This window comes from Carassius carassius, chromosome 31, assembly GCF_963082965.1.
Source record: "Carassius carassius chromosome 31, fCarCar2.1, whole genome shotgun sequence".
In the NCBI taxonomy this organism is placed as follows: domain Eukaryota; kingdom Metazoa; phylum Chordata; class Actinopteri; order Cypriniformes; family Cyprinidae; genus Carassius; species Carassius carassius.
The window spans coordinates 390,622-534,800 of NC_081785.1; the positions used below are offsets into that span (position 1 = coordinate 390,622).

At 36.2% G+C, this 144,179-nt stretch overlaps 8 protein-coding genes across 8 annotated transcripts; 1 reads left to right on the plus strand and 7 right to left on the minus strand.

The window, feature by feature from the left end:
- Positions 1–3,136: 3,136 nt before the first annotated feature.
- LOC132111266 (zona pellucida sperm-binding protein 3-like) lies at positions 3,137–5,492 on the minus strand. Its single transcript, XM_059518420.1, has 8 exons — positions 4,938–5,492; positions 4,615–4,733; positions 4,424–4,527; positions 4,174–4,351; positions 3,654–3,771; positions 3,492–3,574; positions 3,340–3,428; positions 3,137–3,265 (listed from the first exon to the last, which is right to left on the minus strand). The coding sequence occupies exons 1-8, from the start codon at positions 5,472–5,474 to the stop codon at positions 3,186–3,188; spliced, it is 1,308 nt and encodes a 435-aa protein (XP_059374403.1). The 5' UTR covers positions 5,475–5,492; the 3' UTR covers positions 3,137–3,185.
- A 30,804-nt stretch (positions 5,493–36,296) lies between these two features.
- On the minus strand, positions 36,297–38,622 carry LOC132111273 (zona pellucida sperm-binding protein 3-like). The gene is made up of 8 exons (XM_059518429.1): positions 38,077–38,622; positions 37,749–37,867; positions 37,558–37,661; positions 37,308–37,485; positions 36,804–36,915; positions 36,642–36,724; positions 36,489–36,577; positions 36,297–36,414 (listed from the first exon to the last, which is right to left on the minus strand). The coding sequence occupies exons 1-8, from the start codon at positions 38,611–38,613 to the stop codon at positions 36,335–36,337; spliced, it is 1,302 nt and encodes a 433-aa protein (XP_059374412.1). The 5' UTR covers positions 38,614–38,622; the 3' UTR covers positions 36,297–36,334.
- Positions 38,623–45,268: 6,646 nt separating this feature from the next.
- LOC132111254 (tyrosine-protein phosphatase non-receptor type 21-like) lies at positions 45,269–78,379 on the minus strand. The gene is made up of 20 exons (XM_059518398.1): positions 78,206–78,379; positions 76,107–76,404; positions 69,071–69,240; positions 68,557–68,654; positions 64,371–64,438; positions 64,200–64,270; positions 62,458–62,545; positions 61,704–61,792; positions 61,176–61,263; positions 59,901–59,980; positions 58,924–58,984; positions 58,691–58,769; positions 57,050–57,927; positions 55,537–56,088; positions 52,824–52,961; positions 50,120–50,338; positions 49,078–49,206; positions 48,754–48,988; positions 47,667–47,827; positions 45,269–45,656 (listed from the first exon to the last, which is right to left on the minus strand). Exons 2-20 carry the CDS (start codon positions 76,284–76,286, stop codon positions 45,528–45,530), a joined length of 3,513 nt encoding a protein of 1,170 aa, XP_059374381.1. The 5' UTR covers positions 76,287–76,404; positions 78,206–78,379; the 3' UTR covers positions 45,269–45,527.
- A 5,335-nt stretch (positions 78,380–83,714) lies between these two features.
- LOC132111972 (potassium channel subfamily K member 10-like) lies at positions 83,715–100,494 on the plus strand. The gene is made up of 7 exons (XM_059519573.1): positions 83,715–83,941; positions 86,800–87,188; positions 95,436–95,553; positions 96,533–96,693; positions 96,783–96,975; positions 97,917–98,059; positions 98,939–100,494. The coding sequence occupies exons 1-7, from the start codon at positions 83,887–83,889 to the stop codon at positions 99,575–99,577; spliced, it is 1,698 nt and encodes a 565-aa protein (XP_059375556.1). The 5' UTR covers positions 83,715–83,886; the 3' UTR covers positions 99,578–100,494.
- A 10,081-nt stretch (positions 100,495–110,575) lies between these two features.
- LOC132111973 (psychosine receptor-like) lies at positions 110,576–111,697 on the minus strand. The gene has a single exon (XM_059519574.1). The coding sequence runs from the start codon at positions 111,624–111,626 to the stop codon at positions 110,589–110,591; it is 1,038 nt and encodes a 345-aa protein (XP_059375557.1). The 5' UTR covers positions 111,627–111,697; the 3' UTR covers positions 110,576–110,588.
- Positions 111,698–119,414: 7,717 nt separating this feature from the next.
- Positions 119,415–120,362, minus strand: LOC132111879 (ovarian cancer G-protein coupled receptor 1-like). The gene has a single exon (XM_059519513.1). The coding sequence runs from the start codon at positions 120,360–120,362 to the stop codon at positions 119,415–119,417; it is 948 nt and encodes a 315-aa protein (XP_059375496.1).
- Positions 120,363–123,849: 3,487 nt separating this feature from the next.
- LOC132111974 (B1 bradykinin receptor-like) lies at positions 123,850–125,043 on the minus strand. Its single transcript, XM_059519575.1, has one exon. It carries the CDS (start codon positions 125,041–125,043, stop codon positions 124,000–124,002), a length of 1,044 nt encoding a protein of 347 aa, XP_059375558.1. The 3' UTR covers positions 123,850–123,999.
- Positions 125,044–128,931: 3,888 nt separating this feature from the next.
- On the minus strand, positions 128,932–136,166 carry LOC132111975 (B2 bradykinin receptor-like). Its single transcript, XM_059519576.1, has 2 exons — positions 135,959–136,166; positions 128,932–130,372 (listed from the first exon to the last, which is right to left on the minus strand). Exons 1-2 carry the CDS (start codon positions 136,042–136,044, stop codon positions 129,292–129,294), a joined length of 1,167 nt encoding a protein of 388 aa, XP_059375559.1. The 5' UTR covers positions 136,045–136,166; the 3' UTR covers positions 128,932–129,291.
- Positions 136,167–144,179: the final 8,013 nt, after the last annotated feature.

Here is a 144,179-nt window from a genome sequence, read left to right on the forward strand (position 1 = left end):
ATGTAGCATTGCGTCACTTGCACACCCAGTGAATGGGTGCCGTCAGAATGAGAGTCTAAACAGCTTTTGGTTCCACTGCTGAGCAAGTGATGGTTTTCTCCAAATTCGGTACATTTTCAGTGAATGTAAATTTTTGGCCAAACTCTTTCTTTCAGAACATGCAACAGCACCATTATGGTGGAATGTAGCATCTGTCTGTACTGCTTTATTGTAAATAACCAGCATGCAATTCAAATTAAAACACAAAGGGCCTAATGATTTGCTTCGACACATTCTGCTCCTTCTGTTCCTCTGCAAACAGAATGGGTTATGCAGTTTCACAGTGTTTTAAGACTTAAAGAACTCGATATGCTGAAATCTCTTTGGTAAACCATCATAGCTGGTGTGTCTAAGATAATGAGGTCACTAACCGTTCACAATAAACCCACACTATTGTTCACTCCAATGCAAAAGTCGAGTCTGTGATGCTCTTTGGTGTGTCTGGTTGTCGAATGCAGGTGGAAATGTGACAAGAGCTGCAAAAATACAAAATCATCCCTAATGCAATGAGAAAGCCTTTCTGATTATTATATATAGAATACAGTTTTCATATACAATTTTAATACATATTGTAAATTAACCATAGGTTGTGTCTGCGATCAGAAAAGAAACCCTCCCGTCTTTGGCAGCATTCAAACTTGAGATGCGTTAGCCGGTTGAAACCCCGTTCGTAGGGTTAAACTGTAAAATATTGCTTGAACATGCCGCGTAACACTGGACATGATACTTCAAACTCCCTGTTATATCCATCCCATGATGCAAATGAGTGAATCTCATGAGCATTCAAACATGTTGCATACAGAAAAGCAAACCTTTTTTGCATTTCAGCAAAATATTAAGCAAATTTTGACACAAAATCTGGGATTTTCATGAGATTCATCCATCGACTGAAGTTCACATCTCAGTAAACACTGTGTCCGCTATTTTAATTTTTGCTTGCTAAAACTTCATGCGTAAACTAATAAAATCCACGAGGAACCCGGTATAAAGATCAGTCTGGAGTTTCTCAGGAACTGAATGAGGACTTTGTAAATGAAGGAGTACTGTGAAAGTGTCTGTACCATCATCATGCGTTGCTGCCGCAGCAAGTTCAGAACAGTCGGGACGTCCAGCATCTGTCAGGAAACATCGACACGTCAGTATTAAAACAGGAGTATTTCACAGCAGTTTTGAACGGGGCCAATCCAAATTTAGATTCTGAATTATGAAATATTTAATAAGCAAAGTACGCCATGTTTATTTGTAAAGCAGATTTCACATACAGCGATAATGCAAAGAGCTTGAGATAAAGTTTTACAAAATTGTAAATGGCTATTAGAATATAACTAAATAATTGAGTCTAGTGGTCGACCGATATATAGCCAAGGCCGATATATCGGCCGATATTTAGCATTTTTCAAATATCGGCATTGGCAGATAAGTTTTTTTATTTGGCAGGTGTGTTTGAGGCGGGAATTTATTTTGGCAGCGCTGAGAGCGGCAATGTCTGAGTGCACACAGTGCTTAAAAATCTTACTCTTGTTTGTCGTCTCTAATAGTTCTGTCTAATACAGACAGAAGTCGGTCTAATAATCAAATAGAACGGTTGAACAATTAATGTATACATAAAGTATTATATTAAGCCTATTAGTAATAGAGAGGCAAACATTATAATACTTTCTCGTGTTACCCTGGCTGTATTTGAAAAATATGATTCCCAATGCACACAGACTTCCCAGAATACTGAGTGCCCTGTTGATGACAGTATTTGCTTTTTTTAAATTACATTTTTTATTAAATATTTGTGAAAAATACTGTCATATAAAGTAAGTTTATGTTACACATTTTTTTTTAAGGCATTGTCAAATTTCAAATTACTTAATTAAAAATTATATCGGCTCTCCTGCTTTCCAAGATATTGGCATCGGCTGTCAAAAAACACATCGGTTGACCACTAATTGAGTCTAAGTTTAACTCAAGTGTTCCATAACATGAAGATATTATTGCACTGATATCAGATTGATTTATTTGCTACAAATCATTTACACAAAAATGATTTGAAAATCTGTATACAAAACGGTAAAATATATATTGTATACTTTATATTAGATTACATTTTACTTAATACACAGCATTTAATATAATAGTTAATTAAAATGCAATAATTTTTAATCTTTAAGTTTGAGCTCAAGTCTTTAGTAATAAAGCTGTTTTCACACTGATTCATTCACAATTTAAAAGTTGTATTAAGGTACATAAAATAGAAACGGATGTAAAAAAATAAATATGTATTAATAAATTAAAATAATGGAAAAAGAGGTGTTTGAAGTTAGGTTTGAAGCGTTTCATAACAAATCTTTTAGTAATTCATACAAATTACAAATTTTTTTCTTCCTGTTAATCACGTTTCAAATTAAGATTTAATTAAATCGTTTTAATCAATTATTAAATGTAATAAGTTTTATTGCATTTGTAAGTTTAATTTCTTTCAGTTCGGTTTTTTTCATAAAAAACCGTTCTTTTTATAACATTTTTCTATTGTACTTCCAGTGAAACGAATTAAGCAACCCCATACACCAGATTTAATTTTGATGTAAATGAGGCATTCAGGTACAGTCGGGTTTAATGTCTCTAGACATTAAGAAACACTGAAAATGCCATTTCACAATTTTAAGACAAATGGTTGTGCCAGAGTTGCATAACGGCACCAATTTCTGTCCTTCCATGCCTCTCGGCTGTGATGTCGCCATATTAAATGTGTAAACTAGGTCTAAAAGCAGTATAAACCATTCCAGTCAGTCACATCCTGACATCTGCAGAGACTAACACCTGTGTGGTTGTAAGCTTAAGCAGAAGTGTAGCAATTAAACTTCTGCCAGTGGTAAGCAGTGTATGTCCTTTACCCTGGTAACCGTCACCATTCTGCCCTGAAAAGCTGGTTAAATGCACTAAATCGCTCATGCCACTAAGCACAGGACACATGTACCTTGTTATGTTCCACACAAGCTATCATGATCTCAGACAGGATGAAACTAGTAAAACTAGCAATGAGATTAATCTCATCTTTAGAGCACAAACCCAGAGTGTTTAAACTAGACAAGAAGAGCAGAAGCAAGAACAAGGTTGTGCATTTATTGAAAGTCAGCAATAGGGTTTCCACCCCCCATTTATTGAAGTCCAGCTAGAGTCTTCTGTCGCCCTTGAACCATCACAGGACCGAGTGAGGCCTTGCCTTCCCACTGAACACCTATTTAAGAGGCAAATACCCAAGTCAAGTAGAGCACGTGAAGTGTCAGTAGCAATCTTGAAGCAGCTACCTACCCCCAATAGGAGCATCACTTCCCCCATCAGGACCACATGTGGAGTCACAGCAAGCACAAACCTGGTGGTTCCCATCAGCAGCAAGCCACCTGCAACAAGAAAGGAAATCAGACACGGCAGCTTCATAGTGTTCTTAAGCAGCATGAACATACCCGTTGGAAAAGGAACAGGATTTGTGGAGAGCGTCACTGGGTGCAGAAGCAAGAGTGGCCTTCACAGTACACGTTATGTAGATCTGCAAGAGACACTGGTAAGGGTTCACAAAACCAGAGCAGATGGGAAGAGGACTCAGATTCAGTCAATATAGTACGTACAGAAGGACTGGATCCTCCCTGGAACATGAAAGCCTCCAGCTGGAACCGGATTTTGTCTTCCTGGGTTCGAGGCAAGAAGTGGGAGCTGGAAGCCGTAGCCTTGGCATCCACAAGGCACCTGATAAAGAGTGGGTGAAAATGGGTTTACAGCCAGTTGCCCGCGTCAATGTTTGTGGTTTAAGCTGTAGTAGGGGTTCCTGGAGCGAACCAATTTCTAGCCAGAGCACAAAAGATTGTGGGCAACATACGCCATTAGAGTGCGCACAGGTCCAAGCAACCTAAAATGGAAATACCAGGAGTCCCTGGCCGACGCTTTTCAACAAGCTACGCATCAGACAAATTTTAATCTCACATACCATTTAGGATGAACATTGGGACAGTCAGTCATTCTCAGCGAAGCCAAAAGCTCTTACCAAGAAGAGCTGAACCTAGGGTCACTTGACTCAACCCAATTCTCAGGGATCGAGTGCTCACTGAACGAACTTAAACCGTTCTAGAGAATCAAGTGACAGGACTTTACCCATGATTCTCAATGAAGGAATATCTTGGAACAGAAGTCACATCAGGAACTTGGGTGGCCACACAGCGGTCCACAAACACACGCAGGGGGACGTGGTTGTACACCTTCACAGATGCCTCAATATTAATAATGTCACCCAAGTAGTACACATTTGAAGGCCTCTGATTGACCCAGTCATCTGCAAAAGGAAAGAACGGTTTAGGCACAGCCTCATTTCACAAGGCTTAAGATCTAAAGAAACTACACAAACCCATCATGAGGTTCATGGAGAACACCAAGACGTCCTCGGCAACCTCCATTGAAGCATAAGGAACCCAAGTTGGCCTCAAAGCATTACTGCTCACATTATGGAGCCTGTAGTTCAAGGAGATACCAAATAAACAGTCTTCCAGTTACAACACCACAAGGAACCCTGCTTAACACATCCAGTCAGTCGCTTACCTTTGATAGTGGCATTGAATGCCAACAACTGCACCCTCAGTACGGGTAATTGGCGTGCCAGCAAATGCCACAGGGGTGTAGGTAAGAGCAAAGGTGTAGACGAGCTCATCCCCAGTCATCTGCAAGAGACGGGATTTACCAAGTGGGTTCTGTTCAACTACACTTAAAAATAAGATTCAAGGGTGTTTCTAGCAGCCATAGAACATCAGTTCCCCAAAGCAGCTTTCAGAAACTGAAAGGTTCTGTGGATGTTTAACATTCAACTAACACTCATGAAGAGCCATTGTTTTTATTGGTTAATCCAGTAAGACAACGGTTCTTACCATCAGCACACTATTGCAGTCCTGTAGTTCATATTCAAAGATGAGCACCCCAGAGGCAGAGTCCTCACCAACAACAGGACAGCCTCCCATAGACAAACCAGATGGCTGGATCAGTTGACCATTACTGAACAGATCCTTCTTCACCTCCACATGAACCCGGCTCTCACTGCATTGCACAGCCACACTTCTGGGAGTCACAGGTTGCCTCAACTGAAAGTTTGCCGCCAACTCACGTTGCACCTCTGGAACGATGGGAAACTTCCAGTCCAAAGGCTTGACTGGACCCTGCAACAGCTGCTTCTCCTGAAGACCAAGAGGGTCCTGCGCAAATTTTCTGGAGTCAAGACTCTGAAACTGAGAAGCCTTTTGGAAAGGATTCAAGAACCCTTGAGAAGAAAGAGCAGGACCTCTGGAAGCTGGAGCTGATTGCAGCTTTGTGCTGCTTGGACTTTGGCGGTGTTTCAAACTTCCCAATGCACTCTTCAGATCAAAAGCCACAATCACAACCAACACTAACACACCTTGCAAGAAGCCCATTCTAACCAACTTTGGCACAATGCTCCAATGCACATCACTATTGGCTTTGCTATTTAGTAGAGCTTTGAATTAAGGTGGCTCCTCCCCTTTCAGCTTAATTGATTAACTTTGATTCTCCTCTGGGCTTGTAGAGTTTATTCATCCCCAAATGAGAAAAGTCAAGAACATCACTAACCATTAGAAAGCTACATGTGAATCTGAGATTTTAATCTTCATTTGCTCACTATTTTATAAGAGACACAACATTTTGTCCATTATAGGTAGTTAATGGCATAAATTATTGATTAATAATCATAAATATTAATTAATAATCTTTGGTTTAGTTTTTAGTGTAGTCACTATGTATAATGGTAACATCATGTATACCTAAATACTCATATAAATGAGTAGAAAGGAAAATATTAGTAAATTGGCAAAATGGGAGGGACTAAGCAGCTACCGAGCAGCCCGGAACATAATTATTCTTTTTTTTTTTCTATTTTTACTTCAGTGCATGTCAATCCATGTAATGTTTGGAGATTTCATAGTGAAAGATATTCATCAGTATATTGCCAACATTTATTCATTTTTTTTTTTAGAAAGATTATGGAACTATGCATATTTTAGATGTATTAAGTCTCCACATCTAACAGTGACTGAAACTTTTTAGATGTTCTGAGACAACACTGTGATTCTCTTAAAATCCATCCATCTTTAAGATTATTCCAGAAATACATTTTGATGCATCCACAAAACAATCACATGAAACATGTCGCTCTCTTGTGGCTGCTGGGATACATTGGAGATGTAAGTGAAATAAATGAATTATTTACCTAATAAATTATATATTTAGAACAATAAAATGGGTTGATTTGCAGAATTAGTTGAATTGTTAACACTTTAAAGAAACATAAACAGATACATGTAGTCACTTTTTTTAAAAAACAATTGTCAAAACTTATTTAATACTAAAACAACTAAAACTAAACTAAAAATAAATGCTTGAAAATAAATTAAAGCAATAGAAAATACTAAAATTGAAAAGAAAACAAACTGAAAATATAAATTTTGAAAGCTAATTAAAAATCAGTATTATGAATTTAAATATTTATAAAAATATTTTCTTAAATTAATACTATAATAGTATTACATATACGTGCTGAAAGTGGCACTTGGTTTTGCGTTTGCCTGTTTCGATCTGCTAAATAGTGAGGCATGGCCAGCTGACTTCAATCACAGGTAATAAGGCAAATACAAAAGCGTTAGGTTTCACCGTGGCAGCCCTCGTGTGAGCCCTCCTCGTGTGAAGACCGACGAGTGTAAAGACAATCGACTCTACCTGCGCGACTCTACCGAGCAAGGACACCGACAGGGCACTTGAGTATTGCTTTTCTCCTCTTTCTTTACTTTTTGTATACCTTGTTGTCAAATATCTCTTACACTTGTAGTCACTACGTGCTTTCAGATCTCTACTATCACTACTAACACTCGGAGAGCACGCTATGTACGTCGCAGGAAGGCCTGTCTGACAAACCTACGGCCTGTCCCTCTGACCTCTACTACTACGCTCTCTATTCCAGTTGGTCTCTGGAACTGCCAGTCTGCAGTTAACAAAGCAGACTTCATTTCTTCTATTGCTACTCATTCCGGTCTCAACCTCATGGCACTGACAGAGACTTGGATCAAACCTGAAGATACTGCCACCCCTGCAGCCCTCTCCACTAATTTCACTTGTTCCCACACTCCTTGTACCACTGGGAGGGGTGGAGGTACGGGTCTCCTTATATCAAAATAATGGAAATTTGATCTTCAGCCATCACCTACAGGTACTGGTTCATTTGAATCACATGCCATTACTGTAACCCACCCTGTTAAAATCCTCTTTGTGGTCATTTATCGTCCCCGAGGTCAATTGGGAAACTTCTTGGAGGAGTTGGATGTGCTGCTATCAAACTTTCCTGAAGATGGTACTCCTCTGGTACTGCTTGGTGACTTCAACATCCACCTAGATAAGCCCCAGGCTGCTGACTTCAAAACTCTGCTCACCTCATTTGATCTCAAGCTAGTGTCTACTACAGCGACTCACAAATAAGGCAACCAACTGGACCTCATCTACACGCGCTGTTGCTCTGTGGACAACTCTTCAGTTGCTCCACTGCACACCTCAGACCACTTCCTCATTACTGCTAACCTAGCACTTACTCCTGAAGTTCCTCACACTCCAACGCAGGTCACCTTTCAACGGAACCTATGCTCACTCTCTCCATCTCGCCTAACTTCTGTGGTTTCATCCTCACTTCCTGCACTCTCTCAGTTTTCTGCTCTGGACACGAACAGCGCTACGGACACTCTTTGCTCCACTTTAACATCTTCCTTGGACAACTTGTGCCCACTGTTGTCTAGACCAGCACGCACCGCCCCATCTGCCCCCTGGCTGTCTGAGGTTCTCCGTGAACATCGCTCTAAACTCAGGGCTGCAGAGAGGAAATGGCAGAAATCAAGAAACTCTACCGACCTCAGTGTTTATCAGTCTCTCCTCTCTTCCTTCTCTGCAAATGTCTTCATGGCTAAAACATCCTACTACCACAACAAAATTAACAACTATTGTGACACTCGGACACTCTTCAAGACTTTCTCTTCTCTTCTTAATCCTTCGCCACCACCTCCTCCATCGACTCTTACAGCAGACGACTTTGCAGCTTTCTTCACAAATAAGACAAGATCCATCAGTGACCAATTCTCCACACCGCAGACTGAGGACAACTTCACAATGACCGACGCACCCTCTTTCTCCTCCTTCTCCCCACTCTCAGAGATGGACGTCTCAAAACTTCTCCTGTCCAATCATCCTCCTGTCAAGATGATTTGATTCCCACTCACCTCCTTCAAGCGATCTCTTCTTCAGTCATACCTTTGCTTACTCACATTATCAACTCCTCTCTTCACTCTGGAACATTTCCCTCAGCATTCAAGCAGGCTCGGGTAAGCCCACTGCTCAAGAAACCATCTCTAAATCCAGCGCTTCTTGAAAACTACAGACCGGTATCCCTTCTTCCATTCATTGCAAAGACACTTGAGCGAGCTGTGTTCAACCTGCTTTCTATGTTCCATGTACAGAACAACCTCCTGGACAGCAACCAATCTGACTTCAAAAGTGGCCACTCAACTGAGACTGCTTTGCTCTTGGTTACTGAAGCCCTGCGACTAGCAAGAGCAGCTTCAAAATCCTCGGTACTCATCTTACTGGACCTGTCTGCTGCTTTTGACACTGTTAATCACCAGATTCTCCTGTCCACCCTCAGAAAGATGGGCATCTCTGGAACTTCACTCCTGTGGGATAAGTCCTACCTCTCTGACAGATCCTTCAGTGTGTCTTGGAGGGGTGATGTTTCAAATGCATACCACCTTGCTACTGGGGTTCCTCAAGGCTCAGTACTTGGACCACTTCTCTTCTCCATCTACATGACATCATTAGGATCTGTCATTCAGAATCATGGCTTTTCTTATCACTGCTACGCTGATGACACCCAACTCTACTTCTCATTCCAGCCAGATGACCCGACGGTAGCTGCTCGCATTTCAGCCTGTCAGAGTGACATTTCTAGCTGGATGAATGACCATCACCTTCAGCTTAACCTTACGAAGACAGAACTCCTGGTGATTCCAGCTAACCCATTGCTTCATCACAACATCTCTATACAGCTGGGCTCATCAACCATTACTCCTTCTAGGACAGCCAGAAACCTAGGAGTTGTGATGGATCATCAGTTAAGCTTCACAGACCACATTGCTACAAAGACCCAGTCCTGCAGGTTTGCCTTATACAACATTAGGAAGATTAGACCCTTCCTGTCAGAGCAAGCCATCCAACTTCTTGTTCAAGCTCTTGTTCTCTCCAGACTGGACTATTGTAATGCTCTCCTGGCAGGCCTTCCTGCATGTACTGTCAAGCCTCTGCAGTTGATCCAGAATGCAGCAGCGAGGGTTGTCTTCAATGAGCCGAAAAAAGCTCACGTTACTCCTCTCCTCATCAGGTTACACTGGCTACCAGTAGCCGCTCGCATCAAATTCAAGGTACTGATGCTTGCCTACAAGACAACCACTGGCACGGCACCAACTTACCTAAACTCACTGGTTAAATCTTATGTGCCCTCCAGAAGTTTGCGTTCTGCAAGTGAACGACGCCTTGTGGTGCCATCCCAAAGAAGTTCAAAATCACTCTCACGGACCTTTTCCTGGACTGTGCCCAGCTGGTGGAATGACCTCCCAATCTCAAATCGAACAGCTGAGTCTTTACTCATTTTCAAGAAACCTCTAAAGACTCATCTTTTTTGCCTGCACTTAACCAACTAACACTAGCACTTTTCATTTATAAAAAAAACTGACTATGTGCTCTATACTAGACTAATTGAGACTTGTCATGGCACTTGTATACTGTAGTTGTTCTCTTGTTGACCTGACTGCTTCTATTGTTCTCATTTGTAAGTCGCTTTGGATAAAAGCGTCTGCTAAATGATTAAATGTAAATGTAAATATAATAGCATAATACTACAAAAACATTTTTACTGTAAGTTTGTAAATGCATATCTGTACTGTGTAAAACTTTCAAACTTTCAAAAGGATAGTCTGACAGCTGTAAATCACTCATGATGATGGTGGCAATGGCGGAGGCTGAGATCTCACTCTACACAACCAAAACAGATGAGAATCCGGGGTGAACAGAAGTTTTATTAGCTTCAAATGTAATCTGGTTAAAAAAGTTACTAAAATTTAAAATCACCAATATAAACAGTATCTGCTAATTAATATACATGTTTTCCAAAAAGCAGCTCTGAGAAGGGCTTTTACAGTCCAGTTTTCAGCTTTGTTCATTAATTGTCTTTAAGTTTGTTTTTCCAGTTCAGATGAACACTGATCATTGTCCACTCACATCAGCAAACCTCAAACACCGCAGCAGTTCGTCTAAAGCTAACCCAACAAAACTCAACATGAATTATGAAAAGGTTTAAGACCGACATTGTGCTTTTACAACCGTTTACTCCAAAACACTTAAATGACTTTTACCTCATAGTAATGACGGATAAATGCTGATTAAACCATTGTGTTGAAGGAGCTCAACCTGTGGATATGTTCAGTTTTTTAAATGAATGTTTCATGATATTCAGATGCACAGTATCATGTGAAAAAGTGATTGCCCTTCGCAACAAAAAAATATTTTAATTTACAGTTTAGCCAAAACCCAACAAGAACACACTGCTATTGTTTTAGGCACAAGTCAGAACTGAGTAGAGGGAGTGACTCTTAACAAGAACATTTTTTATCATATTTCAGCCCGAAATCAACAGAAAAAAAAAGAAAAAGTAATAATAATAATATAGTTTTATATTTTAGCCGATTCTAGGACAATTAAACCTTTCTGCCTTTTTTCAGAACAATTAAGCATTTTGCCTCAAATTCTCACAATGGTCAGGTGAAAGAAATCTCATCCTCATTACTAACATTCAGTAATACATCGTCCTTTCTGCACACAATAAATAAAATTCAGTACAACAAATACTTTCAGTTCCACTTTACTAATGTATTTTTTTTTTTTTTTTTACTTAAATTGCACTGCTTTTTTCTTTTGATTTTTGACTTGCCCATGGAAAATTTTGGCAGGTCGCGGGATATATGTTTGGGTTTAAAGCAATAGTTTACTAAAAATGAAAATAAGCCAGAATGTGTTCACCCTCAGGTCATCCAAGATATTGAGGAGTTTGTTTCTTCATCAGATTTAGAGAAATGTAGCATTGCATCACTTGCACACCCAGTGAATGGGTGCCATCAGAATGAGAGTCTAAACAGCTTTTGGTTCCACTGCTGAGCAAGTGATGGTTTTCTCCAAATTCGGTACATTTTCAGTGAATGTAAATTTTTGGCCAAACTCTAGGCAAACATTATAATACTTTCTCGTGAGTGTTACCTTTATTTGAAAAATATGATTCCCAATGCACACAGACTTCCCAGAATACTGAGTGCCCTGTTGATGAGAGTATTTGCTTTTTTTAAAGTACATTTTATTAAATATTTATTTATTTGTGAAAAATACTGTCATATAAAGTATGTTTATGTTACACATTTATTTTTTAAGCCAGTCAAATTATTTCAAATTTCTTAAATAATAATAATAATTAAAACAATTATATCGGACCCCCTGCTTTCCAAGATATCGGCATCGGCTGTCAAAAAACACATATCGGTCGACCACTAATTGAGTCTAAGTTTAACTCAAGTGTTCCATAACATGAAGCTGTTATTCCGATTCATTTATTTTCTACAAATCATTTACACAAAAATGATTTAAAAATACATATACAAAAAGGTAAATAAAAATTGTATACTTTATACAAGCTCAAGTCTTTTTTTTGTTATCAAATTTTTATTGTTGTAACATCGTTTAAACATGACATATCGAAGACAAACAATCAGCAATTACCCGTGTGAAAAAAAAAAATATATATATATATATATATATATATATATATATATATATATATTTTTTTTTTTTTTTTTTTTTTAATACAATAAGAAATAAAAATGAAAAAAGAAAATCAATAATTAAGTAAAAATAAAATTAAATATATATATATAGGGCACTATATCAGTGGGATAACAAAGAAAGAGAAATAAAATGTCTATATATAATGAACAAATAGTAAACAAACAAACAGAATGTACTTCAAAATATACACAAATATACATAAATACTACAGATTGTTAGAAATTATCACAAAAAAAAAACAGAATAGAGATGAAAGAGATCTACGAAAAAATCTATTAACCAGATGAACAATAACAATAAAAATAAAATAAAATGACCATAGAACCAGAGAATAGAGGATGGGGGAGAGGGGGGGTATTAATTCAACTCAGTAAACCCTTGAGTTTTTCCAGTGTTTGGGCCCAGAGTCTAATGGTGTCCTCTCTTGCGCCATGAATGCGTGCAGTGGACAATTCGAGATACACCACATCTATAAATGTGAGAACCCAATACTGCTTATTAAGAGAATGTGGAGGTTTCCATCTCGTTGATACTATTTTCTTAGCAGCTGTCAAACCAGCTAAAAATGTTTCTGAGTTTTGCTAAGTTGTATATCAGAAAGATCATCTAAAATAAAAACAGATGGAGACAAAGAGGCCGAAACATTCAATAAAGTGGACAAACTTTCTTTAACCATATTCCAAAAGTAATGGGCCATTGGGCATTCCCAAATCATGTGAAAAAAAGTACCAATTTCCCCTGTATGGCACAGCGTGCAATTAGGATCAGGTTTAAGCTTCATACTATAGAGTTTACGTGGAGTCATATAAGTCCTATGAATAAAATTAAGATGGATTTGTTGGTGATCCGGATTCCTTGAGGCATGCATTATCATCATCCAAACACTGTCCCAATTAAAACTGGGGGAAAGCTAGGAATATCTGCCTGCCATGAGTAGTCTATTGTCAGAGGAGGATGCATTTTTTCCAGTAAAAAATTATATATTTAGAAACCAAACCTCTTGTTCCCCGAGTCTCACGTAAAACTTTAAGTAAAGGGTGATCTTTAAGAGGAGCCAACCAAGGAACCCCATAAGCCTTCATGGCTGCCCTCAACTGTAAATAAAAAAAAAGGTAGAGCTCTGAAGGTTAAATTGAGTGGAAAGTTCTTCAGAGGAGTAAATGCCTTTATCACCCATTACATCACCCAAGGAGTGAATTCCTTTGTCAATCCACTGTCGACACTAGCCAATCTTTATTGCGCGCTTACCAATTAGTAAACCATCATTATTAAAGATAGGAGAGTAGGGATTCCAAATAGAACGGATATTACAAGCTTTTTCTGCTGCCCTCCAGACGGACAGAGCGTGTGACACTATAGGACCGAAACGGAGCGTACACTTTTTTTAGAGGAATATTGGCAAATAAAACTTCATCTAACTTCAGAGGAAGAACTAGATTTCCCTCCAAGGAATGCCACGAAACATTCATTTTGTCATTATACCAGCTAAGCAGGAGGATGAGTGTAAAAGCCCAGTGATATAGCTTAAAATTCAGAAGTGCAAGTCCACCCGCGAGTCTATCTCGTTGCATCGTGGAAAGTTTAACACGTGGACGTTTGCCATTCCATACAAATTTGGTAATTATGCTCTGTAGCCTATCCCAAAAACGAGAAGGGGGAGGCAAGGGCAGCATAGAACTCACAAAGTTAATTCGAGGGAGTACATTCAATTTGATAATCGAGATGCGCGATCTAAGGGAATTTGGAAGTGATGACCAGTTATCCAAGTTACAAGAAACTTTAGACAGGATGCCCTCATAGTTGGTCTTAATTATATACTGCAATGAAGAACCAATCATAATGCCCAAATACTTAAATTGTTTGACCACTGGTATACCCGAGGGCAGTGCTAAGTTTCTCATTGCGTCATTTAGTGGAAGAAGTGCCGACAGAGAGGATCCAGGGCCCCTTGTCTCCAAAAATTTGATTGATGAGGGTCATAAAAGCCATCTGTTCTGGACACCTGTTTGTACACCCCCCTCCCCTCCCTGTACACCCTCCAGTGACCTCAATATGAACTTATGAACCAAGGAGGAATTTCGGAGGGGGGGAGAAGTTGTGGGAAGCTATGTGCTTTTTTTTTTTTTTAACTTTGAAAAGGGGTGAAATCATGAAATGGTGCAAGGGAAGATTTTATTAAGGTTTTAAATAAACAGTGTATTTCAAGAAACAGATTATAAACACATAGCAGCAATGGAAACAATGTAATGATCGTTTTTTTCGTAGTTGGAAAAGTGTAAAAACGTTGTTAAAGTTGTTACAAATGAAATAAAACTAGGTTACTGGTTATTTATCTGATACAACCAAACGAGTCAAAACTATCAGATATGTTTTCGTTAAGCAATACGTGAAAAAGATGTGAGAGCTTGTAGCATTACAATTTAAAAATGGTGTTTTGTTACCAGTTAGAAAATAAAGAAAACTAGGTAATAGAGTTTTAGCATTTGTACCTTACCTCAAACTGAAAAAAAGAAACGAAAGTAAAGCAGCGATACAAACCAAGAAAGTAGGAGTTTTGTCACGAGGTTAGAGAAAATTTAAAACAAAAGAAAAAAGATGGTAGACATTACGCGGATCTAAAATAAAATACACCAGACCCCGTCTTTAAAACACCAGCACAAGATACTTGTCAAAACTATGCTGTACTTTACCACTAACTAAATTTTTACTGACAAGAGTTAAACAAAAGAAAAAAAGATCTCACAGCAAAGTGTTATGACGTCTCCGGTAACGTTAGCTCGACTCAAAAAAAAAAAAAGAAGCGAACGTAAAGCAATGTTATAAACCAAGAAAGTAGGCGTTTGTCACGTCGGGTGAAAAGTTAAAACAAAAGAAAAAAATAGGTAACAGGCATTTACGCGGATCTAAAAGAAAATAGCCTACATCAGACAAGATACTTGTCAAATCTATGCAGTACTTTACCACTAACTACAATTTTAAAAAGCGAGACTGTTAGACGAAAGAAAGAAAAAAAAAAGATCATCCGGCAGAGTTGTGAAGCGTCCGTAAAACAACCTCCCGGCACTGATGAACAGTTAGAATGAGGCTCGGGAATGCTCCGGAAAAAAAAACCACGCCTCCAGCGCTAGAGAGGGCCGGGCAGGAGGCGTGATAGCAGCATTAAATAGATTTAAACGTTACAATAATTAAACTAAATAGTTTTTAATAAATAGACATCAGTCCTTAATTAGTGAAAACTTTATATCCGTTTAAACATATGGTCAATTTTTACTTTTTAAATGATGTAGACCTATACGATTTTTATTTACTTTTAGGCTAGTCTTAAAAAAAAAAAACATAGTTGAAAAAGCGTTATTTGTTTTTAATGTGTTAAGTTAATTACTTTAATCTACGACTAGTCTAAATTTAGACTATCTCCGTCGATATTTTTTTTTTTTTTTTTTTGTCAAGCTTAATTTCTCAAGCTATGTCAATTAACACACACACACACACACACACACACACTTTCCTTCTGTCAAGCTTGTGTCGCGTTATCTAGTAAATAAACCAGACGTCATCTCGGTCATCTCAAGCACCGAAACCCGAATGTTTCGTTGTCTGTGTGATTACAGGCGTCTACATATCAGTTAGACATCAAGCGGTTGTAAAAACATCTAACAGGTTTTGAAATGCTTGTAACTGGCTTGTGAATCTAACTAATTTCAAAGGGTGTTTTATATATATATATAAAACACACACACACACACGCACACATACTTTCCTTCCCCCATGCTTATTCTGTGAAACATTTCTATAGCCACATCTTTATTTAACAAAATCTAAAATGAGATCTGATTTATTGCTATTTTAAATGCTTCTGTAAGTTGTAATCTTTCGTTGTCATATCTTTTACATTTTATTAAAATAGGTTCAACTGTTTCACAATATCGCATTTAACACAAAGTCCAGACACATGTATTTCATCTTATAAATAATGACTGATCAAGTGCAATGTGTCCAATTCTATGGCGAGATCTTCTCTTCTATTCCCAAAAATTCATTTCCAACTGGTCTTTGAATATTATATAAATGCTGGCATCTATTCTAACCAACCCATTTAATTTGACACGTATCTTTTTATTTTTATTTATTTTTAATTAGACCTTTTATTTCTAATTTACTCATTGGAGTATTAAATAAGATGTCTGACATTTTAATGGTCCACTTTTATCTGGTCCACTACTTTCATTAACTATATGTGTGGGTATCCATACAAAATAAATCTTTGTTATTGCTTGTATTCTGAACAAACTCTGTAAAATGCCTGACAAAATGCTTTGTCTAGTAGAAGCTTCACCACTCTTTAAACTTGATAGTACTGAAAATGAGTCTGAACATATGACTACTTTAATGTGTTCAACCCCACTGAAGAGCCAAAAATATGACAATCATTTCTGTAGTATAAACGGACGGATGATTAGATGTTCTTTCTGGTATTCTATGCTCTTTATTTTTAATCTAAACAAAAGACCTTGATGTTTTATTTTATTTTAATAAGCCACTCACACTTACTAACTTCTTATTAACTTATTAACTTCTGGCACAAAATTCTAGATTCATAAATGTATGTTTTTCAAAATTCCCCCACGTTTAGTGGCGTTTAAAGTGGAATTTGTGATGTATTTGGGGACGTTAAAAGGCATGAAAAGTCCCAAACCAAGACTTTTGTATTCTTCATTAGAGGACTTTGGTTTCTTAATGTGAAAATCTGTTACTCCCCACTACATTTTCTTTATCATTATATTTTTATTTTTTCTTAAGTGTTGTTTTATATATTTTACATTTATTTTGTTTTATGATGTACAGAGTGTGAACAAAAATTGAGTGTAATCTCAGACCGTATTTGTAAATCTACCAGTAATGGACGTCTTTATGTTTTTAATGTTTAAAGCATCGAATAAAAAATAAAAAACACACACTAACACTTCCCCAACCACCCTAATAACGTTGGTCGCAAAGGTTTAAATGTATGTTAAAAGAATTAAACAAAGAAATGTTTTTAATAACAACACATCAGTTCTCATTCGATGAAAACATTCTACCTGGTTTTAATATTAGACCGATGTTTTAACTATAAAATTAGGTTTACATATACGATTTAATTTTTTAATCTCAACAAAATTCCTTGTTGGAAAGAGTGTTGTTTTATTTAATTTTAATAAGTCACTCACACATACTTTAGTAGTCTAAACCCTTGAATACGTCTTTTATGTTGTCAATATTAACTTCTATCATTGCTATATCGTTGCTATATCAATTAAAACATGCGTTTAGGCAAACACAAATATTAAACAGGAATGAATGTGATATGTCAAGATGGGCTTTTCTTGCCAAAGAAACTTTTACAACATTACAGGAAAGGCTAAATATTTCATCTCTAGTAGTGCGTAGAAACGCGTCTGGTGTCTTTGTGTTAACTTTTACGACCATGTCAGACTTTAAAACATCTAAAGGTTTTTGGAGGGGGGTTTGCAACTCAACTGTAATCTAATTAGTTTTCCGGGGGTTCTGGTGTTTTCCGTGATCAAAGGGTGACAATTTCAACTTTATGGGTTAGACCTGGATAGTAAGTTTAGCTGAAAGTTCATCTACTGGTCAAAAGGATGTGAAATCTTTTAACAAGTCAGACCATAGAAAAATGTAGTTTAATTCGAATTAATTTAGTTTATTTTAGTTACATTTATAATTTTATTAACCCCTAGATCTTTCAACCTCAACATAGACGTACTGAGAATGCAAACAAGTACACAAACACAACCATACAATCATAAACACACACACACACACACACACACGCACACACACAGATACAAATGTAGACATACAGAAAACATGAACATGTAACCAAACAAATACAAATATACACTCAAACAGGTACATAAATACACAAACAAACAAACAAAATAGGTCACAAACACGAAAATACCTATATTAGATTGAAAATGAGTTGTCATAAGTTTTCTTTGAAACCAAAAGTGTCTGTTGCGACAAATGTCTCACAGAACTTTATACAATAGATTAGATGGCCTTTATCACTTTCCAAATGGGGTTGTTAACCATGATGTTTTTTAAAATAGATTAAAAAGTATTATTTTTTAGCTTTCATGTAGGATTCATGTCAGCACTCAAATGTTTTTAGCAAGAGTCCAGAGACAGATGAAAATAGATGCGTGAAGAAAAAAATGTAAGAGGTTTTTAATGACAGACTAGTTGGTTTAGATTGTTTAAAACAACTGAGTTTATGCATTTCTCTTGAATGTGTGTACGGTAACTGTTGTATACATGAAGCAGAAGAAATACATAAACGCATTGTGATTGATGTTAAACAATAAAAAATATATTATTTATATATCATAACTTACTTTCTTTTCAAAACACAATAAACATTCTTATGACTTTTTAACTGCGAACAACCGGTTTGGTTGGAAAATAAAAAATAAATAAAAACATATTAGGTTTCTTAGTTAGATTGCTTATAGTTTGTAGTAAAATCACATATATAAGCTAAAACATTTTTCTTTCAAACCACGCCGTTTTCACACACATTCCTCACAAAACTGCCAACAAAGACCTTAAGTTTTGGTTTTAACGTTTAGCTGTAACTGAGACCTTGGGGGGAATTATTTTACGCACAGTTTTGGGGAAGTTACTATGAACTTTGCAATAGGTTATAGATCACAAATGAACCTATTTAAAATCTAAAAGGTTGCGCAACTATATAAATTTCTTTAAAAAAAGTAATGTAACTGATAACATTTGATTACATGTTTATGACTTGTAATGTTTTTAACCGTTAATCTTTTGAAACGTGTAAACAGGACGGGGTTAACAGTGCTCGACAACTAATGACCATCAGACTTTTCAAAATCCTTCATCACTTAAATTAGGATTGTGATCGTGATTTCATTTTAAAGCACAACCACCACAAAATCAGATTTGCTTGGAGATTAAATACATAGAGTAGTTAGAGTTAGTTAAGGTGGTTTACGAAATATATTAATTAAATCTGTACGTGTGTGAAAAAATATTCAGATGTAACATTTTCATAATTAACCGCAATTTAATTATTTTTCTGTGACTGTAACTGATTACATTTTATTTTTGTAATCAAATGATATAATTTAGCTATATGTAACTAGTTGATCCCTAACACTGATTATGCATTCTGACAATAATAGATTGTGAAAGTGTTCATTATCCTCTTTAACTTTAAAAATGCGTCGCTTAACACTAGCTTGGCAAACAAGGGTTTGCTCTTAAAACAACCACCAGACCCCGACTTGAAAGCACCGTGACAAGTATAGCCATTGCAGAAATTTATTATAGAGATGTAGTAAGATAAACTCTGGATGCACGATTGACCGACTTATGACATGTTTACCATATTATTACAAGGCCCTGCTTACCTAGTTTTATAATGAAATATGTCTGTAAAATAAACAAACATACACACAATCTCCAGAACGGGGTCTGATGATGGGTCTTCATCATTTCCTGATTAAGACAGACTGGATATTCAGACCACAGCAGCAGGACACGAATGTCTTTTTCTAAAGATAAAGACAATTATTTGGTTTCAGGACACACGCATCCTAATGGTTCACAAGATAACATAACAACGGTTGCTCCATTACAGCATAGCCAACCCTATTTTAGCCTGTTTTAGCACATGTACAGTATATCGTATTATTGTTGAATATAGTCGTTTAGTCTAAATATGTGTTAACAGTTATTTATTGTTATTATATGTATTATATGTTTTTGTTTTACAAAGGGGTTCAATTTAATACATTTAACTAATACCTCATTCAAGCTATGTAGATCTTCAGGTCAGGGAACTACAATACCCATCATACACCTTTGCAAATCTCTTTTTTGTGATCTGTTTTACTGATGCAAAGTCCGATTCACTTCTGAAAATGATTCATTTGGACAGTTTGGTTCAATGAACTGATTCATAGGCCCCTTAAGTCATTTTCGCAATTATGTCAGTACACATATTTTTCTTCTAACAACTCAAGAGTCATTTCATTTCTGTGAATCGTCTAAATAAATGTATTGTGTGAACACATATTGGTGGTTATTATCATCTGTTCATTTAAGTTAATGCTGAATCATCTAATTAAAGTTAACTGTGTGAACACATATTGGTGGTTATTGTATTTTGCTCATTTAAGTTAGTGATGTTTGTGTTCGCAGTTTTAGGCACAGTGCCTCTGTCATTTGTTTAGCTTAAACATCGGTTTTTAGTCAGTTACAAAGGTGTCAGGCATTACATTTTTGTATTTTTAACTAACCTAATTATGACAGAGTTACAGATTTCAGGTGTTTTTGGTGAGTGTAAGCGGTGAAAAATTAAATGTGACCGTCGAGTAACGTTAGCTACTCAAACGAAGACAAATTGTGTAAGTGTTCATTAAGATGTCGAAATGAAAATAAGCGTACAAATATCCATAATGACAATAAGTACAATATACCCTAAAGACACAATAGCCCCTGCTAAGTACACCTAAAATTTGCTAGAGTGGTGAGATATTTACGTTTACCTTTATTCATTTAGCAGACGCTTTTATCCAAAGCGACTTACAGATGAGGACGGTGGAAGCAATCAAAACAACAAAAAGAGCAATGATATATAAGTGCTATAACAAGTCTCAGTTAGGTTAACACAGTACACGAAGCATGGGCTTTTAAATAATATAATAAATAAAAAGAAAACAGATTGAATAAAAAAGAATAGAGCAAGTTAGAGAACTTTACACACACACACACACACACACACATATAAATAGATATAAACCGCAATGTTTTTCATAGCGTTACACTTTGAAACCAGAACGATATGTTTCCATGATTTTGTTAGCTCTTTCTGTTTGAATCTGTTTACCGTAGTTTTCACCATCCTAATTGCAATGGTTTGGTCTTGCGCTTAGGGCCTATACGACTCGTTTTCCCAGTTTTTGGTCTCGTGTAAGTGGGTCTCTTTGTTCATACCAAGCAATATTTCTGTGAATTTGGGTATTAAAATATTGCTTTAAACATCCGTCTTCATTCGAGACGTTTACTTAACATCATTATATTATCCTAGTTTATATCAGATATAAGATATGTTGCTTATTATTATCCAGCCTTTTAATCATAAACCAAAATATCACGGCCGACTTGAGTGATCATCTTGGGCGGAGCCATCTTGGGCGGAGCCATCTTGGGCGTGACCAATGTTTATGACTTCCTGATGACAACCCCCCTATCGTGTACATCATACAAGGGGTTGAGGGTGGGTCCGATCACTAAAACCAACAAAGACTACTACGCTACAGTTGCCTGCTGTGAACAATAAACTATACAATAAATCTATAAACCGGAAATTCAACGTGAATTAAAACAGTACATCCGCATTCGGCGACAAAGTTCTATATCGATTAGGGGCAAAGTTTATGCCTTGGAAGGAATCGAATTCTGAAAAAGTCATCTGACGCTGCACAAAGACCCATGGAGGGTAAATGGAGCGGCGCTGTTGAGACATTATAAAAGATAAAAGACATTATCGACCCTGTTTTTAAACTACACTACAGAGGACAGATGATCGGTCTGATGCAAAAGATCATCACGGCGGAATGCGACCCAAATCACGATTGTACGGGCGATAGCAAGCGGGAAAAAAATCTCAGTAGCCAAATGAAACTTGTAAGAAGTCTGAAATATACATGGCCTGATTTGACGAGCATATTTTTAACTGGGATGGACCCGGTGTATGTTTCTGCACGTAAAATTCTGGAAGTGATGTCTGAATGTGAAGATGAGATGGACGTTAATGACGTTCTCTATCTGTGTACATCTGTAACAGATCAATGTGTGCTGTTGGCTTCCAAAAATTATGATTCTATGACCTGTGAAATTGTTGCATCGTTGGTTGATTTTATATTGGAGCAAAACATGTTAATCTGCAGAGATTTTCTATTCTGGTTAGATTCCCTGTAATGTCATGTTTGTTTTTAATGACAATTTGATCATTTTCTTCACTACATCGATGTATATTCAACAATATAGTGTTGAAATAAAAGATTGATCCACTTCACTCGCTATTCTGTTCTCTGAGTTCAGAAACTTTTTGGTTTGTTTGTTAACAATTCAATAATAATAAGCAACATATCTTATATCTGATATAAACTAGGATAATATAATGATGTTAAGTAAACGTCTCGAATGAAGACGATGTTCAAAGCAATATTTTAATACCCAAATTCACAGAAATATTGCTTGGTATGAACAAAGAGACCCACTTACACGAGACCAAAAACTGGGAAAACGAGTCGTATAGGCCCTAAGCGCAAGACCAAACCATTGCAATTAGGATGGTGAAAACTACGGTAAACAGATTCAAACAGAAAGAGCAAACAAAATCATGGAAACATATCGTTCTGGTTTCAAAGTGTAACGCTATGAAAAACATTGCGGTTTATATCTATTTATATGTGTGTGTGTGTGTGTGTGTGTGTGTGTGTGTAAAGTTCTCTAACTTGCTCTATTCTTTTTTATTCAATCTGTTTTCTTTTTATTTATTATATTATTTAAAAGCCCATGCTTCGTGTACTGTGTTAACCTAACTGAGACTTGTTATAGCACTTATATATCATTGCTCTTTTTGTTGTTTTGATTGCTTCCACCGTCCTCATCTGTAAGTCGCTTTGGATAAAAGCGTCTGCTAAATGAATAAAGGTAAACGTAAATATCTCACCACTCTAGCAAATTTTAGGTGTACTTAGCAGGGGCTATTGTGTCTTTAGGGTATATTGTACTTATTGTCATTATGGATATTTGTACGCTTATTTTCATTTCGACATCTTAATGAACACTTACACAATTTGTCTTCGTTTGAGTAGCTAACGTTACTCGACGGTCACATTTAATTTTTCACCGCTTACACTCACCAAAAACACCTGAAATCTGTAACTCTGTCATAATTAGGTTAGTTAAAAATACAAAAATTTAATGCCTGACACCTTTGTAACTGACTAAAAACCGATGTTTAAGCTAAACAAATGACAGAGGCACTGTGCCTAAAACTGCGAACACAAACATCACTAACTTAAATGAGCAAAATACAATAACTACCAATATGTGTTCACACAGTTAACTTTATTTAGATGATTCAGCATTAACTTAAATGAACAGATGATAATAACCACCAATATGTGTTCACACAATACATTTATTTAGATGATTCACAGAAATGAAATGACTCTTGAGTTGTTAGAAGAAAAATATGTGTACTGACATAATTGCGAAAATGACTTAAGGGGCCTATGAATCAGTTCATTGAACCAAACTGTCCAAATGAATCATTTTCAGAAGTGAATCGGACTTTGCATCAGTAAAACAGATCACAAAAAAGAGATTTGCAAAGGTGTATGATGGGTATTGTAGTTCCCTGACCTGAAGATCTACATAGCTTGAATGAGGTATTAGTTAAATGTATTAAATTGAACCCCTTTGTAAAACAAAAACATATAATACATATAATAACAATAAATAACTGTTAACACATATTTAGACTAAACGACTATATTCAAGAATAATACGATATACTGTACATGTGCTAAAACAGGCTAAAATAGGGTTGGCTATGCTGTAATGGAGCAACCGTTGTTATGTTATCTTGTGAACCATTAGGATGCGTGTGTCCTGAAACCAAATAATTGTCTTTATCTTTAGAAAAAGACATTCGTGTCCTGCTGCTGTGGTCTGAATATCCAGTCTGTCTTAATCAGGAAATGATGAAGACCCATCATCAGACCCCGTTCTGGAGATTGTGTGTATGTTTGTTTATTTTACAGACATATTTCATTATAAAACTAGGTAAGCAGGGCCTTGTAATAATATGGTAAACATGTCATAAGTCGGTCAATCGTGCATCCAGAGTTTATCTTACTACATCTCTATAATAAATTTCTGCAATGGCTATACTTGTCACGGTGCTTTCAAGTCGGGGTCTGGTGGTTGTTTTAAGAGCAAACCCTTGTTTGCCAAGCTAGTGTTAAGCGACGCATTTTTAAAGTTAAAGAGGATAATGAACACTTTCACAATCTATTATTGTCAGAATGCATAATCAGTGTTAGGGATCAACTAGTTACATATAGCTAAATTATATCATTTGATTACAAAAATAAAATGTAATCAGTTACAGTCACAGAAAAATAATTAAATTGCGGTTAATTATGAAAATGTTACATCTGAATATTTTTTCACACACGTACAGATTTAATTAATATATTTCGTAAACCACCTTAACTAACTCTAACTACTCTATGTATTTAATCTCCAAGCAAATCTGATTTTGTGGTGGTTGTGCTTTAAAATGAAATCACGATCACAATCCTAATTTAAGTGATGAAGGATTTTGAAAAGTCTGATGGTCATTAGTTGTCGAGCACTGTTAACCCCGTCCTGTTTACACGTTTCAAAAGATTAACGGTTAAAAACATTACAAGTCATAAACATGTAATCAAATGTTATCAGTTACATTACTTTTTTTAAAGAAATTTATATAGTTGCGCAACCTTTTAGATTTTAAATAGGTTCATTTGTGATCTATAACCTATTGCAAAGTTCATAGTAACTTCCCCAAAACTGTGCGTAAAATAATTCCCCCCAAGGTCTCAGTTACAGCTAAACGTTAAAACCAAAACTTAAGGTCTTTGTTGGCAGTTTTGTGAGGAATGTGTGTGAAAACGGCGTGGTTTGAAAGAAAAATGTTTTAGCTTATATATGTGATTTTACTACAAACTATAAGCAATCTAACTAAGAAACCTAATATGTTTTTATTTATTTTTTATTTTCCAACCAAACCGGTTGTTCGCAGTTAAAAAGTCATAAGAATGTTTATTGTGTTTTGAAAAGAAAGTAAGTTATGATATATAAATAATATATTTTTTATTGTTTAACATCAATCACAATGCGTTTATGTATTTCTTCTGCTTCATGTATACAACAGTTACCGTACACACATTCAAGAGAAATGCATAAACTCAGTTGTTTTAAACAATCTAAACCAACTAGTCTGTCATTAAAAACCTCTTACATTTTTTTCTTCACGCATCTATTTTCATCTGTCTCTGGACTCTTGCTAAAAACATTTGAGTGCTGACATGAATCCTACATGAAAGCTAAAAAAAAATACTTTTTAATCTATTTTAAAAAACATCATGGTTAACAACCCCATTTGGAAAGTGATAAAGGCCATCTAATCTATTGTATAAAGTTCTGTGAGACATTTGTCGCAACAAACACTTTTGGTTTCAAAGAAAACTTATGACAACTCATTTTCAATCTAATATAGGTATTTTCGTGTTTGTGACCTATTTTGTTTGTTTGTTTGTGTATTTATGTACCTGTTTGAGTGTATATTTGTATTTGTTTGGTTACATGTTCATGTTTTCTGTATGTCTACATTTGTATCTGTGTGTGTGCGTGTGTGTGTGTGTGTGTGTGTGTGTGTGTGTGTTTATGATTGTATGGTTGTGTTTGTGTACTTGTTTGCATTCTCAGTACGTCTATGTTGAGGTTGAAAGATCTAGGGGTTAATAAAATTATAAATGTAACTAAAATAAACTAAATTAATTCGAATTAAACTACATTTTTCTATGGTCTGACTTGTTAAAAGATTTCACATCCTTTTGACCAGTAGATGAACTTTCAGCTAAACTTACTATCCAGGTCTAACCCATAAAGTTGAAATTGTCACCCTTTGATCACGGAAAACACCAGAACCCCCGGAAAACTAATTAGATTACAGTTGAGTTGCAAACCCCCCTCCAAAAACCTTTAGATGTTTTAAAGTCTGACATGGTCGTAAAAGTTAACACAAAGACACCAGACGCGTTTCTACGCACTACTAGAGATGAAATATTTAGCCTTTCCTGTAATGTTGTAAAAGTTTCTTTGGCAAGAAAAGCCCATCTTGACATATCACATTCATTCCTGTTTAATATTTGTGTTTGCCTAAACGCATGTTTTAATTGATATAGCAACGATATAGCAATGATAGAAGTTAATATTGACAACATAAAAGACGTATTCAAGGGTTTAGACTACTAAAGTATGTGTGAGTGACTTATTAAAATTAAATAAAACAACACTCTTTCCAACAAGGAATTTTGTTGAGATTAAAAAATTAAATCGTATATGTAAACCTAATTTTATAGTTAAAACATCGGTCTAATATTAAAACCAGGTAGAATGTTTTCATCGAATGAGAACTGATGTGTTGTTATTAAAAACATTTCTTTGTTTAATTCTTTTAACATACATTTAAACCTTTGCGACCAACGTTATTAGGGTGGTTGGGGAAGTGTTAGTGTGTGTTTTTTATTTTTTATTCGATGCTTTAAACATTAAAAACATAAAGACGTCCATTACTGGTAGATTTACAAATACGGTCTGAGATTACACTCAATTTTTGTTCACACTCTGTACATCATAAAACAAAATAAATGTAAAATAAATAAAACAACACTTAAGAAAAAATAAAAATATAATGATAAAGAAAATGTAGTGGGGAGTAACAGATTTTCACATTAAGAAACCAAAGTCCTCTAATGAAGAATACAAAAGTCTTGGTTTGGGACTTTTCATGCCTTTTAACGTCCCCAAATACATCACAAATTCCACTTTAAACGCCACTAAACGTGGGGGAATTTTGAAAAACATACATTTATGAATCTAGAATTTTGTGCCAGAAGTTAATAAGTTAATAAGAAGTTAGTAAGTGTGAGTGGCTTATTAAAATAAAATAAAACATCAAGGTCTTTTGTTTAGATTAAAAATAAAGAGCATAGAATACCAGAAAGAACATCTAATCATCCGTCCGTTTATACTACAGAAATGATTGTCATATTTTTGGCTCTTCAGTGGGGTTGAACACATTAAAGTAGTCATATGTTCAGACTCATTTTCAGTACTATCAAGTTTAAAGAGTGGTGAAGCTTCTACTAGACAAAGCATTTTGTCAGGCATTTTACAGAGTTTGTTCAGAATACAAGCAATAACAAAGATTTATTTTGTATGGATACCCACACATATAGTTAATGAAAGTAGTGGACCAGATAAAAGTGGACCATTAAAATGTCAGACATCTTATTTAATACTCCAATGAGTAAATTAGAAATAAAAGGTCTAATTAAAAATAAATAAAAATAAAAAGATACGTGTCAAATTAAATGGGTTGGTTAGAATAGATGCCAGCATTTATATAATATTCAAAGACCAGTTGGAAATGAATTTTTGGGAATAGAAGAGAAGATCTCGCCATAGAATTGGACACATTGCACTTAATCAGTCATTATTTATAAGATGAAATACATGTGTCTGGACTTTGTGTTAAATGCGATATTGTGAAACAGTTGAACCTATTTTAATAAAATGTAAAAGATATGACAACGAAAGATTACAACTTACAGAAGCATTTAAAATAGCAATAAATCAGATCTCATTTTAGATTTTGTTAAATAAAGATGTGGCTATAGAAATGTTTCACAGAATAAGCATGGGGGAAGGAAAGTATGTGTGCGTGTGTGTTTTATATATATATATAAAACACCCTTTGAAATTAGTTAGATTCACAAGCCAGTTACAAGCATTTCAAAACCTGTTAGATGTTTTTACAACCGCTTGATGTCTAACTGATATGTAGACGCCTGTAATCACACAGACAACGAAACATTCGGGTTTCGGTGCTTGAGATGACCGAGATGACGTCTGGTTTATTTACTAGATAACGCGACACAAGCTTGACAGAAGGAAAGTGTGTGTGTGTGTGTGTGTGTTAATTGACATAGCTTGAGAAATTAAGCTTGACAAAAAAAAAAAAAAAAAATATCGACGGAGATAGTCTAAATTTAGACTAGTCGTAGATTAAAGTAATTAACTTAACACATTAAAAACAAATAACGCTTTTTCAACTATGTTTTTTTTTTTAAGACTAGCCTAAAAGTAAATAAAAATCGTATAGGTCTACATCATTTAAAAAGTAAAAATTGACCATATGTTTAAACGGATATAAAGTTTTCACTAATTAAGGACTGATGTCTATTTATTAAAAACTATTTAGTTTAATTATTGTAACGTTTAAATCTATTTAATGCTGCTATCACGCCTCCTGCCCGGCCCTCTCTAGCGCTGGAGGCGTGGTTTTTTTTTCCGGAGCATTCCCGAGCCTCATTCTAACTGTTCATCGGTGCCGGGAGGTTGTTTTACGGACGCTTCACAACTCTGCCGGAGGATCTTTTTTTTTTCTTTCTTTCGTCTAACAGTCTCGCTTTTTAAAATTGTAGTTAGTGGTAAAGTACTGCATAGATTTGACAAGTATCTTGTCTGATGTAGGCTATTTTCTTTTAGATCCGCGTAAATGCCTGTTACCTATTTTTTTCTTTTGTTTTAACTTTTCACCCGACGTGACAAACGCCTACTTTCTTGGTTTATAACATTGCTTTACGTTCGCTTCTTTTTTTTTTTTTGAGTCGAGCTAACGTTACCGGAGACGTCATAACACTTTGCTGTGAGATCTTTTTTTCTTTTGTTTAACTCTTGTCAGTAAAAATTTAGTTAGTGGTAAAGTACAGCATAGTTTTGACAAGTATCTTGTGCTGGTGTTTTAAAGACGGGGTCTGGTGTATTTTATTTTAGATCCGCGTAATGTCTACCATCTTTTTTCTTTTGTTTTAAATTTTCTCTAACCTCGTGAAAAACGCCTACTTTCTTGGTTTGTATCGCTGCTTTACTTTCGTTTCTTTTTTTTCAGTTTGAGGTAAGGTACAAATGCTAAAACTCTATTACCTAGTTTTCTTTATTTTCTAACTGGTAACAAAACACCATTTTAAAATTGTAATGCTACAAGCTCTCACATCTTTTTCACGTATTGCTTAACGAAAACATATCTGATAGTTTTGACTCGTTTGGTTGTATCAGATAAATAACCAGTAACCTAGTTTTATTTCATTTGTAACAACTTTAACAACGTTTTTACACTTTTCCAACTACGAAAACGATCATTACATTGTTTCCATTGCTGCTATGTGTTTATAATCTGTTTCTTGAAATACACTGTTTATTTAAAACCTTAATAAAATCTTCCCTTGCACCATTTTCATGATTTCGCCCCTTTTCAAAGTTTTAAAAAAAAAAAAGCACATAGCTTCCCACAACTTCTCCCCCCCTCCGAAATTCCTCCTTGGTTCATAAGTTCATATTGAGGTCACTGGAGGGTGTACAGGGAGGGGAGGGGGGTGTACAAACAGGTGTCCAGAACAGATGGCTTTTATGACCCTCATCAATCAAATTTTTGGAGACAAGGGGCCCTGGATCCTCTCTGCCGACTTTGTCCAATTTATTCTATATCCGGAAATCTCCCCAAAACTGCCAAAGATAGTTAAAATGTTAGGAATGGACTGCAGTGGATTGCCTAAAAAAAGAAGGATGTCATCTGCATACAAAGAAATCATAAAAAGAATATCACCATTTTTGGATTTAATTGTGCCGATATCTGTAAAATGTTCATTGGACCGCAATCTAAGGGCTAATAAACGGCTGGGTCTAGCCCCATTAAAATAGTACAACTGTCGCATCCTATGAATTAAAACTTCGGCCCGCTGTTTCATAACAGCATTTATCTCTTTTTTCACAAGGTCAAATTGAAGCCTAACATCCTCATAATAACTTTGTTGTAATAGGCTATCTAACGCTGATAATTTGGACTCTAAATCGTATAATCTGGATGACCGAGCTTTCCTTATGTTGGAGGCATAACATACAGTAAAATTCCTAATAAAACCTTTAACAGCATCCCAGACTGTCCTTGGGTCATCCACAGAGCCTTTATTTATATTTATAAAATCTGATAGTTGACTTGAAAACTTGGTTTTAAATGCTTCATCTCGGAGTAGCGAGGTGTTAAAACGCCAGAAGCAATCACTGCATTATGGTCAGAAAAAGCAACTGGTAATAAGTTAACAGTAACAATATTAAAAAACAAATCTCTAGAAGAAAAAATAAAGTCAATTCGAGAGGAAAATTTATGTCTTGAAGAAAAATGGGTGAAGCCTTTAACACCAGGATTTAATACACGCCAGAGATCCACGACCCCAGTATCATTAATCCAGGAACATAAAGCCTCAGAAGAATATTTTTGATCTAAATTTTCTGAGTGTCCCGATCTGTCAACTGAATAGTCAACAACAGCATTAAAATCAGCTCCTATTACGAGCTTGAAGTCAGAGAGCTCCAGCAGTACCTTAGTGAGCTGTTCATAAAATTCTTTTTCAAAAGTATTAGGGGCATAAATTGAGACGAAGGCAACACTTCTATTTTCTATATGAACTTTCGTAACTGTTATTTAGTTTATTTATTTTTTTTATTTGTATAGCGCTTTTTACAATACAAATCGTTACAAAGCAACTTTACAGAAAATTATGTTTCTACAATATTTAGTAGTAGCTAGTAGTTTGTGCACGTTTGACAGGATTTTAGAAAAATAAAAATAATAATAATACAAGACGTAGTCCGCTAGACGATGAACTATCAATATTATTAATTAATAGTAATTATAGGATGCAGTCACACATGTAGCAATAATTGTTAGTTCGGTTTGTTGATTCAAGATTAGGATCATCTGGGGTCCTCTGAGGGTCAGCATCATCTCTTCTCAGGTGTTCTGGATCCAGACTGGAGCTTGTGTAAATCCTAGTTACCACGGGATGTAAATCCCGTGGCAAAACATAGAAACAAAATAGAGACATCATTAGCATAGCTGCTGATCCAACAAAGTAAAATTAGTTTAACCCAAGCTAAAGAATAAAAATGCAGATGCAACTACACTCACAATTTAAGAGATACATTATTCGAATGCTTGGCGAAAGAGATGCGTTTTTAATCTAGATTTAAACAGAGAGAGTGTGTCTGAACCCCGAACATTATCAGGAAGGCTATTCCAGAGTTTGGGAGCCAAATGTGAAAAAGCTCTACCTCCTTTAGTGGACTTTGCTATCCTAGGAACTACCAAAAGTCCAGCGTTTTGTGACCTTAGGGTGCGTGATGGGTTGTAGCGTGGTAGAAGGCTAGTTAGGTACGCAGGAGCTAAACCATTTAGGGCCTTATAGGTAAGTAATGATAATTTGTAACTGATACGGAACTTAATAGGTAGCCAGTGCAGAGACTGTAAAATTGGGGTAATATGATCATATTTTCTTGACCTGGTAAGGACTCTAGCTGCTGCATTTTGGACTACCTGTAGCTTGTTTATTGACGAAGCAGGACAACCACCTAGAAGTCCATTACAATAGTCCAGTCTAGAGGTCATGAAACATGAACTAGCTTTTCTGCATCAGAAACAGATAACATGTTTCGTAGCTTGGCAATGTTTCTAAGATGGAAGAATGCGGTTTTTGTAACATTGGAAATATGATTTTCAAAAGACAAATTGCTGTCCAATATAACACCCAGATTTCTGACTGTAGAGGAAGTAACAGTACATCCGTCTAGTTGCAGATTGTAATCTACAAGATTCTGTGTGGTGTTTTTTGGTCCAATAATTAATATCTCTGTCTTATCCGAATTTAATTGGAGAAAATTATTTGTCATCCAATCTTTTACATTTTTAACACACTCTGTTAGCTTAGATAATTGGGAAGTTTCATCTGGTCTCGTTGAGATATATAGCTGAGTATCATCAGCATAACAGTGGAAGCTAATTCCGTTTTTTCTAATAATATTACCAAGGGGCAACATGTATATTGAAAATAGAAGGGGACCTAGGACGGATCCTTTTGGCACTCCATATTTTACTGATGATAAATGAGATGACACCCCATTTAAGTAAACAAAATGGTAGCGATCGGACAGGTAGGATCTAAACCATCTTAGAGCCTGTCCTTGAATACCTGTATAGTTTTGTAATTGATCTAGGAGTATGTCATGATCTATGGTGTCGAACGCAGCACTAAGATCAAGTAAGACTAGAAATGAGATGCAGCCTTGATCTGACGCAAGAAGCAGGTCATTTGTAATTTTAACAAGTGCAGTTTCTGTGCTATGGTGGGGCCTAAAACCTGACTGAAATTCTTCATACAGATCATTTTTATGCAGGAAGGTGCTCAATTGAGCAGACACAACTTTTTCTAAAATTTTAGACATAAATGGAAGATTTGAAATAGGCCTATAATTTGCCAGTACACTAGGATCTAGTTTTGGTTTCTTAATAAGAGGCTTGATAACCGCCAGCTTGAATGGTTTTGGGACGTGACCTAAAGATAACGACGAGTTAATGATATTGAGAAGCGGTTCTTCGGCTACAGGTAACAGCTCTTTTAGTAATTTAGTGGGTACAGGATCTAATAAACATGTTGTTGGTTTAGATACAGTGATAAGTTTATTTAGCTCTTCCTGTCCTATATTTGTAAAGCACTGCAGTTTATCTTTGGGTGCGATGGATGAAACTGAAGTGTTAGACGCTGTAGAATCTACATTCGCTATTGTATTTCTAATGTTATCTATTTTATCAGTGAAGAAATTCATAAAGTCATTACTATTTAACGTTGGTGGAATATTTGAATCAGGTGGCGTCTGGTAATTTGTTAATTTAGCCACTGTGCTAAATAAAAACCTTGGATTGTTTTGGTTATTTTCAATGAGTTTGTGGATATGCTCTGCCCTAGCAGTTTTTAGAGCCTGTCTATACCTGGACATACTGTTTTTCCATGCAATTTTAAAAACTTCCAAGTTAGTTTTTCTCCATTTGCGTTCAAGACTACGAGTTACTTTCTTGAGAGAGTGAGTATTACTGTTATACCATGGCACAGTACGTTTTTCTCTAACCTTTTTCAATTTGATGGGGGCAACAGCTTCTAATGTATTAGAGAAAATAGTGCCCATGTTGTCAGTAATTTCGTCTAATTCATGTGTATTTTTGGGTACAAATAGCAGTTGAGATAGATCAGGCAGGTTATTTGCGAATCTGTCTTTGGTGGCTGGAACAATAGTTCTGCCCAGACGGTAACGCTGAGACATATAGTTAATATCAGTTATACGCAGCATGCACGATACAAGAAAATGGTCTGTAATATCATCACATTGGGGTACAACATCTATAGCAGTAAGATCGATTCCATGCGATATAATTAGATCTAGTGTATGATTAAAACGATGAGTGGGCCCGGTGACATTTTGCTTGACTCCAAAGGAGTTTATTAGGTCAGTAAACGCAAGTCCTAATGTATCATTTGCATTATCAACGTGAATATTAAAATCTCCCATGATTAGCGCCTTATCAACTGTAACTAGAAGGTCTGAGAGGAAATCTGCAAATTCTTTTAGGAATTCTGTATACGGCCCTGGTGGTCTATACACAGTAGCCAGAGCAAGAGATACATTAGATTTCTTTTGCATGTCTGACAGTGTAACATTTAGCAGAAGTATTTCAAAACAGTTAAACCTGTATCCTGTTTTCTGGGTAACATTGAGAATATCACTATATATTGTTGCAACACCTCCTCCACGACCAGTCTGACGGGGCTCATGCTTATAACAGTAGTTTGGTGGAGTAGACTCATTTATTCTGCCTTTGCGATCTGACCAAGTATCCAACAACTTAAAGCGCAAATTACGCTGACATATTATTGCCAACCCTTTCGATTTGTTTAAAGCTGATGAGCAAGCAACTACCCGGAAAAAGCGATTAGCCATGCAATTTGTATCCCTTTTTAACAGATGAGTCTCTTGTAGGAAGGCTATATTAATTCTTTGTTTCCGCAGAAAGTCCATAGCAACTCGTTTCACTGGGTTATTCAGGCCCCTTGCATTGAGGCTGAGAATATTCAGCTTGGCACCATCAATCATTTAAAAAGTAATAGCAAGGTAAACTATGCAGTAAACAGGAAAAACAAAGTTTCCATAGGGGAAAAAGATGGGGAGGAAATAGGAACTTCTCTGGTTCAGGCTTTGAAAACCTAACATTAGAACAAAACATAAACAGAACAAGGAGAAGATTGGCCGCACCCATGTCTATAACTCCTGTGAAACAAATGGAAAACTAGGATTTATTAACCATTAAAAGTACAGAAAAAAGATATGCACCTGTTCAAAATCCCAGCTTAAACAATACTAATATTAAAAAAAAACTTCATGATAATAACCGTTTACACATGTGAAAACTCTCCCATTCCTTTTGGCAACACCCATCATTGAATAAACATACCCGTTGCATGGATCATATTACCGGCAAAACAAAAAGCCAAGAGAATTCACAAGTTACCGTCCATATAGGCTTTGGCGTCTTTCGGGTCTCTGAAAGTTTTCTGCGTGCCGTTTACTTTGAAGACCAACACGGCTGGGAAGTTCATTTGGAAGCGGATGTCTTTCTTAATGAGCTCAGCGCAGATAGGATTGAAGGCTCTCCTCGCGGCACGAACTGTAGGCGAAATGTCAGGAGCAATACGGAGAGATTGATCCTCGTATTGAAGCTGGCCTTTGCGTCTAGCAGCGGTCAGAATTGTAGAAACGTCTCTAGAGCGATGAATCTTGATAATAACAGGGCGAGGCCGACCATCCGAAGGAGTACCGAGCCCTCGGTGTGTGCGGTCAATTGCGATATTCTGGACTGACAACTCAAGCAGTTTTGGAATGAAAGTTTCAAAGAAAATATTGGGGATCACTTCCCTCCACGGACTCCTTGAGATTAAGGATTCTGATATTGTCCCATCTGGAACGCCCCTCTAGATCCGTAACCTTCTCCATAAGTGCCGAGTTAAGCTTCTCGAGTGTGGCCAGTTTCCCTTTAAGTGGAGCAATGTCATCCTCCAGGACAGAGATACGAGTTTCTGTTTCGGCCTGACGCGTCGCAAGGGAGTCGGTGGCTGCAGCAACCTCATCGATGCGTTTGATGATGCAATCAACTTTCACGTCAAGCCCCGACTCCAGCTTAGCAAAGGAGTCATTCATCAATTTTTGCGTGTGCCGACCTTCTTCTCCAACAACTTCGGCAATGTGTTTCAACAAAGCACCATGTGATAAATCAGGTAACGAGCTCTCATTGCGAACCACATGGCTACTGCTAGCACTAGCCTCGCTCGAATCAGTACATTCTTCCGTAAAACCTCGGGAATGGTCTGGCTTGTTCTGTTTTGACTGCTTGGGCATGATAAAGAAGCAATAAAGCAACTAAATAATGGCTTTTGAGAAAGATGGGCGAAGGTAGATAAAGAACAGCAGGAACGTGGAACGGGAGAGTTGAAAATGCGACTGATCAGTCCACTGCCATTACCGGAAGTCAGTTTGAGCTCAAGTCTTTAGTAATAAAGCAGTTTACACACGGATTAATTCATTCACAATTTAAAAAGGTACATAAAATAGAAACAAATGTAAAAAATACGTATTAATATTTAAAATTAAAGTATAATAATTAAAATAATGGTAAAGTGTTTCATAACATGAATCTTTTAGTAATTCATACAAATTAGATTTTTCTTCCTGTTAATCAGGTTTCAAATTAAGATTTAATGAAATCATTTTGATCAATTATTAAAATATTTAATTAATTGTAATAAGGTTTATTTGATTTGTAAGTTTAATTTCTTTCAGTAGATTAAAAAAAAAAAAAAAAAAAAGACATTACGGTTTTTTAAAACAAATATTTTTCTATTGTATTTCCAGTGAAACGAATTAAGCAACCCAATACACCAGATTTAATTGATGTAAATGAGGCATTCGAGTAGTCTGTTTAATGTCTCGGTTTTAAGAAAATCGTGAAATGGCATTTTCAGTGTTTAATGACTAAATTATGCCGAGTTGCATAACGGCACCACTGTCTGTCCTTCCATGCCTCTCGACTGTGGTCGACATATTAAATGTGTAAACTAGGTCTAAGAGCAGTATAAATCTGTCCATCAGTCACATCCTGACATCTGCCGAGACTAGCAACCGTGTGTTTGTAAGCTTAGCAGAAGTGTAGCAATTTAATTTCTGCCAGTGGTAAGCAGTGCATGTCCTTTACCCTGGTAACTGTCACCATTCTGTCCTGAAAAGCTGGTCAAATGCACTAAATCTCTCATGCCACTAAGCACAGGACACATGTACCTTGTTATGTTCCACACAAGCTATCATGATTTCAGACAGGATGAAACTAGTAAAACTACCAATGAGATTAATCTAATCTTTAGAGCACAAACCCAGAGTGCTTAAACTAGACAAGAAGAGCAGAAGCAGGAACAAGGTTGTGTATTTATTGAAAGTCAGGAATAGGGTTTCCACCCCCCATTTATTGAAGTCCAGCTAGAGTCTTCTGTCGCCCTTGAACCATTACAGGACCGAGTGAGGCCTTGCCTTCCCACTGAACACCTATTGAAAAGGCAAATACCCAAGTCAAGTAGAGCACGTGAAGTGTCAGAAGCAATCTTGACGCAGCTACCTACCCCCAATAGGAGCATCACTTCCCCCATTAGGACCACATGTTGAGTCACAGCAAGCACAAACCTGGTGGTTCCCATCAGCAGCAAGCCACCTGCAACAAGGAAGGAAAATCAGACACGGCAGCTTCATAGTGTTCTTAAGCAGCATGAACCTACCCATTGGAAAAGGAACAGGATTTGTGGAGAGCGTCACTGGGTGCAGAAGCAAGAGTTGCCTTCACAGTACACGTTATGTAGATCTGCAAGAGACACCGGTAAGGGTTCACAAAACCAGAGCAGATGGGAAGAGGACTCCGATTCAGTCAATATAGTACGTACAGAAGGACTGGATCCTCCCTGGAACATGAAAGCCTCCAGCTGGAACCGGATCTTGTCTTCCTGGGTTCGAGGCAAGAAGTGGGAGCTGGAAGCCGTAGCATCCACAAGGCACCTGATAAAGAGTGGGTGAAAAGAGGTTTACAGCCAGTTGCCCGCGTCAATGTTTGTGGTTAACACTGTAGTAGGGATTTGTGGAGTGAACAAATTCCTAGCCAGAGCACAAAAGATAGTGGGCAACATAAACCATTAGAGTGCGCACAGGTCCAAACAACCTAAAAACGGAAATGCCAGGAGTCCCTGGCCGACGCTTTTCAACAAGCTACGCTTCAGAAATGCTCACATACCATTTAGGATGAACATTGGGACAGTCATTCTCAGCGATGCCAAAAGTGCTTTCCGAGAAGAGCTGAACCTATGGTCACTTGACTCAACCCAATTCTCAGGGATCGAGTGCTCACTGAACAAACTTACACCGTTCTAGAGAATCAAGTGAGAGGACTTTACCCATGATTCTCAATGAAGGAATATCTCGGAACAGAAGTCACATCAGGAACTTGGGTGGCCACACAGCGGTCCACAAACACACGCAGGGGGACGTGGTTGTACACCTTCACAGATGCCTCAATATTAATAATGTCACCCAAGTAGTACACATTTGAAGGCCTCTGATAGACCCAGTCATCTGCAAGAGGAAAGAACGGTTTAGGCACAGCCTCATTTCACAAGGCTTAAGATCTAAAGGAACTACACAAACCCATCATGAGGTTCATGGAGAACACCAAGACGTCCTCTGCAACCTCCATTGAAGCATAAGGAACCCAAGTTGGCCTCAAAGCATTACTGCTCACATTATGGAGCCTGTAGTTCAAGGAGATACCAAATAAACAGTCTTCCAGTTACAACACCACAAGGAACCCTGCTTAACACATCCAGTCAGTCGCTTACCTTTGATAGTGGCACTGAATGCCAACAACTGCACCCTCAGTACGGGTAATTGGTGTGCCAGCAAATGCCAAAGGGGTGTAGGTAAGAGCAAAGGTGTAGACAAGCTCATCCCCAGTCATCTGCAAGAGACAAGATTTACCAAGTGGGTTCTGTTCAACTACACTTAAAAATAAGATTCAAGAAGGGCATTTCTAGCAGCCATAGAACATCAGTTCCCCAAAGCAGCTTTCAGAAACTGAAAGGTTCTGTGGATGTTTAACATTCAACTAACACTCATGAAGAGCCATTGTTTTTATTGGTTTATCCAGTAAGACATAACGGTTCTTACCATCAGCACACTATTGCAGTCCTGTAGTTCATATTCAAAGAGGAGCACCCCAGAGGCAGAGTCCTCACCAACAACAGGACAGCCTCCCATAGACAAACCAGATGGCTGGATCAGCTGACCATTGCTGAACATATCTTTTTTCACCTCCACATGAACCCGGCTCTCACTGCATTGCACAGCCACACTACTGGGAGTCACAGGTTGCCTCAACTGGAAGTTCGCCGCCAACTCACGTTGCACCTCTGGAACGATGGGAAACTTCCAGTCCAAAGGCTTGACTGGACCCTGCAACAGCTGCTTCTCCTGAAGACCAAGAGGGTCCTGCGCAAATTTTCTGGAGTCAAGACTCGGAAACTGAGAAGCCTTTTGGAAAGGATTCAAGAATCCTTGAGAAGAAAGAGCAGGACCTCTGGAAGCTGGAGCTGATTGCGGCTTTGTGCTGCTTGGACTTTGGCGGTGTTTCAAACTTCCCCATGCACTCTTCAGGTCAAAAGCCACAATCACCACCAACACTAACACACCTTGCAAGAAGTCCATTCTAACCAACTTTGGCACAATGCTCTAATACACATCTTCTTCTTCTTCGTTTCGTTTAATGGCGGGTGGCAACCAGCATTATGGTGCATTACCGCCACCTACTATGTTGGAGTGTGGGTCAGAGTTTTCCTTCCCTTGAGTAAAATATAATACACATCAGTATTGGCTTTGCTATTTAATAGAGCTTTGAATTAAGGTGGCTCCTCCCCTTTCAGCTTAATTGATTAACTTTGATTCTCCTCTGGGCTTGTAGAGTTTATTCATCCCCAATTGAGAAAAGTCAAGAACATCACTAACCAATAGAAAGCTACATGTGAATCTGAGATTTTAATCTTCATTTGCTCACTATTTTATAAGAAACACAACATTTTGTCCATAATAGATAGTTAATGGAATCTAAAGAATTCATAAATTATTGATTAATAATCATAAATATTAATTAATAATTTTTGGTTTAGTTTTTAGTGTAGTCACTATGTATAATCGTAAAAATCATGTATACCTAAATACTCATATAAATGAGTAGAAAGGAAAATATTAGTAAATTGGCAAAATGGGAGGGACTAAGCAGCCCGGAACATTATTATTCTTTTTTTTTTTTTTTTTTTTACTATTTTTACTTCAGTGCATGTCAATCCTTGTAATGTCTGGAGATTTCCTAGTGAGAGATATTCATCAGTATATTGCCAACATTTTTTTTTTTTTTTGAAAGATTAGGGAACTATACATATTTTAGATGTATTAAGTCTCCACATCTAACAGTGGCTGAAACTTTTTAGATGCTCTGAGACAACACTGTGATTCTCTTAAAATCCATCCATCTTTAAGATTATTCCAGAAATACATTTTGATGTATCCACAAAACAATCACATGAAACATGACGCTCTCTTGTGGCTGCTGGGATACATTGGAGATGTAAGTGAAATAAATGAGTTATTTACCTAACAAATTATATATTTAGAACAATAAAATGGGTTGATTTGCAGAATTAGTTGAATTGTTAACAATTTCAAGAAACAAACAGTTACATGTAGTCACTTTTTTTTAAAAACAATTGTCAAAACTTGTTTAATACTAAAACAACTAAAACTAAACTAAAAATAAATGCTTGAAAATAAATTAAAGCAATAGAAAATAATAAAATTGAAAAGAAAACAAACTGAAAATATAAATTTTAAAGCTAATTAAAAATCAATATTATAAATGTAAATATTTATAAATAAATATTTCAAATTAATACTATAATAGTATTACGTATACGTGCTGAAAGTGGCGCTTGGTTTTGCGTTTGCCTATCGCGGGACTGCCCAGTTTCAATCTGCTAAATAGTGAGGCATGGCCAGCTGACTTCAATCACAGGTAATAAGGCAAATACAAAAGCGTTAGGTTTCACCGCGGCAGCCCTCGTGTGAGCCCTCCTCGTGTGAAGACCGACGAGTGTAAAGACAATCGACTCTACCTGCGCGACTCTACCGAGCAAGGACACCGACAGGGCACTTGAGTATTGCTTTTCTCCTCTTTCTTTACTTTTTGTATACCTTGTTGTCAAATATCTCTTACACTTGTAGTCACTACGTGCTTTCAGATCTCTACTATCACTACTAACACTCGGAGAGCACGCTATGTACGTCGCAGGAAGGCCTGTCTGACAAACCTGTCCCTCTGACCTCTACTACTACGCTCTCTATTCCAGTTGGTCTCTGGAACTGCCAGTCTGCAGTTAACAAAGCAGACTTCATTTCTTCTATTGCTACTCATTCCGGTCTCAACCTCATGGCACTGACAGAGACTTGGATCAAACCTGAAGATACTGCCACCCCTGCAGCCCTCTCCACTAATTTCACTTGTTCCCACACTCCTCGTACCACTGGGAGGGGTGGAGGTACAGGTCTCCTTATATCAAAAGAATGGAAATTTGATCTTCAGCCATCACCTACAGGTACTGGTTCATTTTAATCACATGCCATTACTGTAACCCACCCTGTTAAAATCCACTTTGTGGTCATTTATCGTCCCCCAGGTCAATTGGACCACTTCCTCATTACTGCTAACCTAGCACTTACTCCTGAAGTTCCTCACACTCCAACGCAGGTCACCTTTCGACGGAACCTATGCTCACTCTCTCCATCTCGCCTATCTTCTGTGGTTTCATCCTCACTTCCTGCACTCGCTCAGTTTTCTGCTCTGGACACGAACAGCGCTACGGACACTCTTTGCTCCACTTTAACGTCTTGCTTGGACAACTTTTGCCCACTGTTGTCTAGACCAGCACGCACCGCCCCATCTGCCCCCTGGCTGCCCGTGGTTCATCGCTCTAAACTCAGGGCTGCAGAGAGGAAATGGCAGAAATAAAGAAACTCTACCGACCTCAGTGTGTATCAGTCTCTCCTCTCTTCCTTCTCTGCAAATGTCTTCACGGCTAAAACATTTTACTACCACAACAAAATTAACAACTGTTGTGACACTCGGACACTCTTCAAGACTTTCTCTTCTTTTCTTAATCCGCCGCCACCACCTTCTCCATCGACTCTTACAGCGGACGACTTTGCAGCTTTCTTCACAAATAAGACAAGATCCATCAGTGACCAATTCTCCACACCGCAGACTTAGTACAACTTCACAATGACCGACGCACACTCTTTCTCCTCCTTCTCCCCACTCTCAGAGATGGACGTCTCCAAACTTCTCCTGTCCAATCATCCTACTACTTGTCCACTTGATTCGATCCCCACTCACCTCCTTCAAGCGATCTCTTCTTCAGTCATACCTTCGCTTACTCACATTATCAACTCCTCTCTTCACTCTGGAACATTTCCCTCAGCATTCAAGCAGGCGCGGGTAAGCCCACTGCTCAAGAAACCATCTCTAAATCCAGCGCTTCTTGAAAACTACAGACCGGTATCCCTTCTTCCATTCATCGCAAAGACACTTGAGCGAGCTGTGTTCAACCAGCTTTCTATGTTTCTTGTACAGAACAACCTCCTGGACAGCAACCAATCTGGCTTCAAAAGTGGCCACTCAACTGAGACTGCTTTGCTCTCGGTTACTGAAGCCCTGTGACTAGCAAGAGCAGCTTCAAAATCCTCGGTACTCATCTTACTTGACCTGTCTGCTGCTTTTGACACTGTTAATCACCAGATTCTCCTGTCCGCCCTCAGAAAGATGGGCATCTCTGGAACTTCACTCCTGTGGGATAAGTCCTACCTCTCTGACAGATCCTTCAGTGTGTCTTGGAGGGGTGATGTTTCAAAGTCACACCACCTTGCTACTGGGGTTCCTCAAGGCTCAGTACTTGGACCACTTCTCTTCTCCATCTACATGACATCATTAGGATCTGTCATTCAGAATCATGGCTTTTCTTATCACTGCTACGCTGATGACACCCAACTCTACTTCTCATTCCAGCCAGATGACCCGACGGTAGCTGCTAGCATTTCAGCCTGTCTGAGTGACATTTCTAGCTGGATGAATGACCATCACCTTCAGCTTAACCTTACGAAGACAGAACTCCTGGTGATTCCAGCTAACCCATTGCTTCATCACAACTTCTCTATACAGCTGGGCTCATCAACCATTACTCCTTCTAGGACAGCCAGAAACCTAGGAGTTGTGATGGATCATCAGTTAAGCTTCACAGACCACATTGCTACAACGACCCGGTCCTGCAGGTTTGCCTTATACAACATTAGAAAGATAAGACACTTCCTGTTAGAGCAAGCAACCCAACTTCTTGTCCAAGCTCTTGTTCTCTCCAGACTGGACTATTGTAATGCTCTCCTGGCGGGCCTTCCTGCATGTACTGTCAAGCCTCTGCAGTTGATCCAGAATGCAGCAGCGAGGGTTGTCTTTAATGAGCCGAAAAAAGCTCACGTTACTCCTCTCCTCATCAGGTTACACTGGCTACCAGTAGCCGCTCGCATCAAATTCAAGGTACCGATGCTTGCCTACAAGATGACCACTGGCACGGCACCAACTTACCTAAACTCACTGGTTAAATCTTATGTGCTCTCCAGAAGTTTGCGTTCTGCAAGTGAACGACGCCTTGTGGTGTCATCCCAAAGAAGTTCAAAATCACTCTCACGGACCTTTTCCTGGACTGTGCCCAGCTGGTGGAATGACCTCCCAATCTCAATTCATACAGCTGAGTCTTTACTCATTTTCAAGAAACCTCTAAAGACTCATCTTTTTTTTGCCTGCACTTAACCAACTAACACTAGCACTTTTCATTTATAAAAAAACCTGACTATGTGTTCTATACTAGACTAATTGGGACTTGTCATGGCACTTGTATACTGTAGTTGTTCTCTTGTTGACCTGACTGCTGCTATTGTTCTCATTTGTAAGTCGCTTTGGATAAAAGCGTCTGCTAAATGATTAAATGTAAATGTAAATATAATCGCATAATACTACAAAAACATTTTTACTGTAAGTTTGTCAGTGCATATCTGTACTGTGTAAAAACTTCAAATCTTGCAAAAGGATAGTCACAAATCATTACTTTAACAATTTAGAACATTTATTTTCTGAATGAAAAATATAGTTGTTTACAATGGGATATAATTTAGCTCTTCTGCCAGCTGTAAATAACTCATGATGATGATGGCAACGGCGGAGGCTGAGATCTCACTCTACACAACCAAAACAGATGAGAATCCGGGGTGAACATAAGTTTTATTAGCTTCAAATGTAATCTGGTTAAAAAAGTTACTAACATTTAAAATCACCAATATAAACAGTATCTGCTAATTAATATACATGTTTTCCAAAAAGCAGCTCTGAGAAGGGCTTTTACAGTCCAGTTTTCAGCTTTGTTCATTAATTGTCTTTAAGTTTGTTTTTCCAGTTCAGATGAACACTGATCATTGTCCACTCACATCAGCAAACCTCAAACACCGCAGCAGTTCGTCTAAAGCTAACCCAACAAAACTCAACATGAATTATGAAAAGGTTTAAGACCGACATTGTGCTTTTACAACCGTTTACTCCAAAACACTTAAATGACTTTTACCTCATAGTAATGACGGATAAATGCTGATTAAACCATTGTGTTGAAGGAGCTCAACCTGTGGATATGTTCAGTTTTTAAATGAATGTTTCATGATATTCAGATGCACAGTATCATGTGAAAAAGTGATTGCCCTTCGCAACAAAAAAAATATTTTAATTTACAGTTTAGCCAAAACCCAACAAGAACACACTGCTATTGTTTTAGGCACAAGACAGAACTGAGTAGAGGGAGTGACTCTTAACAAGAACATTTTTTTATCATATTTCAGCCCGAAATGAACAGAAAAAAAAGAAAAAGTAATAATAATAATAATATAATTTTATATTTTAGCCGATTCTGGGACAATTAAACCTTTCTGCCTTTTTTAATAACAATTAAGCATTTTGCCTCAAATTCTCACAATGGTCAGGTGAAAGAAATCTCATCCTCATTACTAACATTCAGTAATACATCGTCCTTTCTGCACACAATAAATAAAATTCAGTACAACAAATACTTTCAGTTCCACTTTACTAATGTATTTTTATTTTTTTTTCAACTTAAATTGCACTGCTTTTTTCTTTTGATTTTTGACTCACCCATGGAAAATTTTGGCAGGACGCTGCATATATGTTTGGGTTTAAAGCAATAGTTTACTAAAAATGAAAATAAGCCAGAAGATAGTCATCCAAGATATTGAGGAGTTTGTTTCTTCATCAGATTTAGAGAAATGTAGCATTGCATCACTTGCACACCCAGTGAATGGGTGCCGTCAGAATGAGAGTCTAAACAGCTTTTGGTTCCACTGCTGAGCAAGTGATGGTTTTCTCCAAATTCGGTACATTTTCAGTGAATGTAAATTTTTGGCCAAAAAAATGTAGCATCTGTCTGTACTGCTTTATCGTAAATAACCAGCATGCAATTCAAATTAAAACACAAAGGGCCTAATGATTTGCTTCGACACATTCTGCTCCTTCTGTTCCTCTGCAAACAGAATGGGTTATGCAGTTTCACAGTGTTTTAAGACTTAAAGAACTCGATATGCTGAAATCTCTTTGGTAAACCATCATAGCTGGTGTGTCTAAGATAATGAGGTCACTAACCGTTCACAATAAACCCACATTATTGTTCACTCCAATGCAAAAGTCGAGTCTGTGATGCTCTTTGGTGTGTCTGGTTGTCGAATACAGGTGGAAATGTGACAAGAGCTGCAAAAATACAAAATCATCCCTAATGCAATGAGAAAGCCTTTCTGATTATTATATTTAGAATACAGTTTTCATATACAATTTTAATACATATTGTAAATTAAACATAGGTTGTGTCTGCGATCAGAAAAGAAACCCTCCCGTCTTTGGCAGCATTTAAACTTGAGATGCGTTAGCCGGGTGAAACCCCGTTCGTAGGGTTAAACTGTAAAATATTGCGTGAACATGCCGCGTAACACTGGACATGATACTTCAAACTCCCTGTTATATCCATCCCATGATGCAAATGAGTGAATCTCATTTTTTGCATTTCAGCAAAATATTGAGCAAATTTTGACACAAAATCTGGGCTTTTCATGAGATTCATCCATCGATAGAAGTTCATCTCGTCACATCTCAGTAAACACTGTGTCCGCTATTTTAATTTTTGCTCGCTAAAACTTCATGCGTAAACTAATAAAATCCACGAGGAACCCGGTAAAAAAGAACCAATGCAGTTCAGTGTATCCTATTAAAAAACAGAGCTGCGTCTATGTACAGCAAAATAAAAGTGCTGGGACTGACATCCGTGTACAAGTCCACAGTGAAATCTGTGAATAATACTGGTAAAGCAGAGCGCACCGCAGCGTCCTTCATTACTGCCCCGTCACTAACACTGTGAGGAAGCTCCGACGGGGACCGAGGGGTTGTGAGAGGCTCCTCTGTGCCAGTGCTGGTCTCAGATCAGTCTGGAGTTTCTCAGGAACTGAATGAGGACTTTGTAAATGAAGGAGTACTGTGAAAGTGTCTGTACCATCATCATGCGTTGCTGCCGCAGCAAGTTCAGAACAGTCGGGACGTCCAGCATCTGTCAGGAAACATCGACACGTCAGTATCAAAACAGGAGTATTTCACAGCAGTTTTGAACGGGGCCAATCCAAATTTAGATTCTGATTTATGAAATATTTTATAAGCAAAGTACGCCATGTTTATTTGTAAAGCAGATTTCACATACAGCGAGAGCTTGAGATTAAGTTTTACAAAATTGTATATGGCTATTAGAATATAACTAAATAATTGAATCTAGTGGTTGACCGATATATAGCCAAGGCCGATATATCGGCCGATAGTTAGCATTTTTCAAATATTGGCATTGGCAGATAAGTTTTTTTATTTGGCAGATGTGTTTGAGGCGGGACTTTTATTTTGGCAGCACTGAGAGCGGCAATGTCTGAGTGCACACAGTGCTTACAATCTCTCCTTGTTCATTGTCGTTAATAGTTCTGTCTAGTACAGACAGAAGTCTATCTAATAATCAAATAGAACGGTTGAACAATTAATGTATACATAAAGTATTATATTAAGCCTATTAGTAATAGAGGCAAACATTATAATACTTTCTCGTGGGTGTTACCCTGGCTGTATTTGAAAAATATGATTCCCAATGCACACAGACTTCCCAGAATACTGAGTGCCCTGTTGATGACAGTATTTGCTTTTTTTAAATTAAATTTTTTTATTAAATATTTATTTATTTGTGAAAAATACTGTCATATAAAGTATGTTTATGTTACACATTTATTTTTTAAGCCCTTGTCAAATTATTTCAAATTTCTTAAATAATTAAAACAATTATATCGGCCCCCCTGCTTTCCAAGATATCGGCATCGGCTGTCAAAAAACACATATCGGTCGACCACTAATTGAGTCTAAGTTTAACTCAAGTGTTCCATAACATGAAGCTGTTATTGCACTGATATCAGATTGATTCATTTATTTGCTACAAATCATTTACACAAAAATGATTTGAAAATCTGTATACAAAAAGGTAAATAAAATATATAAATATTGTATACTTTATATTAGATTACATTCATTATTTTACTTATTACACAGCATTTAATATAATAGTTAAATAATTAAAATGTAATAATTTTTAATCTTTAAGTTTGAGCTCAAGTCTTTAGTAATAAAGCTGTTTTCACACTGATTCATTCATTCACAATTTACACGATTTAAAAGTTGTATTAAAAAGGTACATAAAATAATAGAAAAATATATAAATGTAAAAAATAAATACGTATTAATAACATTTAAAATTAAAGAATATAAGTATAATTAAAAATATATATTAAATATAAAGTATAATTAAAATAAATAATAAATAATGGAAAAAAAAGTCTTTAGGCTTGAAGTGTTTCATAACATGAATCTTTTTTTAGTTATTCACACAAATTATTCGATTTTCTTTTTCTGTTAATCACGTTTCAAATTAAGATTTAATTAAATCATATTAATCAATTATTAAAATATTTAATAATTATTAAATTAATTTAATAAATGTTTTATTTTATTTGTAAGTTTAATTTCTTTCAGTAGATTAATAAAAAATAGACATTAAAACAGTTCTTTTTAAAACAAATATTTTTCTATTGTGCTTCCAGTGAAACGAATTAAGCAACCCCATACACCAGATTTAATTTTGATGTAAATGAGGCATTCGAGTAGTCTGTTTAATGTCTCAGTCTTAAGAAAATTGTGAAATGGCATTTTTAGTGTTTTTTAATGGCTAAATGATTATGCCGAGGTGCATAACGGCACCACTGTCTGTCCTTCCATGCCTCTCGGCTGTGATGTCGCCATATTAAATGTGTAAACTAGGTCTAAGTGCAGTATAAACCTGTCCATCAGTCACATCCTGACATCTGCAGAGACTAGCAACCGTGTGTTTGTAAGCTTAGCAGAAGTGTAGCAATTTAATTTCTGCCAGTGGTAAGCAGTGCATGTCCTTTACCCTGGTAACTGTCACAATTCTGTCCTGAAAAGCTGGTCAAATGCACTAAATCTCTCATGCATTCATGCCACTGTAAGCATGTACCTCATTATGTTCCAGACAAGCTATCATGATCTCAGACAGGATGACCACACCAGTGCGTCCCACCCCTGCGCTGCAGTGCACCAGGACGGGGAGGTTTGTGTTCTTTGGGTCGCTGGAGCTGTTGGTGTGTCGCCTCACCGACTGGATCTCCTCCAAGTACGCTGAGACACAGAAATAGAGTGCTTTAGAGAGCCACGCCAGGAGAGAAAACACAAAGCTGCACAACAGAAAGAGGTCAGCTGAGGGACACGCCACAAGAACACTCTTCTCGAAGATTAAAGTCATGCATGATACGAACATCATCAAAACATGGTATCTTGAATCATTATAATGGTGCTAAAAAACACTGCTGGGATGATCTTAAGCAAATTTAACCAGTCAAGTTTTACTCCAAAATCAGAAGAAATTTGCTTTTATTTTTTTGATATTATTATGCTCAGAATTATATGTAATGTTAGTTAATTATAAAACTAATGATAATGTACAAAAATTTTAATAAAACAAGATTTTGTGACAATACTTTCAGGCACAGTGTCAAGGAAAGATAGATTATATATATATATGTGTGTGTGTGTGTGCGTGCGTGCGTGCGTATGTATGCAAATTGTTTTGCATTTTATCATCATCATTATATTAAAGAGCAATTATTCTGTATGTATATATATATATATATATATATAGCATATACAGATTAATTGCTCTTTAGTATAATGCTACAAAAAATTGGCTTAAGAAAAATATGCATTATGTTTTTCTTTATAATATACTGATTAAATATAATTGCATGTATTAATGCACAATAAAATATGTTTTTAGGTATACATATTTTAGGTATATATGACCTGGAAAAATAAGCCGAAGATGTTTTGTGACCCAGTTTACCAACTGCAGCATTTCTTACTGCACAAAGTTAAAGAGTTTAAGAGAATACTTTCACTTTTCTTTCTGGTTTACCAAACCAGTAGTTTGTCCAGACACTAATGTCTTTATCTTTTCACATGCAGATCCTAACACCATTTGTGATGTCCTGTCTGCCAAAAGCAGTACATTTGATATAAAGAAAGCCTCTTAACAGGGCTGTAGTTACAGAGAAAGCCTTTGAAGTCCTCGGGGCAGCCGTGGTCGGGCCAGTCGGTGTACTGCAGGTGCCAGACGGTTCGCTCCTGTCCCGTCAGGAGGTGTTTGATCTTCAGCCCCGTTGTGGCGTAGCACCCAGAGTCTGTGCGGAAGCGTGTGGTGATCTTAAATCGCCCGTATGTAACCGTGTTGTGACGAGAGCCCAGACGAGGCCAGTAGCGGAAACTCTTCTCTCGACCCCCTTCCTGCAGGACGGGACACAAAACAATGACTTACACATCAGATTCAAGAGTGACACCAGTTAATGTGCACGCAGAGATCTTTCCACCGTCACCTCCTCTGCTGTAACCATTGCGATGATGGAGACTCCTTGTTCCCAAACCATCTGCCAGAAGTCTTGGCAGGTGCTGGAGAGCGGACCCTGAGACGCGATATAACTCCACTCTTTCCCTCGGACAGTAACCTGACCAACACAGCAGCAGAAAACACAACATGAGCGAGGATTCGTCTGATTTAAAGCAGCACAAATATAGCAGCAATTATTGGTGTTCAAGGACTTTAAGACTTTTATGTGCATGCATAAAAAAAAATATGTATAATTTAGCAAGCACCAATGAACCTAAATCAGAAATCAAGATTAAGGTATATTAGAATAGAAATAATTTATTTTTAGATGCATGTGCTTACCTAATTTCAAGAAGTTTAATGGTTTCGTTTAGAACTCTTCGAAAAATAATGCACATTTTTATGTCAGATCTCTGTAATTATTTTGATGCTGCATGATCAGGCATAATAATAATAATAATAATTATAATAATATTAAGAATATTAGCTTGTAATTATATTTTTTTTTATGTAATAATTATTTTACATATTTATATTAACAATTATTTTATTTTTCTAGTTCATTGTGTTTCAATGGTGGTAGTAATAATAATAATAATAATAATAAAAATAATAACAACAATGATAATAAATTAAACTTACAATTAACGAAAATAAATAGCATTTTTCTTCTCCCAAATAAATTAAATATTTATTTTGATTTTCTTATTTAATTAATTTTATTTATTTTTTTGACTACTTCAGCATGGTTCAAATTACAATTTTAGGACATAAAAAAATAATAATAATTATTATTATAAAACATATTAATAATAATTATTATTACTATAAAACTTATTACAAGATAAGTTATTTCCTAAGATTACAGTGTTTTGGGACACAATATTAATAATATTGTTATTAATAATAATAATATGAATAAATAAATAAACAGAACTGATATTGTTATTATTTTAAGAATCTTTTTCTCTATAAGTGTAATAAGTCTGTAGTCATCCATGCATGATGATGGTCACAGATCTCGAGCTCACCCTGATGTGCGAGGCGTTGATGTAGCCCGTGTTGTTCTCTTTGGTGGGCACCAGCTCCACACGCGTGTCATCGTAGGGCAGGACGTCCTGAAAGCGGTTCCTGTCACTGTTCTCAGGCATCAGAGCGAAAGTGCACTCGCAGTTGGGCCGCTTCTTGGGCACCTGCTCGTATTCGGTGAACACCATCCCCTGCTCCATGCGCTGCTCCAGTATCTTACACTGCAGGAAACACACAGGAAGTGAGGTATGTTAGCACGCTAACATTGAGCACAGATGTGTCTAAGAAGCCAATTAGTATTTCACTTGCTGCAGCACATTAATAAACAATCTGCCCTCAACTGAGATTCTGCTTGATGCGATGATGATTAATCAAAACTCGATGTTATATTCCATAGATTTGATTGATTTCATTAATTAACAATATTTATAATAAATAATACATTAACATATTTAAAAATATATCTCAGAATAGTTAACACATTTTTAAAATATTAGAAAATAAATGATAATTTATAATATAATTTTTACGATGACTACAATACAAATGTTTTGTATTATATATACGCTTACAACAACATTAAATGATAATATAATAATTGTAATATATAAAAACATTTAAAACACAAAAATATAAATATTATATATGCAATAATATTTACGATAATAAGTTATAATAATGTAATGATTAATACAGTAATAAATTTTAACTATACACACACACACACACATACATATATATATATATATATATATATATATATATATATATATATATATATATATTAGTGTTGTCAAGGTACCAAAATTTCAGTATTCGGTACCGATACCAGTGAAAATCCACGGTACTCGGTACCAATTTCGGTACCAAAGCAAAACACAAAAATATGCTAATTAAAAAAAACTTTTTATCACTAAATGTAAAACCAATGCCATTTTTTATACTTATTTACAATTGTATAAAGTTTTTCTACAAGTTATATAATTATGAAAAACAGTAAACAAGTTTCACCAAAGTTTATTTTGTTTAAACACATTTTATTTTTTGGTAAATAAAGGGGATTTGCTATTAAATTTAAAACATGGAAGACATATTGTGTGATTTATTTCTTTAAAAAATAAAGTTTTATTAATTTTTTCAACGATAGTAGCAGTATCACATACATTTGACTAAATAATAGTAATATTTCTAGCACAATGCCTTTATGAAAAAATTAACTTTTAATAAATGCATATTTATCATTTTAACTGAACTTAAGACGTTGTGTTCGGTCGAACTGATTTGCTGAAATCAAAACGGAGACGGTAGTAGATCGGCGCCAGCCAATGAAATTGCCATTTGTGCATTAGCTCCGCCCACTACCGGAGAAACCGGCATATCTTCAGCTTGTTCTAAAAAGCTGAATAATTCTAAATAAACTCCATTATTTTGACAGGAGAAGACAACAAAGAATATAGTTAACATGTAGCACGTCGATTCAGCGTGGTAAGACTCTCTCTCTCTCTGTGCATGTGTGAGAAACAGCGCTATCAGTAAAGCGACGGTGAGTTGTGGGCCCTCACACAGAGTTTACCGTTCGGCATAAACAGGTGCGCTGTGCGTCCAGTGAGATGAAATAACACAGGTCACCTGATGAAGAGAGAACTCTGAAGCGCTAAGTCAGTGTTCAGCGAGTGAAAATGTGCTAATCTTATATTAGCCTTGAACACACACACTGGCGAGTAAAAAATAAGAATTTATTAGCCAATAGCTAGCAATAGACATCATTTAGTCGCCCAGAGTAAAATTTAGTCACATATGCGAGTGATTTACTCGCAATTGTAGAGGGTTGTTTTGACGGGTTGCCGTGAATACCTTTAAATTGACACTGGTTTTACTCAAATGAAATGGTAAAATGCTTGTGAAGTGACCCAGAACAGAACTGATGATGTTGTTTATGTATTTATGTCCTCACTGAGACGACATATATTTCAACCAACTTTTGTGGCTTAACATTTACAGATACTCGTCCATATGGAGATTTGATTTGATTAATTTATGCTAACTTTGACTAATTCCCTGACTGTCCATATTAAAATCTAAGTTTCATTTTCATGACTGGATTTTGAGATTCCGTCCACGTTTTCTGCTTCGCGGAAATCATAGCGATGTATGCGTCCAGAACCGGGTTTGAACGGGACCTCGGTACCACCGGTACTTAAAGAAACCTGGTACCGTGACGTTTTCATTTTTTAGTACTGAGTTGGTACCGAAGTACCGGGTCTTTTGACAACACTATTATATATATATATATATATATTTACGTTTTAAAAAAATACTAAAAAACATGATTATTATATATTACAATAATAACAATCATAAAAATGTTCTAATACTGTAAGATATTTAGATAGTAAATTACAGCAGTATATATATATATATATATATATAAACACACATTTTTGATGACTTTACTATAAATGTTATAACTATTAAATACATTAATATAATTAAAACATATTTCAGTATTCTTATTTAAATATAAAAATTCAATATATGTATTTATTAAAAGGACTAATTCTTAAATTTTTTTTTTTTACTAAAAATGGGAAAAATATCAATACTCAAACTACAGATCCAAGCCTGGTTAACCCAACGTCATTGACCATTAAAAAACTAACTAACTAACTACTATTCGACTAACCAGAAACCAGAAGCAGTACTCACCCGCTCATCATTAGAGGCGTTCTCCGGGTCGTCCTTCCCTTCATCGGGCAGAGGCATTCTGGACAGGGTCAGGCCGTTGAGAGCCGCCATCTTCAGGGGACCCACCTTCTTGACCTCGGGGCGTCCTTTCTTCATTCCCTTCATCCCCGGAGCGAGAGAAAGACACACACACACACAGAGAGAGAGAAACAGAGAGTCTGAGGATCAGCGTCTGAGAGACACAGTGGAGCAGAGCCACAGAATGCAGTCGTTCTGGTCTGACGGCATGTCGGGCCACATTCTTCAGGTCACACGTATGAAGTCAAGTGCTCGGCCTCGCCCAGTGTGCAAACACCCGAAATGAAAATAAAAGCAACACCAAGCAATCACAAGTCAGTTCACATTTCCTTTCACAGCTGAGTTGAACTGATTATTTCTATATCTGTGACTCGCTAATTAAAGAGCAGCGTGAACATTCTGCAAAACATCTTTATTTATGCTCCACATGTTAAAGTACTAAAATCTTATTTTAAGGTTATTTTAAATTAAAAACTAAGTATGTGAAAAAACAGTACAGCACTACACATTAAAACTAATAACTAGAGAGAAAAAAAAGTATATTTATTGCATTAATACTAAAACTTGATGAATTACTACAGACGGGTGAAAGGAATCAGTATTATTTTAATACTATTATAATTATTTATATTTAATCATCATAATATTATAATGATTTTTGAATTTTATTAAAAAATGTGTCATGTTATACACACACACACACACACACACATATATATATATATATATATATATATATATATATATATATAATTTATTTGTATGTGTGTGTGTGTATATATACATATACATATATAAATATATATGTGTGTGTGTGTGTGTAACATAGAAAAAAAAAGAAAATTAATCATTATAATATTATGATTATTAAATATAAATAATTATAGTAGTATAAAAATAATTCTGATTCCTGTCACCAGGAAAAAAATGTTTTTTTAAATAACATTATATATATATAAACATTTTAGCTTTGGTATAACTGCATAACTGAAATGTGTTATTAATGGAAGGAGGAGGTAGCATTTAGTTCCTGGTTAAAGCTCGCTGCATCTAATTGTGACGCTTTTCTTTAGTGAACACCTGAAAACACTCCTGAAGATGCTCACATAATGACGTAATGATCTCATCTGGGTGGCTACACAAAATAAAGACGCCTTACATTGTGCTTATTATACTTTGGGCTAATTAAAACCCTGCGTTTCTACATGACAAATTCGACAGTAAAATAACCCTAAAACAGACTAAACAGAAAAAAATATATAAATTAATTACAAATTTGTATAAATTATATGTAATAAATATTTTTCTTTTTTACATTAAAATATACCCCATAATTGTAATAAATTATAATTATTATTATTTTAACTAATAAAAATGCTTAATATATATTATTTTTGCAAATTACAATTAATTTTAAATACTTAATAACATAATTATAATTGTAATACAAATGTTATGATAATTTTATGCTACACTACAAGTTACAGTAATTTTTTTTTGCATATTTAATCTTATTTTTTCAGTATTTTTTGTGATTGTGATTTAATTCTGATCTTTAAGTAAGGTTCATAAACTTTTTTTTGTCTGACAAAGTCTACATAAAATTGTTACTTGTAGTAGATTTTTCAAGTTAATATTTAAATCATTTAATGACACATTTGCATATTCAGTTCTGAAGCTGGGTAATGGACACATTACATACATGTAAATACATTAAATACAGGTTACAATAATAATTATGTCTATTTTTCGCTTTTCAGTTTTTCTTTTTCACAATTCTGATTCAATTCTGATCTTTAAGTGAAGTCATAATTTTAAATTCGAGTTTTATCTTGACTTTGAAGCTGGACTTCAAAGTGGATTTAAAGCTTTAAAATAATATAAAAAATAATAATTTTAAATATTTATAAAAATGCAGAATACATTACAATTAAAATAATTTGTATAATTATAATTTATCTAGCACTTATTACTCACTTATTAGGGGTGTGAGCGTTCGCAAAATTCATGGTTTGGATACAACAGGGATGTCACAATTTTCAATTACGATTTTTATTATTTTTTTAGTTTATTAAAAATAATCATATGATCTTAAAAAAATTGAATTTGGAAGGCCTTTTGCCGATTTTATCAATCGTTTCTTATTTCTTTGGTTCCAGCGTGTTTTATATTTATAAACTTTGTGTAAGATATTTGTTATTTTATATTGGGCCTATAGCATGGTGTATTTGTATTTGCATTGTTAATAAATTAAACATTTTATGTGTAATGTGAGTTTGTCGTACTGTTTTGTTGATGTCAGCTGTTGCTGCAATTCGAAAGTGAATGTAAAATGCGTGCAAGCATTTACAATCTATTTAAAAGCGAAAACCATCACAACCTGGAGTACATTATATTTCACACATTAAAGCTCTATTTTGCTCAAATGTAACAGGATTACTCTAATGAATCATTTGGTTTGTAATGTGTGCCGAACTGAAAGCCTAAAACAGAACGGTTCAGTACGAATGTGTGTATCGTTTATGTCTTTGCATTTTTTCAAACATTCAAACTCTTAAGGTTTAAACATTATGTGCATATGCAAATAAATCTCAACTTAGTGTAGGATGCATTTGCAAATGCATGTTGATGCATGCTGATGTTTAAGTGAACTTACGGCCGGTGGAAGACCATCGATGTTTCTTCTGGGAGGTGGCACGTCAGAGACGGGTCTCTTATAGACGTCCCTCTTCTGTCTGAAGCGTCCCTGTCCGCTCAGATCTCCCTCTGATACTGAGGGCACCATGTGTCCAGGCTCTCTCAGAGGCGGCAGCTGCCCAATATCTTCTGGTTTGCGGATGATAGGATGGGGCTGGTACGCCAGAGGGCCTGTCGGGACCGTCTCCATACTGTGGCTGAAGGGATAAGCGGGTGGATCTACGAGGGGCCGTCCCATCGGGGTCATGTGATGCTCGGGGCCGCCCGCAGCATCCTGAGACTGAGGTGTGTGTCTGCCGCTGTCGTCTTCGAACTCTTCCTCCTCACCGCTGCTGTGCACCAGCATCGTGGCATCGGACAGGGATTTTTTGTGCCTGTAGATGACGTCCTCCTTGATGACAGCATCCTCTGGCTTTGTGACCTCGAGGACGATGTTGATGTCGGAGCCGGATTCTGCAGGTTGCATCGTCTGGGCACCAGGGGGCGGGGTCTCAGCTGTAGATGCGGATACCTGGGGAGTTGATGCAAAAAATATCCATGAATAATAAAACCAATAATGCATTTTCTTAAATATAGTTAATTTAGAATCTGAGATCACTGCTAATAATTATATAAGAATTAATTATAATCATTCCTAATGAAATATTATTAGAGAATTTGCGAAATGCTGTTGAAAAGAGCTTTAAATCTCACTGAAGATGCACATCCATGGGTGGTTGATGCATATTCATGAATTCATTCAATATAAAAAATAGAGTCTTATATTATTAATAATTACGCAGGAATTATTTAATTCATTATTTATTATTAATTTGCAAAGTCCTGTTTAAATGTCTATAACATCACACCGAAGACACAGATATAAAATAAAATTGATTATTCAAATATAGACTGATATAGAATATGCGTACAGTCACTTAAAATATTTTTGGTGACATTTTTAATCTCAAATAGCTCAATCTAGAATCTGATATTAATTATAAATAATTACAATTATTGAATCTATTCTTAGAAGTCATATAAGTAATTATTTAAGAATCAGCAAAACACTGCTGAAAACAATTGAAAATGTGTTTAATATCACAAATTAAAAATTAAAAAAGTATATCAAAATTTTATATATATAATTTGATATATATTTTAATCATATAATGATGCTAATAATTATATAAAATATAATATATATAAATATAAATATATATATATATATTTATATGTAACTATATATTTATGTAATTATAAAATATTAAATTATTAGGATTCCAATAAAATTTGATATAAATCATAGAATTAACAAATGCTATTGAAAATAGCAAAAAATCACATTAATTAAAAAAAAATAATCTTTATTCAGAGTTTAATTTACATTATAATAATTAATTACAGAGCTAGGATTCTTATATAACTAAAGGTGCATCAGTTGAAGGTGCAAACACTATTGAAAATGGTTTTAGATGTGTATATCATCACACCTTCCTCTCCTTCAGCCTCATGTTCTCCAGGCCGTACGCCAGACTGGCGATCTCGATGGAGTTGCGTTTGTGCATGTGAGGCCGTCGGGTCGTGACGAGCGGCTCACTCACTTCCTGCAGCGAGTGAGCCACGGGCAGGCTGTCCTCCTGGAAGGTCTGCACCGAGTGATGGACGCGGCGTGTGATCAGATCCGGGTTACTGCTGCTGACGTACAGATGGCGGGACAGATCCGGGGTGCTGTTGGCGGGTCGAGGGTGAGGGTAGGGATATGGCGGCGGCGGCCAATAGACCTGATTCCTGATGATGTTGGGCGGAGGATATTCCTGCGCCTGCTGGACGTTGGTGAGCTCGGGGACGCTGACGGCTCCTACGACAGGCCGTCTCTCGGTGGGATAGGGGTACGGGGAGGGGCTGTGGAAGCTGTAGTTGAGGTGGAAGGGGTACTGGCCCGTGCCGTGCTCCCGGATCTCCGGCTGGCTGTACACGAGCGGGTCGGGGCGGCTGTAGGCGTACGAGTTCCCAATGTTGAGGTTCCTCATGGAGTGGCTCTGGCACTCGGCTGGCGGGATCATCCCGTGGTTCTTCTGCCTCATGACGCTCTCGTAATCAGGCGTGGCGCGGTAGGACGGCGGGATCAGGGCACTGTGCCGGTGGGAAGGCACGTAGTCGGGCCGCATGAGGTCACTTCCTGTGATGCTGGGGTTGGAGGACATGGGCGAGGGCTGCAGGTAGTGCTGCGGGTTGTTGAGGGAGCTGGTGCTCTGTGCGCTGTAAACGCTGCCGTTACGGATCCGGCCGTTGTACTCGTGCGGAGAGCGGTCCAGACTGGTCTGGGAATGGTAGTAGAAACCGTTCTGGTTGTTGATGTACAGATTATCTGTGGGATGTACAAGAGAGCTGCTTCAGTTCTTGTTTATTATAATTTTATTATATACAAATATCTAAACTTTCTTTAAATCGAGACACATTCACTTGAGAAGCAAAATCACAGTCGTTGCAAGTCATTAGGATGCAAAAGTATGGTTAAGTTACATTTAAAATAAAAAGTTTTTTGAAGTTTTTGATTTACTTTTTTGGCTATAATTTTTCTTGATAAAAAAAATGAATGAATTTTTGTCTTAGCATTTTTGTCTTTATCCAATACAAGCTTAAAATCGGAATAAATAAATTTGAGAAAAATGGCATTGGTTATTTTCACAATTTTTTTTCCTTTTCACCATCATTTACCATATTTTAATATTTATTGAAATTGAAATTTTTGATTTACTGTCTACAATTTACCTTTAAATAAAACACAATAATGGTTTTCCTAATATATTTTCCACTAAGATAAATTGAAGTGTTTTCGTCTTGTTTCCAAGTACAGATATATAAACTCTTAAATCAAGATTTATTACCTTGAGAGGACTTAATATCTGACGTTACTTTGCTTCTTGATTTAAGAATGTTTAAATATTATATTAGGTCTTCTTTTCTGAAAAGGCATTAAGATTATTATTAAACATGCTTAAAACGAGTCAGAACAAAAAAGTCATTTTGCTCTTGATTTAAGAATTTTTAGATGCAAAATACTAAAGAAAATAATTGTTTTTAGAACGGACAAAGCATTTTTGGCCTGTTGCTGATGGGACATGTTCTACCTTGTGAAGATGTGTAGGGTTCGGTGTAATGGCCGTTAAAGTGCATCTGAGGTGGCATCATGTAGGGCTGTGGTTTTGGCTGCATCAGAAGACAAAACAAAAGCAGCATTATTCAGCTGGACACATTAACTCTGTCCCAAACCTAGTGAGCTGCCCCTCTAGACTTTGCATCACAAGTCATATTGATGAGCAAAACTGTTGTACAGTCATCGAATAACTGGTTTAATGCTGACCAGAGACATTCTCGTCGAGGACCGTCGCCTCACTGTGTTTACTGGAGCAGGCTGCGTCTGTCTGTAATAAAACACAAAACAATAAAAGACAGGTGTGAAATAAACCAGAGTATTAAAGCTCAGCGTTTTATGTCACATGCACTGTGGTACTATGGTGCAAAGTCAGGGTTTGCATTTCGCAAAGCATTTAATTTTTGCACTGTGACATTTTCATGACAACTCTCAGCCACATTCTCAATTTTATATATATATATATATATATAAAAATAAAATACTTAATGATCATAAAATAGTCAAAGTTACTTTAAAACAGACTAATTACAGACAAATTTTGATCAAATAAATGCAGACTTGATGAGCAGAAGAGACTTCTTTTAAAATTATCTGCAGTGTCACATTGCCATTTTTATGAGAATAGGGGATTTTTTTACCCACATTCTCAATATTTAACATCACTTAGATGCTGTAATGGGAAATTATTATAAAGTTAAAATATGTATTTTTTTTTAAGTAGTATTTGATTTACTGTCTATAATTTGTCTAAATAAAATAAAATAAAATGAAAATTTTACTTGCATTTTACTTATAATTGTAATTTTATTTTTTTGCTGTGAAATGTGAGCTGGAAATGTTGTCATGTCATTCCTTTGGAGAGTTCTCAGGAGTTTTCTGTCTCTCTGAGCAGTAATGCATCGACGCCCTCATGCAGTCAGGCTCACCCCTTGTCAGCAGGCACAGAGGGACGAGAGAGGTTTGGAAAACGTGGAAAAGAAAGAGAGAGAAAGGACCTCTGGGAGCCTGCAGAGTTTGGGCCGTCAGAAGGGACTGATTGTTTAGTCACAACATAAAAAAAAGTTAATTTAGGGAAATAAAAAACTAATGACTGGCATCTTTAGCAAGCTATAGAGTTCTTTAAATTGTATTGGCCACAACCAGTGCAAAACCAGCAAAACACACACACACAAACACAAACTTACAGACTGCTGTTGTTAATTTTGTAAAACTTGTGCCGCGCCAGCCACATCCTGCACACATATTTGGACGTCTCCATGTCCTCCTGAAACGAAGCCAGAACATTTTTACTGAATCAAATCAGCCCAGAACACTGCCTCATGTGTCTCAGGGCCTAAACTAGCGGCGCTCTTAGTAGGGCTGTTAGTATTGTTGCTATTTTAACTGACATAGAGACACGTTTCAAAACATTTTTGTTTATTGTTAAACGCCAAACAGCAACAAGAACATGCGTTTTCCAATAATTTTTTTTTAAGAAATCAAAGAGTTCTAGCATGTATTACACATGCATTTGCGCGCGACTTTGGACAGCAGCGGAAATCTAGATTGATTAACGCTTACCGTCAAAAACGCTTAACGTGGTTTAATGTACCAATACAGTGATATTAACAGACCAAACTCACTAAAAATCATACTAATAAAGTATACTATCTATAAACAAATCAGATAAGCCCTGAATATGAATGCAAGTCGTTTAATAACACGTTAAGCCTTATGATAGTTTTCTATGGGAGGAAAAGGCTTAACATGTTATTAAACGCGTAGAATTCATATTCAGGGATCATCTGATTTTTTGTAGATAGTATACTTTATTAATTTGTTTAGTGAGTTTGGTCTGTTAATATCACTGTATTGGTACATCAAACCACGTTAAGCGTTTTTCACGGTAAGCGTTTTAGAGTGTCCCGATGACCTCAAACTAGATGTATTGCCGCGTCACAGGAACCTTTTGCAGCAAATTTTGGCTCGCCCTTTTCATTTGGTTGAAAGCCGAAATGTTCCCAAACTGGCGACGTGACATTAGGTTTTGGGATGAGATCGAGCGCCTCCCATCGTTTCAGCTGGCCCTATTCAAAACAAACGAAGCACCATAAAGCTACAACGGCTCGCGAGAAAATTACAGTCGTAACCATATTGTATCATGCATTTATTTAACATTGAACGCACAGTGACAAATTGAAAAAACAAGAAGGCCACAGCCTCATAAAAAAAAAAAAAAAAAAAAAAAAAAAAAAAAAAAAAAAACGGAACACTGCGGTTGCCGCGGTTGCTATCTTTCCTCTGCGGTTTGCTTGTCAATAGCGCGGTATTACAATATTGCGGTTATCGCGACAACCCTACTCCTTAGAGGCCAGTAACAAATCTATTCACTAATAGGAATGGACTTTCATAGAGGCATATATGTGAAGGCATAACTGCAGCTTAATTTAAGTCTTAAGAAAAAGAAGCATCTGACTCACGGTCTGGAACTGGATTGTGTCTTCTTTGTTGGCGAGCTCCAGGGCAAAGAAAGACTTATTATGAGTCATATTATTAATGTCATTCCACCTGCAGAAACAATGGAGAGAGGAGTGAGACCCATGACAGTAAAACACAATATGCTGAATGATAAACAGCCTTTTGACGTGCACGAGTGAAAGCCTTTTGACAATATCTGACATAAATCTCCATACATAGATGTTTCTTACAAGGAAGCAACTCAATTTTAACAAGTAAAACATGGAAATATGTTTTGCACAGTGTGTTTCACTACATTAACACAAGAATGACCATATTAATTCATATGCTGCAATATAAAACATTGTAATTGTAAAACATTATCATATGCCATGCAGAGACTTCTTTAAACCTTGTTGACTGATGCAGACATCTTTAAATATAAATGCATAAATAAAGTCACTGCAAAATAAAACTCAGGATTGCTAAACATCATAAATATGTCACAAATATCGAATACATTCCACAAGCTGTAATGCATGCGCACATACTGAAACATGAGAGGTGCTTTCCCATTTTTGTGCTTGACAAAAATCCCGTCTAGACAAGAGCCGATGATCACATCTGTGCTCTGAGCATCCTGTTTAGACACAAGGAAGGAAATCTTCAAATATAGCATCGTAAAATAACTGGGGCTTTCAATGTCTTAAAATAATTAAAAATTCAGCAATGGATGCTTTGCAGTGAATGGGTGCCGTCAGAATGAGAGTCCAATGTAAGAGCTGAATAAAAACACATCACAATAAACCAGAAGTAATCCAACACCACTCCTTGTGGATCACTGTGATGTTTTTATCAGCTGTTTGGACTCTCATTCTGACGGCACCCATTCACTGCAAAGCATCCATTGATGAGACACTGATGCAATGCTACGTTTCTCCAAATCTGATGAAGAAACAAACTCTTCCTAATCTTGAGCATGAGTAAATTCTCTGCATGTTTTAAGATGGTGGCTTAAAGACAAATAATATCACATCTTTCTTCTCTGCATTTTCAAGCAAATTCACACCAAAATCTAAAAAACATTTTTATTGCATAATGCAAAATGTGTCAGGGGAATCTATTATAAGGCAAGCTTAAAGTTTTATAACTAAACAGTAGGATTTATATTCATGTGCATGGTTTCACTGTATTTTAGGTGCATGCATTTCACTCTTTTACACTGTCAAAACAATCACGATCACTCTTGCATAATGAGCTGCCAACCATGAAAAGGAACATGACTTGCACGAAGAACAGCTTTACCTTCGCTTGGACACTCTCCTCCCCGTAGCCCTCCATCTTCTCCACCTCCTGCATGTAGAGTAACTCTGCCTCCGGTGCGGACAGACCTCTGGGGACAGAAAACACACACACAGCTCTAAATGTGACCCTGGAGCACAAAATGAGTCTTGAGTCTCTGGGGTACCGTATTTTTCGGACTATAAGTCGCACCAGTCCAAAAATACGTCATGATGAGGGAAAAAAACATATAAGTCGCACTGGACTATAAGTCGCATTTATTTAGAGCCAAGAACCAAGAGAAAGCATTACCGTCTACAGCCGCGAGAGGGCGCGCTATGTCTTCAGTGTAGACTACAGGAGAACTGAGCAGCATAGAGCGCCCTCTCACAGCTGGAGACGGTAATGCTTTCTCTTGGTTCATTTCTCTCGGTTCATTTCTCTCGGTTCATGTCAAATTAATTTTGATAAATAAGTGGCACCTGACTGTAAGTCGCAGGACCAGCCAAACTATGAAAAAAAGTGCGACTTATAGTCCGGAAAATACGGTATATTTGTAGCAATATCCAACAATACATTGCTTGGGTCAAAATTATCGATTTTTCTTTTATGCCAAAAATCATTAGGAGATTAATTAAAGATAATTTTCCATGAAGATATTTAATAAAGTTCCTACCATAAATATATCAAAACTTAATTTTTGATTAGTAATATGCATTGCTTAGAATTCATTTGAACAACTTTAAAGGTTATTTTTTGCACCCCAGATTCCAGATTCTCAAATAGTTGTGTCTCAGCCAAATATTAGTATCAGCTTTTGAAAAATTGACCATTAAGACTGGTTTTGTGGTTAAGGGTCACATATTACGCACAGAATAGATCATTTTTAAATCAGTAGAACATGGAATTAACTTTTATTGTACCTTCTGTTCATGCTGCAAAAAAGTGATGTTCTTCCTCGGTGTTTTTGTCTTATTTTCCAGTCCAAAAGTTTTTTAAATATTCAAAGAGACGCAAAGTAACAAAGTCTTGTTTTCTGAGAAACTGATCAAAATGAAGTGAGCTTATGATTAAAACACGAACAAATATCAGCCAATTGAAAAAAAAAAAAAAAATCTACTCAATTCAAAGGAAAATGTTTTCATACCAAACTAAGAATTTTTTTTTATTTTTATCTTGTTTTTATGCATAAACTTCATTTTGTTTAATGTTTCATTTAACAACATCAACTACTTCCATTTTGCATTTTATGCAAATGCATCTTGATTTAGAGCCGTTTAGATATTTGTATTAGAAGATAACATGAATACTGAGGATATATTTATTTTTTCATTGTATGCAACATTTAATGCCATGACTATGAATTTGACGTTCTAACCTTTTTAAGTTCACTTTTAAGATGAAAAAAACATCATGCATAATATAGCTTAAAGACATGTACGTTTAGAAACATAAAGGCCAAATAAAACATCAAGAACAAAATGTGGCAAATATTTCAATATACATGTCCTAGCCTTGACGTGTGCCAAACACATGCAAACCTCATCTGAAAGAGCTTCAGAAACAGAACTTCTGCAGGACATTGAAGAGCGTTTATGTGGCTCTGAGCCCAAAGCTGAAAGTCTGGTCATAATCACGTCAGGGGTTTGGCAGCTGCCTTTGAAATCCTCTAACAGGAAGCATCTGAACACATCTGATAATCACTGAACCTCACATAAACTCTGGCCAACAACTTCAGGCTTTTCCCAATAACTACAGCCTCTCACCGGTACTTTTGATAGAGCATGGTGACTTTTTGAGTGGCCTCTTCCACAACCCTCTCGTCCTGTATCCATGGCTGAGAAAAGAAAAGAAACGGAGTAGAAATATTAGACTCATTAAATATCCTGCCGTCTTTATTTCTGGAATAGACATTTAAACCTTCAATGATTACATACCATTGGAAAAAGCACAATTTTCTGAAGGAATTCCTGGGAATCATATCGATTGAAGTCTCCAAGGTCAGCTGGAACCAAAAGACAAATACAAGTTTAGTGTTAGATTAAAAAAAGCCTCCAAATAAAAAATAATGACATTGATTCCTCCAAGGAAGACCCATGGGGTTATATATCATTTATTTATTTAACTAGATGTACTAAATATACAATACCTGAAGATGAACATGATGTACATTCAAATCTCTAATCCTAATTATGAGCAATATTAATTAGAGATGAATTTGACTTTGCAAATACCAATTAAGCTAGGACTGTATTTTACTCATTTTTATTTTACTTTTTTTTTTTTTCAATTTATTTTATGTATTTTTATATTTTTTTTAGTTTATACCTTTACATTTATTTTTAGATTTTATTTTACGAATGATGTACTTATTTTTATTGTATTTTACAAAGAATATTATTATTTTTATTTCATTTTACTAATTTATAGCTTTCCTTTTTTAAAATTGCTAAATATTTTAAGCATTTATTTTTATTTTATTTTACAAATGTATTTTTATTTTATTTTACAAATTATTCAATATATTTTCAATTAATTAATTAATTTTATATACTTTTATAGTTTATACCTTTACATTCATTTTTAGATTTTACAAATTATTTTATTTTTATTTTACAAATGATGTACTTATTTTTACTGTATTTTACAAAGAATATTATTATTTTTATTTCATTTTACTAATTTATCGGTTTCCTTTTTTTAATTTTGCTTATTATTTTAAGCATTTATTTTATTTTATTTGACAAATGTATTTTTATTTTATTTTACAAATTATTCAATATATTTTCTAATATTTATTTATTTATTTATACATACTCATTCTGAATGAAGATGCATTGATTTTATGGGTTTGATGTTGGGTTTAAAATGTAAAGTGTGAGATGACACTCCTGCAAAATCATCAACAACATTTATAGAAATCACACATCTAAATTTAGAAAAAGCCTAGAGACATTTTGTTATGGAAGGAATCGATTTAACTTTTGAAACTGTAGTAGCTCAACATTAACAGCATGTCTAACCAACCCGTTAGAAATGTTCACAGCTATGCTGACAATCCGATACATTACCATCGCGTGAAGCAATGCTGGTGCATAAAAATAACTCCCACTGAATATGTGTGTCCTCATCGAAATGACACAAACCACGTGAAGACAGAGGCCTTCTGACAGTGCACATACGAGAAATATTTCTTTGATCTGGCTGTGACGGTGAGTGACGTCAGGTCCTCTGCTTTGCTAACTATAGTCCAGTAACTGCCAGCAGCGTATGTGATTCTTGTGTTGGGTAAAAGCTAAAGCCTGGCAGCACAGCTTGATAAATGGTGCTCTGATTTTCTAAATATAAAACCGTACCTTCACGATGGAGCATCTGAACCCGTGAACGTTATCTTAAGAACGTTACAACATCAACCTATAACTGCATCTCGAAACACCTTCCACATCATATTAAAGTGATCTCAGAGTGCAAGGGAGATTTTCATCAAATGATGACCTGAATATCACTTTGAAACACTTAACAGAGCTGCGTATTACCACTAATGTAATGATTTGATTCAGTTCAGTCATTTTTTCTGATTTTACACGGATTACTATCATAATTTAATATTAAATTTGAAATATGAGCTATTTAATGAAATATTAAAGTAATTTGTATACACTTAAATATGTATATAGATATTTGTATGCGATTTGTATATTTAACCTGCATAATAAAGACATTCTTGTTAACATCAAGAAATTCGAATAACATTTTAATGATATTGTTGTTGTTTTTTTACCTAATTTGATTTTTCAATTTTTTTGAAAATAAATATTTAAGCAAGCTTTAATTTTTACAAACATAAAATGTTGAAGAACAGGTAAACATTTACGACTGATTTATATACAGTCATCTAAATTTTGTGTGTTTAATAAATTGGCTGTTTTAATAAACATATAAACAGTAACTGTCGTAAAATTTGTTTTTATGGCTGATTTATTCAAACAAGCATACATAAATATTAAAGAACAGGTTAAGTAAAAAAAATGAATTAAACAATTACTGCAGTGCATATATTTAGTCCTCACTAGAGTTCTTTTTCTAATGAGGGCATTGAATGGCTTTTCTAAAGTAAACGTAAATATACATAACACGTAGCAATTAATTTTACCATTTAAGCTTTTTTACTAATGCTTTTCGGTAGATTAAAAACTGATTGAATGTTAGCATAGACTAAAAGATCAATTCTTGGTTTTTAAGAATCAATATCTGTTCACTGAATTGAGAAGGAATCAAGAAATTCATATTTTCATCCCAGCCCAGTGATATGGACTACTGTTATTACACTAATTTAATGATTTTTATTTTTGAATGGAACCAATTGCAGAGAGTATTAATATTACAAATGCCCTGGACAAAAGATTAAAGGGATAGTTCACATAATTATGAAAATTACCCCATAATATACTCACCCTCAAGCCATCCTAGATGTATCTGACTTCCTTCTTTCAGACATATACAATCAGTTATATTAAAAAAGGTCCTAGCTCTTCCAAGCTTTATAATGGCAGTGAATGGGTGTTATTTTTTTTTAATAGTCCAATAAAGTGCATCCATCCATCATAAAAAGAGTCCCACGCAGTTCTGTGGTGTGAATAAAGGCCTTCTAAAGCGAATCTAAGTGTTTTTGTAAGTAAAACATCCATATTTAAAACGTTACAAATGGTTATCTCTAGCTTGAACGCCACTCTCTCATTAACATGCGTACGACAGTTAGCTGGAGCTAGAGATTACTGTTTATAAATTCTTACAGTTTATAAAATATGGATATTTTTCTTACAAAAATGCACTGATTTACTTCAGGAAGCCTTTATTCATTCCCCAGAGGCATGTGGAGTACTTTTTATGTTGGATGGATGCACTTTATTGGACTATTGAATATCAACACCCATTTGCTGCCATTATAAAACCAGGAGATTTTTAAATACAACTGGTATTTGCCTGAAAGACTAAAGTCATATACATCTTGATTGTGTATTGTATCATATATCAGCTTGAGGGTGAGTAAATAATGGGGTAATTTCCATTTTGGGATGAACTCTCCCTTTAACGATAACTACAGTGGGGCTCGAAAGTTTGTGCACCCCTTGCAGAATCTGTGAAAATAAGAGAGATCATACTAAATGCATGTTATTTTTTATTTAGTACTGTCCTGAGTAAGATATTGTACATAAAAGATGTTTACATTTAGTCTGCAATACAAAAAAATTATTGCTGAATTTTTTAAATTATATTGCTGAAATTATGAAAATAACCCCATTTAAAAGTTTGGGAACCCTTGTTTCTTAATACTGTGTGTGGTTACCTGGATGATCCACGACTGTCTTTCTGTTTTACAACTATTAAAAAAAGGTTCAAATGTTCACTGATGATCCAGAAGGAAACAAGATGCATTAAGACCTGGGGCGTGAAAACTTTTGATTACGATGAAGATTATTTTTCAAAAAGTTTTCACCCCCCAGCTCTTAATGCATCTTGTTTCCTTCTGGATCATCAGTGAACATTTGAACCTTTTTTTAATAGTTGTGTTTGAGTCCCTCAATTGTCCTCAGTGTGAAAAGATGGATCTCAAAATCACACAGTCACTGCTGGAAAGGGTTCAAATATGCAAAGATGCTGAAAAACTGAAGAATCTGCAGGACCTTAAAGATTTTTCTGAAGAACATTTCTCAGTTTAACTGTTCAGAACAAACAAGGGACTCATGCACAACCATCACAAAACAGAAAGACAGTCGTGGATCATCAGGTAACAGCACACAGTTTTAAGAGCCAAGGGTTCACAAAGTTTTGAATGGGGTTATTTTAATAATTTCAGCAATTTTTGTCTTGTGGACTTAATGTAAACATCTTTTATGTACAATATCTTACTCAGGACAGTACTAAATAAAAAATAACATGCATTTAGTATGATCTCTCATTTTTTTTAATTATTCACATTTTCACAGATTCTGCAAAGGGGTGCCCAAACTTTGGAGCCCCACTGTAAATCACCTGATACTGGGGAAAGCGCAGAAAAATGCCTGAATCAAGTATAATATCTCAGCATACTCAAATACCTGAAATAGAAGAAACAAAAAGTACCTTGCACAGCCAAGCTGGCCAAATGAATGGCTTGCTCAATGGAGCACGGGATCTTCCCCTCCAGAACGTCTTTCTTCAGCTGGAGATAATACTGATATCTGTGCCGAAAACAGAAAGTGAGGAAAAGCGTCCTTAAAGGGTTAGTTCATCGAAAAATTTAAATTATGTCATTAATGACTCACCCTCATGTCATTCCAAAACCATAAGACCTCCGTTCATCTTTGGAACACAGTTTAAATACAATGCTTCAACAAATTCTAACTGACCCTCTGATGTCACATGGACTACTTTGAAGATGTTTTTCTTACCTTTCTGGACATGGACAGTATACCGTACACACAGCTTCAATGGAGGGACTGAGAGCTCTCGGACTAAATCTAAAATATCTTAAACTGTGTTCCAAAGGTAAATGGAGGTCTTACTGGTTTGGGTGAGTCATTAATGACAATTTTCATTTTTGGGTGAACTATCCCTTTAAAGCACTGATCAATTTAAACATATTCTCGTTCATTACCTGGTTATCTCTTGTTGTAACTGTGTAACAGACGACACGTAGAACACCACTCCAAAGTAAACGGTCGGCTCCAGTCCGTACTTGTCCAGCTGTTTCTTCAGCGGCTTCTCCAGATCAATCCATCTCGGCTGGTTTTGTTTGTTGCAGTACCAGAGGCTGAAATACGTTATCTGGGGAATGAGCAGAAGTTCACTGCTTTCTCTTTCACTCGCCTCGAGACCAGACCTTGTGTTTAACTTCAAATCTGTATTTCTGGAGGTGAAGACTGGGCATATTCTCAACGCTTTTAGCCAAAGAGGAGAGGTGTGACATCATAAAAAAAAATATTTATATTATTACACATTATGAGATCAGACTAACATGACTAACTGTCACAGCAGGATGGTTATTGAACCATTAAATTAAAAACAATTGAAAAAACTGAACCGAAATAATGACCAGCTACAGCATCACTTCATGCATTCATACGCATTTAAAGTAAAATATTAATACTAAACAAACAAACAAAATAAAAGACGTTATGCGTGTCAACTTTCCAGGCTAAAACTGTTTTTATCGATGACATTAAATAATTATTATACACAATTTTTTTGATTAATATTAAGCTCTAAACTACAAGCATTGGATATTTGTACTTCTAAAAATTCATATTAAAGCACAAGACTATCAAAAATAAGAAACATAGTAATTAAAACAAGTGAAAACCTGAAAAGGAAGAGTGTCTCGTTACAAACCCTAAAGTATGCGCTTTAATAATAGACATAATATTTATGTCGAAATAATAATAAAACAATCTAAAAACTTAAACGCCACATTTCAACACGCTGTACTTCTAACTAAATAAAATATTTTATTCAACATTTTTCAAGTTCCTTTACACAATTACTGAACAAGCTGTTTTTTATGACTTATTAAGTCACACACTTCTTCTAGGGTTGGGTATCGTTAGAATTTTATCGATTCCAAATCTTATCGATTCCTAGTTTCGATTCCAATAAAATAAAAAAATCCAGTAAAGAAAAAATTAAGTCAAACATTTAGATGTCAAAGATTTTTACAAAGCATTCTGCTGCAGCTGAATAACACGAGCAAAAATAAGCAGCCTACAAAACACTGCAAGGGGAATTTTGCCTGTGATTAAAAACAAAATACCATAGCAAAAACAACTGGATTAATATAAATTTCAAATATTAAAGTGTTAAAGACAAGTAATAAGAAAGGAACAAAAAAATCAATAAGCAATATCAAAAATAAATACAACTAAACTAAATTTCAGGTACAGAAACTGTAATTAAAAGTTTAAAAACACTGCATAGTTTTCTTTTTATAAATAAAAAAGATTAAATCAAGTAAAGTTATTAAATATATTCAGTCAAGATCAGTGAATGATTTTCTTTTGTTCTGTGATTAACATTAATGACAGGCAGCGCGTTTATTAGGCTGTTGTCTCTTTAAGCAAAAACACTGCACATGTGTGTTTTCTTTCTCATCTGTTTATGTTCACGTAAGACAAAGACAGCTGTGTTTATGATGATATACTGATGTAGTTTCCTGTATCGTATCGGAACAACCTTTTCTACAGTTAAAATACAAAGAACAGTCCGAGAACGGACACAAACCGGGAACCCGCAGCGCGACCGCCGACCGCTGCTCTCTGTGCACGCGCTTGTGCTTCATGTGCGCTGCACACAAACATGCTATAATAAGTTTTGAGATTCTAAGCTACTTTAGTGATAAATCACAGGACAGCGCTGACAGTTTCTGTGTTCCTCTGTGCGCGCGATCTTCATAGCCACTGTTTATATGAGTGTTCGTAACACACAATGCAACTGCGCGAACATGGTAGCTTGATATAATAATACACATCCGATCATCTAACCGCTTGAATGTCCAAACCATAAAACAAATACAACTGACAAAGTTTAGTGAAGACGCAAGGCTCACCGCTCACGCGCCATCAGTATGTGTTGAACCAGCGTTCACCTCCGTGTTTTGCTTTTATGCTACTGACTGGAGAGCAGAGACATGTGGCTACACACGCGCTAGCATGCTTTTAAGGGGGAAGTGTTAACAGGATTAAAAAACCGAAATAACCGACATGGGAAAATTACGTCAGTTAGAGGTTATGAATTTCGGTTTTGATTATTTTTCGATTAATCGTCCAGCCCTACTAAATGATGATGAAAATGGGTGAAAAACTGAAACTAAAGGGCTACTAAACTACTTTAATCAACATTCAACCACATCAACCAAATTCCTTTATTAAACTTTGATTATACAAGTACAACCCGAATTCCGGAAAAGGTGGGACATTTTTTAAATTTGAATAAAATGAAAACTAAAAGACTTTCAAATCACATGAGCCAATATTTTATTCACAATAGAACATAGATAACATAGCAAATGTTTAAACTGAGAAAGTTTAAAATTTTATGCACAAAATGAGCTCATTTCAATTTTGATTTCTGCTACAGGTCTCAAAATAGTTGGGACGGGGCATGTTTACCATGGTGTAGCATCTCCTTTTCTTTTCAAAACAGTTTGAAGACGTCTGGGCATTGAGGCTATGAGTTGCTGGAGTTTTGCTGTTGGAATTTGGTCCCATTCTTGCCTTATATAGATTTCCGGCTGCTGAAGAGTTCGTGGTCGTCTTTGACGTATTTTTCGTTTAATGATGCGCCAAATGTTCTCTATAGGTGAAAGATCTGGACTGCAGGCAGGCCAGGTTAGCACCCGGACTCTTCTACGACGAAGCCATGCTGTTGTTATAGCTGCAGTATGTGGTTTTGCATTGTCCTGCTGAAATAAACAAGGCCTTCCCTGAAATAGACGTTGTTTGGAGGGAAGCATATGTTGCTCTAAAACCTTTATATACCTTTCTGGACCATGTTCACATATGGCTTCCTTTTTGCATGATAGAGCTTTAGTTGGCATCTGCTGATGGCACGGCGGATTGTGTTTACCGACAGTGGTTTCTGAAAGTATTCCTGGGCCCATTTAGTAATGTCATTGACACAATCATGCCGATGAGTGATGCAGTGTCGTCTGAGAGCCCGAAGACCACGGGCATCCAATAAAGGTCTCCGGCCTTGTCCCTTACGCACAGAGATTTCTCCAGTTTCTCTGAATCTTTTGATGATGTTAAGCGCTGTAGATGATGAGATTTGCAAAGCCTTTGCAATTTGACGTTGAGGAACATTGTTTTTAAAGTTTTCCACAATTTTTTTACGCAGTCTTTCACAGATTGGAGAGCCTCTGCCCATCTTTACTTCTGAGAGACTCTGCTTCTCTAAGACAAAGCTTTTATAGCTAATCATGTTACAGACCTGATATCAATTAACTTAATTAATCAATAGATGTTCTCCCAGCTGAATCTTTTCAAAACTGCTTGCTTTTTTAGCCATTTGTTGCCCCCCGTGCCAACTTTTTTGAGACCTGTAGCAGGCATTAAATTTTAAATGAGCTAATTAAGTGGATAAAAGTGTAAAATTTCTCAGTTTAAACATTTGCTACGTTATCTATGTTCTATTGTGAATAAAATATTGGCTCATGTGATTTGAAATTCCTTTAGTTTTCATTTTATTAAAATGTAAAAAATGTCCCAACTTTTCCGGAATTCGGGTTGTAGTTTTTCGACTCATATTAAGGCCATGCTTAAGAATATTCTTGTTTGCCGTAACCCGACCGACCATGTCAATTTAGGACCAACTCAATTTTTTTTTTTTTTTGCTTTTAGTCCGACTGACTTGCCGGTTGTACATTTGCGTTGACATTTCTAATCGTAAACACAGCCACGTTGAAGCCTGCAGTAAATGTTTTGCATTGTTATGGCAGTCTACTCTACTTATTGTTTTTCGAGAATGTTGCACTCCTGTTTGTCATTGTGCACGTAACTTCACGCCAATAAATAATCAGAAATATTGGTCTTTACCAATATATTGAATCTTTACATTCATCCTGCCTGTTATCCATGGATTTACCTATATTTGGTGTCTTTTGCTGTATAAAATGCATCTAGACATGTAAAACACATGACACTTGTCACTCAAATCAAACATAGCGGTGTCAATAACCAACCTTATTTTTTTTCTTCTCACCTGAAATTCATGCAATAAACATGTTTTTGACAAAGATTTCAATTTGTTTGTGGTCTATATAGCCTGCATCAAAATGAGGTTTGCAATGATGCGCCCAAAGGCACGGGTTGAAGACCCAGTCAGTGACGTCATGATATGCTAATTAGAGTTGTTCCGATTCAAATACTAGTATCGGAAATATCACCGATACCACAACAAATTCTGGCATCGGCATCGGATAGATCAGTGGTTAGCAGTATGTCCGCTGTTTAGCAGTATTTCAGACTGGACCAACCAGACAGTAAAACGGCGACTAGGGATGCCACAAGTACTGCCACTTCACTACCAAGTCGGTGCTGAAAATTAAAAAATGTGATGATACCAGCGTCTCTGTAGAACCGGTAGTACGTTTGAATATATTCGTTACCCGCAGCTGCGTTCAGTCGCTTCTGTGTTAGTCTAAGCGCAGGGCTCCAGACTGTAGCCGAATATATATACTAGTGTCTATGAATATTAAACTGCAAAATACTATTTAAATATTACTCCTGCAAATTCGACATCTCTGTGGGTGACGGGCGCAGAAGTGCGGGAGCTCGCCGTTTTGTCGTCTCTGCCGTGTGTCACTATATGAGGACACGAACGCATATACTGTCACTTCATGAGAATTTAACATTTCATTTGAGAAAACTGTTCGGTTTAACCTGAGTAAATTGACAATATATTAAGCTACTGTTGTAGCCTACAGTAGATTTAGCTATGTCCATGTAGTAATAATAATACGTCTCTATTAATAATAATAATTATGCCTCGACGGTTTCTTGTTTTTTACTTGTTTTGTTGTAAAGAGATTATCTGATTAATATATCATTTTTTATATTCCTAGACTTATTTGTTGCAGTTTTTTATACAGTTATATTGTAAAACTAAAATACCTTTTTTAGTTTGCGGTGTTAGATTTTTCGCAGCATTTGAAGTTCTTTTTCGCTTAAGAAAATAAATAATATTACTGTCAAATTCATGTCAGATAATAAAAATACTGTAATAAATACAGTAGTTCACCATGTATTTGTTCATGTTTTATTAAGGGATAAGTCTGAAGCACACCATAAAATAATTCTAGCAATTAACACAGGGCTAGTAGTATATACAGCTGTATATACAGATACACACCCAGGTTTTGGATCAGTACTCGGTATCAGCCGATACCCTGAGCCCAGGTATCGGAATCGGTATCGGGAAGAGAAAAAGGGTATCGGAACATCTCTAATGCTAATTTTTTTAAATTCATACCTACATCAACACCATCACCAAAATTGTACTTTTTTTTTTACATTGAAACTTGAGAAAAAAATATAGACCTACCTACCGTTTTTCGGTACCGATACCAGTGAAAGTCCACGGTTCTCGGTACCAATTTCGGTACCAAAGCAAAACACAAAAATATGCTAATTAAAAAAAAAACTTTTTAGCACTAAAAATAAAACCAATGCCATTCTTTAATACTTATTTACAATTGTGTTTAAAGTTTTTCTACAAGTTATATAATTATGAAAAACAAGTTTCACCCAAATTTAATTTGTCTTTTAATTTATGAAATTTAAACATTTTATTTCTGGTAAAGGGATTTTCTATTAAAATTAAAACATGGAAGAAATATTGTGATTTATTTCTTTAAAAAATAATAATAGTAATATTTCTAGCACTATGCCTTTATGTTAAAATTAACTTTTAGGCCTAATGAATGCATATTTGTCATTTTAACTGAACTTAAGACTGGTGGTGATGCTTAAGATATTTTTGGTCGTTTATGGTCTCTGTAAAAAAAAATAGTTCTAATTTTAATTCTACTATCATACTAATGTATATCCAATGCACTATGAATTGATGAGCTGCTGGGTTCATGAATATTAATCACGTTGTCTGCGTTCGGTCAAACTGATTTGCTGAAATCAAAACAGGGACGGTACTAAATCAGCGCCAGCCAATGAAATTGCCATTTGCGCATTAGCTCCGCCCACTACCGGAGAAACCGGTATGTCTTCTGCTTGTTCAAAAATGAATATGAATAATTCTACATGAACTCCATTATTTTGACAGGAAAAGACAATAAAGAATAGTTTACATATAGCGTGTCGATTCAGCGTGGTAAGACTCTCGCTCTCTCTCTCTTTTGCATGTGTGAGAAACTGAAAAGATCGCTTGATGGAGAGAGAACTCTGAAGCTCAGATGCTGAAATTAATGCAAGCGTCATGCGCTTCAGTCTATGTAGTAAACAAACCCGCACGTCTCTGCCATTCATTAATTCACACAGAGATGCGCAGAACACGGATTCATATTTCAAGCAACATCAGCAGATTAACATTTACAGATACTGGTCCATATGGAGATTTGATTTGATTAATTTAAAATGGTGATATATTACAGCATCTTTAACTTATGCATCAATATACATTTCACCTACAATCCTAATGCTGACCTGGACAGGACATTTGGCAACTTCATAGACCTTAAAAGGTTTTTTTTTTTTATTACCAGTACTGTAATTTTGCTTTAGCATCCAACTTTGAAGGATTCTGTAAGCATGCACAATTAGTACGTGCAGACTAAATCACTGTGTTAGTAAACTTTAGACTACTAAACACACAAAGCCACAGACGGTTGGTAACAAGACTCATAAAACACATCTGAAAAGACACAGTCGGCCATCTATAACTAGATATGGATGGCATACCGACACCATAATCTGACTCAGATTCTCAAGAGCAGCTGACTGCATGCAAACGCAGCACTCAGAGTCCAGGCCGAATTCTTGGCACACATGAATTTAGGGTGTTTGACAGAGTTTTGGTAGCAGTCCTAGAATAGGCGAGACTCCAGACAGCACCAGCGAGCTAAAATAAACACACGCCCATGCCGTGCTAAGGTGATTTAGACCAGATTAAACCAAAAACGACGTTACCTCCCGTAACTCGAGTCTCTGCGCGACTGCCTCCAGACATTCCTGTCCCGTGCTTTCCACCGAAAGCGTGAACTCCACATATTCGCCATTGAGCAGCTGTATGCGGGTCACCAGGCAGCTTTTGCTGGACACCGTGTATCTTCTGGTTCTCTTGAGCTTTAATCCGAACGGAAGGGGCATGTTCCACCGGTGCCGAGACCCTCCTCGAGCAGAACGACTGGATTCAGCTTTTCTCTGCGGTTAATCCATGGAGGGGTGCTGGATTATACAGGGCTCCACAAGACAAACACATGAGTCCCTGGATAAAGACAGACCACAGCCAAACAGATTAGCATTGATGACATTCACAGATACAAACGGCCCGAGTGTTCAGAGTCGTGTCAATGTTTATCTGCTCTTCTGGGGGGTCTCAGATAACAAGAACAAAACTATACAAGCATGCAATCATGCATAATTTGGAAGCAAAATAAAGATGGTTATCAAATTTTACCGAGGAGGAAAAAAACGCTTTCTGCATTTCTTGTGCATTTCGTATTTTAATTCATCTGTAAATTAGTAGTAGGACTAAAACAATAGTAACTTAAGTGTTAGTTCCATTAACAATACACAGAATATTCAATAAAAGACATTTACGTAAACATATTCTAATCTAATGCACACAAGGGTTTTTTAAACTGAGAAGCAGTGTAAAATATATTAATAAAATATTATAATTAATAATATAATATAATGATATTTTAATTAATAAAATAATAAAATAAATGCATAAATATATTTAGATAAATAAAAAAAATTAACATCAGTATATAAATAAATAAATACTCTAACAGCATAGTACTATACAGAGTAGACAAAAGTTAATTTAGCTTTATAAAAATAAAAATATATTTTAAATTGACAGTATACTAACAATATGCAGAATAGTCAATAAAAGACATTTACATAAACGTATTATAATCTAATCTGATCCATACAAGGGGTTTTTAAACTGAAAACCAATTTATGAATAGAATATTATAATTAATAAAATAATATAATGATATTTTTAATTAAGAAAATATTGAAATAAATGCACAAATATATTTATACAAATAAAAAAAATTATTAAGTATATAAATAAATAAAAACTGTTACAGTAAATTACTATACGGAGTAGACAAAAACCTTATGTAGTTTTATGAAAGATAAATATATTTCAAGTTAAATTTTAAATTGGTACAGTATACTAATTTATATTAGACCAAACTGGGTGTTTATACATAACGGATGGCTTATTAATATGAATAAATCTGTGATTTTAGGGACATTTTGTTACTTTTGAACGATAAACAATTCAGGTCACCACTCAATATGCAATTTTAAATGTATTATTATTTTTTTTTATGCAAAACCAGTTGAGAACCACTATAGATACAATACATTTATTAAAATCTATTTTTGAAGCATGACATGGAGAATATTCACGCAATCTGCCAGACAGCGGAAGTTCAAAACACAGTTCAAAAACATAATTCATACCGTTATAAATCAATCACAATAGTATAATGATTTATGAATTATTAAAAGCATGTTATACATATGCGTCAATATGTACACATATAGTTCTACGTCTAATGTTTATTAATAATATTACATATTTATTATAAATACATTAATGATATCCACTATGACTGTAAATAAAATCGAACGAATAAGACTAAACAACAAAAACTAAACAATAAAGAACTGTGATTTAGACTTAAGGTCCTCGAATATGTAAAAATAATAATTTGATTATATAAAAGTACATCGAAGCTGTTAATTCTATAAGAAATAGAGGAGTTTTTTCTGCTTTTGCGAAATATAAACAAACATCAAAAAATGTCTGACTAGCTTTTGGAGCAACAAGTGACCACAAAACCGCACACATCCAGATGGGACTTATACACTTCATGAAACAAAACGTTAAAGTCTCAAAACACACAGTTAAATGTCTAATATGTCGATTTATTAAGATGACTGAGTTTTCTCTTTATTTAGAGTTTAAGAACGCGCGCGCTGGCTAGCGCTGCTAACACTTTTGAGTAAAACTGTGGAAAAGAATGATTTCAGAAGCTCACCTGATGGATTATCTGATTTATTATATCCTCGAGTTATATCATGAATAGTTTCTGGAGTAGAAATTACGGTTTGTGATGATAATCCGATACTTGGTGGAGTTTGTTTCTTCGGGATTGACGCATGTTTGAGGTTCCTCGGGTCACACTCCTGCTGCTGCGTCACATCCGCTAGGAATACCAGAGGAAAGGTGACCGCCTAGACGCGGATTCTTCCGCGGCACTATTTTTCAAGTGGTTTTCGGATTTGCCACAGTCACGACGAGAACTGACTTTGATGCAGAACGCGTAGAAATTCATGTTAGATTTTTATTTTTATTTTTTTGGAGTAGAAAAGCAAGGTTATATCTGATCGAAATGTTAGATAGCATTAATCAATGGCGCAACTGTGCTGCGGCTCGATTCAGGTCGCATGACGTCAGTCGCGTGGAATGCGCGGAATGAGAGCAGCTGCTGTAAAGCCATGTGAAGAACTGCACATTATTTACCACAATAAAACTCTGTGATAAGCAAGACTTTATCAGCTCTTGAGGATTCGCTGGTGTGCAATAAAACACAGTGTTGTCATTTTTTATGTCTGGTCATCTGTTAAACTTGATAAGGGTCATTCATAGGATTCGGTAACATTTAAACCAAATTTTTGTTTTTTCAACATGACAAAATGCTTGGTTTAAAATAAATATTACATTACTTTATGCAAAAAAAATTAGAATACAATAATTAGATTTATTCGTTATAATGGGCATACGCATACCAAAGTGTTGTGAAAAGCTTCTAACAATTAATTTTTGGGGACCACAACTTTAGAAAATAAGGGGAACTGAAATATACCCCAGGAATGACCCTTAAGTTAAATGTTAATTGCACAGTTAACTTTTGCTGATATGGTTTAATTCTCAAGGACTTATTTAGGTGTACAATAAACATAGACCAAAGGTAATTGCAATAAAATTGTATTATCTATATCCAATGTTATTAAACAAAAAATACAATAGTAAAGTCATTTGAAAATATAAAAATGCATGACAGTTTAAGTAAAAAGTGTTTCATTTCTGAGTAGTTGAAAAGTCAAAACACTCAATGGTGCTAAAAAAAAGAAAAACGATGTAAATTAAATGGTATATTTCAGTGTAACAACATTTGTTCAAAGTAAACCAAACTGTTTAAACCGCTGGTGGTTACCTTTGAAGACAGCATTCCTCTGATTACAACATCCTACAGGAATAGGCCTACTGCCATTTTTAATATATGTGCATCTTAAAAAAACGAAAACAGTTGAACATATTTGAGACGGACACATGATTTCAACCAATTCCTTAATTGGGCATTAAATGGTTAAAATCTAGAGTTGAAGATCTTTTTTCGGGTTCGGGCTTAATTTATATCATCTTACACGGGCTCGGAGCAGGGCTCGGGTTTGCGCTCCGGTTTGCGAGGTAAACGAGCGGTCATGTGATGTGTTTCGATATTGCATCTGTTTTTTATTTGTTGAACCTCAATTAAATTGTTAATCTTAACTTGGTTTGGACGTCTTTTGTATTTTCTAGTTCGGGGAACAGACACAGTCTCTATAGTGTGATATCTAGGTGAAAGAGTCTCTATGTGCTGAGAATTAACTGACCTCTGTGACGGGAGGCGGCTAGCAGACGGTCGGTTTAGCCAGTCTGTCTGCTTCCTGACTTGGGCCCCAGTTAGTCAAGTATACACACACACACACACACACACACACACACACACACACACACACAAAAGAAAAAAAGGAAAATCACATTAAAAAAAAACAGAGATCTGACCTCCTGATAATTACAGTGTTCCAGTGAGTTAAAACTCATCATCACTGATGTCTCCTCTGGTCTGCTCCTGTTCAGACACTTGCTGTTGAGTTTCTGACACACTTAAAGACTCCGCCATTATTCTCCCAAGTTCATCAACCTGATCTGACCCTTGATTATCTTCTGCAGTGTTCCTGGGACTGAGATGTTGGGAGATCTCGCTGCCTTCATTACGACCGGCTCGACTGTGGCTCACAGGTGTGGATGCTCCAGCAGAACTCAGGTCCTCGTTAAACACTTCACGAAGCAGATCATCAACATCATCTGATGGCAGCATCTGAATAATGACGGAGGCATGGGGGACTGAATAGAAATATCTGGTTAAATATTTTTTAAATACATTTATATTATATATAATTTCAAATATTTTATTTATCCACAACATCTAAAAGAAAACAAAAGAAGTGGTTAATTAAAGATAAAAAAAGAAAAGAAAAATGTATTAGAATCACCTTTGGCTGAATACAGCTTTCTGTGGTTTTTAATTATGTACTGATTCATCAGTTTGCCAGATGAGACAAGACTGTAACCTGAAAGAAGATTATTAGAGCCATTACAGACTATAAGAGTAATTAATTAATACAGTAAATGACATTATACATTAACATACCCATCAGAAAACAACAAATCAAAAGATCTCAGATGGCATTACTTTGCTTTTACCATAGCAATACATATTCAAAAACTTGTTGTACAAGACAGCAGCAGTTTTACAGATGTTTTCTTTGGATTGTTTGACATCTCAAAAGACAATATGGCTAAATATTACTTAATTAAAGCATTTCATGCTAGCTAAATTTAATATAAATATAAAATATGGCTCTAAACCTCTCTTTTCCTTATTCACAGTTGATCTAGACAATTCCTAGAAGCATAAAAATCCTTAAACAGTCCTAAAAAAAAAAAAATTGAAAAAAAAGTTTTTTTGTTAACCTGGCATCAAGTCTCTTACGACTCTTAATAAACCATGTTTTACTATCAAATAAATAAATACGTACAAATAAATAAAAAAATAGAATAAAAAAAAAAAACCTGGTTAAACCGTGGTGATTTTGCTACACTAACCTGTAATTTGCTACACTAACCTACTCTAAACCTAATCTGTAGTAAAACTGTGGTTATACAGATGATAACAAATTCTAAAAAATAATAATAATAATAATAATAATAAAAAAAGAAAATTGGATAATAGGCCTAATACAACCATGGTTAATTTTCTAAATGGATATGTATCTGTGTACACATAGTAATTTCTTTCATTTTCTTTGTTTTGCTTTTAGAACTGCATTACCTTTATGGTTTGATGTTTTGTACTTGTTTGATAAAGAAAAAAGATTCGCGATATGCGCTTCGAAGTCCGGATCTGAATCAAATGATTCGCAATCCGATTGGAGCGCTTCAAAACAGTGAATCATTTTTGCGGCGCAATGGTTTAACTGATTCGGATTTTCGAAAGGATCCGTTTCACCATCACTATACGTGCCTTTTTTTAATCATTACAAGCGATGTAGAAAAAAAGAATGGCTCTTTTGATCTGTTTTTGCCATCGAGTTTGAGTGTGAATCAATCGGAGCGGTTCCAGTGTAAACGACTCACTCGATTGATTCGGTTTGTCTGTTCCTCTTTTCACACCGTCAGCTCGCTAGTTTCATGACATTAACTGAAACAAGCGAAAAAACGTGTGATGTCTACAAAGAAAATATCAATCTTTCCAATACATAATTGAGAGATTATTGTTGCTGATAGTATTAGTCTATAGAGTAATAGTGAATGTAAAAAGAGCAAATGAGAGAAGCAGATAAATACAAAACAGCTGTGGGTGAAGGTTTGATTTTGATGTTGATAAGGACATGTCATAGACTCTACCAAATTCTAACCTTGCCCTGTAAATAAGATTGAATATGCAGTTTAAGGAATACATAAATGAAAAATCACATACACCGACTATTTACACTGCAGAGACAATTTTCTCTCATAAAATACTACACAACACAAAATATGAGCCACTAGTTCAAGTCTAAAAAGGTCCAATGATTTGTGTTCATCTGAGACTGAATATTTCATATACACAAATGCACATGTGGTTATGATGTCATGCCATTACTAATAGATGTGAGTCTTAAGGAGGCTGTAGAGTTTCATCCATATTTAATGAGGAATCTCTGGGTGGTTCCTGTTCAATGCATCAATGAAGCATTCAATGCATCAGCAAATGATGATGAAGAGATTCATCCTTCCTGTAAATGTTTTCACAGAGCTAAGAGCATGAGACAGCATAATGAGCATTTCAAAGACATTTCACATTTAAATAAAAAATCATATCAAATCACATTTGTAATACAGAAAAGTAATATTAGAATACACATTATATTTAATGTATATCATGCATGCTGTATTAAATAGTATATAATAATATTACTGTTAAAATAAAAATAATAAATGTATTAATTTATTAATACACAGTATCCTAAGGTAATGGTGTAAATTAATATACTCTGTTTATACATTATTCTGTGAGTGTATGGCTTGAACATCTTTATTATGAGTGAATATTATTTTTTTTATTCAGATATATTAGATTTAATAAAATTGTATTCAAATTTTAAACTATTAAAATACATTCAGTTTGACAAAAAAAAATGCATATATGATTTACAATACGTAAAATAATTAGCTAATGCTAACTGAATTATGAATATTATTATTATTATTATTATTATTATTATTATTATTATTATGTCGAACAATATATAACATAAACATTACTGTCATATTTAAATAATATTTAAAATAATGAAATATGATTTATAAGATTATAAAAAATATGGATATGGATATAATATTTAAGAGTATGCAATTGTAAATATAATAATAATAATATTGTTGTCAGAATAAAAATGAAACAAATCGTGTTATTATTAAATAATTAGCTATGAAATAAATAATTAAATATAAATTATATTATGATTAAATAAATATAGCTATTATTATAATAATATTTCACAATATGCAATGCTAAATTATTATTATTATTTGTTAAATATTATATATTATTATTGTAATCCTAGTAACGAGTAGATTAATACACTCTAAAATAATTTTTACTTTATCACAAGGGTGTTCATGGCTTGAATACAACCCACGGTCAAAATGAATAATTCACATTGGTGTGTAGTCGTTGATTTGCTGCTGGTGAGTGAGTCCAGCCCTCTGCACCTGCTCTCCATGTGAGCCGGTGTTCTGACAAATAATGCTACCTATCAGATTATGCTACCAACACTGTATTTATCATACTGTAAGGGTAGGTTTAGGGTTGGGGTAGGTGTACATGTTAATAAAGCCTCACACCTTATTAATATCATGCATGAAGCAAAATCTGATAGGTAACACTTTTCGCTATCGAATTATGCTACCATTGGTTTTAATGGGAGGTAGCATTTTTCGACAAGGCAGCACAAATCGACAGAACACCGGCTCTGTGCCGCTTCTGTGCCGCATTCACGCCGGAAAAACCCGATGATCAGTGAGTATCACTTCTATCTGTCAACCTCAACTCGACAAGATCATATGTCAGTTGTTATAACGAGCACGAATGACTAAAGATCAGCTGCTGAGACTGGGATGCTGGCTGGTCTCACACAATGACTGACAGTGTCGAGAGAATGAGGAGTGCACGAGCATCTCTCCTCGTCCTCATCCTCATCAGTGCGCGCGGCGCGCTCTCGGGTCTGAAGCGTTCGCTTTTTCTAAAGGAGCAGAAACACTCCGAGAGAAGCGAGAATGTAAAAGATTCGTCTCTCCGAACTGTTAGGATAGTTTTATTTTACTCTGACACGGAAAGGCGTGATCATCATGAAATTCCCGTCAGAGAATCAGAGGAAACAGGTGAACTGGGACCCTGAACAAGGTTAGTTGTGTTACTTGGTTCTTTCAACTCAAGTTGAGCTTATTTATTTACAACATTTGCGGGTTTGTTGCTTTTTTAAATGAGAGAAAACCTTTTTAATTTCAATATGGTCTGATAGATTAACAAATATTTTTTTTTCATCATCAGATTTATTATAATTTTTTTCTTCACACACATAGGCCTATATATATTCTTTATTTAGAACTATTTGTGGATTTAATATCTAGGCTACATACACATCAAAAGAGAATATATATATATATATATATATATATATATATATATATATAAGTATATTTATATACTTAAGTATATTTATATACTTAAGTATAAGTATATTTTATTTATATAAAGTATATCTATCTATCTATCTATCTATCTATCTATCTATCTATCTATCTATCTATCTATCTATCTATCTATCTATCTATCGTTATAAATTGCAGACATATACCATTTCATATTCTCTGAGTGCTTAAAAAAATCACTAAATAATGCGGTCATTATTGTAATCAACATGTATATCAGTGTTTGTATTTCTACTTAAATTGGAAATGGATCTGCGAGAGATATAGTGACATAGGAGTCCTTGAGTCACTCACATAAATCCCCAACTTGCAACATTTTCTGTTTCATTTTTACAAAGGGATTTTACTGAAGCATGCTGAGGGGCGGGGCCTGCATCAATTATGGGGTGGTGGTTTGAGCATTACATCATTGTGACTCACAGACTCCGCCCACTGTCCCCCACAAAGGCAGCGGTGAATGTTTAAAGGGGGCGACTAAACATCACTCTAACATAACCTGGAGTGCTTCTCTGAGTGGTGCTTAACCAGACGATTAGATGAAAGCTCCTCAGGAGACTCACAGATGATCACTTCAGGATCTATTACTCACATTACTAATGGACGGAATTATTACACCCTCTTCATGCACGTGCGCTCTGTGATTATGAACTGTAATGCAATTGCATTCTGTATTGTTTAACACAGTAAAAAATACCACATAGTAGAATTCAGTATATCTTAACAGTAACATATATACACTGGTAAAAAGTATAAAGACTGAAATACTATTTTCTTGTAAAACATATTCCATTCCATATTCTTTATTTCCAACTTTGAAAAAGCATTTTATATATGTATATATATATATATATATATATAACTGATCTGAATTAAGAGCAAAGGTCTGTTTAAATGCCGACGGGAGCTGTGTTTGAATTACAATCGTTTTTTTCCTAGTTGTAGTGATGTTCACACTCACGTGATGCCTTTTGAAAACCTTAGGCCGGTGACACACTGGCATATTGCACCTGTCAAACATAGTCTATTTTGCCGTCAATACTGTTGATGGTGTCCTTTATCAGTAGGCTTTATATTTATGCTCAACATGAAGTATAGATATTGTTGTAGTGAAGACAAGATCCTGGTCTGTCGGCGGTCTCCCTCTATGTCACCTCCAGTAGCAGCAGCGCACCCGCGCCACATCAGGCACGATTCTGGTGTGTAAAGACACAGAAAACGCGAAGCAGCCGGCACACTCCTGACACGCAGCAGAAACGCCACGCTCACGGTGTCACCGGCCTTAGAATCAGCTGCAGGGCGGGATTTGCGCTGAACGCGGAGACTTCCGCCACTTAATATGTTCGTTTGGAAACACGAAAATGTACCTATATTCCACATACAAAATATTGCATTTGGTAATTCGGTACACGCGTGCACCGTACCGAAAGCCCTGTACCGAATCGGTCCGGTACGAATACACGTACCGTTACATCCCATATATATATATATATATATTATAGACTTGTTTTGGGTGGGGATAAATGTAATGCAATCAATGCAAAATGTTGCATTGTAGTCTACGTAGCGGCCTAAAGTTTACATATGAAGCAGACTCACTCCCTCAGTCAAAATCTAGGGGTCGAGGGTCTGTCACTTCGTAAAGTGGAACGCACTTCAAAATGTCAGTGGGGATTCCCCCGAGGGGAAGTGCTTAGAGAAGTTTGTGAGTGTGTCTAAATTCCCTGTCTCCCAATCATAAAACCCTCAGGACCGTCAGCTTGCCAACCTCCCGGTACCACAGCAGTGACTTTCTCTCATGCAAAACTTCTAACCTTTTCAGGATTTTTTTTTAACCCTTAATCAACATTTCCACTGCTGCAGCAGTGGTTTTCCCTTCCTACAATATTTTAATTTAACAATTCTCTTTCTTTGTCACTACAGCAGTAGTATCAATCCTTATCCACCCCAGCAACGATTCCAATCAGAATTTTAACCATTTCACTGCTGCAGCAGTGAGTTTTTTCTTTCATTTCTGAATTTATTAATGTCGCAGTAGTGGCTTTCCTACCCTAATATCTAACAGTTCAACACTGCAGCAGTGAGTCGTCCTTCAACACCCGCAACATTCCTTCATCACTACAGCAGTACTGACAAATCCCAATTAGCCTTTACCCGTCAACAGCTTTCTTTTTGGGGGGTAAAATCACGTATTTATTTATTATTTTCAGTTGGCGACGAGCTTGCTGTCCTTTATAAGCCTTTTTTAGGAGGTTTCTTACTCGGAGCTCAAGCTGAGCCTTGGGTTTCGAGCCTCCTTCACGGACAGCAAGCCAAGTCCGTCTTACCATTAGCGTACCTGGCATGGCTGAATGGGAAGGCGAACTTTTGCAATATATTTATATATGTATATTTTTTTTTTTCAATTCATGTTTTTTTTTTCTCAGGTAACAAAGGTTTATTAGATCTTTGTAAGTAATTAAAGTTAAAAGATATGTAATATAATGTTCATTCTGGTTGCAATAATTTCAAAAAACTAATTTATCTTCTCCATCTGTCTCCGTCTCTATTTAGTGGCTGTTCAGACAAACATCGTCCCTCCGAAGAAGGTCCAGTCCAGTCTGGTTCAGGCCAGTGTAGCAGCCATGCAGAACCCGATGGGCTGTGAGATCAAAGCTAACGGTCACTGCACTCTCCCGCGCCTCTCCATCTCATCCCGCTCGGCCAGCGTGGTGACTGGGATGGATGCAGACGGTGCTGCGCCGCACTCGGTCATGAAGTGTAAGACGGTGGTGGCCGTGTTTGTGGTGGTGGTGACGTACCTGGTGTGCGGAGGTCTGGTCTTCTGCGCACTGGAGCAACCCTTCGAGAGCAACCAGAAGGACAACATCACGCAGGAGAAGGCCCTGTTCCTGGAGAGGAACCCCTGTGTTTCTCCAGCCGAGCTTGAGGCCGTTATCAAGGTGAGATCATGAGATCAGAGAAATACTCCGCTCACGAGAGGCTAAAATTAAAAAAATATCAGTCATCACTCTTTATCTCCAATAATGTGTCATTGTAAGATGAGATTAAAATGATCCAAACATATAATGCAGTGCAACCCAGTGCTGATTGAGAGATGAAGAAATAAAGGTGAGATGTTCTAGAGGCTTGTGAAGATCATTCCTCCGCTGAGAAATAATGAAAGAATATAAAATTACATTTTAGTTTAAGTTTTAGTAATTTTATTGTGTTTTTGTAATTGATATTAGTCGTTGTTTATTAGAAACATGTTTGTATGGTTTTTATAAGTTTTTATTTCAACTTTAGTTGTAGGTATTTTATTTTTCATATACAGCATTATATATATATATATATATATATATATATATATATATATATATATATATATATATATATATATATATATAGTTAATTTAAATTAAATGAAAATGAAAAAAGTTTAAAACTCTGTTGCCCTCTATTTTTGTATATTTTTTTATTTAACATTTACTCTACTTCCAGAAAATGTTTTCATTGTTTATATTTATAACTATAATGACCCTGATATCTACACATTTTCTTTATATAAAACAGTTACATTTTTTTGACAGTTTTTTTTTTTATCAGCCTCAATTAAAGGCAGTATAATAGATATTACCACAATTTATAAAAAATCATTACAATTTATAAGTTCAGTAATAGCGTTTACAATTTAGTTTTTAGTTATTTATTTAACATAACTGTAATTATATTTTTGCAGTAAAATAAGATTGATTCTCCTGAAATCAATTTCACAAAATATGACAAGTTTTTGAGCAATTAACCCTTAGTTGTGAAAGCTGAGGCTTTAAACTACATTTACCTAGAAAGACTGCATTCAGTGTCATAAAGTAGATTGATATTTAAAGCAGCATTTTTTGGTGACACTTGCATCATAGGATATCTAAAGATGCAAAATGAGTATTTTCCAGCTACGGTGGCCATCAGCAGCATCCTCCTCAACCACACATCTCCTCTGGCTGACGCCGAGCTCTAATCGATCATTAAATGTCATTCTGAAACAGACATGAATTCCTTTGGCCATCATCAGGATTATCAGCTCTCACTTTTGCCAGCATAAACTCACTTTAGGCTGAGTGTTGTGTATGTGATAAAGCACCAGCACTGCTTGTTACGTAACAGAGAACACATATATCTCATATATATATGGAAAGCAAATGTGCTGCCATCAATTAAAGCTTTGCATTGATTTCTCACAGCAGTACATTCTTCATAGTAAGCCTGGGAATACTGGGAGGGTAACACTTCCATTTTATAACAGACTGAGAAGACATTCTTAGTCCTGTATGTATCATAAGTTCATGTTAATATTAATAAAAGCTGTAAAGGCTATTGTTCATGGTTAGTTCTCTATAATCAAGAATTAAAATGTCATCTTAAATAGGACTTTCATCTCAAGGTTAACTGAGGCTCACTGATTCAAGCGTTTCCATGCAAATGAGTGTCCAGGGAGCTGTAATAATAAGGAAGCAGATGGTCACTAATAAACAGATTAGATGATACAGAAAGCTAGTATACTGAATACTTTACTGCATGATTACTAGCCTTTATATGCAGCAGAATGCGATGTGTAAATGTTTCAAATAGTAAAATGCCAAACCAGGGTTGTAAAAGGGATCATTTAAATTCTTTCATTAATTACACACCCTCATGTGAACACACATTAAGATATTTCGGATGAAATCCGAGAGCTTTCTGACCCTGCATAGACAGCAAGGGAACTACTACGTTCAAGGTCTAGAAAGGGAGTAAAGACATTGTTAAAATAGTCCATGTGACGTCAGTGGTTCAACTGTAATATTATGAAGCTACAAGATTTTTTTTCTGCGCAAAGAAAACAAAAACAATGACTTTATTCAACAATTTCTTCTCTTCTCTGTCAGTCTTTGATGTGTGTTCATGAAAGTACCACGATGCATGCATGTGCATAGTTTAATTTGAAGTAACAAAATGACTAAAACTGAATAATGATAATAAAATGAACAATATAAAAATAAACCGACAAACTCAAAAACACACAACAAAATTACTAAAAGAAAAAAAAAAAAATAACTGAGGCCCAATTATAATAAAAATGAATACTAAATAGTATATCAAACTAAAATAGTATATCAAAGAAACTAAAATAACAGTGTCACATGACCGCTTTACATTAAATCTTTCACTTTAAATCATCATGTGATCATTCTGACCTAGTTTACAAAGCATTATTGACACACTGTTTTCCTAATGAATGTTGTTCAGTTGCTTTGACTCAATGTATTTTGTATAAAGCGCTATATAAATAAAGGTGACTTTTACAAGGTGACAAAGTTTAGTCAAACCTGTCAATAACTGTATGCGTAAGTGATAAGATGTCACTTTGATGCACGCCTACATCCTTCTTCATATTTTTCCTCTTTACGTCACGCAAGCATCCTTTGTGACTCAAAGTGTGCCCTGAGCTCACGCCAAAGAAGAAACATTTTCCATTTCCAGTCAAGACAGTTGAAACGGACCCCTCGATAGGTAATAGGATCAGAGATAATCAATTATTAGAGGGGTCATATGATGCAATTTCAGTTTTTGCTTTCTCTTTGGAGTGTTACAAGCTCTTGGTGCATAAAGAAGATCTGTAAAGTTGCAAAGACTAAGTCCCAAATCCAAAGAGATATTCTTTATCAAAGTTAAGACTCTACCACGCCCTCCTAAAATGCCTCTTTTAAACACTGCCCCACATCTCTACATCACTATGTGCAAATATTTGCATAATGCCGCCCAAATTATCAAGCAAAGAAAGAAGGCGTGGTGTCAAAAACTGTCAATCAGACAACAGAAGGCATGGAGTATATCGTGTGTGAAACAAGTTTAACTGCAAAGTCTTGATCACAAAATGTGCATTTCAGATATGATACAGAAGGCTTTATGGGGTAATATCTCCTTTGCTTCTTCTGAAACTGAGATATTAATGATAATAATGGGGTCCTTTTCTCAGAAGAAACATCTGAGAGGAAAGAGACTGGCGCAAAAGTCTATTTAATCAAACTGTTATCTATGACAAACAACTGAGACAATGTGCTATAATTGATTCAAAAATGAATATTTTGTAGTGCATGAAAAGCATCTTTATTAGGCCTGTCTGTAACGATTATTTTGGTAGTCAATTATTCTGACGATTAATCATGCAATTTCATTTAAAATGTAAATATTTTTAATCGACTTTTAAAATAACTTAAAATACATGTCTAATGCAATGAGCGAATAATAATTGGTTCAAATAAACTATATCAAGTAATCATATAATTTTATTGAACAAAACTGGTAAAATACATAATGCATTATAAACAATGGAACTAATGTACATTAGGCATTTTAACAAATGCCTGCAGAGGGTGCCCTTGGCTTAACGATAGTTTTTACAGCTCAATCTAACATCATTTAATTCAAATGTCCACTTAATCTTTAATATTTGGCCACTTCTTTATAATAGAAATGCTACAGCTTCTGTCATTTCTTGAACACGAACATGTGGACATCAAAACATGCAAAGCCTTAGAAAACGGTCCAGTAATGCTTTTCATCGATTCTCATTCGTGGAATGTGCCACTTCCGGTATTTTGCCGTTTCATTGACACGGGCAAAAGGCAACCAAGTACTCAAATTTAATCAAGGAATTGTGACAGCCCTGATGTTCATACTGAAGATTCAGCTCAAAAAAGCCTTTAAACTCACACTTAATCTGAGCAGAATCAGATGCACGGCGTTTCAGTCATGTTGACATGCCTCAGTCCTGTCATGCGAGACCAGCTGGCTGTTGTTCTCAGCCGGGAGAGGGAATGACTCAGAAATCTTCCCACAAGGACACTTGTCGAGTCCAACCGGAGCAGAAAAAACATTACTCAAAAAAAAAAAAAAAAAACCCTTTCAGAATCAGAATGAGCTTTATTGCCAGGTATGTTCACACATACGAGGAATTTGTTTTCGTGACAGAGCTCCGCAGTGCAACATAACAGCGACAGAACAAAAAAACACAATAAGGAATAAAAAATACAAAAAAATACAAATAGGTGGGTAAGGATTGACAATATACAAATTGACAATGTATGGCAGGTATATTAAAAAGAGCATTTATGTATGTACATGTATATTATGTGGAAAAATTGTAACTGTACGCTAAGTATGTGTGTTTGGATAAATAAGTGTATGTCTATATAAATATAAATATAAGTAGTATAGTGTGTTCCATGTATGTACATGTATATTATGTGCAAAAGATTTACGTGTACGCTAAGTATGTGTGTTGGATAAAAAGTGTAGTGTATATAAATATAAATAGTGTAGTGTGTCCCACAGTTATTATCAGCTGTTCATAAGATGGATTGCCTGAGGGAAGAAACTGTTCCTGTGTCTGGTCGTTCTGGTGCTCAGTGCTCTGTAGCGTCGACCAGATGGCAAGAGTTCAAAGAGGGAGTGTGCTGGATGTGAGGGGTCCAGAGTGATTTTAACAGCCCTTTTTCTCACTCTGGATAAGTACAGTTCTTGAATAGATGGGAGGGTTGTACCGATAATTCGCTCAGCAGTCCGGACTACCCTCTGTAGTCTTCTGAGGTCCGATTTAGAAGCTGAGCTGAACCAGACAGTTACTGAAGTGCAGAGGATGGATTCGATGATGGTGGAGTAGAACTGTTTCAGCAGATCCTGTGGCAGGTTAAACTTCCTCAGCTGGCGAAGGAAGTACAACCTCTGCTGGGCCTTTTTCACAATGGAGTCAATGTGAATGTCCCACTTCAGGTCCTGAGAGATAGTGGTGCCCAGGAACCTGAATGACTCCACTGCAGTCACAGTGCTGTTCATGATGGTGAGTGGGGGGAGTGCAGGGGGGTTTCTCCTGAAGTCCACGATCATCTCCACTGTTTTGAGCGTGTTAAGCTCCAGGTTGTTGAGACTGCACCAGACAGCCAGCTCTTTAACCTCCTGTCTGTAAGCAGACTCGTCACCGTCCTGAATGAGGCCGATGAGTGTGGTGTCATCTGCAAACTTCAGGAGCTTGACAGAGGGGTCCTTAGATGTGCAATCGTTAGTGTACAGGGAGAAGAGCAGTGGGGAGAGAACACAGCCCTGGGGAGCTCCGGTGCTGATTGTACGGGTGCTGGATGTGTATTTTCCCAGCCTCACTAGCTGCTGCCTGTCTGTCAGGAAGCTGTTGATCCACTGACAGACGGAGGTGGGCACGGAGAGCTGAGTTAGTTTGGGCAGGAGGAGGTTTGGGATGATCGTGTTGAAGGCAGAGCTGAAGTCCACAAACAGGATCCTCACATAGGTCCCCGGTCTGTCTAGGTGTTGCAGAACATAATGCAGTCCGATGTTTACTGCATCGTCCACAGACCTGTTTGCTCTGTAGGCAAACTGAAGAGGATCCAGCAAGGGTCCAGTGATGTCCTTCAGGTGGGCCAGCACCAGTTTTTCAAATGACTTCATGACTACAGACGTTAGAGCCACAGGCCTGTAGTCATTTAGTCCTGTAATTTTGGATTTCTTTGGGATGGGGATGATGGTGGAGCGTTTGAAGCATGAAGGGACTTCGCACAGCTCCAGCGATCTGTTGAAGATCTTTGTGAAGATGGGGGCCAGCTGGTCAGCACAGGATTTCAGACAGGCTGGTGTAACACAATCTGGGCCTGGTGCTTTTTTCCTTTTCTGCTTCCTGAAGACCTGGCGCACCGCATCCTCGCTGATCTGTATTGCAGGTGTGGGGGAGAGGGGGGATGCAGGAGGTGTGAATGGTGAGAGCGCTTGATTGGAGAGGTGTTCAGGGTGGGTTGCAGGAGTTGTGAGTGGTGTGAACAGTTGTTTGGAGAGGCATTCAGGGTTGGTTGCAGGAGTTGTGAATGGTGAGAGCGGTTGATTGGAGAGGTGATCAGGATGGGTTGCAGGAGCTGTTAATGGTGTGAACGGTTGTGTGGAGAGGCATTCAGGGTTGGTTGCAGGAGCTGTGAATGGTGTGAACGTTTGTTTGGAGAGGCATTCAGGGTTGGTTGCAGGAGTTGTTATTGGTGTGAACGGTTGTGTGGTGAGGTGTTCAGGGCAGGTGATGGGTGTTCTTTCAAACCTGCAGTAAAACTCGTTCAGATCGTCTGCCAGTCGTTGATTTTCCACAGTGCTGGGGGGTGGTGTCTTGTAATTGGTGATCTTCTTTAGGCTTTTCCACACTGATGCGGAGTCGTTCGAAGTGAACTGAGTCCTTATTTTTTCAGAATAATTCCTCTTTGCCACTTTGATCTCCTTTTCCAGTGTGTATTTAGCCTGTTTATACAAGACATTGTCCCCCTTCACGTAAGCATCTTCTTTGGCCTGACGGAGCTGTCTGAGTTTTGCAGTGAACCACGGTTTGTCATTGTTGTAATTTAGTTGAGTCTTGGTAGGAATACACATATCCTCACAGAAACTGATATATGATGTTACCGTCTCTGTGAGTTCGTCCAGATCAGTGGCAGCAGCTTCAAAAACACTCCAATCAGTGAGGTCAAAACAAGATTGTAAATCCTGCTCTGCTTCATTAGTCCATCTTTTTACAGTCCTTAATACAGGTTTAGCTGATTTTAGTTTCTGCCTGTAGGTCGGTATAAGATGAACCAGAAGGTGATCAGAATGTCCCAAAGCTGCTCGTGGAACAGAGTGAAATGCATCCTTTATTGTTGTGTAACAGTGATCCAATATATTACTGTCTCTTGTGGGACAAGTAACATGCTGTCTGTATTTTGGCAGTTCACGGGAGAGATTGGCTTTATTAAAGTCCCCAAGAATGATTAAAACAGAGTCTGGGTGTTGTTGTTCTGTCTCTGTGATCTGCTCAGCGAGTTTCTGTAAAGCTGAGCTCACGTGCGCTTGAGGAGGGATGTAAACACTCACCAGAATGAACGAATGAAACTCCCGCGGCGAATAGAACGGCTTGCAGTTAATGAAGAGCGTTTCGAGATTTGAGCAGCACGTCTTCTTTAACACAGTTACATCTGTACACCACCGTTCACTGATGTAAAAGCATGTCCCGCCGCCGCGCGATTTCCCCGTTGATTCTGCGTCGCGATCCGCTCTAAACAGCTGAAAGTCCGGCAGATGGAGCGCGCTGTCCGGTATGGTGTCATTCAGCCAAGTTTCCGTGAAACACAGAGCAGCAGAGTGGGAGAAATCTTTATTTGTCCGAGAGAGCAGAAGAAGTTCGTCCGTTTTGTTGGGTAGAGAGCGGAGATTTGCCAGATGGATGCTAGGCAACGGCGTTCGAAATCCGCGTTTTCTGAGTCTCACGAGCGCTCCCGCTCGCTTTCCCCGCCTGCGCGTCCTCTTGAAGCGTGTGATCAGCGCAGCCGCTCCGCCGACAAGAATGTCCAGCAAAACATCAGAATAGTCGAAAACCGGTGAAATATCGGGAGATGTGTGTTGCCGAATATCCAGCAATTCGTCCCTGGTGAAACTGATTGCAGGAATATAACTAAAGACAGGACAAACTAACAAAAACACAAAAACAACTGCAGAGCACGTCACGGAGGCAGCCATCCTGTATCGGCGCCACTTCTAGAACCATGCTGTTGTTTCATGTTTCATGCTGACAGCATGTTGTTTTGTGTTTCTATCTTTCATATCATCTAACTTATTTATTGCTGTAGTTTATAAGGATCGATTTCTGACCGTTAACTTCTACTCCTTTACCTTTCTGTTACATATATCCCTCTTTCTCTGGGTACAGATATATCTTGTACTACTTCACGATTGGTGACTAACATAAAAACATCATCCCCACAGTCTGCTCAGACAGGACTTATCGGTATATTGACTAAATTTACTCAGCTTAATCCATTTATACTAATTATTCTTTAAATAGAAAGAATAGAAGAGCCACACAAACTGATCAAATTAACTGACAGATGGAGCAGTCTGATTTTCAGTGCAGGATTTTTAGACAATGAAACAAAGTGGCTGACGTCATATTGACATCACTTTTAATAATTGAATCCAAGTCTAATGAAATACTTTGAGAAACGTGATGTTCTTAAAGTAGCTGCCATTGTGCAGGGGTGACTCAGGGGAAATGGCTTTGTGAAATGATTTGTTAATTTTGTTTGCTCACTTACTGTCAATGAAGCATTTCCAGAATGGCTGTCTGAGTCTTTTTCTGTATGTGCATCTTTTCCCAGCATGCAGTAGATGCGGTCAGCGTTGGCGTGAGTCCCATTGGAGACACGTCCTATAATTCCAGCCACTGGGACCTCAGCAGTGCTTTCTTCTTTGCTGGAACCGTCATCACTACGATAGGTAAAATAAACTAACCTTCAGAAGAGAACAGCAATGCAGCTCAGTGATACCTCTAAAAATACTGCACATTATGAGAAATAGTTCAACTTTTACTTTATGCGAACATTATGAGAAATAGTAAAATTAGTTGCAAATACTTTTTTACATCTTAAATGGTAAGCAAATGCTGTTTTATGTTGACTTCTTAATAGTAATATTTGCAGCAATGCTGTTAAACATTTACTTTAAATGGTAAATGCTGTTTTGTGTTTACATTTATATTAGTAAAATTTGCAGCAAATGCTGTTTTATGTTGACTTTAAATGGTAAATGCTGTTTTGTGTTGACTTTTAATAGTAAAATATGCAGCACATTGCTTTAAATGATAAAAAATGTTCTTACTTTAAACAATGCATTTGTTTTTCATGTTTTACTGGTAATACCAAACTCTGAAATTGAAAGGGACTAAAATTGAGCAGAAGTACAAGGTTTGACATAGTCAGGCTAAAAATTTGCAGAAAATGCTGTTTTATGTTGACTTTAAATGGTAAATTCTGTTGTGTTGACTTTTAACAGTAAAAATTTGCAACAAATGCTGTTTTACTTTGACTTTAAATGGTAAATCCTGTTTTGTGTGGACTTAACAGTAAAATTTGCAGCAAATTGATTTAAATGGTAAAAAATGTTTCTTACTTTAAACAATGCATCTGTTTTTCATGGTTTACTTCGACCAATATTTGCACTGAGATTCATAAGCGTAACTGCACAACACATGAGACTTTCAGCCCAATTCTCATCTCTTACTGAAACTGTTTAGTTTGTCATTGTCTGAACTTCCCTTTTGTTCAACAATCTATAATTACTGCCATGTTCTCTCAGTAGAAGCCACCAATTGTCTCCCTCTGGATCTATGAATGTGGTTTTAATAGAGGGGGTCAACTAGAGCAGTTTGTTTTATAACGATTAGATAACCTCTTGTCTTTTCCGCCTACGTCTACAGGCTATGGAAACATCGCCCCCAGCACTGAGGGCGGCAAGATTTTCTGCATCCTTTATGCCATATTTGGCATCCCTCTGTTTGGCTTCCTTTTGGCCGGGATCGGTGATCAGCTAGGGACCATGTTTATGAAGAGTATTCTGAAGGTGGAGAAAGTTTTCAGGGTGAGTCGACTTGTTATAGGATAGTTAACTATTTACTGGTTATATAAATACTTCAGTTCACCTGAAATTTCTTCTGCCTCCCTTTATAGCAAAAACACAAGCAAATCAGTCAGACTAAAATCCGTGTCACCTCCACTATACTCTTCATCATTGCTGGCTGCATCATTTTTGTCACCATCCCAGCAGTGATTTTCAAACACATCGAGGGATGGAGTACTTTAGAATCCATTTACTTTGTTGTCATTACTCTCACAACAATCGGCATTGGAGATTATGTAGCAGGTAGGAGCACTGATGAGGGCATTTTACATAATTTTGCCTAGTATAGTCAAGAGTTGGTTAATTTTTTACAGCAAATGCTATATTATGTTGTCCTGGCTGTTTTACATTGACTTCAAATGGTAAAATTTGTAGCAAATGCTATTTTATGTTGAAATTAAATGGATAAAGTTGCTACACATGCTATGTTGAATTTAAAGAGTTAAATGCTATTTTACATTTAATTTAAATGGTAAATGCTATTTTAAGTTTACTTTTAAGTAGCAAATGCAGATTTATCTTGAATTTATTTGCTGCTGATGTTGCTTGACATTGGGTTTAAATGTAAATTCAGTTGAATTTAAATTGTAAAATTAGCTGCAAATACTATTTTAAGTCGACTTTAAAGTAGTATATGCTGTTTTATATTGGTTTTTAATGGTACATTTGACTTCAAATTCTGTTTTATGTATATTTAAATGGTAAAATTGGTTGAAAATACAGATTTACGTTTACTTTAAATTGTAAATTCAGTTTTTTGTTGACTTTCAAATGGTAAATGCAATTTTCCGTAGTCTTTGTTCAAATTAATTTAAGTTTTAAAGTTTTAAATGGTAATTTTACATCATTTTGTCAAGAGTCGCTTAATTTTGATAACCCATTTGATGGAGTATTGTGCTAGTGGCACCATAATCATTGGTTTGATTGCTAGAGAAGTCACATTTTGATCAAATGAACATATCAAAAGCACTGTAAATTGCTTTGGATAAAGGCATCAACATAAATGAATAAATGTAAATATCATTTTTACCTGACAGCTTCTCAAAATACTTTTCCTGGCAAGTTTGCATCTTTTGTTCCTGTTCAGACCTTGTTTTGACCTTTTGGAATGGAATTGGACAGAATGCTTTGAACACTCCATTCCAGTGGAATAATTGGGTATTAAAACGTTCATTATTTTATAGGAGGAGATCGCATAATAGAATACAAGAAATGGTACAAGCCTCTGGTCTGGTTCTGGATTTTGGTGGGTCTGGCGTATTTCGCAGCGGTCCTGAGCATGATTGGAGACTGGCTCAGGGTTCTGTCCAAGAAAACAAAAGAAGAGGTATGAAATATCAAACATGACATCCAATTTACAATACAGCATTATTTCACAGCATCAGAGCCATATTTACTTTGTGCTACACATCCCTGGTCTTTCCTTTTCAGCTGATGATAACTAGGGTGTGTAAACTATTGGTTAATGCTAACCAGAAGGCATTGATTTGGCTGCAGTTGCTAATGCAACCTTTCTAGTCAATAGTTATTAATGCACTCATTTAATGCTGGTTAGTGCAATAAAGGTCATGGCAATAATATCAAATAATGATAGATCTGATAAAGAAGTGTCACCAGTGGGATACTTGAATATGCTGTGAAGGGTGAACTCGACCTGCAACTTTCATTTTGATATGAAGCACACGTTACACCATCTTTATCATGACGATATCAAGCCATGTTGCTGTTAAAAGAAAAACTCACTGTGAAATGCATCATATTATGAAAAATATACAATAAACGGTAAAATGCTGTTATGCATTTAATTTGTATTTTTTTTAATAAATGTATTAATGTTGACTGTAAATGTTAAAATAAGTTGCAAATGCAGTTTCACGTTGGCTTTAAATAATAAAATTAGGCGCAAATTATTTTTTAGGTTGACTTTAATGGTAAAATTTGTAGCAAATGCTGTTTTGCATTGGCATTAAATGACACAATTAGTCACAGTAATGGCTTAGGTTGACTTTAAATGGTAAGATTAGTTGCACATGCTGTTTTACCTTGACTTTAATGCTAAAAATAAAAATTAGTAATCTCAAGAAATGTTTTACATTGGATTCAAGTAGTAAAATTAGCTTTAAAATGGTAGATTTAGTTGCAAATGATGTTTTAATGTAAGGTTAAGCACAGCGCTGAATTGTTTCTAAATGTCACTCTCACGCAGGTCGGAGAGTTTAAGGCCCATGCGGCAGAATGGAAGGCAAATGTTCGGGCAGAGTTACGCGAGACACGGCGACGCTTCAGCGGCGAGATCCACGACAAACTTCAACGTGCGGCCACCATCCGCAGCATGGAGCGCAGACGTCTGGGTCTGGAGCAGCGGGCGCACTCGCTAGACATGCTGTCACCTGAAAAGCGTGCTGTTTTCGCTAGTCCGGACGCCAGGCAATTTAAGACCTCCTCGCAGGAGAGCATCGACACTAAACTGAACAACCTGCGACTGAAGGCCGAGCACAGTGAACAGCAGGCATCCTCCGAGGAGAACATCTTCAACCGCTTCGGCTCGCTCACCAAACTGGCCAAGCGCAACAGGAGCAAAGACCTCCACAGGAACATCCCAGAAGATGCCAGCAGGCTGGGCGATGTCCTCAGCAGCAACAGCAGCAACGTCAGTTTGGGAGAAGAGAGAAGAGAGGACGAGGAGGAGATGGAGGAAGAGAAAGAAGCAATGGAGGCCAACACTGGCTTCACATGTCTGCCTCACTATCCTGAGGAACCCAAACAGCAGAACGGGTTCGCTCCGGCTCAGGCCAAAGAACAAGAGCGAAATAAAAGACTGGAGCAGAAAGAACATCAACCGTAGGCAGACAGCGACAGGGTGAACATGTGCCTTTGTGTTTTGTAAGCTGCGGTTTGACACGTTATCGATCAACTGGAGCTGATTTTCACTGTGACAAATGACAAGTTGCCAAAAATATGAAAAGACACAGAGAGCTCAAGGAATACAGACTGACATCACCTTAAACTGTAAATTCTGTCATTGTTTACTCACACTCGTGTTGTTCCAAACCTGCATGAATTTCCTTCTTCAATGGAAAGCTCCAAAAATGACAAAAAAAATTAATAAATGTCACTGATGTTACATTTGGTGCTATATACCAGTTTCAGATTGACAGTTGTGGTGGAAAGTAAGATTTCAGTGAATAACGACTTTTTTGGAACTTAGTATGAATTTTTTCACATTATTATTAATAATGCAATTCATCTGCTTTAGTCAGAAATCATATTGTCCTTTTTTGCTCTGCAGAAAAAGAAACTCAAATGGGTTTAATGAGGATTAATTACTCCTCACAGGACAGTCAACAAAGGCTTTTGCTCTTTTCGAAGGTGTGATAACTGTAAATCACGATGTCTTAGGAAAGAAAAACATGCATGGATATCTACTGCTGCTCAGATGAATCTGTCATCTACGATGGCAAATCAAAAACTTCTATGAAACACTAATTTATTGAATTTGGTGAAAAATTTAGATGTTCTCAATAACTTTTGATTGTGATGCCAGAGATTAAACAACAACGATTTATCTGATCGTAAAATACTGCGTTCACACAGAACTCTATCAACATATCAAACCCCCTCAAAATGACTGGAATCGAAGCCATACTGATGACATTAAATGAAAATGAAACCCAATTTACTCAAAGTATTAGAACATGATGAACAAATGGCATCTTTATAAGACATATAGTGACCCCCACAAATATCTAGACACACTTCAGTCACACAATTTTTTTTGAATATCATTGCATTAAATAATAAAAGATCACAGCAAAAGTCTTTTATTGTAAAGAAAGATGCAATCTTTACAAAACATCACACAAAAATTTTCACCATTATAAATGGTTATACGATTGATCTAGTGTTGAAAATATGATGATTAAGACAAAAATAAAGAAAGGTGACTTCAGTGAATTAAAAAAATGTGAAATGCATCATGTTAAAAATAGATTATAAATGTCAAGGCTAATTTTTGGCAAATGTTTTACATTGACTTTAAATTATAAAATTAGTCACAAGTGATGTTTTATATGGGCTTTAAATGGTAAAATTATTTGCAAACAGTTTACTTTGACTTTAAATCGGAAAACTGGAAACAAATTATGTTTAACATTGACTTTAAATGGTAAAATAAGTTGAAAAAGCTGTTTATCTCTTTAAGAGACACAAATATATTTTCAAATACTTTTTGGGGTTGCTGTAAACCCACAATTATTCCATTATTGCCATAAAACAGTGATTTGTTGTTATCATCTGATATCAGTTCATATATGTGACCCTGGACCACTAAACCATTCTAAAGTGTTGTTTTTTTTTTAAACTTAGATTTAAACATAATCTAAGCTGAGTAAATAAGCTTGGATGTATAGTTTATTAGGATCTGACAATATTTGTCTGAGAACCAACTATTTGAAAATCTGGAATCTGAGGGTGCAAAAAAAACCTAAACATTGAGAAAATCGCCTTTAAAGTTGTCTAAATGAAGTTCTTAGCAATGCATATTACTAATCAAAAATTAAGTTTTTATATATTTATGGTAGATACTTTACAAAATATCATAATGGAACATGGTCTTTACTTAATATCCTAATGATTTTTACATAAAACAAAAATCGATTATTTTGACCCGTACTATGTTTTCTTTTTTTTAGACTATTGCTAAAAATATATCCCAGAGACTTCAGACTGGTTTTGTGCTCCAGGGTCAGATATGGGAACCATTTTTATGCCCACAGAACAATGTCTTCCACTGTAACTCAAAAATATGGTAAAAAGTGTGAATGCATAAATAAAACATTGTTGACCTTTTTTGATGTACAATAGTGAATGCAAATGTATAAACACACACACACACACACACACACACACACACACACACACATTACATCCCAAGATATTACGGTAATCGTAGTCATGCTCTGTGTTGTCACTGTGATCACATCAATACTTGTGCAAACATGACATCAAATGTAATGAGTGCCTTTGGGAAAATAAATCATGAAATGCGGCTTTGGCTTTGTAGCATTTACTGGTGAACCAATTAGAAAGTCAGACAGAAAGGAATACAAAAATGCAAGTAAAACACACCAGTGAATCAAAGTTTTTACATTACATAACATGCATTGCTTTTATGTGCTTAACCCTTGTGCGACCTTTTGTCCATTTTTGTCCTTTTCATATTTTTTAAATTTTCTTGGAACATTTTGCATGTGTTTTTGCCAACTTTGTATTTTTATGGGAATTTTACTATTTTACTTCCATTTCCTTTAATAAATCTATTTTGCACTTGGTACACAAAATTGTTCCTGTCAGGACCTTTTTTACCAGATGATGCCATTTTTTTCAGGTTTGGCCTATAAAGGAAATACTTGCTTGGTTCCTGTTTTCTGCATATTATAGAGCCAATTGGAAAAAATAATGCAGCTACAATTGTGTGGGTGTGTTGGTTTGTATGTGTTATATTATATCTAAAAAAGTGTGTGCGTTTGTATGAAAAACTCTATTGCAAATCACAAATCAAACTACTGTGTGCATCAGCAGAGTTTTGCTGGCATCTAATGAGGAAAATTTGGTACTGCGCCCAAACAAAATCTTACTGAAAGCTAATTTTTTAAGATATCAACTTCAAATTTGCAATTCAACTTGTTTAGAATCATGGCTTTGATTTTCTAGCAGTTATAGAGTTTGACATGTTTCATAAAATATATATTTTTATAGAAAATATTGTTCATAAATCATTTTCATAAATTTAAACCTCTATACCTTTTTTTTGTTTTTTTACTTCAACAATTACTTGCCATGGGTCTTCTTTAAAATGAGACCAAATTAACTCTGTGCTCCCAAGCTTAAAATTTGTATGACAACTTTTTGACATGGATATTTTTGTCCACTATGGACCTATGTGTAACTTCTTTAAATTGATGCACAAGGTTTGAGTAGAGTTTGTTTCAAGCCTTAACTTCTCATTAGTGGTCGGATGTGTTCAGATTGCCACATTAGTGTTTCAATATTTTGAGAGTGTTTTACACTCTGCCGCAGAGTTTCCCAACCAGGGGTTTACAGTGAAACTGCATGGGCTTCATGCAACTGTGAGAGAACTGAAGTCAGGTTCAATTACATAAAACGCATAATATATTTGTTTCATATTCGCCACACTTATAAAAGTTTGTAATATGGAAAGATGAGGACCCAAAAGCGGTTATGCAAGTGAAGCTCCTTTACAGTTTTTTTGGATTGCTTAACCACGATTTTCAAAACAGGGCCCGTGTTTTCAAAACACTACACAGAATAAGCACAACCACACACCCAATTAGCAAAACACTACAGATCCTTTGCATAATTAAACACTCTTTTAAAAAGTATACACTTCGGTTTAAAAACCACACTTTGTTACCATATGAAACACACACGTTTCACATTACTATACTCTGTTTGCACGAGTTACACTCTGCTGTGATAAACCTAAAACACTTTTAGCACTTCTACGTCCCTATGATTAGAGTAGGCTACCATCAACAAAGTACAAATATAATGTAAATTCACCAAACAAAACACATGACCAATGTTACAGACTGAAGAAACTCATTCATTTCTCAACACGCCCAAAATGTTGACATGGAGATTCATGAGAAAAAGGTCACTTTACATATTGTACTGCAAGTTTACGGTAAAAAAAAAAACACTAGACATGGTCTCTTCGCCTAGCTGGATCTGGCCAGAGAATTTCATCAACATCGCAGGCAATGTTGTCATTAGCAAGACACCTTGGAAATAAACGTCTTGAATGGCGAATCCATCCTTGTATTGCTGCTGCCTCCATCTGGTCACAGGCCTCCTCCATGGCTTGGATGAGGGGTACCTCAGCCTGGTACCTTCCACCGCCATGCCGAAAAAACTTTTCTATAGGGTTGAGGAATGGAGAGTATGGTGGAAGATATAGGACGGTGAAATGTGGATGTTGCTGAAACCAGTTCTGAACCAGAGCGGTGGAAAGACACATTGTCCCAGACAACAATGTATTGCATATGATCGATTTGATTTGCTGCGGTTATGTTGTGCAATTGGTCCAAGAATGTAAGTATGAGTGCTGTATTGTAAGGGCCCATATGGGCATGGCGGTGGAGGACCCCATTCTGTGTAATGGCTGCACAAAGTGTTATATTACCCCCACGTTGCCCTGGGACGTTGACTATAGCCCTGTGGCCAATGATGTTTCTTCCCCTCCTTCGTGTTCTTGCCAGGTGGAACCCAGCCTCATCTACGTAAATGAACTCATGCTGGATCTCCTCTCCATCCATTCGTAAAACTCTCTGAAGAACAGTGTCAGGCAAAATTGTGTAGTTCAGTGTAGATCTAGTATACATATTACAGTACAGTAAAAGATATGAGACAGTATGCAAGATCACACTGCTAAAGTGAGTACATACCTCTGCATAATCATGCCGCAGTTGTTTCACCCTTTCGGAATTGCGCTCAAAAGGCACTTGATAAATTTGCTTCATTTGAATATGTTTTTTTTTAGGATGCGTGCCAGTGTTGATGTTGAGACCTGATGGATATTGTTGAAACTGACGTGGTTATTGACAATGTTAGCTTGGAGCTGATTGAGTGTTATAGCATTGTTGGCCAAAACCATGTTTACTATCTCCCTCTCTTGCTGTTCGGTGAACATAGGAGGCCTTCCCCCCCTTGTCGTTCCTGACCCTCAATCCTATGTAGAAAAAAAAAAAAAACAGTATACAATAGTACAGTAATTTCACAGAAAAAGGTAACAGAAATGCTGATAGTGCATAGAATACAGTACTGTTAGCAGTTACTGAAACCGTGCAGATGTTTTTGATATGATGATATTTTTACAATACCTATTTTCCAGTCGAAATGTTCTTATCACACTTGCCACTGTGCCACTAGCATTTGATTTTATTTAAATTATTCTGTTTTCAAAATGCATTCATTCAAATTGTTTAGAATCAGCATGCATAATTTAATTATCTGTAAATCAAAAGTATTGTTCTGAAGAAAATTAAAAGTATGAATCATTGCAATGCAATTTAAATTCATAAATCTTAAATTTAGATCTAAACATTACTGACTAATTTTTGTATAAGACCAAATAATGTCAATGTCTTAATTTGTGCTGCAAATATGAAAAAACATCATGCAAAAAGCCTCTTGTTGAAGTCAAGTGTGCTTGGACTAACGGTTTTCATATGGTGGACAGTAAACAGTTGTCAACTTGTCTTGATTGAAGAAGGGGCATGAGGCATTTATCGGGACCAAAATAATTAATCTCTTGAGGTTGGGCTCTTAGGCTACGTTCACACTGCAGGGCTTAATGCTCAATTCCGATTTTTTTAAAAAATTTGATTTTTTTGCAAGGCCGTTCACATTTCCAATTAAATGCGACCTTTTGTGATCTCCTGAGTGAACGTGAAATGACCCAGAAGTGACCCGTATGCGCAGAAGAGTACTCAACGCTCAACGACGTCACTCGTTGTTTGCGGAAGTAGCTAACGTTAAACATGGATTTCAACAACAGTGTAGTCAACAGCGGAGCTCTTTTTGCAATATTAAAGTTATTTTCCCAACGGAGCCAGCACAATTACAATCTTCTCGTTTTAAGAAGAAAATTAAAAAGAAGGAGGAGAGCAAGGTTTTTGGCCATGGCGTTTTTGTAGAGCAGTGTTAGCAACGTCGGTACAGAGAAACGTGTGGGTGCGGAGTCGCAGCCAGGAGTGGTGGGATACTGATGTGAGTGGCTTCACTAATACAGAATTCATCAGTTTATCTTCTCGTTCCCGCCTACTTCAATGCAGACGTATGACGTTTGTAGCGTATCAATGACGTACGGGTCGGATACTTGTGGCCTGGCCGTTCAGACGGAGGTCACATTTCAAAAGATCGGATACGTATCGGATTCAGGACCACATACCCAAGTGGCCTGGGTCACATTTGAAAATATCGTATGTGTGTCGTTCAGACTGTCATGAAAAGATCAGATACAGGTCGCATAGGGGCAAAAAAATCGGAATTGGGTCATTTCAGCCTGCAGTGTGAATGTAGCCTTAAATTGGTCCAGAAAGGAACCTTCTATCAACTGCATAGCAATAAGCTTTCAGAACAACTTAGCAACTAATTAGCAACACTCAGGCAACCACAATAACATTAGCATTAGGTGCGAGTTTTGCACGGCTGAATATTCAAAAAATGAGGTTAAAATCATTGAAAATGAAAGTAAAAATAATTATTTATTGTACTTTTTTTAACAGTTTGGAGGCACTTTCAAATAAATAATTTAAGGTTGGAAATGCCAAATAAAAATGTACACAAAACATTGAGTTTGTTCCACTAGTTCAACCTTCACTGCTGGAACATTTTCACAGCATTTACTGATCAAATCAATGCAGCGTGGGAAACAAGATGCAATCAAACCTGTGAATGCGCAACCTCAAGTGTAAAGAAATTAGGTTTTTAAAGAGAAAATTGATCACCTTCTGTGATTATCAGTTGCCAAGCCTTTCTGCACCAGCAAAGAAAGATGGATTTCATGATATATAATGTTTGCATCTCTGCATTTCAGTAGATTCGATATTACTTACTTGAGGACATGCATGTGAGATTTTCTCATGCTTTATTGGAAAATGATTTGGGTCAGCAGTATCAGGGAGCAGCCATCAACTGTAAAATGAAAGCAGAAGGTAAATGTGTCCAAGGTTGAGGTAACCTCCACTTATCTCTGTCTGGAACTGATTAATAGTGATGGATGGTTCACATGTGTCTCTCTGTCATGGCTTCACCTTTAATCACGTCACGGTTCACTTTTCGTTCAGTCATTTATGTGCGCGGGTGGCCAAGATGGTAAACTGTATCTGTCTGTAATCTGTAGCACTGCTCATGTTTGAACATCACAGCTGAGCAATTGAGTATTTATGGCATTGAGAAGTCAGTTTCTATATAAAGAAGGCTGTAGGCTGGGCAGGACCATACAACTCTCTTTATCTTCCTTGTTTCCTGGGTATATATATTATTTTGTAAGAGCAGAGAGTCTGATAATCCTTCTTCAGGAAACACTCTGATGTGAAATGGATGTAAAAGTTTTGGAAAAATCAATGGGGAAATATTGTAGCAATGGCTCTAGCCCCTCTGCTGGAGTTTTAATTCTCTTGTAAAATTGTAAAAGGCAAAGTACATGGGATGAGATGCCAAAATGGACGTTGATATCAAGGTTGAATGCATTCAGTGTGTGACTATGTGTCTGGCTAGTTAAATTAGCCAAACAATTTGCATATTCCACCAAAATTTTCTTAAGCTTTTTCTCCTGTCATAATTTCCCCATCTGATGAATACGAGTAACATAACCACACCTGCAAAACTCCAACAGCCAAACCTGGAATATCTAGTTCATTCTCCTCACTTTCATTTTTGCATCACAGTTTTGTACATTTTCTCAGGCTATGCATTTATACAGACATTTTGCAGGAGGACAGCGGCTCTCTAGGACCAAACTACCTCTGGTGCAGAATATATATAACTCTTTCAATAAAGTTTTCACCTTGGTTATGAGACTAAAGCCATAAAAAAAAAGTTTAAATAAAGGATTTAAAAAATGCAAACAATAGCTAATAAAATGACAAAAGCAAACAAAAAAATGACTTAAAGGGGTCATATGATGAGATGTAATTTTTTTTCCTTTCTCTTTGGAGAGTTACAAGCTCTTGGTGCATAAAGAAGATCTGTAAAGTTGCAAAGACTAAAGTCTCAAATCCAAAGAGATATTCTTTATCAAAGTTAAGACTCTGCCACACCCTCCTAAAACGGCTATAGTGCTTGTCATTTCTTTGATCACAAATGCAGATATGGTTTTATGTTTATGCGATATGCAACGCAACGTGTAAAAAGAAAGTATAAGTCATTATAATCAGTAATCATGTTCCCACTGGATGCAACAACTGCCTTGTTTGTAATGGGTTTTATTGTTTTTGTCCTGTCATGCCGGTGTTCTGACAGTATATGTTGAGGGGCGTAACATTTCCGTCAGATGCTTGAAACATTCGGCCAATCACAATGCCCTGGATAGCTGGCCAATCACAGCACACCTCACTTTTCAGAACGATGAGCTTTGTAAAAATCTATGCATTTCAGAAGGTGGGGATATTTATAAAGAGGAGAAACAATAATGTACATTATGTGGAAAATAATGTGTTTTTTTAACCACATAAACAGATTTCATTACACCGTATAGACAAATAATGTTCTTTTTAGCAGAATCATATGACCCTTTAAACTTTAAAAACAAAATTACATTAAAAAAAGTTTAATTAAATAAAAAATAAATACAAAATGGAAACAATGTAATATTGTTTCGTTGTCAGACAATGAATGTAAATAAGTTTTACATTCTGAACTTCTGAGTAACTAAGAAAGTTCAGTAATTGCACATCTGTCATGACAGGAAGACCGCTATATGCAGGCTATTTTATATTAAGCAGGGAAGTATTTTATAAAAAAGGGGAAGTTAGGTAACATGTCATTTGACCAATTCATGTTCATTCAGATGTTCAGTGTTAAATGCACTCTTTTGGCTTAACAAAATTAGAAAAAATAAATAAAAAAAAGTAATGAATGATAATAAGGAATGAAACATATGGATATATATATATATATATATATATATATATATATATATATATATATATATATATATATATATATATATATATATATATATATATATATACTATTATTTTAAGAAACTATTTTGTTATGGTTTTAATTTTAGTTTCAGTTTAAGGCTTTATCACACTTCCACATTTGAAAAGCAGAAGTTTCAAATAGCATAAAAAACTTCCGCTGCAGGCTGTATCTATTTATGATGGGATAAAATTCAGCCACAGACACCTCTCATAAAAACACAAAACTCAGTTTACATTCATTAATTGAGTATTATGAAACCAAGGAATATTTCACGACTTAAAGGGGAACATGCAAGCCATACTGTATTTGTAAAACAATACAAACATCATATCACATTAAAGAGCATTTCAATTAGTCAAAAAAACTTTAAAGTTGTCCAAATTAAGTTCTAAGCAATGCATATTACTAAATAATAAAGTTTTATATATTTATGGTAGGATATGTACAACATTTATTCATGAAACATGATCTTTACTTAATCTCCTAATGATTTTTGGCATAAAAAAAAAATCATGAATTTTGACCCATAAAATGTATTGTTGGCTATTGCTACAAATATACCTCAGAGACTTAAGGCTGGTTTTGTGCTGCAGGGTCACATTTTTCATGCACTTACTTTATAATTAAATCCTCAATAATTACATCAAATTAATTCCAGCACATAGATATTAAAAATAAGATTGATCATCTTAAACAAGTCATATCCTGCGTGATGGAGTGCAATGATTGAACAGCACTATATACAAAAAGGGAGGTTAATCACAATAAATATAATGCAAGAGTAAACAAAATAATACAACAAATAAATGTGGTTTGTGATAAAGGCCTTAAGCTCAGTCATTGGTCAAAGAGTCAAAACAGTATACCTTAATGAGGCCAAACCCAACCAAACAACCACAAGCTGCACTTCAGCTCAATAAGAACCACAAAACAAAAATGATTATATTTATATCATACATTATATTTATATTTGTATAAAAGCTTATTCTGGCAGGAAGAGAGTGTCTGACTTTTGCTTCACTATGGTTTTACTATCAGATAAATATGGATGTGTCTATTTGATAGTGCTTGTGTACAGTTTTCATCAGTGGGTTGGTTTGTGGCTGTCTGTGCCACTTGCGTCTGAGATGTTTTTTTTAATAAAATCACTTTGTACACAGTGAAAAAAAAGTGCATTTTACAAGAAAATAAATATATAATAATAATTAGGATTGATTAGGCCTGTATGGCAAACGGAATATTTGAACAATTCAAGATTTTAATTCAGATGTTTTTTAACATATTCAAATAAAAAACGTAACTTCAACATGATTCAAGTAGCATTCTCTTTATTGACCATCTGGTTAAAAAAGTTATATTTCATGTGCAAGTTGTCAACATGGTGTAAAGGTGAAACAAATGGCATGTTAAATATATCTTTGCAAAAAAGATACATGAGATATAATGACACACACACACACTTCCTGTTCACAAGTTTAGGGCCAGTAAGGGGTAATGTTTAGCACTAAATTGCTTATAAGATGCATATATGTACAGCTTGCATCACAAATTGAGTTTGAATTATATGAAAATAGAAAAGGTAATTGTATTTGTAATAAAATAAAAAATAAAAAATGTATTAATATTTCTGACCCCCAACTGAACAGTCGTTCAGTTTTATATAGTTGGACCCAGCATTGTTTAATATATCACACTCAATGTATATTAACTATTACATTTCAGATTTTGTGGAAAACATTATGGAAGAAGAGGGTGTGAAAATGAAGTCGATATGATGCCTATTCTCGACTATTTAACAGGAAATGCTGTTGAAACGCTGATCTCATTTCTCAAAAAGCAATATATAAGTGAAATTTATAAGTGTACACTGTTCATGGAACAGTCTTTGTGTTTAAATGTCAACTTTTCCCTTTAAACTTTTACAAATAGTTTATTTCAGGAATTTTTTTATGAATGAGGAGTTTGTTTGAACATTGTAGGACCTGGATGTTTTAGACAGATGGGCTTATGCAGACAGTTTGTGTTTGAAAGTACGGCTTGTAAAGTTGTAAGTTCCACTCCTTCAGTCCAATCTTCTTTTTTTTTTATACAGTGTAGCATATATATACAACGACATGATCCAATCACAAGCGGTCAGTGCTAAATTCAGTCCTAAAAGGTGCTTTTGTGATCGGAACAGAACCAGCTCCAAGAAATTGGTTGTTTTGTTGTACCATCTCTTTTTGACACTCTTTCTTCCACGGTCTCCTTAAGATGAGTAACACATTTGAAGCACTGGCTTGACCCGTTCTGCTCATGAAGCAGTAGAGAAGTGGATCGGCCAGGCAGTTAAGCATTTGGAGGAAGACGCTAACTTTATATACGATAAAGAGCCAGTTGGGATACGGACAGTCTTCAAGAAAAATCCTCAAAACCATCATGATGTGCACAGGCCCGAAACTCAAATAAAGGGTCAACAAAATGCTTCCAAGAAGCCTGAAGATGTGCCGGCGCTCCATTGACCCAAGTTTTTGGTTTCTCTTCACGGCTGAACATATCCGCAAATAAGAGAAACCCACCACCAATGCGGGAATGAGGAAGCCTACTACAAAACGAGCAATGTTGACCAATCTTTGCTGTGGGGGCAAAGGAAATATATCCAAGCAAATTGGGCCATCCTCATCATAAATACTGTCTGGATCCACAATGATTGCGTTGAATATGACAGTAAAAATCCAAGCACCAATGCTCATGCTGACCGCAATTTTGCGTTTTCTAAAAGTGGCAAATCTGAGCGGGTAAACGATGGCTAAGTAGCGATCCACAGCAATGCAGCTCAGAAGCATAGCACTGGTGTAGAAGTTTGTCCAGAGCATGAAAACACAAATGACACACATCGTTTTGCTGAGAGGCCACTCATCGTAAAGAGTAAATCGAACCCACACTGGTAAGCACGTGATAAACAAGAGGTCCGACAGAGCCAGGTTAAACAGATAGACACCCAGCTCATTTTTCTGACGGATGAGCCGATACGACACAAACAGGAAGAAGATGTTGGATGGGATGCCAATCAGGATCACAGCCAGATGAAGGGCTACAAATACCATGCCCTCATGATTTGATGGGTAACAGTCATCTGATCTGTTCTGGCTGGTGTTCATCAATTCACCCGTTATGTTCATCTCAAGGCAGCTATTTAGAAAGAAATGTTTTTTTACTGTGTGATGGTTGTACTTCACAGTGGAATAGCAATCATGCAAAAAGAATTCACTATTTCTATAAATCTCTTTTCATGTTGCTCTTTTCTTTAAGTCTTTATTTACATCTATTTACATTTACATTTATTCATTTAGCTGACGCTTTTATCCAAAGCGACTTACAGTTGCTATATATGTCAGAGGTCGCACACCTCTGGAGCAACTAGGGGGTTAAGTGTCTTGCTCAGGGACACATTGGTGTCTCACAGTGGATTCGAACTCGGGTCTCTCACACCACAGGCATGTGTCTTATCCACTGCGCCAACGCCACCCCATATTTATCCTGCGATGCCCACTTTGCTGGGCACTTACGGTCGATTGAAACAAACTTGCTCACAAAGGCTTCATTTATTTGATTAAAATACAGAAAACCCGTAATATTATGAAATATTATTACATTGATTTAATAACTTAAAGGGTTACTCCACCCTGAAATGAACGTTTTGTCATTAACCACAACCCCAGTGTCATTCCAAAAAGCTTCGATTGTCTTTGGAACACAATTGAAGATATTTTAGATGAAAACCGGGAGGCTTGTGGCTGTCCCATAGACTGCCAAGTAAAATACACTGTCAAGGTCCATAAAAATATGAAAAGCATCATCAAAATAGTCCACCTGCCATCAGTGGTTCAACCATAACTTCCAGAATTCAGCTCATATTTTCCAAAATGGCACAACGGTGATCCGGAGAGACACTGAGGAGACGAATTGTTGAATAAAGTCGTTATTTTTGTTTTCTTCATCTACAAACAGCATTCTCGTCACTTCATAAGATTGCGGTTGAACCACTGATGGCAGATGGACTATTCTGACAATGTCTTTCATAATTTTCTGGACCTTGACAGTGTAACTAACTTGGCAGTCTATGGGGCAGCCACAAGCCTCCCGGTTTTCATCCAAAATATCTTAAATTGTGCTCTGGAGTTAAACTAAGCATTTACAGGTTTGGGGCTAAGTGATTAAAGACAAAGGAGCCTGAATGCATGCTAAATGCATGAATGTAAATAAAAATGAGCTATTTTGCTTTAATAGGTAATTTGAACATATTTTAAAATAGAGCCCGACTAATTTATCGGTCTGTCGATTTAATCGGAGATATCGCAGATATATCGTCTTTGGTGTATATGTCACAGATATGCCACCGATATGATTATTACAGTATATATATATATTTTTTTTTCGGAACATAAAATGCAAATAAATTAAATTATTATAAATTAAAAAATATTTATGTTTCTTTTATCACTTCAGAGGTTTGTGCTATTCGATCATAAGTGCTCTGCGAAGTGGACTTCACAGGATTTTTTGCCATCATTCCAGTTTGAAGGGACCATACATGTTCCATTCAAAGACTTAAAAGTGCACAAGACATTAATATAAATATTTCATAATTCATAAAAATAAATGTATTATTATAATTATATATATATATATATATATATATATATATTGATATCAGGCTTTTTTTACTTCCTTATCAATATTGGCCATAAAAATAAAACATATTGTCAGTCTCTTCTACAACCCGAATTCCGGAAAAGTTGGGACGTTTTTTAAATTTTAATAAAATGAAAACTAAAAGACTTTCAAATCACATGAGCCAATATTTTATTCACAATAGAACATAGATAACATAGCAAATGTTTAAACTGAGAAAGTTTACAATTTTATGCACAAAATGAGCTCATTTCAATTTTGATTTCTGCTACAGGTCTCAAAATAGTTGGGACGGGGCATGTTTACCATGGTGTAGCATCTCCTTTTCTTTTCAAAACAGTTTGAAGACGTCTGGGCATTGAGGCTATGAGTTGCTGGAGTTTTGCTGTTGGAATTTGGTCCCATTCTTGCCTTATATAGATTTCCAGCTGCTGAAGAGTTCGTGGTCGTCTTTGACGTATTTTTCGTTTAATGATGCGCCAAATGTTCTCTATAGGTGAAAGATCTGGAATGCAGGCAGGCCAGGTTAGCACCCGGACTCTTCTACGACGAAGCCATGCTGTTGTTATAGCTGCAGTATGTGGTTTTGCATTGTCCTGCTGAAATAAACAAGGCCTTCCCTGAAATAGACATTGTTTGGAGGGAAGCATATGTTGCTCTAAAACCTTTATATACCTTTCAGCATTCACAGAGCCTTCCAAAACATGCAAGCTGCCCATACCGTATGCACTTATGCACCCCCATACCATCAGAGATGCTGGCTTTTGAACTGAACGCTGATAACATGCTGGAAGGTCTCCCTCCTCTTTAGCCCGGAGAACACGGCGTCCGTGATTTCCAACAAGAATGTCAAATTTGGACTTGTCTGACCATAAAACACTATTCCACTTTGAAATAGTCCCTTTTAAATGAGCCTTGGCCCACAGGACACGACGGCGCTTTTGGACCATGTTCACATATGGCTTCCTTTTTGCATGATAGAGCTTTAGTTGGCATCTGCTGATGGCACGGCGGATTGTGTTTACCGACAGTGGTTTCTGAAAGTATTCCTGGGCCCATTTAGTAATGTCATTGACACAATCATGCCGATGAGTGATGCAGTGTCGTCTGAGAGCCCGAAGACCACGGGCATCCAATAAAGGTCTCCGGCCTTGTCCCTTACGCACAGAGATTTCTCCAGTTTCTCTGAATCTTTTGATGATGTTATGCACTGTAGATGATGAGATTTGCAAAGCCTTTGCAATTTGACGTTGAGGAACATTGTTTTTAAAGTTTTTCACAATTTTTTTACGCAGTCTTTCACAGATTGGAGAGCCTCTGCCCATCTTTACTTCTGAGAGACTCTGCTTCTCTAAGACAAAGCTTGTATAGCTAATCATGTTACAGACCTGATATCAATTAACTTAATTAATCACTAGATGTTCTCCCAGCTGAATCTTTTCAAAACTGCTTGCTTTTTTAGCCATTTATTGCCCCCGTGCCAACTTTTTTGAGACCTGTAGCAGGCATTAAATTTTAAATGAGCTAATTAAGTGGATAAAAGTGTAAAATTTCTCAGTTTAAACATTTGCTACGTTATCTATGTTCTATTGTGAATAAAATATTGGCTCATGTGATTTGAAATTCCTTTAGTTTTCATTTTATTAAAATTTAAAAAACGTCCCAACTTTTCCGGAATTCGGGTTGTATAAAACTTAATTTATTTATGTAATGCAAAGTATCACATTACATTTTTTAAGCCATTTGAGAGCTATATTTTCATCTCTTCCTCACACAAAACTATCATATTGGTTTAGAAAACTTGTAATGTACCCTCCTTGCAACACAAACTTGTAAGACTGTGACACATGGACTTTTTTTTTACAAAGCTTAAGCTCAACAGTCACTGGTTGCTTTTGCTGTACAGAAGAGCGGAGTCAACATAACTGCCTAAGAAGTGCTTATACAAAAGAAATAAAATCACATAAGTTGAGCGACATGAGGGCGAGTAAATAATGACAGAATGAGTGAACTTTCCCTTCCCCTGGATTTATATACTGGCCCACAATATCTATCACAAAACAACCGTAATATTACTAGAATGACATTGTAGCTTCACTAGAATGTTGAAATAAATCAACCAACCAAACATGTGCTGAATTTTACCAGAAGAGGATCAATTCTAAACTCACCATAACTGCTGCATTTCAGGAATCTGGATTTTGGACAAAATAAAATATGATAAGATTTACAAAGAACTGCACATTTCAACGATCTTGTCCACATGGGAGGAAATACGAAAAAACATCACTTCCTTGTTTAACCACAGTGTGGAGAAACCACCAAATACACAAGAAGTGACGCTACAGTTGTCAGCGTTCTCGAAATATGATTGTGCAAACGTTTTGTTATGTTTCATCTGCTTACCACTGTTTGTTTAGTACATATGGGCTTGTTTCGTTAAAGGAAGTAACATTTTGGACTTCACACTCTAAAAAACACTCGGTTAAAAACAACCGATTCGGGCTGGATAAATATAGGATTGAACACATGTTGGGTTAATTTTACCCAGCAAGTCGAGTTGCAAGTTCAACTTTAAGATTCAAGTCTTAAACAAGTCATTAGTGCCCAAATTAGTGTCTCAGTATTAATTACCATACATCAAATTCATAGTTATTTATATCAGGAAGGCAGGTAGAATATGTTTGACATAGTACAAATTCATGTAAGATGGGTACCCTTAGTAAAACTACTCAAGTTCAATTAGGACAGGCAGTGAACAAAAATATATATATATATTTTATTAGTAAACAGAATAGCACAGAGAAAATAATTTTGTAGAAATAACAGCTGCAACATACTTTGCACGTGTGCATACAAATATATGCTTCCATTATTTGGAACCTCAATGAACCAGATTTAAAAACATGTGAGCGACAGGAAACACAGAAAGAACTGCTTTAAAAGAACTAGAAGAAATAAATGCAAGCATACTTTACAAGTGAGAGGAAACATGCAATATGAATGCAGACAAACTCATGAAGACAGTCATTCAAAAAAGCTGTGCTACCAATTTGTTTTTTTTAAGAGTAACAAAGACAGAATCATTTCGGAGAAAAAAAATGTATGTTTAATGTTACGTTTATAATATGCATAGTTGATTGCTAAATTTAGGGGCTATGTGCACTAGGCCTACAAACTGATTAACAACACGTGAATTAATTGTGTTAAGTGACATGAGTGCCTGGTGAAGAGTGAGAAAAATTGACTAGCCTATATTTTATAGTTATATTTTCAATACTCATTTTGTGGAAGAAACAGTTCTTCAAATTATATTTTAAATGATCATTAGGACTATTGCAGCTTGCCCACTTCAGACATTAGGCCTAATGTGCATTTTCTTCTTTAAATTATAGCTTAATGGTTTGCAATGATTCATTTAAAATCTAGATTAAATCAAGGTTTATCTAATAATTCTGTTGCATCAAACTTTAAACCATTAAAAATAAGCAGGTTTACATTTGAACCAATCATTTTGATCCTGGGCCTATATTTAAGATTAACTTTAATCCTGTTGCAACATTACTTTAAACTCAGATTTAAATCTCGATTATGGATTAATTTTAAACTCAATGGAGGTTTGAATAAAATAAAATGCACATGCAATTAAAATATGTAACTGATCGAACAAAAACAGTGGAGATCTGACTAAAACAGGTCTCGGAGAGGTGTTTATTACAAATAAAAATAAAAATTAAAGCACATCGAGTTGGCAGAGTATGAGGGTCATGGTTGGATGTGGATCCATCACTCATGGTGTACCTCAGTGTGGGACAAAAAAAAGAAGTGAGGAATATTTAACAGTAGAGGTCACCTGGTTTATTGCCAGTCAAGTGCAAGCATGCTGCAGGGATGCGTCTACAACTATGATCTGATCATAAAGTCTTTACGAGTCACAGGCCTCAAGTCTAAGTCAAGTCTCGAGTCATTGCTGTCAAAGTCTAAGTCGAGTCTCAAATCTTCTTTAATTATGTTGAGTCGAGTCCACACCCCTGTTTTTAAAATTAACTTCAAATAATGTTTACAGATAAACTTTTATCCTCTAAACTGTTGTAAAATACTCCACACAACCACTGGTTTGCATGACAGCTTCCTTTATTTTCCTCTATTTACATCATTTTATCTTTAATGCGTAGGCTATACAGGTGCACCTCAGTAAATTAGAATTTTGAGGAAAAGTTCATTTATTTCAGTAATTCAACTCAAATTGTAAAACTCATGTATTAAAGCCATTGCTTCTTTTAATTGTGATGATTTTGGCTCACATTTAACAAAAACTACTAATTCACAAATTAGATATGATCAACATTTAGAATATGGTGACATGCCAATCAGCTAATCAACTCAAAACACCTGCAAAGGTTTCCTGAGCCTTCAAAATGGTCTCTCAGTTTGGTTTGCTAGGCTATACAATCATGAGGAAGACTGCTGATCTGACAGTTGTCCAGAATACAATCATTGACACCCTTCACAAGGAGGGGAAGACACAAACATTCATTGCCAAAGAAGCTGGCTGTTCACAGAGTGCTGTATCCAAGCATGTTAACAGAAAGTTGAGTGCATGAAAAATGTGGAAGCCAACCGAGAGAACCACAGCCTTATGAGGATTGTTAAGCAAAATTGATTCAAGAATTTGAGTGAACTTGACTAGGAATGCACTGAGGCTGGGGTCAAGGCATCAAGAGTTTATTTTGCATTGAATTTATTTAATACACGAATTTCACAATATTATTTGAATTACTAATATATGTGAACTTTTCCACAACATTTAATTTATTGAGATGCACCTGTACATATTGCACGTATTTAAAGAGCTAAATTTCCCATTGCTTGTGTTCTTTGTTTTAGTAGAAATAAAGAATTTCATACAGGTTAAAGCAATGTGAGTGAATAAGTAAATAACCACAGAGGCTTCCTTTTAGGTGACTCATTCCTTTAGTTTCTTACTTCAAGTGTTTTGCATTTCTGCCAGAGGAACAGGTGATGTCAAACATCTCTCAGAAACCACAGATGGTGCTTCGATAAGAGGTTTGCATGTTTGTTGCAGCAGATAAGATATGTTTCACAACTCTCTTTTCTTTTCTGGAAACAAATACACACATGAAACAAATGCACGGAGATGTGCAAGTTTGGACTCGCCTACTCATTTGTATGTAACTATTTTTTTCCACAACTAAAAAAAAACAATGAAGTCATCAAAAGAATATTTTCACATGTATTCACAATTTATATTTGTATACAATTTATTTAAACAGAAGCCTTTAAGTTTTTAACCCTGTAAGACCATGCTTTAATATTTGATACACAAATGTGTAAGGTGTTTAAATGATCAACATGATCATCATACAATTTACTCCATGCCTTCTGGTGTCCAATTGACTTTTTAATCAAGTAAAATTCCTTTTTAGTGTAATTCTACAAACGTCCAGCTTCAGCTGGAGCTTCACGTGTCCATCAATCATGTTTTAGAGTCTCAAATCTGATCCTCAGGATCTTTTGAGGAGCGTTTGTTTCCAGAAGCTTTACTTTCACTGTTCCTCAGCGGAGGAATGATCTTCACAAGCCTCCAGAACATCTCTCCTTTATTTCTTCATCTCTCAATCAACACTGGATTACACTGCATTATATGTTTGGATCATTTCAATCTCATTTTACTGAGACATATTACTGGAGATATAGAGCTACGACTGATGTTTATATCATTTTATATCTGCTCTACTGTTATAAATATCTCATTGATTTAAATTACAAGCAACAGAATTTCATAATTTACTTCATAATTTACATACTGTTCCTCAATTGTCTAAATTAAATGAGTTGTTTTCCTCTCACACTATATCACACTATATGAGTCATACAAGCATGATTCAACAAAAACATGTTAGCTGACTTTTTTTATGTCTAAAGGTTTAATAAACTGTTCCAAAATAAATAAATAAAAGAAATACATTTCTGACTATATTTTCATATGTCAGACTTTACAGGCTTAAAGGGATAGTTTACCCAACAATGACAATTCTGACAATTTCTTATGTTGAACATAAAAGAAGATATTTTGAAGATTGAGGGAAATCAAACAGTTGGTGGTTGCCATTGACTTCCATGGTAGGAAAAAATATATACCATGAAAGTCAATGGCAACCACCCACTGTTTGATTACCAGCAATCTTGGGTGAACTATTCCTTTAAGATCTTAAGAGTCTGTCAAAATATGAATATACAGTATATTTGGAGTCTCAGGGTTTCACCACAGATGAATACATCTTACTGAATTGTTCCTCACAGAGCTTAAAAAGTCGTTTCATTTCAGTTTTGGCACTGTCACTTATGAGACAATAAAGGATGGGGTCTAAAACACTGTTTATTGTAGTCGTAGCCACAAACACCATGTAATAGTCTCTGAGATAGTGTGCGACGCTGCAGTTTCCGGGCTCCAGCAGTCCTCTGATGAACATCACTACCTGGAAGGGCGTAAAAGCCAAAAGGTAGGTGAAAAGGAGAGAGAAGAGAAGGCGGCAAATCTTCCTCCGTTCGCTGACCACGGTAGAGGTGCTTTTCTTCAGCGCCCTGATGATCTCCTGGAAGCAGAAGCTCATAATGAGCACAGGAACCAGAAATCCCAGGGCCGCGCGTGTGATGGCCATGTTGGCGGTGGCGGCGCTCATTATCATTGGCTCCTCGCACATACGACCGGCAGAAAAGTTCCCGATCGCCTCTGTGTAAGTCAGAAGACCCACATGAAGCACGATCTCCACCAGCCATACAATGGCGCTCACCAATACTGCAGTTCTGACCTCTCGTACACGTGCAAAATACAGCGGAAACACGATGGCTAAATATCGGTCCACAGAGATGCAGCACAGAAAGCCTGAACCCACATAGAAGCTGTTGAACATGACCACTGCTATAACACTGCACAGACTGTCGTTCAGCTCATATCCGAATGCCATCATGATCCAAACGGGAAGAGTGAGGATATACAGCAGATCTCCGACTGACAAATTAATCAGATAAACTGCCAAATTATTGCCTTTCTTCATCAGAACCCAGGCCACGTACAGGGACAGACAGTTTGCAGGAAATCCAATGATGAAGAACAGCGAGTAAGCCGTTGGGTACATGTACTGCTCCACCACGTGTCCATGTGGGGAGTTAGTACAGTTTACCGAAGCGTTCTGGTCCATAGTAGACGCTAAGGTATAATTTTTTAAAAGGAGTTGAATGCTACTCTCGCCTACATCCAGTGTATTAGTACCAAATAATGTGAGTAGGTGTTGCATTCACGGAAAAATGAGCCATGCAAATCATGTTTCACAAAGAACTAGGACAGTATGACTGCTGATTTCCTGGATATATTTTTATTTGCTTATTTAAAGGATTAGTTCACTTCCAGAATGAAAATTATGTCATCATTTGGTCACCCTACACTTGTTCCAAACCTGTATGAGTTTCTTTCTTCAGTTGAAAACAAAATAAGATACTTTGAAAAATGTTTGTATCCGAATAGTTGTCGGGCACCATTGACTTCCATAGTATTTTAATTTTTTTTCTTTCTACTGTGGAAGTCATTGGTGCCCATCAAGTGTTCAGATACTAACATTTTTCAAAATTTCATCTTTTGTGTTCAAAAGAAGAAAGAAACTCAGGTCTTTTTTTAATTGCCTGTTCTAAAGCGCATGGCGCAATTGTGCTCAAGACGTGTCCGAATCCACTTTTGCGAGTTTAACGATGTAAAAAATGGCTGGCATGCCCATGCATGGTCCAAAAGGGTTGTCTCTACTCTCTCAATGAGTCATGGGTGAGTTTTGGCCTCAATAAACCAATCAGAGTATCATCTCCCATTCACTTTAAAAGCCAGTGGCACTCACGCCATGGTAGATTTTCTACATGACGGAATTTGCAAGTGCAAAGACTGAAAGCTTCTCCAGAGAGGAAAGGGGCACACTAATAATCGTTTACATTGTAATCCTTTCATTTTTAATAATTGGCATATTTGTGTGCTGCTGCGTGTCCCTGTGTGTGTAATAAGCAGAGTGTTCTGCATATATAATATAATATAATGTTTAATTAACAAAAACAAGATAATGAGATAATTATCTGCATTTTAATATAATAAATAATTCCTCGATGATCTTCTTGCTGCTACATTTATATTGAGGTCAGAGTCGAGTCATGTAAGTCATTATGTGCTTTCTGTGGTAGCCTGATCATTCATTTGAATGGCCGATATCATTCACATCAGTGATCGGGATCAGACTGCTGCGGTTTAAACCCTGTGTGATGTCACCTTGGAATTATAAGGTTCTGTCCGCATTCTGAGCAGTTTTGTGATACTGAGCTTTAAAGAGTTTGCAATCCATATAGTGAAATGGGAAACATCTCTTTCATACATCTGTCCCAAAATGTACACAACTTAAAAAAATAAAAATAAAAAAAAGTTCACATTATGTAAATAAGTTATCACAGAAAAACAAAATTTGAATAACAAAATTTTGACCAAAATGGCAGATAAAACCGAAATGTCCCATGAGTTAGTGGGATTGATGGGAGCATGTCACAGTTATGTGTGGGTTAGCAGAAGAGAACTTGCTTATCAGTAGTTGAGTATTTGTATATATACATATATATATACAAGTTAGAAGCAAGGTACAATAATAAACAAACACAACATTAAGATGTGATAATTTATTGAAATAAAATTTCAAATTTGCCAAAAGTTTCAATCTAATGAACCATTAAAGTGGTCAAATTAAATCTGGCATGCTAAGGTTGATCATTCATTTACAGATTTGCAGCCCTGTGTTATTTCTAGTAATATAAAGGTAGCTGTATTTGTTATGATGAATTAGTGACATTCATTTGCCAGCATGGCTGGTTTGAAGTAAATATTATGTTTAAAGAGTTTCTTCACCTCATTTGGTTTAGTAAATCTAAAGACCTCAGCGACAGTCTTGTGATGGTTCAAGCAATGTTTACTAACAGTTAAATGCTCCTCTGATGATGGTAAACATCCTGCTCCGCTGCATGTTGTGATGACATTGCTATTTCTTTATTAAGTGTGAGAAAGAGATAGATGCTCACCTCTGAGTCCTCTTTGTTCAAAGTTGCATCAAAGCTAAAGAAATGATTTGATTTGGAGAAGTGTGACTGTGCTAAGCAGTCTTTATCTGAATCAGCCTTCCCTAATTTGCCACTTCCTGTTTATATTCAAAAGCTCTAACCATAAACCTCAAGGGAAGAAGCAAAGAATTTATGAAAAAAAAAAAAATGTATCACTGCTATTAAAACTTTTTATATGCAACCTTGGTAAACATTTAGATATGTGAATATTTGTTTCTGCTTAATGAATTTGTGAGACTGAAGCTGACGGCATGACATTTCTGTGTTAAGAGTGAACAGAAAACCATACTTTTCCTTCAGAATTAATTTTGCATCCTGCCATAATTCAACCATAGCATAAAATCTAGATTATTTGTTTTCCTATATATGCCAGGTAAAAGAAAACAGCAACAACAACAAAAAACTAAATTAAAAACTAAAATCATCTTTTTAAAATCGCAATTTTTTAAAAGTGTGATGAAGATGCAGATGCAATTTTGTAAAATGTATAAATTGATTGATTTTCTCTTCTTATGCAAGTTAGACTGAATCAGATTTTTTTTTTTTTTTTATAAAACTTTGAGAGAAATCTAAAATAAACTTATTTTATATATTATATACTTACTATATATTATAAAATATCAAGTGTTTTTTTTTTTTAGAAAAGTACTTAAAGGGGTCAAGAACTGGCTTTTTAATTATTATTTTATACTGTTGTCTGAGGTCCACTTCTGATGTTCACATGGTTTTTACATTCAAAAACATTAAAATCAATAAGTAACAGGCTATTGTCTACCTGGTTTTGAGGCCGGCTCGAGAAACGCTGGTTTTTATGGGCATGCTGCATTGAAGACTTGGAAATAAACACCCACTGCTATGATTGGATACTGTACTCATTTTGCATAGTAAACTAACTTTCTGTGACCTTGGTTAGACACATACACATAATCAGGACATACCTAGTGATCTCGATCAAAGTAATAGTGACATAGTATACAAATATTTTCCAGTATAGATGGACCAGCATTGCTTTTTAATCTCAGTCTCTCTGCAAATCCAGCATCAAAGGAATTTAAGCAAAACAACGCTCAATGTTTTACTCACGTGAGCTGAAACTTAATTAAAAATACAGTTCAGCCAAGCATTTCTAATATTTGAATCCGAAGGAAGGTTATGCAGCGATTGTGTTCTTCCACAACCAGGAACTGCATAATATTTAGCAATTTTTAACGGCATGTTTATCGCTCGGTTGCTCGATCTGAATCAGTGGGCGGGGCTACAGAATTAGGCTTTGATCTTCTTCTGTGGAGGCGGAGCTTAACCTACAAGCACATTCCGGGATCGATAAAAGCTTTTATTTTTAGTAACAAGGTTTTGTTTTTTTTTCTGAAACTTACAGGGCATTATTTTAGTACGATGACCACTTATACTACATCAAAAGCTTGAGTGAAAGTTGATTTCTCAATTCATAACCCCTTTTTTTCTCTTTAATATATTACATTACATTTTTTGTAACATATATTATATAGTTAATGTATTTAATAATAAAATAAATCTAATAAGCTAATTTCTAAAATTATTGATTGAATCTTTGAGAAATATTTCGGAAAACTGTTTGATCAAAAAATGTGTCAACCCTGATTATTGCAACAATACTAGAAACACAATTTGCAGTGTTGTAAAAATCTTACACTATTCTTTCTCATATAACAACAAGTTGATTTAATTGGCGGTTGTCGTAGAGGTTGAAACAGTCCGCTGAAGCGCAGTCGCATCTAAGGAGCGTTTTCGTTTATTACAGATGCTGCTGACTTTCCTCTTGAAATACTTTCCTGAGCAAACATACAGCGCCGGATTCAGGCAGCTGTTTGAGAACGCAAAGTACACAGAAAACTGGCTTCCAATGTTTAGAAAGTGAGACCACTTATTCTTATCCAAAACCTTTTGATCACAGAGCAAGTCTAGCAAAGTCATGAAGTGAAACGGACCCCAGCAGATGAAGAAGAGCAAGGTGACGGCGCACACCAGGGCTGTAGCCTTCTTGTCGTTTCTGTCCTCCCAATAACCGATGTGTCTCCGTTGCTTCAAAGCCCAGATGATATTGACGTAGCAGAACATGATGACCAGGAACGGCAGAACGAAGCCCACCAGGATCAGCTGCAGAAGATGAGCGAGTCTCCACGTCGTGTTGGGATAATCCAGGTGGCATTCGACGGCTTGGTGATCTGAAATATCTTTCAGTTTTCGTATGCAGATGGTCGGAGATCCCATTCCCACACCGAACAGCCAAAGAACGACACAAATGAACTTAGCATAGCTTTTCCGACGAAGCCACATGGCCTTCATGGTCAAGGCGAACGCGAGGTATCGGTCCACGTTCACCATCACCAGCATGTAGATGCTCGTGTACATGTTGACGTTGATAGAGAGGTTGACCACCTTGCACATGATCTCTCGGTAAGACCCCATGAAATGGTTCAGGATGTTCATGGCCCAAAACGGCAGACAGATGAGTAGGAGGAGATCAGCCAGTGCCAGATTACTGAGATAGATCTCAGGCACGGACCAGCGGCTTCCCTGGAGCAGGAACACTAGCAACACGAAAATATTTCCCAGAATTCCTGTCAAGCACACGGTGAAGATGTAGGGTGGAATGATGGAGTAGACCAGGTCCCACTCTGTCGAGTTAAACAGATCCTGGTATGCTGGAGTGACGGATGCATTTGGAGGCTGAAGCGTCGCCAATGACACAAGCTCTGACTGCATGCTAGAAGATAAAAATATAAATAAAATAAAAGTGAATTAAAAGATAATATAGGCTTTAAAAAACACAAAAAAACTCAAATTTTGATTAACAATGAAAACACACACTAACACACATTTTTTTTTTATTTTTAATTTTAATACAAATTATAGTAGTATATCAGTGATGATAAACTTTCTGAACTGACATCCGAAGTCTGGTGTCTTATTTATTCCAGAGGCACGCTAAAACATTTGTAACTTTACAATGTGTGAATGTGTTTGCATTAGGCAAAGCATGTTTGTTTATAAAGCACATTTCACACAATGTGCTTTACATAAAATAAAATGAAATAATATATAAAAATAATAAATAATAATCACAACGATAAAACAAGAAATGTAAAAACTTTGAAAATTATTGAAAAAAAAAAGATTTAAAAACTTAAAATTGATTTAAAACAGTTTAGAATAGAAAATGATTATACATAAAATACAGTGCAATCAGTTCGGACATTGCATTAGATAAAAAAATATCAAAATGGAAATGGTTTGTGTAAATATTTCAAGAAACATGTACTTCTGCTGATGCACATTTGTTCAGATTTGGGGTCTAATCCAAAAACATAAAAAAAAGAAAAAAGAAAAGAAAAGAATTTATAATGTGTCATTTATTGCAGGAATTTTTTTGTCATTCAATCTGCTTTGATCGAAAATGTTTTCTTGAAGTCCACCGAGATGAAAATTATTATTTCAATTACTAAACAACACATATGCATCACCTCATGACATACAGGTAAACAAATAATAATTTATATATATTTTTTATGTTTTTATTTTAAAATTTGATTTTGATTTGACTTTTTTTGGGAAACTTTAACTTGAAATTATTAGACACTGTGTCTATACCTGATCTAATGCAATGATGAAATTGCGACTGAAGCATTCAAATACTTTTTGGAGCCACTTTGAATCATATATCTACTTACCTTAATTTGAAAGTGTTTTTCTATATTTTCTGTATTTTTCTGGTGGACTGATGTTCCTCACAATCTTCCTGTTCTTGCAGAAGGAGCGTTCAGTAAGAGACAGAGAGCAGCTCGGTCTTCACAGCCTCATTCCTCCAGAGCCATTGAGCGTCTGCTGAGGCTGTATCTGTTTATACTCACACTTTCTCTTTCCTCCACCGAAGAGAGACAGGTGAAGACTTCAGAGCAATGCAAACGTGTAGTCTGATGCGCTCCTGGACTTGTTTGCTGGTCTCCTTAATAGAAAGTATCACATATATAATACTAATAGTACATATAATACAAACAAAAAGTGAAGCAGTGTGACATTTTTGTCACCTGTATTTATTATACATGCAGTTTTTATGAGCCCATACTAGATCATACTAGACCAAAAAAAAAAACCTTAAAGTTCTACGTTTGAAGGGTTTTAGTTTGAAGTATTTTAAAGTTTGAAATTTGAAGGCCATGCTGTCTATCAGAAAGAAATATTGATATTCTGGAATTTGGATGGTTGCAAAAAAAAGATCACTATGCAGTTGGATTAAAGATCATATATTGATAAAAAACATATGGATAGAGAGACAGATAGTCAAGCTAGATAGATAGACAGATAGATAGATAGATAGATAGATAGATAGATAGATAGATAGATAGATAGATAGATAGATAGATAGATAGATAGATAGATAGATAGATAGATAGATAGATAGCATACACTTGTAATGCAGTATATCTACCAGCAGAGGGAGATCTGAGTCGACAGCTTCACGTGTTTCTGGTGTGTGGATATGTAAATATTTAAAATATAATGGCCAAAAATGTACATTTAATGACTTCCTGGTAATAAGTTCTGGGTTGCAATACTTTTGCATCCACTGTATTACTGAAACTGTCAGATGAGTTCATTAAAAACCTGTTAAAAAAGTTGTGATGCTCTGGCAGAATAACTAATGCTATCACAATAATCTTCACGTGATGTTTTGAGGAGTAATGTTTTTATATTTAATATGGAATGCATTCATGAAGTGTCAGTAGTGATTTTTATTTAGTTATTTATTTTCAATGTTAGACGTGCAGTTCTGTTCACCACACGAGATCAGATTCTGTAAACTTTTGCAGTGTTTGTTGTCTGTTTTTATTCATTTTTACTTCAGTTTTAGTTTTTGTTGATCAAGTTAAACTAAATTAGAAATGCTACCTTGGCAACCAGCTGAAAAGATATTTTTTTATTTTATTTATTTTTTACTTTTTTATTTTATTTTTTTTGTTTTGTTGTAAAATAACTATATTTTTGATTTTATTTGTTTTTAATGTTGCAATTTGTTAAACTTTAAGTTATGTTATGTAGTGCACATTTAGAGAGATGATACATTCTCAAATGTTCACAGCTCTTTCTTTACAGAGGATGAGTCTATATTACTATATTGATGTTGGACTAAATTATGCACTCATTTGATGATCATCTCACTTGCTGTCACCTACTGGCATTTCTAATTTCATATTTAAAAAAGTAGCTTATTTCATTTTTGCAGGCATTTAATATTTCTACATTCAAATGTTATATTTAAACAACATTTATGCACAATCCATCTATGTTTTTTTTTTTTACATTTTTTTAATAGTGACTTAATTTGATTGTTAATAGCCAGCATGTCTTTTTATTTGATTGAATTTATTGATTAAATAAGAACCTGACATAAGAGGACACAGATATAACTAGAAATGTTATAATACTAATAAGCCAACATCTCTGGCTTTTTTTTTCTTTGCTCAAAGTTATTTCGGGGTTTTGATCTCTCAACTGAGAGAACACATCCTGTTTATTATATTATAATGATTATTTAATATTGCATTTAAACTTTGACTCTAGCCTAGACATTCTATTATTTATGATCCTCAAAGCATATGTTTGTCTATTTTGTGTTACTCCATAATGATGTTCTATTTGAGGGCATTTGTAGTTAATAGGTACAGTATAGGGCCCAAACATGACCCTGAGTGCTGCCTTGCTCATGGCTCATTTCTAAAAGTAGAACTGCACATTTTTTGAGAGCAAAACTCATTTCTAAAAGTGAACTGATAGTTCAGTTAACCCCTTACCTAGGGTGACCATACTTGCTCTTTTTTTTGGTCCCACCACTCTGTGTGAAAACACGTCTTGACCATTGAGGTATCGCTGGAAAAACACTGTTTATGAGGTTGTTATTCATAGACACACAAAGAGGAACAAGTGTAGAGTCATTACTGGAAAGTATGTAATTTAAAAACCAACTAGTCATTTTCATACGCTGGAAACAAAAACTGGAAACAGACACAGTCGGCAGAAATCACCGTCTGTCTGTCTTATATTTAACATGCATTACACAGACAAAAAGTGCCAAAATGTTGCCATGCTTTTGAACAAGTTCGACTGCAGTGTCATTGTATATTCTGCAATATTTTGTATTTTAGGATTTATTTAGCAAACACTTTTATGCAAAATGACAAAGAAACACGTGTATAACCTTGAGTTTTAAGTATAAATGTGATGTTTAATGTAATTGTACTTAATTTGGCAGTTGGAACAGGGGTATTGTAGATAACTCCATTTAAAACAATTTGTGTTCCTTAAAACTAAAAATTGAAATAAAAAATTATAAAACCATAAAATTAATAATAAATTGACAAAATCACAAAACTAAATGACTTAAACTTTAACCTACAAAACTATTTCAAAATATTAACACAAAATATATAAAATAGTATCTGAGTGATACTAAAATAACACTAGTTTGACGGTATTTTATTAGTATTCCATTAACATCAGAGAATAATGATTTTTAACATCAACATACAAAAACGTTCTTTTATGTACATTTTTATTTACATTTAAAAATCACATCAAAACTGACACATTAAACAAATTAATATTAAACATATTAAATATTTTTAAACAAAACAAACAAATTGTAATGTTAATGAGTACCTATAGACATTTTATACATAATGGTCTTAATATTTTGTGATGGTCTTTAAATTGGATGTACGATTTACGCAAACAATTTTCACTTGATATTTGCCAGTAAATTTGACAAATAATTATGATGAAATGGAAAGTAACATGTGAAATAGAAACAGGCTGAAATAGTATTTTCCTGTAAAACCTACTTCAATCATTTATTTACAACTTCATTTTTTAGTATACATCAAAACTGACATGTTAAACAAACATTATAAATGATAATTTTAATTTGTGCCTATGGACGTTCAATGCATAATGCTCTTAATATGTTGTGAAGGTCTTTAAGGTTGAGGAGAGCTGTGATCTTGTAGAACCGCTTGTCGAATCATTTTTTTTCTCCGTAAGCTGCTTTATCAGCTCTTTGACTTTCTTCCTGAAGTTCTTGCCCACGATCACGTAGAGTATGGGGTTCAACACGCTATTGCTCAAAGCCAAGTAGGTGAATATCTGATTGGAGATGTCCAGACCAGATTCAAAGTCACATCCACTGAAGACACCGAAGCGCATCAGGATATCCATGAGGGTCACGAGGTGGAACGGCACCCAACACAAGAGAAACACCATCAGCACCACCAGAACCAGGACGGTGGCTTTCCTTTCAGTGTTTTCCGCATTGAAGCGGTCGACGACCTGCTCGCGCAGAGCTCGGATGATCTTAAGCGTGCAGTAGGAGATCACCAACAATGGGATGATGAAGCCTAGCAAGATGAGAAGAATGTCGCAAGCGAGACCAATGTTGGGGTTCGGATAGTTTAGAATACAAGCCGTGATGTTTAGCTCCGGGATGAATTGAGTATCCCGGAAATGAAGCGTGGGGTAGTTGAGGATTAATCCGAAAAACCATACAGCAATGCAGTTGAGCTTGGCATAGCGCGGTCGTCTCATTCTACCACGCGATAAAGCATGGACGAGTGCGACATAGCGGTCTGCACTAATTAACACTAGTAAGTAAATACTGCAAAGCATGTTCATTCTGATCCCTGTGTTGACTAGTCGGCACATGAGCGAGCCAAATTGCCAGTTAAACCCATCAGCGATGTTGATGGCCCAGAACGGCAAACACGAGACCAACAGGAGGTCGGCAGCTGCCAGATTGCCCAAATAAATTTCTGCCACCGTACACGCTTTTTTATGCAGGCCAAAGACCAGCAGGACGAAGATATTTCCCAGGATTCCCAGCACACAGATGATGAACATGTAAGCAGGCTGCATCATGTACAACCAGTCCCACACTTCCCAATGTGGACACTGGGTGTCGTTGGTAAGGTTGCTCTTGGAGAAAGCCATAGGGATTGTGGAAAAGATGGATGATGTTGTTGCTTGTATGTCATGCTCCATGTTTCTGTGGAGAAATGTCCAGTGTTAGTTTTTACATTTAATCATTTTAAAGGAAGTATCTTTGTCTCACCTAAGCTGCATTTATTTGATTAAAAAATACATTAAAAACAATAATATTGTGAAATAGCAGACATCCCAACCTGCAAAAAGTCATTTCAGGGAGGTACCCCCCCCCCCCCCCAAAGGAAGGAAATACATCTCAGCTGTAGTCACCTTCTCAGTGAGACTTTGCCTATCTGAATGGGAGAACGGACATATATTGGAGCAGCCTTCCCTGTGCTTAGCCTCCCTAACATGTTGTGGTCCCTAACAGATATAAAAGCATAAAATATTATTTCTATACGCTATAGGCCTATGTAATTATTTGTTAATTATGTTTAAATATGTAGATTACTTTTACTATTTATATAATCTGCTTATACAATTTATGTAAACTGCTTTTATTTATTTTCCATTGCAACTTTAAACAGGTCTAAGGAGTTGGTTTTTTTCATGTAGCCTTGGCAACTAACCTGAATAATATGCAGATGAAATTAAACTTGTCAACTCATCTCAACATGCCTTTTGCAATCATATAACCCTCCATGGGCAATGGCAAGACTGTCATTATGTTTGACACCTATAAGACAGGAGTACACTATCGTGTAGTCTGCCGTAAAATGTGTCTTATACTTTTTTTGTTTTGTGGCACTCTCCCTCTGCAATGGTGCTCCTGTTTCTAGATATACATAACTGATTAATTTTGTTCGGGACTCGGGAGTAGAGATAAAAGCCCGCCCACACTGACAATTGATTGGTTGATTTGCAGAAACAGGCCAATCAGGATGCTCTCTGTCTTACATGCGCTTCGCACACACGCACATTAGCACACACAGGCAAGGTCTCTCGCTCCCTCTCCCTCTCTGCCGTGCGTGCGCTACACGGTTTGAAACACAGTATCTGTTTCGCATGCGCGCTTTTGCTCGCTCGGTCTAGATTCCGGGAGATTTTAACTAATTTGCGGGTCTCAGGGAGCCGCTTTCAATATGCGGGAGACTCCCGGAACTTCCGGGAGACTTGGGATGTCTGAAATAGTATTATAATTTAATGAGTATTTATTAATAACTTTAAGTTGGATTGAAAAAGCCCAGGTAGAACGTTTGAAAATCTTTAAAAACTTTGCAATCTGAATGTTTTCAGTTTGAAGTATTTTGTAAGCTAAAATAGTTTTAAAAATTAAAGTTTGAATGTTTTCAAGGCAATACAGTCTATCAGAAAAACAGATGGGTATAAAACATATTGCTTGGGTACCTGGGGTGGTTGCTATGTTGTTTCTAGCATGACTAGAATGTTGCTAGCATGTTTTAGCATGATTAGCATGTTATTACCACAATTAACATGTTGCCAGCATGATTAACATTTTACTTGTATGTTTTAACATGGTAAGCATTTTGTTACCATAATTAACAAGTTAATAACATGTTAGTAGCATGATTCTAACATGATTAGCATTTCTCTTGAATGGTGCTTACATTTTGTTAGCATGATTAGCACGTTACTAGCATGTTTCTAACATGATTAGCATGTTACTTGTATGTTGATAGCATGATTAGCATGTTGCTATCATGGTGTTAACATTTTGTTATGATTACCAAGTTACTAACATGTTTCTAACATGATTAGCATTTTATTAGCATGTTTTAGCATGATTAGCAAGTTACTAGCATGTTTCTAGCTGGCTGTTAGCACAATTAGCAAGTTACTAGCATGTTAATAACATGATTAGCAAGTTACTAGCATGTTGTTAACATAATTCTAGAATGATTAGCATGTTACTAGCATGTTTCTCGCATTTTTAGCAAGCTGCTAGTTTGTTTCTAGCATGATTAGTAAGTTACTAGCATGTTGTTACCACGATTATTGAATGATTAACAAGTTACTAGATTGTTAGCATGATTCCCAAGTTACTAACATTTTGTTAACATGATTATTAAGTTAATAACATGTTGGTAGCATGATTAGTATTTTACTAACATGATGCTAGCATGTTTCTAACATGTTTAGCAAGTTGCTAGCATTTTTTTAGCATGTTTAGCAAGTTGTTAGCTTGTTTTTAGCATGATTAACAACACCTCTAAAAACCAGCTGAAAACCAGCTTGAGAGAGCAGCCAAGCAGGCAGTCACCTAAGGCCGTTTTTTTTTTCTTCAGTAGGGAGTAGTTTTGCTATAGCAATAGACAGCTTAAATACACAATGAGATTCATTCTACAAAAGTTTTTACCCCCTCAATGAAAGTCTGGTAACCATAAGCAAGATCAGTTAGAACATAAATAGCAACCTGAGTCAGACCAGTCTGAAGGTATGGGCCAAGTTTGGTTATTGTAGTTTAAAAGTCTAGGAGAAGATGCATTTTAAAATTTGGTTGAAGAAGAATAACTTTAAATAGGATTTCAGTAAGTTGGCTTTTTCAAGCCAACTTAATAACTGTTTTCTATTGTATTATTTGTTAAAGTGTCATTTATTTCTGTGAACAAAGCTGAATTTTCAGCATCATTACTCCAGTCTTCAGTGTCACATGATCTTCAGAGATCATTCTAATATACTGATTTGCTGCTCAATAAACATTTCTGTTTAATATAAGTGTTGAAAAAGCTAATAATAAAAAAGCTGCTACATATTTTTTGTGGAAATAGTCATACATGTTGTTTTTCAGGATTCTTTGATGAATAGAAAGTTCAAAAGAATCTTTTGCTATTTTAAATGTTACCCCCAACTTTTGAATGGTAACAGATTATGGTTTCTACAAAAATATTAGGCATTATGACTGTTTTCAACATTGATAATAATCAAAACTGTTTCTTGAGCAGCAAATGAGCAAATTAGAATGATTCCTGAAGATCATGTAACACTGAAGACTGGAGGAATGATGCTGAAATTTCAGCAGCACATCTCATAAATGAATTAAGTTTTACAATAATGTTCACACAAAACAATTATTTTAAATTTGTGTAATATTTAGCTATTTTACTGTTTTTATTGTATTTCTGATCAATAAATGCAACCTTGGTGAACAAGAGACTTCTTTCCACATTTTTACTCACAGTTTTACTCCCAATATTTGACTGGTTGTGTAGATTGGTAAAGGAATACTGTAATTCACTTAAAAATTAACCTAAAATTAAAAGGGTGTCAGCACGTACTGACAATAAACCCCATATGCCGTGCTTTCATTGTACTGAAAAGAGTAGCATTCTGTTTTCACAAAAAAAGGGGAAAAAAAAGAACAAAGAAAAAAGGAAGTCATAGTGGTTTGGAACAGCTTGTGGGTGAGTTACTCCTTGAATCCTGGAAGTGGCATCCCTATGGAATGAAAGCATTGTGTAGTTGAATAATATTTCTAGTGTGATTAGGAAAACTGTCTGTCAGGTTGCAGATTAGTTGGAAAAACAGCGGGAGAACCTACAACATGTCACGGCTCGCCTACTGTGGCAGACGCCACAGGGAGACAAGGAGACGAAAGAGCGTGGAGACGAAGACGATTAACATGAAAGGTATTTATTCTTGCCAACAATGAGGAACACAAGCTGGATTACAACACACACTGAGGGGTTGATGTTAAAAACCGGACAAGGAGACCATGGCGGATGGACTGGAGGGTGCTGTGGTGTAGCAGGCACAACAATGCGCTTTCAAGGAGCTGACACTGGAGCGATATCAGGGGCTGGAACCATCACTGGAATGAGGTCTTGCTACTCTGATTACGGGTGAACTGGGCGGCTGGTGGGCCTGTCGTTGCCATGGGCGGTGGGCTTAGGTCAATGGCGACCAGTGGTCTTCACAATGGTGTAGCCGGCGAGCCTGACTTCGGAGCGGCCGGTGGACTTGAGTGAGCCACGGCCGGTGGGCTTGACAACCACACAGTGAATTGTGCAGCAGTTTCCATGGCGCAGGGGAAAAACAAACAGGAAAAAAAACCCTCTTCAAATAAATGGAAAACAAACAAGGGGCGAAGGGGCGCTGCTTACTGTTCCGTTTAGGTCCGGTATTCTGTCACGGTTCGCTTACTGTGGCGGAATCGAGGAGACGAAGGAGCAAGGAGACAAAGAGGATTAACATTATAGTTTTTATTACAGTATTCTTGCAAACAACGAGGAACACACACACACACATAAACTTGGGCTTCATGATATAAAACGGACAAGGGAAATTCAGAAACAAAAGTTTTATATTAAGGGACTAATCGAGGAAATCAATTGGACACAGCTGGGATCAAATAAACACAATCAGGGCAGGGACAGGAAGACCAAAAAAGGGCATGGAAACATATGGGGACCAAAACACACACAAAACAAGGAACAGAGTCTGACATGACATTTCATTTTTATTACAGCTTCATTGATCAGTTAGTCAGAAGTTTAAATCACTGTTTAATCACTGTTTCACTGTTCACTAATTGCTGTTAACCAGGGACTGGTTGCTTAAAAGGTTGTTTTTTTGTATTATTCAGTTACACACATACACACACACACACACACACACACACACACACACACACACACACGCACACACAAAGACTGATTAACCGTTGGCTAACTGCTAGTTGGTCAGATTAGTTCTTAAGACTGTCTTAGAGGCTAGGTTTATGCAGCTGTCCCCGCACTTCAAGTCATATTTGTGTCTGTTTATCCCAGGATATGAATTATGAGAATGTCTGAAACTACTAATTAATGTGTGAATGTATACACTAGTATGCAGAAGTTTGGGGTCAGTAAGGTTTTTAATGTGTTTGAAAGAAGTCTTCTGTTAAGTCGTCTGTTCACAACTGCTGCATTTATTTGCTTAAAAATACTGTAAAAACTAAATATTATTGCAATTTAAAACAATTGTTTTCAGTGTGAATATAATATAATAAATGTAATGCATTTTATTAAAAATAAAAAAATAAAACTTTATTAGTCAGCGTTCATATGGACAATTTAAATTGACAGTCAGAAACACAATTTGTGTTCACTAATGTGGTAACCATAGCAACAGTCAGCTGCTTTAGTACTTTACATTGGAATTGTTAGTAAAATATATATACCATCATTATTTATCACTTTATTGTTGATTTGCATAATGCAAATAAATCACAAAAAGCATTTGAAAAGTGAATAAGAAACATGAATCAATATTAACAGTGTTTTTTCTTTTCTTTTCAGGCATTCAGAAGAATCAATAAGCAATACAGATTAACCTGAAAATAATGTACATTTTGATTAATACGTTTAGAAAAATCGGCAAAATATGTAATGCAGTTTTAAACGGAATTAAAAATGCTAAAACGTCTCTTGCTTTTGCTTTTCTCTTCAGCTTTACTTTTTCTTTTCCCACTGTTCTTCTACTTCAGTAGAAACAGAACATGTTGCTTCAGGACACTCCTTTGAGCCAATATGTTGTAATCATTTTTTGGTTCTTTATCATTTGAGCAAATCAAAATTAAAGCACAATAATGTGCTCTCCAGCACAGTGGATGCATTTGATCCTCACAGTTTAGGTAAATTCAGTTAAAACGACCCGTCATTTGACAGACATCTACATGGTTTTGTCATTAAAACAGAGCTGTACATACCTCACTCGTCCAAAAAGTGAATCCAGATGTATGGTTTCTCCCGCTGATGTGCCACTTTCCAGTGTGCCGTGCTTTAGTGAGCACATGGCATGGCCTGACTCTTAAAAGAGTGGATCCACGTTACTCTGATGTCAGACCTGGTCTCCACCCTTCGGCTTTTCCCTCCTGTTTGTACTGGAAAACCCAGAAACAGCCGCCTTGAATCAAACAAATACAGCATATTTCCCTTTACTGGTCAAGTTCCATGCAGATGAGAGTCTAGGAGTGTCTGTGACCCCTCAAGTCTTTCTTTAATGCTCGGCAGTGTATTTGTCAGTTTTAATGCTGTGGATAAGATAAATATATCATGACCTCGTAAAAGTGTGTTTATAAATCCACCAACATCCCAGCTGCTGCTGACATCATTATGGGGGTGAAAATAGAAAGTTTTTCAAAAAGAATTTTTCAAGTGATGAATATGTGCCAGAAACCAATCTTCTGTTTTTGCAGTTGATATTTTACGCTTGCTGTTTAAAACTGAGGCAAGCATCTCTTTAAATCCGTCCTGATCCTTCAAATGCCAAATAATAAGCATTGAACTTTATTTTTATAATATGAGCAGGCATTTTTCCGATCATTTTTTGCCTTTTCGTAGTTTATTTACAGAAAAGGTTTTCTAAAAAGTTTGAATAACGTTCATCAAGTAATCTTAACAGAATGTTCATTCAAAGTTATCTGGTCTTTAATAATGTTATCAAAACGTTAACACAAAAACACTCTGGATACCTTCTAACTTATTTAAAATGTTGTAAAATCAGTACAAGGAATTTGTTTTGGTGACATAAACTTCCAGTACACAGAGACAACAACACACAGACAAAAAATAAAAAATAAAATAAAAAAACCTTTGCATATAATTAAGTGTGTAAACAATTGTGCTATAAATGATAATGGAATTGAATTGAGTAAGATGCAGGGATGTACTAGGATGGAGGGGTAACAAATAAATATAAGGATATTGCACGTTTTTATTGCATAAGTGGGGAACATTTAACTGTTCATGAGGTAGATTGCCTGGGGGAAGAAACTGTTCTTGTGCCTGACTGTCCTGGTATTTGCAGCTCTGAAGCGCCGGCCAGATGGCAAAAGTTCAAAGATGGGGTGACTTGGATGTGAGGAATCCAGAGTGATTTTCTGAGCCATTTTCCTCACTCTAGATGTATACAGTTCTTGAAGGGTGGGCAGGGGAGCACCAATAATCCTTTCAGCAGTCCGAACAGTTCTCTGTAGTCTTCTGATGTCTAATTTTGTTGCTGAACCAAACCAGACAGTTATTGAAGTGCACAGTACAGACTCAATGACGGCTGAGTAGAACTGTTTCAGCAGCTCCTGTGGCAGGTTAAACTTCCTCAGCTGGCGAAGGAAGTACAACCTTTGTTGGGCTTTTTTCACAATGGAGTCAATGTGATTGTCCCACTTCAGGTCCTGAGAGATGGTGGTTCCCAGGAATCTGAAGGACTCCACTGCAGCCACAGTGCTGTTCATGATGGTGGGTGGGGAAAGTGCAGGGGGGTTTCTCCTAAAGTCCACAATCATCTCCACTGTTTTGAGCGTGTTCAGCTCCAGGTTAAGACTGCACCAGACAGCCAGCTGCTCAACCTCTTGTCTGTAAGCAGACTCGTCACCGTCCTGGATGAGGCCGATGACTGTAGTGTCATCTGCAAACTTCAGGAGCTTGACAGAGGGGTCTTAAGACGTGCAGTCGTTGGTGTACAGCGAGAAGAGCAGAGGGGAGAGAACACATCCCTGAGGGGCACCAGAGTTGGTGGAGCGGCTGTTTGACATGAATTTCCCCAGTCTCACTAACTGTTTCCTATCTGTCAGAAAGCTGGTGATCCAGTGACAGATAGAGCTAGGAACAGAGAGCTGGGCCAGTTTGGTCTGGAGGGCTGTTGGGATGATTGCGTTGAAAGTCGAACTAAAGTCCACAAACGGGATCCTCACATAAGTCCCTGTTTTGTCCAGATGTTGCAGGATGAAGTGCAATCCCATTTTGATTGCATCATCAACGGTCCTGTTTTCTCGGTAAGCAAACTGCAGGGGGTCCAATAAGGGTCCAGTGATGTCCTACAGAAAAGCCAGAACCAGTTTTTCAAACGACTTCATGACGTCAGATGTTAGAGCCACAGGTCTGTAGTCGTTAAGTCCTGTTATCTTGGGTTTCTTTGGAACGGCGATGATGGTGGAGCGTTTGAAGCAGGAAGGCACTTCACACAACTCCAGAGAGTAATGTTCGCATTATGTTTGCAAAATGCTAAAATGGAATGTTCACCACGACAACAACAAAAAAAACTAGACATTCTGAGAACATTCTGAGAACATTCAGAAATAACGTTTTCATTTTGTTAACAAAACGTTTTCATAATATTTTTTCGTTAGCTGGGTACTTCTTAAAAACTATTCCTCTGTCAAACATCTGGATCAATGATGAAAAATCCTAAAAAACAACTGTGAATGAGGATGAATGACATCATAATATGGTTGGTTGCTGAGGTGTTCTGAACTTCTGAACTGTCTTCAAAATGAAACCTCAGCTCTGATGGGGAGAGTTTCAATGCTTGCTTTGTGTGGAGCTCTGAAACATTCAATGTTTATGTCAATCAATTCCAACAATGTTTCCATTTAAAAATCACACTGGAGCCAAGTAGACCCCACAAAACCATTACTGAGGCAAAGCTGTTAGTTTACAGACCTCAAGATCAAAATCACTTCTCAAAAGTGTCTCGTATGCCCTCATGAGAGCATCATTTAGCACTTACTGAACACTTACTGTACACTAGTGCTTTTATTGCTCTGTTGAGAATATGCAGCTGTCAGATATTACTAATGCAAATCACACTAATGCTAATGGATCTCTTATAGTGACATCATGATGCATGTAACTATGCTTTCTGAAGTAATTACATTTTGTTTGCTATGTTCAGAAAGGAATACTACTAGTATACTGCATAATTAGTGTGTACTAAAAGTTTAACAGAACACATTATGCAGTGATAAGCTTTTTAAACAGTAGTATGCTGCGCTGTTGTTAAGTGAGGCATACAAACAGAAGTTTGTCATTTTTAATCCAATTTTGAACTAAAATGTCTTAGCTTTTGGCAGTTTGATCAAATTATAAGTCAAGAAGCAGATATTATGGGAAAAATAATGACATTATGATCTATTGATGATATTTTTGTCACATAGGAAATTTTAAGTCAAGTTTAGTGCATTGCATTTTAGGAGATTTTGCTGCATGATATTTCTGTCTAAAATGTGCAATATTTTATTTTTCAGGGTTATTTGATGAACAGAAGGTTCGAAAGAAAATAGAAGTCTTTTGTAACTCTAAAAACATCTTTACTGTCACTTCTCTTTCTATCCCTTTAAGGGCATCCTTGCTTAAAGTATATTAACTTCCACAAAAATGTGCCTTAGAAATTTTTTTTTAATGTTTCTTTAGTAGTAAATCATCATATCAGAATGATTTCTAAAGATCATGTGACACTGAAGACTGGAGTAAGGATGCTAAAAATACAGCTACGCATCACAGAAATAAATTACATTTAAACAGATATTCACATGGAAAACAGTTATTTTATATTGTAATAATATTATCTGACTTTTTGGTGAGAAAAAGAAACATCTTAAATAATTTTTTTTTAATAAAATCTTAATTATTCCAAACTTCTGGCCTGTAGTTTCAGTCATCCAAGAATGCCATACATGCAACAATAGCATGTTTTGGATGCATATTCTATTTTGCAGAATTCTGAATGGTGCTTGTCAAAATGTTTTTTTTTTTTTTTTTTTTTCGGAAATAGGACAATGTCTGGGTGAAATGATGTGGTTCAGTAGATTCAGTTCTGTGATGTAGATTCAACATTGTTCCCTTGAGAAAGACACTTAGTCAAATTGAAATGCCGTTCAAAACCAATTTTCTTGCAATGTCTGATTAATTTATGAGTCAAAAAAGGATGTTCAATTAAATAAAAACGGAGGTCCAGGCTTGATTATCCATTGGGAATTAGATGGATCTGTTATTTACTAGAATAGAATCAGCTGGAAGATCATTTTTAAAGATGGTGCCAGTTTAGCATGAGACAGAGATCAGCAGAAACATGTTTGGCATTTTTGTCCCTTGCTATACCATCATCATGATGTTAGTGGAAAAGGAAAGCGAGTTACATATATTGTAATTGAAAGATTATGAAGATTATTTTCTTTGCAATAGTTCACAGTAAGAAGAGCAGCATGTGTAAAGAAAGTAAATGCAACCGGTATTTAAACTCCAGATTTAATTTTTAAATTGTAATAATATATCACAATATTACATTTTTTTCTGTATTTTTGATCAAATAAATGCAGGCTTGATGAGCAGAAGAAACTTCTTTCAAAAACATTAAAAATAGTAATGTTTCCAAACTTTTGGCCTGTGCTGTATCCCCCCAAAACTGCCCAACTGTAGAGTAAAACATGAATAAAAAAGTGATAATAAAAATGCGTCTTAAAACTGACATGATTGTACAAAATCACAGTCTGGGGACTCAGAACTCAGAACAACTGCTAACATTAAGTTTAAGGTAAAAATAACTGCCATGAAATTATAGTATCTTACTCCTATGCAATAAATTGTTCATTCACTACATCTCTTTACCTCTGTCTTTATCCTCTTCTCTTCTTTTTGGCACTGTATCTATCGCAGACTATGCTCATTTACAGTTTTTTACAATCACTTTGCTACTATTTTCAGAACCTTGATGTAATTTTTCACAACTCTAGACACAAAACTCAAAACGGTTATCACTTGTAACACAGGATGTCTAATGCTCAAAACACTGCCTTGCGCATTCACATCTTAAAAAGAAATCTTGCACTTGCACAATCATTGGTTCAAAACACAAATTTACTGTGAAATACCATTGAAACATAACTATAGATCACCCACACACAAGCAACCGATAGTTTCACTGCGTCATTGTTCGTACAATCATTAAATATTGTAGAACAAAATAGGTGATACAGGTTTCATTATGGTACTACATGTACAGTAAATACATCTCTGTAAAAGTACTGCAGTAGTAGAGAGAATACTACAGACACAGTGGAATCATTGAACAAAGTTTGTAATATATTAATGCAAAACACTACAGTACTGTACAATTACAACATAGGTTTATTTGAATCAAGCAAAAATAATTAGCTATGAAATTGAAACCCACCACACCATCTTCTGATAGCCGCACACATGGTAATGTTGGCCCCACGTTGTCCAGGTACTTGGATGGTTTCCCGCTGGCCAATGATTTTCCGACCTCTCCCCCTTATCTTGGCCAGATTACAGTTTTTTACAATCACTTTGCTACTATTTTCAGAACCTTGATGTCATTTTTCACAACTCTAGACACAAAACTCAAAACGGTTATCACTTGTAACACGGGCTGTCTAATGTTCAAAACATTGCCTTACGCGTTCACATCTTTAAAGAAATCTTGCACTTGCACAATCATTGGTTCAAAACACAACTTTACTGTGAAATACCATTGAAACATAACCATAGATCACCCACACACAAGCAACCGATAGTTTCACTGTGTCATTGTTCGTACAATCATTAAATATTGTAGAACAAAATAGGTGATACAGGTTTCATTATGGTACTACATGTACAGTAAATACATCTCTGTAAAAGTACTGCAGTAGTAGAGAGAATACTACAGACACAGTGGAATCATTGAACAAAGTTTGTAATATATTGATGCAAAACACTACAGTACTGTACAATTACAACATAGGTTTATTTGAATCAAAGCAAAAATAATTAGCTATGAAATTGAAACCCACCACACCATCTTCTGATATAGCCGCACACATGGTAATGTTAGCCGCACGTTGTCCAGGTTCTTGGATGGTTTCCCACTGGCCAATGAAATTCTGACCTCTCCTCCTTGTCTTGGCCAGATTAAAACCTGCCTCATCCAAATATATGAATTTGTGATGGTCATCATCAGCATCCAGCTCCATCACCCTCTAAAAATACATTTTGGAAAGAGATTTAGAGATTACTGTACAATGTAGAATTTTTGGGAATGTTTTTACAACAGCCATCTTGAAACTGAACTTACCTGAACATACTCCGTCCTCATTTGCTTCACTCTGTCTGCATTTCTTTCAAAAGGCACACAATATAGTTGTTTTATAGATACCTGGTGCCTTTTCAGTATGCGTGCAATAGTCGGCAAACTTATGGATCCCACATTGTTGAACATGTCTTCATTCTCCAAGATATGCTGGCGAATTTCTGTAAGGCGAATATCATTTCTGGCCCGAACCAAATCGACCACAGCCTGCTCTTGTTGGTCAGTTAGAATTCTGCCTCTGCCTCCACTATTTGGCCTGGTCACAAAAGTACTGTCAATACTGTAAATAGTCTGAAAAGGTGGTACAGTATTTGGGGCCATAGACACAGTGTCTGATGAAGCATTATGATAAAATATTAGGCTACATCCATGGATATTGTAGTCTAATTGGTTCATGCTCCGCGCTAATTGGTGACAATGAATCTCGTTATCTTGAAACGTTCATGATTTACAGTAAACATGGAAGATTGTTTGTGTGTTTCCATACTAAGAGTAATGCAACAGTTACTTATCATTTTGAGCAGTTGTATCAATTGATAGTTAGAACATTGTAAGGAAATGAACAGACACTCATTTGAAATGTAATGTGTGGATTGCCTTTTGAAATAGAAGCACTTTGATGTTAAGTTGTGTCATATTGAACGGGTGATTTTTGTTGAATGAACAAATGATCTAAGTTTTATGTGTATTGTATCCAAGCAATTGAGAAAAGGGTTAGAGTTTTGAAAAATGTGCATTTTGATCATTGGTTGTGAGTTTTGTGTCTAGAGTTGTGAAAAATGACATCAAGGTTCTGAAAATAGTAACAAAGTGATTGTAAAAAACTGTATAATGTGTCATGTAAATTCGACTTTCGCCGTGTCTAGAACTGGCGCGAGCTGCCAGGCCCGTTTCTACGAGCTGTGTGTTAACAAAAGCAGTGCTGTCTACATTGGATGCGGCGTCGGGCACGCTACACAACAAATTACCAACAACTGATCGTCCGCGCGCGCTGTTTCTGACGCACTTCAAGCACTCGATGGGCGGGGGAAGATTGAAGAGCCAGACTTTTTTTTTTTTTTTTTTGCTTTATTTGGTAGTATTTCTAATTAATGGTTTTTAAATAGTAGCCTATTATAAAAAAAATATATGTAAAATAAAAAAAAAAAAAATCACTCGTTCACTCATTCTGGCGCCCCTATGGATGAGTGGCGCCCTTAGCATTTGCCTATACCGCCTATGCCGCAGGCCGGCCCTGATTGTAAGAGATGCGTGATTTCATCAAAAGCAATAAGTGAAGAGAGTCCAGGAAATACTGGACATGTTTGGCTACTTGAGCAGATGGAAATGACTTAGAGAGTTTGAAATCATATTTTCAAGCACAAATCACAGTTGCTGAAGTGCTTAGGTTTGCTAAGAAACACAATGACTGACCGCAGGTGTGGCAAGGAAATTGGCTGATGAATGAGGTGCAGGTGTGGCAGGGTGATTGTGATGCAGTGACTCATGGGTAATGTAGTTCGGGTGTGGTGCAACAGTATGAGAGGTGCTAGTGTCCAAGTGACATCTGGTGGTTGATGGGTGGAATGGTCCTGAGTGGAGTGCCCTCTACTGAAGCTCATGGGCACTCCATCTAATGATCGTGACAGGTATTATCTGAATCTGAACATTGGATAAATATTTGTTTTGTTTGATTTTGTTGACATGCAAAAAGTTAAAGACTTTTACAGATTGGATTTTGAATTACTAATTTTATCACTCCATAAATCAGACAGAAATAAATACCAAGCTATGTTGTTAGGAATTAAATGTTGTATAAAACCAGGCGAATGAAATATGAACAAACCCCTCAGTAAAAGCTGTGAAAGTGCTGATGAAGCAGAGATGAAAACTAAAACATAGCTGTAAATAGAGAAAGAACAATGAAATAAATGGAGTTGCCCATGGTGAGAGGCGGCGGGCTGGTGTGGGTTTGCTTATAGCCCCCCAGCTCAGCTGCCATGTGTTGGAGTTTACCCCGGTGAACGAGAGGGTCGCTTCCCTGCGCCTTCGGGTCGGGGATAGGTCTCTCACTGTCGTTTGTG

What these genes read in the sequence shown, in the direction of transcription:
- LOC132111266 (XM_059518420.1), bottom strand. Translation starts at nt 5,474, where the DNA reads ATGGGCTTCTTGCAAGGTGTGTTAGTGTTGGTTGTGATTGTGGCTTTT. An exon ending in CTCCATGAACCTCATGATGG is followed by an intron (nt 4,352 to 4,423) that starts GTTTGTGTAGTT and finishes TTCCTTTTGCAG; the next exon opens with ATGACTGGGTCAATCAGAGG. An exon ending in TCCTTCATTGAGAATCATGG is followed by an intron (nt 3,772 to 4,173) that starts GTAAAGTCCTGT and finishes ACTCTTTATCAG; the next exon opens with GTGCCTTGTGGATGCCAAGG.
- LOC132111273 (XM_059518429.1), bottom strand. Translation starts at nt 38,613, where the DNA reads ATGGACTTCTTGCAAGGTGTGTTAGTGTTGGTGGTGATTGTGGCTTTT. An exon ending in TCCTTCATTGAGAATCATGG is followed by an intron (nt 36,916 to 37,307) that starts GTAAAGTCCTCT and finishes ACTCTTTATCAG; the next exon opens with GTGCCTTGTGGATGCTACGG. An exon ending in AAGTGATGCTCCTATTGGGG is followed by an intron (nt 36,415 to 36,488) that starts GTAGGTAGCTGC and finishes CCTTTTCAATAG; the next exon opens with GTGTTCAGTGGGAAGGCAAG.
- LOC132111254 (XM_059518398.1), bottom strand. Translation starts at nt 76,286, where the DNA reads ATGCCCCTTCCGTTCGGATTAAAGCTCAAGAGAACCAGAAGATACACG. An exon ending in ACCCTACACATCTTCACAAG is followed by an intron (nt 57,928 to 58,690) that starts GTAGAACATGTC and finishes TACATCCCACAG; the next exon opens with ATAATCTGTACATCAACAAC. An exon ending in CAATGGTTACAGCAGAGGAG is followed by an intron (nt 48,989 to 49,077) that starts GTGACGGTGGAA and finishes CCCGTCCTGCAG; the next exon opens with GAAGGGGGTCGAGAGAAGAG.
- LOC132111972 (XM_059519573.1), top strand. Translation starts at nt 83,887, where the DNA reads ATGAAATTCCCGTCAGAGAATCAGAGGAAACAGGTGAACTGGGACCCT. An exon ending in AACCGTCATCACTACGATAG is followed by an intron (nt 95,554 to 96,532) that starts GTAAAATAAACT and finishes CTACGTCTACAG; the next exon opens with GCTATGGAAACATCGCCCCC. An exon ending in CATTGGAGATTATGTAGCAG is followed by an intron (nt 96,976 to 97,916) that starts GTAGGAGCACTG and finishes ATTATTTTATAG; the next exon opens with GAGGAGATCGCATAATAGAA.
- LOC132111973 (XM_059519574.1), bottom strand. Translation starts at nt 111,626, where the DNA reads ATGAACATAACGGGTGAATTGATGAACACCAGCCAGAACAGATCAGAT.
- LOC132111879 (XM_059519513.1), bottom strand. Translation starts at nt 120,362, where the DNA reads ATGGACCAGAACGCTTCGGTAAACTGTACTAACTCCCCACATGGACAC.
- LOC132111974 (XM_059519575.1), bottom strand. Translation starts at nt 125,043, where the DNA reads ATGCAGTCAGAGCTTGTGTCATTGGCGACGCTTCAGCCTCCAAATGCA.
- LOC132111975 (XM_059519576.1), bottom strand. Translation starts at nt 136,044, where the DNA reads ATGTGCTCACTAAAGCACGGCACACTGGAAAGTGGCACATCAGCGGGA. An exon ending in TCACTTTTTGGACGAGTGAG is followed by an intron (nt 130,373 to 135,958) that starts GTATGTACAGCT and finishes ATTTCTCCACAG; the next exon opens with AAACATGGAGCATGACATAC.